Raw genomic sequence first — 121,896 nt, forward strand, 5'->3', positions numbered from 1 at the left:
AAAGCCCAAACATGTCTTGAGATAATTTATAATTCAGCCTTTACTTTCCATGGTCATGAGGAAATACAAATACAATTTTCTATTTCATGTTTTCTAGAAGTTTAACCACAAAAGAGAAAAGCAGAGTTAAAGGACTTGAACTGCAAAACTTCTACACATATGTTTTTGCTACTCAAAATACTCTCCCTCACACCCTCAGGATTAGCCAGCCTGAGTCAGGTTGCAGATTTGGCTTTTGTGGATACAGCCCATGAGAATAGTGCTCACTTAGGCCTTACTTTAGCTCAACTCACTCACTTCATCTTTTATGTCCCAGCCATCCATGGGAGCAGCTCCATTCACACAGCTGGAAACCATGTAAATAAATCAATATATTCTGTCCGTCAGAACACAGGGTTTTTTTCCTTTAAACATTCTGTTCTGCATCAACAATAGCTGTTCACATGATATTACTTGTCATGTTTAGGTTTCTTATCATTTTGCTGCCAGTATGATTAACCCTAGGTAAGAACTTGATCTGATTTTTGCCAGAGATTGGCCATATTTATTCAGGCCTTAAGTAAATATGTGGCCAAATTTTTGTTGGCGTAATGCATGTATTTAACAGCTTCAGGAATGCTGCATGCTGCTAAACTGCAGCAGCACTGATGTATGAACAGGTGTTTCATTTTTGTTAACTTTTCCTCCCAATGAGCATTTGAGACACTGACTGTTTATATCTGAATATACCATTGCCAAATTGTAATTATTTTTAATGCCTGCTTCAAGCAATGAGAACAATTACTACTTTCCAACTCCGTTTAATCATTCTTGTCTTTTTTATTGCAAACATGTTGAATCTTATTGCTAGAACAGGGTTCATGCCAGGAAACTGTACTACCTAGGTTGAGAGGCTTGATAAAAAACACACCCAGTTTAACTTTCCCCAGTTAATTTCAGCTAATTAAGCACAAAAATGAAGCAGTACTCTGCTCTGACCAAAAAAAAAAAAAAAAAAAAAAAAAAAAAAAAAAAAAAAAAAAAAGAAGAAGTATATGCCGGCATATTTGATGTTGCAGAAATAATTTTGCCCTACAGACACCATGTAGGCAAAAGAAATCTTGGTTGTTTGCAGTGTCATCTGGGCCATTTACCACCCTACCACAGTTTTCCTTATCAACCTTTCTACTCTCATTTTAACAGCTGTAACTGGACATCCCATCATTGTTTCAGCTGCCACAGCAGCTATCCCTGCTCACCATTGGTGCAAGGTAAGGGTGCAATGGAGAAGATTGTATTTAGGGTTAATAATGCACAGAACCCAAGGCAGCTTGTGTTTGTCTGTTTTGCTAATCCAGGCATGCTCACAGGCTCTTCTTGAGGTTTAACTCAAGCTGCTAGTTAAGAATTGCTGGATCTGTGAGTCACCTGGGTAAACTGGGACATCACATGTGCACACTGGATACAAACTTTTGCACAATGGAGCACAAAAAATGTGGCTTTTCTGTCCAGTTTTTCTATCCCTTGAGCTCAAATCTTTCCAGTGTTGCTAGCCTAATGCACCATAGTCTCATGAAACCTGCAGAGAAGAGAGGCTGTAAGCCACGGAAACTGAGAGTGGGGAGATTGGAAGCTGGAGGTTGAAAACTGCTTCCCAAGCAAGAAAGGTCTCTGCCTCGGTTGAGGAGGGGCTGGACTTCACTTATGGTGTGTGAATGAGGTGCATTTCCTCATCTGCTGAGGGAGGAAAGACAACTGAAATATTTGAAAATAGATTTATGGCAGAAATGAGAGACTCTGGGTGCTCTGGAAGAGGGAGATCTCCACCATTTGATTTTGGAGACACCAAATGATATATATATTTATTTCAATACCTAGGTAAAACTGATTTTACTGCTCCAGGTTGAGTCAAGTTTAGCTCCCATGGATTTTTTCATCTAAAGTTTGTCTTGGGAAAAGATTTGTAGGGAGGCATGTCTGTCTAGCCCTTTGAAAGAGAGGAAAAGGGAAAGGCATTTAACAGAAATCACTTGGTAACAAAGAGGAATAACACTACCATGCTTCTTTTTTTCCAGATTTTGTAACTTAGATGAAGGGAAATCTTTGCTCTTTCTCTCCTTGGTGACATGTTGTGTCTTGTCTGTAAGACAAGAGGTTGCACCTCTGTGGTCCGTCAGATCTTAGCAGGATATGTAAGTGGGGAGCTTTCTGTAGGAGAGCCTGCCATCCTATAGTGCAGCCCCTGCACTAAGCTGGCTTTGCTGATAGCATATATGGCTCTGTGAGTCACCAAACACGGGTGACAAATAGCCCAAGAAGTCTAAATTTCAAGTAATAATCTTGAAGCTAAAATGCCAATCGACTGTTTCCTAGTTACCAAACATGAACTCGTTACCAAATTACAAACCAACTATAATTAGAGTTTACCTGTGAGGCAAACAGGTTATTACTTCTCATTAAACAAAGAATCAGACTTTTTCAGCAATTAAAACTAAAAAGGTAAAATATTTGACCACCTTATTTCAGTATAATATTAAGGGTAAATAGGATACTCACAACTTTCATCCCAAATAACTATTATTTGTAGTAAGGGAATTCAAACACTCTTTCAGGATTGTGCAACCATTTTAAGTAGGCTCTTCATTTTAACTTGAGAGTATTTACTTTGCTAGCCAATATAATATGTTTCTGTACCATCTTGCAACATTTTAGAAGATTAACAGGTAAATTAATGTAAGGGCAGGTATCACACTTGGGTATGTACAGTATCACACACCTTGGTGTAGCACATCCAGTTAGTGGCTTATCACTAGTGGGGTTCCCCGGGGATCAGTGTTGGGGCCAGTCCTGTGTAACATCTTTATTAATGAACTAGATGAGGAGAATCAAGTGCCCCTTGAGCCAGTTTCCAGGTGACAAGTTGGGTGGGTGTGTTGATCTGCTGGTGGGTCAGAAGGCTCTGCACAGGGGTCTGGCCAGGCTAAAGCCAATTACATTAGGTTCCACACAGCTAAGTGCTGGGTCCTACATTTCAGCCTCAACTCCACGCAGTGCTGGAAAGCTGCCCTGTGGAAAGGGTCCTGAGGGTATTGAACATGATCAGCAGTGTACCCAGGTGGCCAAGAAGGCCAATGGCATCCTGAACTGTACCAGCAGTAGCGTGGCCAGCAGGACCAAGGCAGTGACTGTCCCTGTACTTAGCACTGGTGAGACTCAGCCTTGAGTGCTCTGTTCTGGGCCCATCACTGTAAGAAGGACATTGAGCAGGTCCAGAGAAGAGCAACAGAGCTGGTGAAGAGTCTGGAGCATATATCCTGAGAGGAGAGGCTGAGTGAGCTGGGGTTGCTTAGCCTGGTGTAAAGAGAAGAGATTTCACTGCCCTCCACAATAGCCTGAAAGGATGGTGGGTGGGATTTGGCCTCTTCTCCCAGGCAGAAAGTGACAGGACAAGATAAAACAGCCTCAAGCTGTGAGAGAGGAGGTTCGGGTTGTACATGAGGAAAAATTTCTTCGTGGTTGTTAAACCTTGGAATGAGCTTCCCAGGAAGGTGGTGGCATCAGTCTCCGGAGGTGTACAAGAAATGACTGGATGTGGCACTCAGTGCTATGATCTAGCTGACACTGCTGATCAGTCAAGGGCTGGACTCAGTGATCTCAGGGTCTCTTTCAAGCCAAATAATTTGGTGATTCTGTGACTTTTTGTTCAGCTCCCCTGTGTCCCCTACCACTACCTTACCATCAGCTGAATGTCCACCAGCACAATTTGCTCAATCAAACCTCACAGAAAAGCTCTTTTCCTCTGTGCTCCCTGGACACAATGACCCTCTGCAGCCAAGCTGGCCATGCAAAATGAGCCGAGGGACAGAGGGCAGCTGCTGGGTTTGGCACGAAGAGCTGCTGCCAAGCCACAAAGGAAGGCCCAGCTCCCTGTGCCAAGGCCAGGGCTGGTTCCAGATGGCCCCAGGCATGCAGCTGGAACAGGTGGGAGAAGCAGAGCATGGAGAGGCTCTGAGGGCAGGCAGAAAGCTGCAAAGACAGGCCAGGGAGCACCACTCTGGGGCTGCACAGAGGGACAGAGGTCTGTCCTAGGGGGAGCTTGGCTGCAAGGCATGGGATATTTCTGGAGATCTCACAATATAGAAAGTTCATACCTGACATTCAGAAGAATTTCTTTTCTTGAATGGGTAGCCAAACAATGGCACAGGATTCCTAGAGAGGTTATCAATGTCCCACACCTGTCAGTGACTTAAAAAGAGGACCTTAATGATAGGATTTAACTTTTCTGGATAGCCCTAGTCAGGCAGTGGGACTAGATGATCATTGTAGGTCCCTACAAACTGAAAACAGTTCTATTCTATTCTATTCTATTCTATTCTATTCTATTCTATTCTATTCTATTCTATTCTATTCTATTCTATTCTATTCTATTCTATTCTATTCTATTCTATTCTATTCTATTCTATTCTATTCTATTCTATTCTATTCTATTCTATTCTATTCTATTCTCTTCTATTCTCTCTCCTCTCCTCTCCTCTCCTCTCCTCTCCTCTCCTCTCCTCTCCTCTCCTCTCCTCTCCTCTCCTCTCCTCTCCCTCCTCTCCTCTCCTCTCCTCTCCTCTCCTCTCCTCTCCTCTCCTCTCCTCTCCTCTCCTCTCCTCTCCTCTCCTCTCCTCTCCTCTCCTCTCCTCTCCTCTCCTCTCCTCTCCTCTCCTCTCCTCTCCTCTCCTCTCCTCTCCTCTCCTCTCCTCTCCTCTCCTCTCCTCTCCTCTTCTCTCCATACTGTGCTATTCTGAACATCTGAACATTTAATTATTTGAATAAGTATACAGGGAGCATGGAAATTCCTGAAAAACCTGGTAGGAATAAGGCATTTAGGATCTTCAATAAAATACTGCTTTTAAATTGTCATCAGTAGAATTACTCATAGGTAAACCTGTAAATCTAATTTTATATTAATTATTAATGGTTTGGTCCAATGTACATTGAAAAGCATGATCCTGGTTATGCTGTTCATGCCCTTCCTTTAATCTACAGTATATAACTTGGACACAATGAGTTACCCCTGTGGAGGGATCCTCTGCTGTTGTTGAGGTACAGAGATTTCTGACTGCTGAGGCTTCAGCTCATTCTTGAGCAAGTTCATGTAGCTGAGAATGAAGCAAAAAAAATGCAGGTTTTTTTTCCTTTAGATTGTAATTGTAATTTAGTCAGTGGTAATCTGGGACTTCATTAAGGGATTCACACAGTTCAGGAGTCTTTTTGAAGTGCATCTGAAGCAGAAAGTTGCACAAGGAGAAACAACAAGCAGCTGATTTTATTTGTGGAAGGGACTTGTCTCACTCACCTGAGATGTGCAGAAGAGCTATGCTGGGATAGCCTTGTGAACCATAAGCTTAAGCCTCCAGATCATTGCCATTATAATCAGTCTTTCTCTTATTACTGCTGTATTTTATAATTGTGTTCTGGTTTTGCCATTCTGTATTAATTTATCACCTTTGAATTTTCGTTCTGTTTACATCTTAGAAAACCTTTTAGGTAAAGGAAATTACTCCACTATTATTTCTGTGGAACCAGATCTATGTAGGGCAATAGTTGAGGTGGGGTTCATTTTAATTTAAGTATTATTTTACTCACAATTCACAATACTTCTTCCTCTGCTTGGCCTTCCTCTTCCTTGCTTTTCCCCTTGTACATCCTTGCATGGCATCCAGAATGGCTCATGGTTAGCTGGTGAATGGAGCTCTGCCCACAGATACCTGAGATACAGTTTGAATTGTTTCAAAAAGCAAATGAAAAAAGCTAGTGCAGAAGTACAAGATCTCTTGTACATCAGTAAGATACTACAGTTTTGGTTTGGGGCTGGGCAGGCCTGAGGAATCCCAAAAAATAAATCTCTGTAAGAAGCCTTCAGAGTGTAACTCCTTGGAAATTTTTACCTGCATTTCTTCTGTTTTGTTTACATTATTTTTTGTGTATGTTTTACAAATTATTTTATGATTCGAGTTTTGCATTAGTCTAATGGAGAGTTTACATTTTTGAAAGCCGTTTTTATTGGACATTTTCCTTAGCAGGAAAATTACCAATAGAGAATGCCCAAGATTATCCTAACAAAGAGTGACATGGGATGTGATCCTTTGAATAGTTAAGTCCTTCGCTTCACAAACATGGTGATCAAATAACAAGGACTACTCAAACCAGAAAAATTAAATCAGAAATCAGATGTGAGTGCTGTAACTGACAAAAATACATATAAGAAAGTTTGAGTTTTACTACTAACGAGGCTTGTTTCAGCTTGGCAACATGGAACTTGGATATTCTGTGTGCAGTAGTACATACAGACGCAGGGGTAGTGGTTTGTTTGCCTTGGTAGGTGCAGGGTGAAGGGATACTGAGACACAAAGAAGCAAATAGGCTTGTGAGCTGTACAGTAGAAAGTAAAGGAAACAGCAGAAAGAGAAATAGAGAGAACTACACCTGAGCCCATACAGGAGTACTCACAAAAATTTCTTTAAAAGGTGCTTTTGAAGTTTGTGTAAAATGACGAGGGGTGTCATTCTGATGGACAAGGGAGGTTTGGCTGTGCCTGCACGCTGAGCATAAGAGCCCAGTGTTCCTGCTCAGAGGTGAGGTGATAACTTGCTTTGGGGGATATTTTTTATAATGTTGATGCTGGCTTTTTGAGTGTTTTTCTATGCAATGTGTGTGTGTCTATGTGTGTGAGTGTGTATGATGGGAAACACGCGAGTGCGTAGTAAGAACTGTGGTTTCAGTGTATGGAATTTGCTACTGGCAAGTTATTTTAGCATTGAGTCCAAGATAAATACCAGGTAGGCGTATGTTTTTGCATGTGATTTTTTGTCCTGAAATGTATTAAAACTCTAAAAAATGCGGGAAGTTGCACCTTGGATTTCACAATTTCCTTGAGGCTGACATTCCCAGTGCACATTGCTTCATTTTCGGATTCTGCTTTAAGTTTTGTTGTTTAGCAAAAGCAAACCTTAGAAGAAGAGGCTCCAGACAAGTGTTTGTCTTTGGTCAGTGGGCTTGCTTCCCTGATTTTGTCTATAAAGAATTTTCTTCTGCACTGTTCTACACACCATGGTCTCTAGACCTCCTTTCCACACTCCTGTTGTTTTGATTTATTTCTTTGGAGTACAAACAGGATTAAGCAGAATAGAAGGGTACTGACTTACTGGAAGTGGTCTTGTTAGCTTCCTTAATGTCCATGTAATAGAAGAAATGGTTTGAATTGAAGACACTCCACTGTATCATTTAAAATTATTTTCTCTCAGAGTACTTTCAGGTCTTCTTTGCGTGGATGCTTGGAATAACACTTCATATTTTCCCATTGAAATTGTATGTCAGACCCAGAAGTGGGCTGTGACCCAGCTGATGCTTTTTTCCAGTTCCAGAGAACACACATGCTCTTAATAAGCACCATATTATTTCTCACATGCCATCTGACAGACTAAGTATGTGAAAAAGCAAAGCCTCTGGAAGCCCTCATGAAGAAGCACTGCAGCAGGACTGCTGAGGGAGCCATTGCTTACAGGTCACCTGGGAGTTGGGCTGTTGTGCTGGCTTTTCCTGGGATTTTGTGGCTTTTCTGTGGGAATTTGTGCATCTTGGTGGGTGTTTTTCAATGCCTGAATTCTGATCATAGACCTACAGAATCATTAAAGTTAGAAAAGACCTCTAACATAATCGTCCAACCAGTAACCCAGCACAACCATGTGCACCACCAGGTCCCCTACTTCATCTACCTTTTGAACCCTTCTAGGAGCAGTGGTGCTACCACCAATAGAGCAGCCTATTCCAATGCCTGACAGCCCTGTCAATGGAGAAATTTTTCCTAATATCCAGTCTAAAACTCCACTGGTGGGACTTGAGGGATTTTTCTCTTGTCCCATCCTCTGTTACCCGGGAGAGCAGACCACCCCCTACTTTGTTACCATCTTCCAGGTAGTTATAAGAAAGCAAAGAGATCTCCCCATACCTCCCTTTACTCCAGGCTAAACATCCCCAGCTCCCTCAGCTGCAACTCACAGGACTTGTGCTCCAGACTCTTCACCAGCTCCACTGCCCTTCTCTGGACACACTCCTGCCCCTCAATGTCCTTCCTGAGCCGAGGGGGACTCAGGGCTGGGTACAGGGGGAGTCACTGCCCCCTTCCTGCTGGCCACACTATTGCTGATACAGGCCAGGGTGCCATTGGCCTTCTTGGCCACCTGGGCACAGCTGGCACATGCTCAGCTCTCCCAGGTCCTTTTCCTGGGGTACTTTCCAGCCACTCTTCCCCCAGTCTGTAGTCCTGCATAGGGTTATTGTGGCCAAAGTGCAGGACCTAGCACTTCTCCATGAATCACATACCACTGGCCTCAGCCCATCAATCCAGTTTGTGTAGATCCTTCTGCAGAGCCTTCCTACCCTCTTACAGATCAACACTCCCACCAGCTTGGTGTCCTCTGGGAACTGACTGTGGGCACTTTATCTCCTCATAATAATTGATAAATAGGACTTGGACCTGACACTGAGCCCTGGGGAGCCCCACTAGCAACTGGACATTAACTGGATGTAATTCCAGTAACCACAAATATTTGGGCCCAGCCATCCAGCCAGTTCTGAATCGAGCCAAGGATACACTCACTCAGGCCATGAGTAACTAGCTTTTCCAGAAAAATGCTGTGGAAAATGGTAAAAGGCTTGATCAAAATCCATGTAGACAACATCTACAGACTTTCCCCCTTCCATTAAGTTGGTCACCTGGTCATAGAATATGACCAGGTTGGTCAAGCAGGACCTGCCTTTCACAAACCCACTCTGGCAGGGTCTGATCCCATGGTTATCTTGCACGTATTCTGCCTAATAACAGCTCCTGCTCCAGAACAGTCCCCAAGGTAAGGCTAACCAGTCTGTAACTCTCTGGATTCTTCTTCTGACCCTTCTTGTAGATGGTAAATGGGTCACATTTGCTAACTTCCACTCAACTGGGCCCATTTACCAGTCAAGACTGCTATTAAATGATGAAAAGTGGCTCTTTGAGAACATCCACCAGCATCCTCAGAACCCTCGGGTAGATCCCATTCATCCCCAGAGATCTGTGTGTGTCTAAGAGGCGTTTCAGGTTGTTGTTCATTTCCTCCTGGGTTATGAGGGCTTGCTCTGCTCCTGGTAGCTGTATTTCAGCTAGGGGGCTGAGTACCCTGAGGGCTACTTAAAGTCAGAGTCAAAAAAGGCATTAAGTACATCAGCCTTTTTTCCTCATCCTTTGTCATTGTGTTTCCCTCTGCATCCAGTTAAGCATGGACACTCCCCTTAGATCCACTCTTGTTGCTGATGTATTTGCAGAAGCATTTTTTGTTGTCTTTTACAGATAGACATATCAGAATCTCATTGTGTTTGGCCCTTTTAATTTCCTCACTCCATAACCTCAGAACATCCTTCTAGTTCTCCTGAGTCATGGGTTCCTTCTTCCAGAGGTCATAAACTCTCCTTTTGACTCCAAATTCCAGCCAAAGTTCCAAACTTCAGACAAGCTGGTGTTACGTGGCTGCTTGTCTTTTAGCATCTGCAGAAGCTCCTGTGCTTCTGTGCTTTTAGAATTTTCTTCTTAAAGCATGTCCAGCCTTCTTGGACTCCTTTGCCCTTCAGGAATGATGCCTAAGGGAATCCTTCAACCAATCTCCTAGACAGGCCAAACTCTGTCCCCCAGAACTCCTAGGCACCAGTTCCCCTGTCCCCTATTATATCTCTGAGAACCAAAATCTCCATCATTTTGTGATTGTTGTGCCCAAGATGGCCTCTAGTGATCACATCACCCACCAAACCTTCTCTGTTTGCAAACAGCAGGTCCAGCAGCTGTTGTCCTTAGGTGGCTCACACACCAGCTGTGTAACAAAGTTCCCTGCCAAACTCAGAAAGCCCCCAAATACAAGAGGGTCTAATGTTGTTCTGGATCCCTTTCTTCTGAAATTCTGCTACAACAAAACCAGCAACAGGGAAGGATGCATTGTATATTTTTTCTGTTTTGCCTATGAGCAGATTCTTTTTTTTGAAGATCAAATCAGTAATTTTTAGTGGCTTTTTTTTCAATAAAAAGGATTTAAAATGCAAATTTGTGATTGGCTATATATAGAGCATAACCTTACTAAGAATATACAGACAATAAAGATATTACTTAACTTCAGAAATTCTGCTTGCAAATTCATAGATACACATCTATGATCAAAGAACCTTTCTCATCAAGATAGCATCTCATATATTTCTTTCTATAAAATTTTGGTAACAAAATACTCCTTAAAACCAAGCAGGGAGGAGCCACAATAAAAAAGACTGATGCTGTATAACTGAAGCAAATGAAAAGGGAATCCTGGTTTCCTACAAGTCCATTCTGGCTTTGGTTTATCCCATGGCCCTCTTCAGTATCATACAATTTTATTTAGGTGCCAAAAGAGGTTACCAAATACTCAGGAGCACTGAGAGCTCTGCTATGGTTTCTCTGTTGGATGGATGCTGGCCCCTTTGTTCTACCCTACAGAGGTAGGAAAGAACTATCAAAGCTTTTTTCTCTTTTATTTCTTGCTATACTCTGTTCCAAAGGAAGTGGGTTCTGGAAGCATTCACCATTGTAAATCATGGCTTAAATTTGATACTTGGTCATCTGTTTAACTGCTGCTCTGTTTTCAGACTTGCAGCCAGTGCTGCATTGTTGGGAGAACAGAGGGTGCTGTATTGTCACTTGAAAATACATGAAAATCATAATGGATAGTAGTATCTACAGTGAAATTACAGTAGTAAATTTTCAGGAAAATACTGATATTAAAGAATCCTTTATGTCTCAAAATTAAAAGCAGCTACATATCCTATTTATTGTGTTACGTCTTTTCCCATTCTTTTATGATTCCATCTTACAGTACCTGATAAAATCTAAGCCCTTCATCCATCACAGACGCTCCTTATTCCAGCAGGCCTTTGATCCAATATGATTGTCTTGAATGGCACTACAGGGTCAGAGCTTTTCACCACAGCTTTTTGAGCTGCAGCATATTTCATAAGGGGGCCCTTTAATTAAGATTTTTTCTGCCACTGTAATGGAAAATATTAGATTTGTGATCTGTCCCTTCCAGGATATTAAACAAAAATTATGCTATCATTATTGAATTAGTTTCCTCATTGCTTTCAGAGATTAACTCGTTATCATTACATTTTTCTAAACAGCTTATTGCTTCTTCAATACGAATGGATTTTGAGTGGGCCTGAAGTAGAAAATTGATAAAGGGAAAAACTGTGTAATCTTTTAGACTAATTAAGAAATGCATGACTCTAAGCTTAAGACAATTAAACTTGATTTAAAATCTCTCCTGTGTCTTTATCAGGGTTTAAATTCCCTTGTGCATTTCCATGGAAGGAAAGCTCCATGCTTATTCAGGAGGATGCATTGAGGAGGGACTTTTCTGTAACTAGCTGAGATGAGCTGGAGTGGATGGAGAAATACTATACACAGAATTTACTATATGCACATAAATGCGAAGAGTTTAGATCATGTGGTCTGGTCGGGTATTTACTTCAGATCTTCATATGTGTCTCAAATAATGTTGCTGAAGACAGGAATTCCCTGGGTCGCAGAAACACAGCCATGATGCTGATTTCCTTCACACACCCTCTGATAAAAATGGCATGTCTAGGCACATGCCCATTTGAGCAGTTTGTCATAGCCTGGGAACAATGATGTACAGCACTCTATAGCATACAAAATTTGAAACTGTATGTTGTTTGCAAGTGGCTGAAAGAGGACATTGCCTCTATAAATGTGCAACTTTGTATGCTGCTGTGTAAAGTAATTTATATATTCAAGAAGCATTCAAGATGCCAAAGCATCTTTGTTAGGTTCTCTCTAGTATCTTTACAGTACATGAGATCAAATGAAGAGAAAAACTCCAGGAATAAATAAAAGGACATGTGCAATCATATTAATGAGAATGCATTGCTTTTCCCCATAGCATACTGACTGATGTGCATACTGCCTTCAAGAAATCATCTTTCTAAGAATAAAATGCATTGAAATAGCTATTCTGGGAATGCCATTGGTGGTTCTGGCATAGCAGTGAAACATTGTAACTTTGGGCACAGGTGAGTTTAATTCTTTACGGAATCTTACAACATTATCATGTGAACATCTACTATGTCAATTGGCTTGACTTCAGACTTGTGAACAGAACTCGGTGGATGTTGCTTACTTGATCTGCAACTTCTGAATGTTACTGCAGTGGCTGTATTTATTTTATTAAAATGCAGAAATTTGTGATTGTTTCTGGTTCCCAGCATTCCATTTTGGAGCTTCATACTGCTTATATATCTTCACTGACGTTTTTCACTTGGACATTTACTTGCATTTGCCCAATTTTCCCTTTCTTTTCAAATAAGAAAACAGAGACAGTTGAATTAGGTCTTCTAAACAGGTGTCAGGTAATGTAGAAATAATAAATTATAAAGTGCAGGGGCACAGGAGATTTTCCTTAAATTTTGATGCAACTTATTCTGTTCAAGAACAATACACTTTCTGTCCAGATGAGTGGCATCTAGATATCCTCACATGGAAAAGAAAGACTGTTAATATGAAGAAGAGTTAATTAATGGAACAACTCAATGAAAAAAAAAAAATAAACTTTCAAAGGCATGGGAGACTTTTTGGGATTTTCCAGGTATTTGTCCACTGGAAGATAAACTACAGTTTAAAACTTGGGGCATTTAAATCTTTTGTTAGTATACGTCCTGGACATCTGATATGGATTTCAGGACTGAAGCTATCCATTTGGTGAGAAATTTTTGTTCAGGGTAACGTGCAACATATTGGACAATGAGATACTGCTAAATTCGGGTATACATCTGGGGTGCTGATAACTGTGTTTTGGAATAGTGGTTTTATTATTAATTGCCTGGTTGAAAGACTTAAACCATTTGGTGCTTGGACACATTGGAATCCTTTAAGTAAATAGTTTAGTCTTGGCTTCCTTTCACTGTAACTGCTGCAACTTATCCAGTTAATGTTGAAGGGGTGGATGTTTCATCTTGAAGCACATTTAGAAGGACAAAATTTGGTTTTATACACACTGTCTCTTACACTAAAAGCACGGATTTTCAAACACTTTATAGAAGTCCATAATTCATGCCCAGCCACAAGCAGGATTTGCAACTTTTTCAGCCTAAGCTGGGAAAGCACCTTTTTCTTTGTTGGAGAAACCTGCATTTCTTAGACTGCCTTGAATTCAGGTTAGGTGTCTGATATCATGGGCTACATTCAAATATTGCTATCACAATTTGACGACACAGAAAGAAAATTTACATTTAGTACAGTAATGGAATGTAAGAATACTTCTTTATGAATATTAATATATCACAATAAAAAGAGTTAAGCTTCAATCCTGCAAATCCTTACTAAGTTCTTAACTCTCAAAGGACTCCTAATCTGTAAAACTAAGCAGATGTGTAACTATTTGTAGGATTTGTGCCTTAGGACTTTCCTGTATCTTATGAAGCTCCATGAAGGCCAAGTCTGGGATATTTAAAAGCCTTAATGTGACAAATAGGATGGAACACTTACCAGAATCTGTATGTGTCTCTATACGTACAGAAAGCAAGCAAATACTTACAGGTGCACGTCAGCAGAAAAGATACAAGATTTTGTAGTGCAACAGGACATCAACAGGACTCCTGGAATTATCTTTTGCTCTATAACTCTGAGTATCTTAAGAAAATAATTAGTTTCACTGCTGCAATATAGTTTGTCCAGTAAAACTGAAGAAACTTCCCCATCTACTGATAGGAACCCAACAATGGCAGAGAGGGATGTGTTGATACTTAGTTTTGTCTTATAACAAGTGGTGAAGTCAAATCCCAAAGCCTTGCTGCTTCTGCCTAAAGGAAATCGCCCAGATAGTTAAACTCTGGTGAAACAAAACTCTGTCATTTGGCAAGATCAGAACTGGTTTTATGTATTGATAAAGCTCATGAACTTCAGTAGGTCATTTCACTTCTGAGAAAAGTCAGTACTGAGGTAAAAACTGCAAATATTAGAGAACTGGCACCATGAGGCTTTATCTGTACCTGGGCTTATTTGTATTATCACAGTAGAAACACATTATAGGCAGTAAAAAGTAATGGTTTTTTACTAAACACATAGTTTTTTTTTTAACCCCAGCAGCAATAGTAATAGCAAAAAAAGTGTTATTACTGTGTTTTCATTTTAAAATCTGTCCTTTGTTTTTTAAAATCTGAATATTACAAATATATAAACCCACTGCAGATGACTGTTCTGAAAGATATCTCGCCTATCAGATGTGTAAGTTTTGAGATTTATTTTGCAGAGCTTAAATCAACTCATGGTTTATTCCTTACTGCACCCATCTCCACTTCCGAGCAGGAATACTTCCACTGAGTGCTCCTATTCTGTTCCAGCAAATCAATTCCAAATGTATTTTCTTGACTTCGTCTTTTGCTACTACACTGTCTCCCTAGAAGATGTTTTAAACGGAACTATTTATTATTTATAGGCTCTAGTTAAAGACTGTAAAACTATGCCTGTGTTAAATTTTCATTTTGGCCTGCTGGCCAGCCGGTATTCTGAATGATCCTTTATGCAAACACACTAGATACTAGGAAAAGATGAAGTACTTACTTCTTGGGGAATAAATGCTTGTATCCTTGTTTCCTTGTTTCCTTGGTAGGCAAAAAAGATGCTACATTTGCCTGCAGATGTGAAAGGCCAATCTGATAAACTGATATGAAATTTGCCACTTCCATTTTTCATAATAAGGATAATTAAAACCGTATGACTGGAATGCTGTGAGGTGACTCAAATAATTGACTGGCTAATGTTAAGAAGGTGTAAATTCTCCAGAAAAGCCCTGTGCATACCAGCTGAAAATGCAACCCATGAAATAAATCCATCTGCCTACATTTGTTTTAACAGTAATACTGACCTTAGAGCAAGGTATTTCCGAAGGATTTTTAATGACCAGCTGGAGTTAATAGCCTCTGGCTGTACCTCAGGCTTTAAACTCTGCCTAGCAAGCCATTAATTCCTAGGAAATGCTCTGCTCCTTGGTTGTTACTGCCTAACAGCATGACAACCTAGACTGTAAATAGCTCTTAGCAGAGAAAATAATATTCTTAAATGCACATAGTACCTTCCTTCAGCAAAGGCTCCAAACTGTTTACAAGGTGAGGGTTCTGAAAAAGAAAGTAAGCAGAGATTATTATGTTCCTGGGAAAACAGTTTTTCATAATGGACAGCTTTAAGGAGATGCATATTCTCAATATGGCTCTGAGAAATTAGACACCCTTAGGGCTGTGTCATTGCCCACTGCTGGTGTTTCTGGCTGTAGGCTGGGGGGAGTGTCAGCTTTACCCTCTTCTGCTGCTGGCTATTGGCCAACGCAGTCCAAGTTTCGTGCACATTTGCAAGTCTTCTGAGAAAATATGTCAAATGCCCATCACCAGAGAGCCAGAACAGCAAGAGAAAGAAAAAGTAAATTGTTTGTGATTGTCTTTTTGTGTATGTACAATGTCTAAAACATCTAAGGCAACAGAGCCTTATCTGCAGTGATTGCATGCTGCAGGTGAGGAAAATGTGATTACTGAAAAGGATGAGCCAGACAAAATAATTTTTGATTGCTGCCATGTCTTCAAAAGCATCTACAATGACATTAGTAAGTATGACATTAGAAGTACGAAGAGTCAGACCCAGTGACTGACAAACCAGAGGAAGCACCTGGCTTCCTGGCTGGTAGCCAGATTTTCTGGCTTACTCTGTAACACCAGCATGGTCAGAGTGGCACATTCAGGCCACCATTTCCCGTTCAAACGCAAACATTAGTGAGGTGCCAAGGAATTTAGTCCTGATGCTGAGAAACTGTAAGGTCATGTTTAACAGCATGCACATCAGTTGCAATTGCCACAGTACTCTGCCTAGCCTTAAGCACAGGACCTAAGGCTTTGCCAGGCTGTTAGAAAAGCTGTGCAGAAGGCTTTGCTAGGTATGCAGCTACACTATATAGAAACACAGAGCATCACAAGCCTGAAATTCATTCATAACAACCCACTGCTAAACCCGCCTGTTTCAAATTTGTGCATGAGAGGAGACTAATACTACAGATTTGTAACAGTGCTAAATATAATATAATAACTACCTTTTGTAACATGTTGGTTAAGGAATTTTATCATGTGGATATTAATAAAAACCAGTGATGAGCATAAAACTACTAAAGAAATCAACCTCAAAGCCAAAGGAAAAAAACAGTGGTCTTCTGATAAAGTATATTTTGCAGCATTGATCTTTTTAATTTTATCATTATTTGTAACTGGCCTACTATGAATTTTGTAGGTCAAACATGGTTACAAGTTCTCTGAACAAGCACAAATGCATTTTATTATAATTTTAAATAGAGCGCTGCTGAAGCTAGCAAAATGAAACCCGTTTTTCATTTGTTGCAGACTTTCTGGAAAGATCTCTTGTGCTTTTTCCCTGTTGTTTCTTAATTAGACTTTCTTTAGTCCATTACAAACAGGAATCACACCATTATCCAGCCACAGATCATGTCTTTTCAGTTGTCATTCATGCACTAGCACAACTCAGAGCAGGACTAAAACATGTCTATTTTTGATTCCTCTTAGTGGTACAGAGCAGCCGCAATTGAACAGAGTCCCTGGAAAAATAAGGATCATCAGGATATCCACGGCAGTACAAGAGTAGCTCTGACAAAAGACGCACAAGGTCTTGCTGGTGGAGTTTTTGTTCCACCCTCCTTAACCCTCGAGAAAAATGTCTAGATAGAGTCAAGCTCCCTGTCTTCTTCTTCTTTTGGCCATCTGTCCCCATGAACAGTTTGGGTCTCACCCTGTGTCATAGAGAAGGATTTTTGAGAGGTAGTAAGTAATGCCACAGCCACCACATAGGTTGTGAGCATTGAGGATGCTGGAACCACTGAAAATAGATAATCTCTCCCTAACTAATTTGGTCGCTTGTTTTACATTACATTTCACGTTTAATGTATAGCCACATAGGATCACATTTAGAACATTTCACTGCTGTATGCCATATCACAGAATCATAGAATAAGATGTGTTGGAAGGGACCCACAAGGATCAAGTCCAACTCTTTGCCCTGTACAGCACCATCCCTGAGTCACACCATGTGCCTGACAACAACTGTACTAATGCTCTTGAACTCTGCCAGGCTGGTGCTGTGACCACTGACCTGGGAGCCTGTTCCAGTGCACAACCACCCTCTGGGGGAAGAACCTTTCTCTAATGTCCAACCTAAACCTTCCCTGACACAACTTCAGGCCATTCCTTCCAGCCCTGTCACTGGGCACCACAAAGGTGGTGCTTCTCCCCTCAGCAGGAAGTTGTACCTGCAGTGAGGTCTGTCCTCAGACTCCTCCAGGCTGAATCAAGTGACCACAGCCACGCATGCAGCTTTTCTCAAAGGCCCTTCACCATCGGCATTCCTTGGGTGCTCTCTAACACTTCAAGTCTTTCCTATACTGTGGTATCCAAAGCCAGCAAAATATACTAAGAAATCACACAGAAGCCTTTTAGCATTCTAGGTACCTGCTCAGTGTCACTTTCCTTCTCAATTACTAAAGTTACTGATGCTTTACTTTTATTTTTTCTTTACACTATGGCCTTTCAGTATTTAGTTAATCCTGGGAAAAGGCAAGGATTGATGACTTCCTAGAAACCACAAAGCCAACTAATGAAGATTCAGAGCAACCAGAGCAATCTATCATTTGAGTGTATTTTTTTGATTTGTAATGATTATACTTGCTTTTAAAATCATATTTTACTTAGTCTCCATTTCGACAACATTTTACAATGCCAGTATCATTTTGTTTGTTTACTAGATGGGGAAGAACTGCCACTTGGAGGAAGGGAATTCAGCTTCATATCATGTTTGATATCATCTTATTTCATGACAAAAACTATTCTGTGAGATCAAATATGAAAGAATCTCTAATGGTATTGTAGCTAGTGCCAGAGTTTTTTATGTCATATGAAATGAAAGAAATACGTAAAGGTAAGGAAATATATAGGAAAATCTCAGGTTTGAGCTAAAACTCTTAAGCGAACTGCTCAGGACACCTCTGAGAGATAACATGGAAAACAAAGTGTGTGACATTGTGGGTACAAGAGAAACAGGGGGATGCAACTGTTTCCAAAATTAATAAAACCTTTTATGAAGCAACAAACTCTGAGCCTTAAACTTAGGATTGCATGAACAGCCTTATGAGCTTTTTGGCTCCTACTTTGTGATTTTTAATACATTAAAATTTATTTTATGGTGACAATAAATTGGCATTGTGATGTTCAGATTTGGATTAATTCAATATAATTTTTTAAACATATTTATTTGTAGTTTACAGATACATACTGTCAATTTTTTCTTCAACATAATACAATATTTATTTTTGCTGTATTACAATACTTCATTTTGCATGGTGCATTTGCATATATACCTTTTATATAGGTATTTGAAAAAAATTTTCAAGCCAGGCTTTATGTGGTCTGTACAAAGCTGTATAAAGCCCTTTTGAACAGTATGAATTATATTCATGTAAGTGATTATCAGTTGTGAATAAGATTCAGTGTATTAGATTATAGATAATTTAAAGGTGACACAATGTAAATATTCATTTAATGATGTAAGAAATTAAGGGAATAAAGGAACACTGTATTAATGAGAGAATGATGGAAAACAAATTGGTATTTTTTTGGAGATGTCACAAGGAGGGGATTAAATCTGAAGATAGGCAAGGTTAAAGAAAGGTTAATACCAATAAAGGAAGAATGATTGTTAAAATAACTGAAAGGAGATTTAGGAAAGGGTGCATTCCACCAACTTGCAAATATGAGTACTGCAGGCAAGAGAGTGTGGATGACAAACTGTTTAAAGAAGTGTTATGGGTTATTTTTCTCCATTCCTTTGGCATCAGAGTGCAGGCCTCAGTTTGCTTTCACCTGGAGGGGCGTGCAGTACACCTGGAACCGACTACCCCAGGGGTGGAAGCACAGTCCTACCATCTGTCATGGACGGATCCATACTGCACTGGAAAACGGTGAAGCTCCGGAACATCTACAATATATTGATGATATCATCGTATGGGGAAACACAGCAGCGGAAGTGTTTGAGAAAGGAGAAAAAATTATTCAAATTCTCCTGGAAGCCGCCTTCGCCATTAAGAAGAGTAAAGTTAAAGGACCTGCTTGGGAGATTCAGTTCCTGGGAGTGAAGTGGCAAGATGGACGGCATCAGATTCCTACTGATGTTATTAACAAGATTACAGCTATGTCCCCACCTACTAACAAGAAGGAGACACAAGCTTTTCTAGGTGCCATCGGTTTTTGGAGAATGCACATTCCTGAGTACAGCCAGATTGTGAGCCCTCTTTACCTTATTACCCGCAAGAAGAATGATTTCCACTGGGGCCCTGAACAGCAGCAAGCCTTTGCTCAGATTAAACAGGAGATTGCCCATGCAGTAGCCCTTGGCCCAGTTAAGAGGGGACCAGATGTGAAGAACGTACTTTACTCAGCAGCTGGGAGCCATGGTTTGTCTTGGAGCCTGTGGCAGAAGGTGCCTGGTGAGACCCGAGGCTGACCCCTGGGATTCTGGAGCAGAAGCTACAGAGGGTCCGAAGCCAACTACACTCCCACAGAGAAGGAAATCTTGGCTGCCTATGAAGGAGTTCAAGCTGCCTCAGAGGTGATTGGCACAGAAGCACAACTTCTCCTGGCACCTCGACTGCCAGTGCTGGGGTGGATGTTCAAAGGAAAGGTTCCCTCTACCCACCACGCCACCGGCGCCACATGGAGCAAGTGGATTGCCCTCATCACGCAGCGCGCCCGTATTGGTAACCCGAGTCGCCCTGGGATTTTGGAGATAATCACGAACTGGCCAGAAGGTGAAGATTTTGGTCTCGCTGATGAGGAGGAGCAGAAGCAAGTGACCCAGGCTGAAGAAGCTCCACCGTACAACCAGCTGCCAGCAGATGAAACACGCTACGCCCTTTTCACCGACGGTTCCTGCCGCATTGTGGGGATGAACCGGAAGTGGAAAGCTGCCGTATGGAGCCCCACACAACAGGTTGCACAAGCTACTGAAGGAGAAGGTGGATCGAGTCAACTTGCTGAACTCAAAGCTGTTCAGCTGGCCTTGGACATTGCTGAGAGAGAGAAATGGCCAAGCTCTACCTTTACACTGATTCATGGATGGTAGCCAATGCTCTGTGGGGTTGGCTGGAAAGGTGGAAAAAGGCTGACTGGCAACGTAGAGGAAAACCAATCTGGGCTGCTGATGAGTGGAAAGACATTGCCACTCGGGTAGAGAAGCTCCCCGTGAAAGTCTGTCATGTGGATGCCCATGTTCCCAAGAGTCGGGCTAATGAAGAACACAGGCACAACGAGCAGGTAGATCAGGCTGCACAGATAGAGGTCTCAAAGATAGACTTAGATTGGGAACATAAGGGAGAGTTGTTCCTGGCTCGATGGGCCCATGATGCCTCAGGCCATCAGGGTAGGGATGCCACCTATAAGTGGGCACGAGACCGAGGGGTGGATCTTACCATGGACAGCATTACCCAAGTCATTCATGACTGTGACACTTGCGCTGCCATCAAACAGGCCAAGCGGGTGAAGCCCCTCTGGTATGGTGGACGGTGGTCCAAATACAAGTATGGGGAGGCCTGGCAGATTGATTACATCACACTGCCTCAGACCCGCCAGGGAAAACGTTATGTGCTGACCATGGTAGAAGCCACCACCAGATGGTTGGAGACCTACCCTGTGTCCCATGCCACTGCTCGCAACACCATCCTGGGCCTGGAAAAGCAGGTCCTTTGGAGGCATGGTACCCCTGAGAGAATTGAGTCAGACAATGGGACTCATTTCAAAAATAAGCTTGTCAACACCTGGGCTAAGGAACATGGTATTGAGTGGGTGTACCATATCCCTTACCATGCACCAGCTGCAGGTAAAGTGGAGAGGTACAATGGATTGTTGAAGACCACATTAAAGGCATTGGGTGGGGGATCTCTAAAAAACTGGGAGCAGCACCTGGCAAAAGCCACTTGGTTAGTTAACACTCGAGGTTCCACCAACCGAGCAGGTCCCGCCCAGTCTGAAGGCCTTAATGTAGTAGACGGAGACTAAGTCCCAGTGGCCCATGTTAGAGGGTTGCTGGGAAAGACAGCATGGATTCATCCTGCCTCGAGTACAGGCAAACCCATTCGTGGGATTGCCTTTGCTCAAGGACCAGGATGTACTTGGTGGATTATGCAGAAGGATGGAACAGCCTGCTGTGTACCTCAGGGAGATCTGATTATAGAATAAGGTTGTACACAAATATTATTGTTGAGTGCCACTACCATTGTATGCCAGATTTTATGAATAGAAGGAAATGTGTAAGTGACAAAGGCCTGAGCAAGTGAGAAGGAGGAGATGTGTAAGTGTTGAAGGTTTTGAGCAAGTCAGAGAAAGTTTGTGCGTAGTAAGTGTGTATCCCAATCGTGTGTCAATGATCACGATATGGGATAAGGGGTGGAATGTTATGGGTTATGTTTTGACTAGCTCCTCTCCCTACCCCCCACCATGGAGCTGCCGGCCCCTCCCCCGGGCTGTTTTATCTAGCCGGGTGTTTTTTCAGCTTTTGGCGCTTTTTGCCGCTGCTTTCGCTGCTGCTTCTGCTGCTGCTTTTGCTGCTGCTTCGGCTGCCCCCCTGCCCCCCTCCCCTCCGCTGCTTCAGCTGCTTCCCCCCCCCCCCCCTTGGCTGCCTAAACTGCCCCTCTCCCTTCCCCCCCCATCCCTAAGATTTGCACCGGCTCCAGAGGAAACGGATCTGAACTTCGGAGACCACCTCTGGAAGTCTGCCAAAGAAGCTCTGCTGCCCTTCCCGGCGAAGATCTGCCGAGTTCATCTCAATCTGGGTCTGTGCTGGGAAGTGTTTCTTTTGTATTTTGTTAATAAAAAGTTTTTTCCACTTTCCCCTGAAGAAAATTCTTTCCGAGCTTGGTGAAGGAAGGAATTGTAAAGTGGGGAGGGGACCCTTTGGAGGTCTTTTTCCTAAAATTTGTCCCAAACTTGGACAAGAAGGAGTGAAGGCAATGGAATACTAGAATTACACTTCCTTTGGGAGGTCAAAGAAGCATGATATTGCAGTGTCCAACAGGTTAAATGAAGGAATCAGAAATACAAGGTTTTCAGTTAATGTATAGACACTGTGGGGGGAAAGTTGGCAATCCATGAACTGCTGTTCTTATTTTCTGTCACCGAACTGCTTCAGCCACTTTTTGACTAACACCGGAATGATTCCACAGACTTCTCTATACTATTTTAGTAGCTACTTTAGCAAGCTACTCAATAAGTGGAGATCTTTTCCATTTTGTAGGGATCCCAACTGAGGAATTTTTTTTTTATGAGGCAGTGATCTGCAAGACTGCAAGACATGTAATTTGTAAGGGCATAAAGGCTGTATACTGGCCTAAGTTGCTGTGATAATATACAACATTCAGGAAATATAGAAATATTCAGACCATAAAGGTTATTTTTTTCAAACTGGTTAGCTAACGATGCCTGCATGAGATTGGTTTAAAACCAAAAGGAAGTAGCTTCTCATTGTCTCTCCATCCAATCCTCTTTTCCTACGTTCTATGTTTTGTTTTGTTTTGTTTTTGTTCTGTTGTTTTTGTCTTAGCTTTTGTGGTTTTTTAAACAGTGAAGTCATCACTAGGAATGCTATGGTGGAAATTCATGCATTGAGTAAATATGGGTAATTTCTTCACTTTTATCTGATGTATCGCATTTTTCTTTATATGTTGGATTTGTCTGGTTTTCATGGAGACATGGGTTTGGCAAAGATAGATCAAGAAACTGTCTCTCATTTCAAGCAAAAGTATGTTAGTGTGACAACTGTGCTTCCATTTTTAATGAAAGCATTTAATCCTTATGATAAAAGGCAGTTACAGTGAAATTTATTCACTGGCTTTTCTTTCCTCCTTTTATTCATACACTTGTCTTATATTCCATGGACAATGACTATCTTGCTGCATTTTTAGTACATTTCTAGTATGTTGTGGCATGTGTTTATTTTATTCAGTTTACTGTTACAATGGTTTGCTCCTTTGTACCCATATGTTTTCCCTAGTTGGTTTGTCCCTAGGTTGTAGCTGCCCCTGAAGCTACCCTGTTTGGTATTCCCCACCCCTTGTTCCAGCTCCTTCCCTGTCCATCACTGTAACACTGCCCCTTATTCCAGTACCTTCCTTGTCAGTCCCACCCTGGGCCAATCCCTAGTTGTTCCACCCCTTTGGACATTACCTGTTACTGGATGCCCCATTGGCCCATGAGACCCTTTCTCCTCCTCCTGCTTCCCTCATTGGTTTCAACTCTGTAAGACCCTGCCCTCCACTCCTCTCCTAAGGATCCCTTATTGGTTAATTGTTTGTACCCACTCCCTGATTTGCCCCTGTATTAATCCCGGGCATGACAGTGCTCATGGCTCTTTTGCACCTGAACCCTCCAACCATTGTAAATGAGGTAAATAAAAAGGTTCAGCAGCCATAAAATTAAGGGTTACAAATAGTTTTAAGAGTTGTACCCTCTGTTAAAATGTTAAGCAACTTACTGTTCTTGATGTGCATGTTCTGTATCCCCAAGTTAGCCATCTGTTTGTACTTTCCCAAACAATCCCAGTTCTAGTTCAATCACTGCCTACTTCCACCCTGTCCCTCACTTCACTTCCGGCCACCTGCTGCTGCTCCCTGTCAATCAAAAGACACCGCCCCATATGCAAAGTTTTCAGAGTTCCCAAGAAACACCTCTTCAGTGGAAGTCCTAACTAGCCATGACCTAAGGAGCTGTTGAGAAGAGTGACATCCCCGGACCAACGAGCCCCAATTGAGTTCTGGATGTGCCTGTGAGGTTGGAACTCCCATTCCTGCCCTCAGACAGGACAGCACGGGAACCTCCTCCCAGCATCGCCTAGGCAAGCAGCAGCAGGTGTTGGCCCCTGGTGACCCCCCCCTGTAATTTTTCGATAAAAGAGCTGCTATTTAATAAAGGCTTTGGCCCTGCTCTGTTTATTACAATTATTTGGGGGCTCCTCCGGGATGAGTCACGCCCAGAAGAGGACATCGGAGGGGAATGCGCCACCCTGAAGAGACCCTCTGGGCCAGCTGGCCACCCCGGACCCAGAGCAGCGCGGGACCAGGACAACGCTGGGAGCTCCGGTAAGGAGAGCGGCGGCAGGCATGGGAGGCGAGCGAATGTGGTGTGAATGAGACGGGATCTGGCAGTTCAGACCCCGAAGCCAGTGTGGACCCCTGAGTACCGCGGTTCTGGACTCCCGCGAGGGGGCCGGCCGGGAAGAGGGGGAAGCGAGTGAGGTCTACTAAGGCCTAAAGTGTGGAAGAGGCGTCACCCTGGGGCTTAGGCCCAAAGCTGGGGAAGGGGGGAGACCCTCACTAGGACCCAGGACTTGGTTGGGGAAGGGGGGGAGACCCTCACTAGGACCCGACATTGTGTAAGAGGGGGGGTGCAGGAAGGGGCAGCCAGAGCCCCACTGGGACCGAGCCCCCAGGGACGAGGGTTTAGGAAGGGTATCCGGGCCCCGCTGGGACCTAACCCAACTCCCACTGAAAACTGGGAAGAGTAGAGGGAGGGGGCGACCACGGCCCGGCCAGAGACCGGCTCTATCCCAGTTTAACCTTGTTAGGGAAGGTGACCGCAATCCTCACTAGGACCTAACTCACTCAGTTGGGGAAGGGGACCGCATCCTCGCTAGGACCTAACTCATTCTATTCCAGTAGAGTGTGTGTGTAAATTCTCTGTTTGTGTAAAAGCAAAGTGTGGCCATACCAGTGTGTGTAAGTAAGTGAACTGTGTAGAGTGAGTGTAGCCGTCTTGTGTGTAAGCGAGCATACTGTTTTAGTAATCAATATGGGAGCTTGCATGAGCCGAAAGGGTAGAGCAAAAGAGAACAAAAATGTAAAGAACATCCCTCCTGACAGCCCTTTAGCGATAATGTTAAATAACTGGGATACTTGTGAAACTACTAAAAAGTTAGATAAAATAAAAATGATCCACTATTGTGTTGAAGTATGGCCAAAGTTAAACCTACCAGAAACATGGCCGTGGTTAGGTACCCAAGATCCATGGATGTGTTCAACACTAAATCAGTATTTAAAAACTTATGGGGAATCAAATGTGAAACAACTAAAATACGCAGCTTGTTGGAGAGAAAATATAGCAGAAGAAAAACCAGTAAAGGTATGTAAAGTAGCGGAGGAAAAGGGCAAGGTAACAAAGAAGAGAAAAATAAAAGTAAATGGGACCCCCTTGATTACCTTCCCCCTCCTCCCCCGCCTGTCAATGCCCTTGATCACCCACTTCCTCCTCCTCCGGCTGTCAACCTCCTTCAACCCCTTCCTCCCCCTCCTCCGCCCACTACTTCCTTTGAACTCCCCACCTACACCCCCAATTACCTTCCTTCTTCTGCTCCATCTGTCAATCCTTCTTCTACCTCTTCTCTGCCCACCTACACCTCCATTTACCTTCTTTCTGCTCCATATGTCACTTCCATTGAAACCCACCTCTCTTCTCTGTCCGCCAATGCCCAAGGTCCTCCTCTTCCTCCTCCGGCTGGCCACAACTCCCAACCCTCATTTCTAAGTCCCACATCTCCTCAAGCATTTCCAGTTTCTTTTCCTCTTCAACCATCTAGCATAACTCTTTCGTCACCACCTTCCCTTAGTACCCCTATTCCAAACCAGTCTCTTTTACCTATATCTCCACTTCCCAGCTTGCCTTCACCCCTGGTATCCCCACAAGCCCCAATTCCTTCTGCCTTGGTTCAGGCACCTCCACCAGTAGTCGTTCCTTCACCTCCCCCCAATTGGGAACTGAATCTATCTCCATCCAGCAGTAGCGCTTCCTCCAGTAATCTACAGAACCCTACACCAGCACAAGGTAGTAAGTTTACAGAGGAACCATATTATAATACGAGGTCAAGGGCAGCAAAGGCAGAAAGGATGTTCCCACTGAGGGAAGTCCCTATGGGAGGAAGAGAGGGCAGATTTGGATTTGTAGATGCACCATTAACAGCCTCAGAAGTGAGAGGATTTAAAAGAGAAATGGGGAATTTAGTGGAAGATCTTGTAGGTATTGCAGAACAACTAGATCAGTTCTTAGGACCTAGCATTTATACCTGGAAAGAAATGAATTCGGTTATAAATATATTATTTAACCCAGAAGAAGTTAGGATGATCAGGGAAGCCAGTCTACGCATATGGGAGAAGGAAAACAGGCAAGGACCACCAGGTGACCATAAACTACCTCTCGCAGACCCAGGATGGAATCCAAACCAAGAAGAGGGGAGGCAAAACATGACTGACTATCGAGCCCTAATAGGGGAATAAGAGAGTCTGTTCCTCGCCAAAGTAACACCAAATTGGCCTTTGGGGCAGTACAAGAGAAAGATGAGACTCCATCCGCATGGTTAAATTGGTTAAGGAAAAATTTTCAGCTGTACTTTACTATAGATCCTGATAGTCCGGACAGTATTGAGAGTACATTTTGTCACCAAATCTTGGCCTGACATCTGAAGAAAATTAGAAAAGATGGAGGACTGGCAGGAGAAAGGAATAAATGATCTGCTTAAAGAGGCTCTAAGTGTGTATTTGAGGAGACAAGAGGAAAAAGCAAAGTCGAACACCCGAGTGATAGTAGCTGTGGCCAAAGAATGTATAAATGCAAGTAAAAATAAGCCAGGGAAGCCATGTGAATCAGAAGAAGAAGGGCCTAAGATTGAGCCAGACGCAGGAGGTCCTAATGAATTGGCTCAAATGTCTACCTCTTGCCCTATTACGCATTAGGACCAGACCATGCGCAGATATAGGAGTTTCACCCTATGAAATGATGTTTGGGCTTCCCTTTTTAATTACCCCCTCTAGCTCTGCAAGTTATCTAGAAGGAGAAGCTGCCACCCAAGAGTATTTAAGAGTTATTGGAAGAACAATAGAGCAACTAAAGAAAAAAGGATACCTTTCCCAAACTTCTCCGTTAGACTCAAATGCTTATCAAATCAACCCTGGGGACTGGGTTCTCATAAAATCCTTGAGTCGCACATCTCTATCTCCTAGGTACGAAGGCCCCTTCCAGGTCCTCCTAACTACACACACTGCTTTAAGAACAAAAGAAAGGGGTTGGACTCACATATCTCAAGTTAAAGGACCCATTCCACCTCCCTTTGGTGAATCAGACTCCACAGAATCTCAGCCAAAGGCACCTAAGTGGACCATTACAAAAGGATCTACAGACCTCCGACTTACCTTTAAGCAAAAAGAAAAAGACAGCTAAAGGACTTGAACAGTTCCAGTTTAAAGATAAAGTGTCACTGTAACGCAGTTGATATCAATTCTAGTTGTTGTTATAACGTTGTTGTTACATAATTGTTGTAGTTTGTTAAATTCCCACCAGTTCACTATAGTCCTTGTCGTTACAAAATTCAGTTTTGTATCATACATCTTCTCCAATTTTAAGTATCACTCAATTTTCCGTCTAAATCCTCAAATTAGAATTTGGCCGAAACATAAAAACTAATTTCCCTGCAGAACACTCTCCAAGGACACCTAAATTAATATATGAAAGGGATGAAAAAACTCTGGGAAAGTAAGATCTTACCTAAAAGAATACTCACCTCCAAGAGGCAAGGCCGGGTGAGACTGAAAGTAGTTCATACCGGACTCTTGAGAGGAGTGTTGCTGGCCTTGCTAACAAACAATCTAGTTAGCAGCGAAGAGGCTAAATGCAACAAGTATTACCATCCGCTATATGATGGAGAAACCCAAGAGTCCCTAATAAGAATTCACACTAATGTGAACCCCAGCTGTTTTGATCATTCCCAAACTTCCACCTGTCATGAAAGTGGAAAAACATATTGGATTGCTAAAAATACTGCCACCTTTCGGAAGCAGTTACTTGGAGAGTGCCCTATAGGGGAAGCCTGGCTTTGCTTTGAACACGAAAACAATCAAGGAAAATTAATAGATTTAATCAAAGAAAAACAATTGGTGATAAATACCAAAAAAGAAAATAAATTGGAAGTACGTTTGGGAAAAAACTTATTCATAGATTGAGTTGAAAGAATTAGTAAAGAATTGAACATAACAAATTGCTGGGTATGCGGTAATACGCAAATGTCCGAAATTTGGCCATGGGAAGAAATCAGTTTAAGCCCCTTAGAAATTCTAAAATGGAAGCAAACTAACCAAACATCTCCATTACCTGGGCAAAAGCGAAGAAAAGAACAATGGAACTTAAAATATAAAGTTATTGGAGAAGAATGTATTAAAAGAGTTGGGAGCCCATATGAAACATTTATAGGAACTATGCCATGCAAAAGGTACTTAAATATAAAAAATTCAATTATAAGGTGGTTATCTAAAGAGCCAAACAGATATTGGACAATGCATAAAAAAGAAAAAGGATGTGTTTATCACGAAGGATATGATTTATATGAATGCGCTGAAAAGAAAATAAACCCCTTCTGGGATTTAAAAGAATTATCCAAATATTGGACATGTCCCACAGAAACTAACCAGACCTTTTGGACAGCTGCTGACAATCTATTCTGGATATGAGGAGACACTGCATATACCAATCTTCCAGGAGATTGGGCTGGGAGCTGTACAATTGGGATTATAAAACCCACATTTTTTTTACTTCCAAAGAATTTGGGTTCTAAATTAGGAATTCCCTTGTATGATGATTTAAAAGCTAACCGCAAAAAAAAAAAAGAGGAGCATAATTAATCTAGGAAGTACCCAAAAGTGGAAAGAAGAAGTGTGGACCCCTGAACGTATCATACAAGTATATGGGCTGGCTACGTGGGCACAAGATAGGTCATGGGGATACCGTACTCCCATTTATATGCTGAACCGAATCATCAGACTCCAAGCAGTATTAGAAATAATATCTAATCGAACAGCCCTCACATTAGACCACATCACAGAACAGTTAACTCAAACCTGAGCAGTAGTCTATCAAATTCGGCTTGCAGTAGATTATTTATTGGCTGATGAAGGAGGAATTTGTGGAAAATATAATACATCCGAGTGCTGCCTAGAAATTGACGACAAAAGCAATGTGATATGAAACATATCTAAAGAAATCTGAAAGGTAGCATACGTAGGAAACCAACAATGGACCCCTCTGGTGGACATTAGCTGGTGGGATGACTTCTGGTCCCTAAAAACTAAATGGTGGAAAAAGGTAGCTTTTTTAGTTGCAAGTGCAGTCATAAGCTTTTTTATTTTTACCATGCCTAATCCCATGCCTAATTAAGATTATAAATTCCACCATACAAACGAGCATAAAGAATATGACTAATCAAACGAAAGCCAAAATTTGATGATAGAAACCCAAAGCCCAGAACATAATTCAGCTAAAGAAATCTTAAACCAATATTTAGAACTACAAAAGTTATACTCCCAAGAAGCCAAAAATTGTGACTTGATGCAGGTTGAAGACCCGATCAAAGAAAAAGAGGAAGGATTGAGGTAAATAAAAAGGTTCAGCAGCCATAAAATTAAGGGTTACAAATAGTTTTAAGAGTTGTCCCCTCTGTTAAAATGTTAAGCAACTTACTGTTCTTGATGTGCATGTTCTGTATTCCCAAGTTGGCCATCTGTTTGTACTTTCCCAAACAATCCCAGTTCTAGTTCAATCACTTCCTACTTCTGCCCTGTCCCTCACTTCACTTCCAGCCGCCTGCTGCTGCTCCCTGTCAATCAAAAGATACCGCCCCATATGCAAAGTTTCCAGAGTTCCCAAGAAACACCTCTTCAGTGGAAGTCCTAACTAGCCATGACCTAAGGAGCTGTTGAGAAGAGTGACATCCCTGGACCAACGAGCCCCAATTGAGTTCTGGATGTGCCTGCGAGGTTGGAACTCCCATTCCTGCCCTTGGACAGAACTGCACAGGAACCTCCTCCCAGCATCGCCTAGGCAAGCAGCAGCAGGTGTTGGCCCCTGGTGACCCCCCCCTGTAATTTTTCGATAAAAGAGCTGCTATTTAATAAAGGCTTTGGCCCTGCTCTGCTTATTACAGTAAATCTGTTGGAACCTCAGCAGCTGAGAGCCTCCCTCTCCTCCTTTACCTGACCCCAGATGGTGAGCACATTGTGGAGCAATTAGCTCAAAGGTTCTGTCTCCAGGAAATCCTACTCTGGGACAGTTCCCCACACCTGGCATGGTGCTGGTGTGTCTTCAGTGGGTTAGCCCACTGCAGTCTACCTGAAGATCTGAAACCCCACGAAAGAGTGGAGAGAACCATTAGTGGACTGTACAAACCCTTTGGAACACCTGCTATTCTGGTAGGAGCAGACTGAGTTTTATTCAGTGGCTCTCCCAGGCATGAAGACAACAACCCCCACTGCCATGGATTGTCTTCAGGGTTGGGACCACAATCACAGTACTTCATCCGCATGGCAGGGTGAATGTCTCCTGAGTGGAGGGGATTTTACTGGGAGGGACCCCTGTGTGTGTGAGTATGGGTGTCCTCTAAAGAGCGGCCCCTGGGCCCTTTTTTTTTCCTTTCCTTGAGTTGTTTTTTTTTTTTTTTGCCATTGGTTGTGGGTGGAGTGACTGGATGGTTTCAATAATGGTGCTAGACTGACTGTCCAGCAAAGGGGGATTTATACCCAAGTTGTGGGAATCCTAGAGGGTGGAGGGAAATGTTTTTCTAAGGATTGTTAAAGAAGTTAATTTACTGGTTGTTACTGCAATTCCCCTAGGTGTCCTCTTCAAACATGATCTCCATTCCCTTTTGAGATGGAGTCAGTTTAAAATTAACAGATTTGATGAGTCAGGGAGACACCTCAGCACAAAAATTTCTTCCCTTGTTTGTTTTAATTCGGCATTAATTGAAAGGGGGGAAGTGGGGAAACAACCAGCAACAAGTTCTATCCTAGTTACCTCTTCCCTGTCCTCCCGAACCACTTTCCCTACGCTGGGTAGGCGCACATAGCAAACCATTCCACACAGGGCGACGAGGCTTGCCTCAGCCTCCCTGGCTCTCTGAGTCTCCCTCAGCACTACTGCTCTGGCAGTACTGGCCATGCTGCCAGGGATCCTCCCCTTCATCCCCCTACCCCAGTTCAAACCCCAAGTTAGTTAGATTTGAGGTTCCACCCTGTTCTTCCTCCTTTTCCCATTTTCCCCGAAATGGCTCCTGAAGGGCACAAGGTGGCAGAGACTGCATGGTCAAGTCCCTCCTTTGTGTTCTTCCTTCCCATAATCTTTTCCTCCCTCCTTCTTCCAACCCCTTCCTTCCTTTAGATGCTCTCCTTCCTTTTCCTTCAGTCCCCTACTCCTCCACCCTGGCTCTGCCTCTGGAAGTTCATCCAAAAGTCCCTGCCACTTCATGCTGCTGCCCCACCTCTAACCCACCCTCTTCCTTCTCCAGCAGTTCCCACTCCCCTCCAACTTCTGGTTCCCACGCTCCTCCTTCCAGTTCCCATGCCATCCCAACTGGATGTGACACCCCTGAGAATTGGAACCCCGAACACCACCTGTAACCTGCCAAGAGCCACCAGTGTACTTCCACGTGGCCAAAGAAGACATGTTGCCAGATTGTGCTCAGCGCCGAATCCCTGCAGGCCAGATCAGCTGGATCAAAGGGAGAGGTGAAACACATAATAATAAAAAAAAACCCCTAAGGGTGCAGCATGGATGTGCTCTGCGTGCAGACAGAAATGGAGGTTTCACAGAGGAAGGGGGAACTGGACAGGACAACTCCATCGGTCTTGACAACACATACCAGACTGACACCCACAAACAAACTAATAATAAAGAATGGTCTCCCCAGTTGCTGCTCTTGCTAACAACCACAAAAGATCATTTATTCAGGTTGTGGAACTGGACTATTATTGCTGTGGACCCACTGGGTGGAAGATTGATACCTCCAAGACCCAATTGTAACAAGGACACAAAATGCACACCTCCAGAGATACAGATCTCTCCGATCACTCTTCTGGGTGGTCTGGACGAACTCATTCTCTTGGTGCACTGCATGCACATATTCTTCACACAGGCAAGGGCCAAGTCATTGCCCAAGTCATCTCTATACCATTGGGAATCCCAGTACAAGATCACTAACAGAAGTCTACTGGGCAGAAGTAGTATATGAGAACAAGTGCATCACTTTCTGCTACCTCCGACAGAGTACTGAAACCCTGGAAATGAAGGGCTTGCTTGATACAGGGGTGGATGTGACAATCATCCTCAAAAGGAGGTGGCCATCACATTGGGAATTGCAACCCATGGCAGGCAAGGTAGAGGGCATAGGGGGTGCCCAATTGGCTAGAATCTCAAAGAGCATTGTACAAATTGAAGGGCTGGATACGCAACTGGCTACTCTACGCCCTTTCATTGCAGATTATAAAACTCCCTTGTGGGGAAGGGACACCTTGTCACAATGAGGGCATGCACTGAAATCCCAAAAATCCCCCGAGATTTTTGATGGTGGCCACAGTGGAGTGCCCTACCCAAAAACTAGAATTGGGCTACTGATTCACCTGTGTGGGTAGAACAGTAGCTGCTGAGCAAAGAAAAATGAGAAGTGCTCAATGAGCTCATGGAAGAGCAATTTGCTCAAGGGAACATCAAGCCCACTTTTAACCCTTGGAACTCCCCAGTCTTTGCAATCAAAAAGCCAGGGAAGGACAAGTGGCAGCTCCTTCATGACCTCCGTCAAATAAACAAAGTCATTGTTGACATGGGGCCCCTCCAACTAGGAATGCCTTCCCCAGCGATGCTCCCCCCAGACTGGAATCTGGAGGTAGTAGATATCAAAGATTGATTTTTCAAAATTCCCCTTGACCCTGTCGATGCCCCGTGGTTTGCCCCCTTGGTACCAACCACCAACCGACAAGTTCCAATGAGGAGATTCCACTGGCAAGTTCTTCCTCAAGGAAGGAAGAACTCCCCCACCATCCGTCAGTGGTGTATTGCCTCATTGCTCTCCCCTGTGTATGCCAAAGTGGGGGAGGCCATCAACCTGCGCTACATGGATGATGTGCTTGTGTGCTGTTGATGACAATGTACTCCAGCATGTGCTTGACCAAGTGATCAATGTTTTGACATCTGCAGGTTTCTTTTGCAGGAGGAGAAGGTTCAAAGGATGCCTCCCTGGAAATATTTGTTCCTGGAGATCACTGCGAGGACCTTTGTTCCTCAAAAATTGGCTTTTAAACGTGACCCTAAAACTTTAGAGCACCTGCACTCCCTTTGTGGGACTTCAAATTGGGTCAGGCCTTGGCTAGACATTACAAATAATGCCCTAGGCCCTCTTTTCAGTTTATTAAAAGGGGAAGAGGAGCGAAGTTCTCCAAGGTCCCTGACCCCAGAGGAAAGGATCAGCTTAGGAAAAGTAAAGACTGTATTGCCAGAGAGACAATCCCACTGGTGCAAGCCAGATCTGCCTTTTAAATTTGTAATACTGGAAAAGTTGCTACACTTCCATGGATTGATTTTTCAATAGGACCAGGACCAGAGGGACCCTCTCTTGAGCACAGAGTGAGTTTTCCTCAGTCACAGGCAGTCCAAAAATATTGCCAAGCCACAGGAATTGATGGCACAGCTGGTCAGGAAAGCCAAGGCAAGCCTTCGGGAACTGGCTGATTATGATTTTACATGCATATGCATATGCATATGCAGCCTCCCTGGAGAAGCTGACAAAATAAATGTTTGAGCATCTCCTGAGGAACAATGCAACCTTGTAAATTGCTTAAGATGCCTACAGTGGACAAATTTCAGTCCACACCCCTGCCCATGAACTGTTTGCCTCTAAATTCCAATTGGTGCCTAAAGAAGAAGGGAGCCGAACACTGCTCAAAGCTCTGACAATTTTTACTGATGCCTCCGGAGTACCTCATAGGTCAGTAATGATTTGGAAGGATCCTTAGACTCAGCAGTGGGAGACAGATGTTGAGTATGTTGAGGGTTCCCCTCATATTGTTGAGTTGGCTGCTGCAGTCAGAGCTTTTGAGAAGTTTTCAGAGCTGTTTAGTTTGGTCATGGATTCGGCATATGTTGTAGGGGTAGCTTCAAGGGCAGAAAATGCCATCCTCAAGGAGATATCAAACAAAACTCTTTTTGAATTCCTCTCAAAATTATCTATGCTATCTCCCACCGAGAGCATCCTTATTTTGAGATGTATGTGAGGTCACATACCGATTTGCCTGGTCTGCTCACTGAAAGGAATCAATGAGCGGATTCCCTAGTAGCAGACACAGTCACCTAATGGCAAGACTTCTTGACATTTTCCAGCAAGCGAAGCTGAGTCATCAAATGTTTCATCAAAATGTACCTGGTCTGGTCAAGCAATTCCATCTAAAGTGAGACCAGGTCAGAGCCATTGTGGCAATGTGTCCCCGATGCCACTATTCAGCCATACCATCGCCAGGCGCTGGAGTCAATCCTCAAAGGTTGAAAACCTGTGAAATGTGGCAAACTGACATCATGCATTTTTTCAAATTCAGCTGGATGAAGTATGTGCATGTCTCTGTTGGTACCTTTTCTTCAGCAGCTTATGCCTCTGCCCATGCAAGAGTAAAAGGTGAGAATGCAATTAAACATCTGCTGAAGGCCTTTTCAGTGCTTGGGATCACTAAAGAGATCAAAAATTGACAATGGTCCAGTCTGTACTTCCAAGGCTTTCAACAAATTCCTGCAGAATTGGGAGTTGAGTGTAAGTGTGGCATCCCTCATTCTTCCACTGGTCAGGATGTGATTGAGCAAGTCCACTAATCATTTAAGGGGGTCATGGAACATCAGTGGGAGAGCAGCAGAGGGCTGAGACCACAGGGGAGATAGCGTAAAGCCCTCCTCACCATCAGTTTTTTAAATTGCCTTTTTGACAATATGAACCCCCCCAGTGGTCAGGCACTTCTCCCCTCATGGCAATCACAGACTCCAAGAACATCCACCTGTGTTGACCTGGGATCCTGAAAGTAGACAGATTGAGGGGCCATGCAAGCTGGGGACATGGGTACTTATGCATAGCCACACCCCTGGGACTGTGGTGGATTCCACAAAAGTGGGTGACACCTTATGTCCCCAAGCATCCTAGTAGGCCGCCAGACAGCAGAAAGAGGTGTCAGCGGTGAACCGAGGAGAAAGGAGGCAGCTCCTCAGTAGAGAAGGAAACCTGGATTCCCCGTTTTACCCTGCTTTCCCCTTCATTAATCTGTTTGTTGATGATTTTGTATAAACTCAAGAATGAATATTGATTGATTCCTTTTTTCAGAGAGAAACCATCCCCAACATGACATCAGTGATGTGGGTCTTCATCCTCCCTATATCCTATGGCTAGCCTCGGATGCATGGATTGTCCTGCAACCCCAAAAAAATGTATGGGTTGCTTTGACAGAGACCCTCAAGCAGGATCACATCTCCCTATCATCAGCAGCAACAGAAAACCCAATGTCGACCTGTTTAGGGGTGAACTTGAAGAGCACCCCTATCCTGGGTTGACATTACAACACTTTGTATCCCCAAATCATGTGCTGTTCATGCTTGGAAGGTTTGTTTTGACTACTAACTTGCTGGTGCCCTCCCCCATCGGCTGCCACCGCTGGCTGGGGGCTGCTGCATTCCTCCCCCCTCACCCTCCCTCCCCCCCCGCCGCTCACTGCTCAGCTTTTGCTGGCTTGGTAGCTGCTGCTTGCTCACTTGGCTGCCCCCGCCTCTTTGCTTGGTTTAGCTATTTTTTGCTGCTTTTTTGCATCTTCTCCTTTATTAGCTAGGAATACCACCCTAACTTGAGTTGGACTCCACCTGATCTGAAACATCCAGAAGATCCCGGACTCTGTTCATGACAAGACATACGCGTTTCTGCCCTCCTCGACATCAGAGACGCTCTGAGGCTGTACACCTACTGAGAGGGTGACAAATTCCTTTGGCATCCGTGGCTGTTTTTCCTTGTGTTGGAGAGTGTTTCTTTTTTTGGTGTGTTTGCTAAATAAACAAGTTTTTTCCACTTTTCCTTCAGAGGAAGTTCTTCCCGCACCCGGTAGTGGGAGGGGGGATGAGTTCTGGGGGTTTGTTTCCTGGGGGGCTCCTTTGGGAGATTTCTCTCCTAATTTTGTCCCAAACCAGTACAACCCCAAAAAATTAAAACAAATTCAAGAAGAAATAAGTCACAAGAAGTGCCCTCACCAAATTGCCCGCTACACTATCTTCAAAACTGAAACTCCAGTCACCAATCCCTTAATCCTTTGGAGAGTCTGGCAGCGTGCACTACCTCAAGTAACTGGTGTACCCCAAGAATTTGAAATTTTAGGTTCTCCCCTGCCCACTTTTGTGTGTTCATTTAAAATACGACCCTCTCTTCTACAAAAATCAGTATACCCCAGTCAGGTGATACAAAGAACAATTTCAGGCAACCAAGGGTGCAAATACACCAACCATGTTGCAATGTCCTCTACCACCGATAGTCACCTCCGAAAATTGGATAAAGGTGTGTTTTTAATTGCTGGTGACTGTGCCTGGGCTGGCATCCCTTCTTGTCTTCTCAGAGACCCATGCACACTTGGATGGTTGATGCTGTTTATCCCCAACAGAATCCAAATTAACAACTGGTAGAGAAAAAAACAACTTGGTCATCCAAAAAAGGACCATCAAAAATTTGGATGAAAATTGCAATTTCGAAATCATCCATTGGTCACACTCAAAAACAGCTTCAGTATCCATTTTCGTACTTTGGGTATCTGCACCAAAAGCTCTAGGAGAATTGGGCCACCTAGAGTGTTGGGTGGCTACAGAAATCAATTTAACCTCAACTGCTCTTAGCAGATGAGGGAAAAACTAGGCAGGCTACCCTACAAAACTGGGCTGCCATTGATTTTCTGCTGCTGCTGCACAATCACAAGTGCAGTGAATTCAAGGGTCTCTGCTGCCTCAACATCAAAAAGCACATCCATGCAACCATCCCGAAAATGAAAGAACTCAAATGGATGTTAATCAAGGACCTGAGGATTGGCTTAACAACATCTTCACAGGATGGGACTCAGAAGATGGCTCTCTTCCATTATTAATATTGAGTTTATCTCAGTTATCATCCTAAGTTCAATTATGTTTTTCATTTTGAAAAAAATGCTTTTTGTCTGCTGCCGCCCAAGTTACCTCTTCCTCCCCTGATATCAATATTACTAAATCCTCTACCGTCTCCTTGGTTTCATGACCTGTACCCCAATTCCAAATACTTCCCAACCCCTCTTTTTGAAAAAGAAAGGGGAAGATGTTGTGGTGCATGTTTATTTTATTCAATTTACTGTTATAATGGTTGGCTCCTTTGTACCCATATGTTTTCCCTAGTTGGTTTGTCCCTAGGTTGTAGCTGCCCCTGAAGCTACCCTGTTTGGTATTCCCCACCCCTTGTTCCAGCTCCTTCCCTGTCCATCACTGTAACCCTGCCCCTTATTCCAGTACCTTCCTTGTCAGTCCCACCCTGGGCCAATCCCTAGTTGTTCCACCCCTTTGGACATTCCCTGTTACTGGATGCCCCATTGGCCCATGAGACCCTTTGTCCTCCCCCTGCTTCCCTCATTGGTTTTAACTCTGTAAGACCCTGCCCTCCACTCCTCTCCTAAGGATCCCTTATTGGTTAATTGTTTGTACCCACTCCCTGATTTGCCCCTATATTAATCCTGGGCATGACAGTGCTCAGGGCTCTTTTGCACCTGAACCCTCCAACCATTGTAAATCTGTTGGAACCTGAGCAGCTGAGAGCTTCCCTCTCCTCCTTTACCTGACCCCAGATGGTGAGCACTGTTGTGGGAGTCATCCTGACCTGTATCCCAGATCAAGCAACCATTACTAAAGAAGAGCTGTACCCCAATCCTAGGCCTTGGCAGGCTTTTTTTTTGGTTTGTGCCGATCCCCAAAGAGAAAGTTCCAGGAACTTATGGGATTGCCCATATTGATGCCTCATACATGTTCCTAACCCTTATTTTCCAGTTATCATCACCACTCCCAGCCCCTGAGTGTTCTCCCTTCCTTGTATCCCCATTGGCCCTCAACTGATGCAGTGTCCCACCCCGCCTACCCCATTGGACCCTATCTTCCCTTACCCCACCTCTGCACCACTTTCCCCTATAGCCATTGGACCCTAATCCCAGCTCCACCCCCTCTCCTACCCCACATTTATACCCTGGACCTCCCTACATCTCGGTCTTCGTCCACCAACTCCTACAAAGACCTTGTCCCCTTGGTTACTGTGTTTGGATTTTTGGGTCTCATCCCACATTTGCTGTCACTATTATTAAAGTATTTTATGTTGCTAAGTTATGATCGTCGCACCACTCTTCTTTTATTTTTGCCACAATTGCCCTAATATCAGAAGGACCCTAAAAACTATTGTTGGGGACCACCCTCACCCCGACAAGTGGTGCCTGAACAGGGACCTGATATTCAGATCTCTTGGTCTCAGTAGTAGGACAATGTCTCCTGGTTTGTGGCTGTGCCAGGGCCCTGTGGTGACATCTGAAGTAGATGAAGTCCAAGAAAACCTCTGTTAGTAACATTTGTAGCATTGTTGGAAAGTTAAAAATACCACTTACTGTTAAATCTGTGTTCCTTGATTCCAGTTTGTTATATTTCCCCTGCTACTTCCTACTTCTGCCCTGCCCTATACCTCATTTTCGGCCGGGATGGTGCTGCTCCCCGCCCATCCATCAAACCACCAGCACCGCCCAACATGTAAATTCTGGATGACTCCCATGAGGCAAGGCTCTGAAACGGAAGTCCGCTCCAGACAACAAACCTCCAAAAACAACAAACCAACACCAGAGGCAAGACCACCAGTAACATCGGTAAGCAAGCAAAAATCTCCTGCAAAGGAAGATAACATCCATCTTCTCATCACCACCTCAAAAGTGGTCGAGCAACGTAACACCCCTAGACAACGTAAGCCTGGTTGAATACCTGGGAATGCCCATGAAAATGGAACACTTAACCTTGCAGCTCCAGCAGCTGGATTGTCTTGGACTTCCTCCTTGGTGGATTCCAGTGGGAGGAGCAGCAGCGTACACAGCCCCATGAGTTTGCCACCCATAGCTGTTGCAAAAAAGCTGTTTTAATAAAGGTCTTTAAATAGAAGAAATTGTTTCTTGGCCCTGTTTTTAACAACATCGACAGGGAGGGAACTTGACCCGACATCCAGGAGCTTGGCATGGACGTCGACAGGGACACCTGTGGGCTGTAGGTGGGTTTGGGGATGAGAGACATAGCATAGCCCTCTTTGCTGCTGTGTTTTAAAATGTGGGTCCTAGTTTAGGCTAGGGGCATCCCAGCAATAATCCCCCTAAGGTGGGAGAAAAGAAGATGGATGGTTACACGTCTAAAGTAGAGAACAGCATTTATGGATAATTTAAGTTTATTCTGCAAAAAACGGGCAAAGATTTTTCCAAGAAAGTGCTGAAACTGCTTGTGAGGTGGATCTATAAGAACTTCCCTGACACCTCAGCTGATGACATGGGGGACAACAGGTTCTGGAACTCAGTGACGACCAAGCTCTACCAACTTTCAGAAAAAAGGGACCCCATTGCACCCTCCATGCTCCCTATTTACTATCTTATCCTTGAAACCCTGCACCAGTCCCAGCGTCGATTACCTGGCTTGTCTGTTTCTCCTAACCCTGCACCTAACTCTGCTTCAGAGCAGCCTGCTCTCTGCCTCTCCTTCTCTGAGTGAACCTGATAACAGACATGTGGCTGAGATGGCTAATGCCTGTCCCCGAAGCTGGCCCAGGGAGATATGCAGCACTACTGGTGACCCTGCTGAGATGAATGGGCCAGGAAACTAGCTCCTTTTTCAAGGCCTTTATTAAAAAATATCAGCTTAGGTGGGGAACCCAAGGGGTCCCACACACCACCACACATTCCTGAAACTGGACAACACTGACGAGAAGGTGAGCAGTTTTGTCTTGCAGCAGAGCTGGGGCCTCCATCCTCATGGGAATTCTCAGGAAAACCTCTTTTAGCTTGTGGTCTAGGAGTTTCATGCTGACCAACTGCTGTTTAAGTCATGGCTTCAGGACAAACTCTGGCTCTGGCTGATGGTTTATGATTCCCTGTAGTCTTGCTAGGCAAGAGCAACAGTTTTTATCCTTGTATTAAATACACCAGTTTGTTATATTAGGGGTCTGAATTGTACTAAAGGCCCCTCATTTGCATATAGTCCATGTGCAAGTTCTTCTGGGAGCAGCGAGTGTGGTCCTCGTCAGGAAGGATCATGGATACAGGGTAAGTAATGGAGGGAAAGAACAGACAACGGGAGCATTAATAATTTATAAAGACATAAAACATTAACAACTGGGATCAACTGGATGAACATGCAGACACTAACAGCTTGTAGTTAGCTGGGTGGGCATACAAGCATTAACAACTGTAATTGACCAAGCGGACACCTTTGTAGGAAAACTTTCACTGAGGGGTTTATTCTTCAAACCTGCCGCCCTATGTCTGTTCTCAAACTCTCCAGCTGAGATCCCTGATGGCAGTACGCAGGCCATCGTGAATCTCCCTGCTTCCATCCCTCCGGTGCCCTCATGTGTTTGTCATCCTGCTCACCCTCCTAAAAGGAACTCTTACCCCATCGGCTGCCCTGCCGCAAATGGCGGCCACTTTGAAATCACAAATAACACCTTTGGTTGAAGCCCTGGTCCGTCGGGTATTCCTGCCTCTGTCCCTGCCTCTAGCTCCGCCTGCAAGCCTGCCCTCGCTCCCTGGCTGCCCACCCACCACCCTCAGGGACCACCCGCTCCCGGCCCTGCCGGAACTGGCACTGAATGCACCTCCCCCGGGAGGAGACCGGAACTACCCTGGAGGCACTTCCGGAAGAGCCTGCCTCCAAAATGGCGGCGCCCAGGTTGCCCTGGTCAGCACTGAGACCTGGTAAGGGAGGCAGCCCTAGGAGGCTATTCCTCCAGATTGTCCTCCTCTCCCGAGGAAGTTCTCTGCTGGTCGGAGAACAGGAAGAGTAATTAGGAAAAGATTAAAAGATAGCCCTGGAAAAGGGTGAATGGGAGTTGGCTTCTAAGCTGGACTTAATAATATCTTTACTATCCCCTACCGAACCTTCTGTGTGGGAGTCAGAGTGGAAAAGACTGTTTTTGGAATATGCCAGGGATCCAACAGAAACTGGCATTACTCTTGACTGGCTAGCACTGGAGGGAATCCATCCAGATCAACACATCAAAGATTTTAAAAAGCCTGGGTTTCAACATTGAGAGTCTCCTTTGAATGCAGCTCTTGCCATTCCGACTTTCTCAAAAGATCCTGCTCTCAACCAAGTTGTGGCTGTGTCAGTGACCACTGTGCCCAGTTGCAGCCACAGGGATTTCCAGCAAAATTCTAACCAAAGCTGTTCTTACCACAAAAGCAAAGACATGTTACAGCAAGTTGTGTTCAAGAACACCTGAAACCCAAAGCTCCCAAGCGTCTCCGACAGAGAAGGAAAAGGAAAAACTGTTCTTACTACTACCAAGCCTGCTCTGAACAACAAATTAGTGTAACTGTGCAAGTTTTCTGTGCTAACCCAAGTAGGTATTCTGTTGTATTTAGAGAATACTAAGTTTGGGTAAGTTCTATATAGCCTGAAGATATGTTTGTTTAATTATTTTCGTTGTCTCAAATCTGAGTGTATTAAATTAAGAAGCTAAATTATTTTTTATGTCAAATTTAGTTTTATTTTTCTTCTGTATTTTACTTCAAAAGGCAATTAAGTTAACAGTATAAATTTCAAGTTCTCCTAAGATTATCTTTATAATATCTTTTAAGTTTTAGTAATTCTAACTTTAAGTTTCTTCCATTGCTCTCTCAGTTATATTCAAGATTGAATTTTAACTGAAATTGATTTTAAGCTCAGTATAAAATTTTTGGCCATAATATTGCTTCTGCTAGCAGTCAGTTGAGCATCCCTGCTCCGTAAAGTGGTTCTGCTGGGAACATCTACCTCAGTGAGTACTAAGTGGCACCCCTACTCTCTCTGTAAGACAATGTTTTTTGGCAGGAACAGCCAACTGTACTAACCAACAATCTCTTATAGTCTTCATTAAAAAAGAGTAATTTAATTTAATAGTATGAAGTCTTATTAGTTATTAAGTACTTTTTAAACATGTCTCTATTCAAATATAAGTATTATTACTTAGTTTATTAATGTTGATTTGATTTTTACAAAATCAAAAGCTAAATCGCTCTCTTTTGTCTTCCGCTGCAATGAGGCTGGGCCCTGGCACGGCTCCCGGATCCCCGACCCCAGCCCCGGCTCCGTGCGGCCCCCGGCTCCCCGCAGCTCCCAGCTCTGCTCGGCATGGCTCGGCTCGGCTCCAGCTCCGCTCTCCACACAACATGGCCAAGGGGGAGGATGGGGGAGACACCAAAGGCTCTGGATCTTCTGAACTCCCCGAATGAGAGGAATGAAGCAGAATTTCTACTGAAGTCAGTGAAATGGAAAATAAGATTCCAGATGGGAAGAGAATGAAAAGTTGCCACTGTTAAGTAGCTGAAACCCGTTTTTGTGGGATATAAGTGGACTGTGACTACACTAAAATTTCTTTAAACTATGAAATATACTTGGGGAGGTTTAAGCTCTTGAAAAGAAAACCTTTTTGCATTGAGGAAATGGGGCTCTTTGTTTTGGGACTGGAAATATGGACAGAGACATTTAATAGAAAAAGAGATGAAGAGAATTTTGTTCTTCAGCAGCTTGACTTTAAAAGAAGTACCCCAAGTGTGTAACATAACCCATAGCACAGTTCTGGAAGGACTGTGGAAATGGGAGGAAGCCATAATCTGCAGCATTTCCCGGGCGGATGTAGATTATGAAAGTGAGACACCCCCTAAGCCTAAACGAAAAAAGGAACTTTTCTCTCTTGAGTGAACTGAAATGATTATTTAAGTAGATAACTGACTGAAGTGTTTTCTGTAGGTTGTTGTTAAGAAATGTGGAATGAAGGAAGGGGGAGGAGGGAACAATCTAGGAATCTTATTCTGAATTCTTTTTGTTTTATAAATAAGTTTCTTCTTATACCCTTTTAAGTGTTAAGCCTGCCTTGTCTCTGCCTCTAAATCCTATCTCTAAAAGAAATTAAATATATTAAAATTGACCAACCCAAGTCAAACCCTTGACAAATGTAAACAAGTTTTTAAAACTATTCCAGAGATTTCTATTCCCATAAAGCATAAAATCCCTCTATTTTAATTAACGTAAAGCAAAAAAATTCTAAAATACACTCTTTATGCCCTGACTATTGCTCTTTCTGCATGAAAAGCTCCACAGAATGACAATATTCATGGTTCTTATGATAAAGAATAATCTCTAAAAAATTTACCACACCATAACTATCTCTCTTCCCCACAAAAAATAAAATAATAAAAGAAAAAGGGGTGTGGGTAGGCAGAAATATCCAATCAGAAGAATATTGTGATGTACGGGAAGATAGGGCCCCACCCCTCTCCGGCTGTGTTAGCCAATAGCAAGATAAAAATGATGCAAGCGTACTGTGGGTTATGTAAGGTCGTGCAAAGAGGAAATAAAGGCTTTTCACCATCTGCCATACTGGTGCTTGTGAGTGACTAGCCCGAACAGCTTTTATGTCTGCTGTCATGTCTGTCTCGGACGGGGTTGCTTTGCCTCCGGAGAGGCAACAAAGGGGGGTATATGAAGGCATAATAAGTCTAATATAATGTTTGATTTTTCACGGGTTTTAAAAACATTTTACAGATTATGAGTTTTACTTTGATATGTTTTATTTTCGCACTTGATGTGTTAAACTACAATTTTTGTTAGTAGAAAAGTAACAGAAGTTTTAATGAGAATGAAAAAGCCAGTGAATAGAAGATGTGTGTAAGCTGGTTAATGGTAAGTCAAGGGAGAGTAAAATACTTAAAAGAATGAAAAAGGAAAGGGAAACAGTAAGGGAGTGACCAAAAAGGAAAAGGAGTAGTTTACTGAAAATTCATGAAAGAATATGATGTTTTGTAGCTGCATGCCAATTCTCAACAGGCAGTTTCCATATCTCCAACCCTCTGAAAATTAGTTCAAGCATGGTCTTTATCATATTTTGCTGACTTTTTATTTTGGCTCATGCTTGCTGCCAGTAAAAACAGCATTTCCCTTTTTATTGTCTTAAATTTTGGTAATACCTCTCAGGTTCTAGAATGTGTAAATACCTCTTTTAGTTAACAAGAGTATTTTATATAAAGTAGGAAGGAATATAGTCACACATATGAAACTGAAATGCTCGTTGGAGTATTTCATACTGTTAATAGCTGTCAGTAAGAGAACGGGTCAAGATAAAGTCATTAATTTTCTGTCCTGTAGCAAGTGTCTCATGCTTCCTCTCTATATGTTACAGGAGGTTTTTAGATTAGCAGTAGGGAATACCATAGAAATTAATAAGCTCTCTGCTTGAATGTGCTGTGCTTGATTCTGTTGAACAAGCTTTGGAAATGTTCTCCAATATTCAAGTGTTCAGCAGGACACAACAGCAGCAGGACATAATGAAAAATTTTTTAATTTTTATTGTCTCAGTGTCTCATGAATGATTGATGTAATAAATCCTTTCTTTGTATAGCACCTGCTGTGAATGCAGACAGGTACTGGGAAAGGATTTATTTTCAGGATTATTTTCCACAAGAAAATTTATGAAGTATAGATAGAAACATAATCACCAACCTAAACACTTCAGCTTGTCTAGCAACATTTTGGAAAGATACATAATAAGACAAATTATGAAAATCTTGACTGTGCCAAGATTAGCTAAGTGATTGTTATATGGTACAATTTCCAAATTTTATCCTTGTGACCATGTTTTATACCAGTCTGAGAAATAATCTATCAGCCTTAATAGAAAGTAGGAGAATTTCTCTGGTCTGGTTTAAGGAACATTAAACAGCACTGGTTGATTCAGGGCCAATTTTTTAAAATTTGCATAGGCAGCCCATCTAAAGACTTGATAGTGTTTGTATTAAGAAAAAATCAATTATATTCACCTATCACTTGGGGTACAGAACACAGAAAATCTTCCTGTCCTGCTCAGGAGCAAGTAAACATCCCCAGGATGTCAACTATATTTCAAATCAACAACAAAAAGAAGTATTCCAGTGTGAACTTAAAGACTGTGTGGCATGCACTGCTCATGAAATTCATCAACAGGATTTGCAGACTGATACCTCCAAGAAGCAACTCCCCTTCTCCTTACTGGAGACAGTTTCTTCAGTGGAACAGCGCAGAAAGCAGTATAAGCAACCATGAAATTATACTGCAAATCCAATGGGACATATAGGAGAAAATTAACACCTGGAAGTCATGGAAATCAACATACCAAACTACTCTGCTAACAGCTGCCTAAAATACAGTATTTTAGTGGGTAAATTTTCAAATATATAATGAGCATCTAGAAATGCCACCTCTGCCTATTCAGAAATCCCCCACTGTGGCTAGCAAACGGCAATACACTGTAATCTATTGTGGCCTTCTCTGGGGATCTCTTGAATATGATTATGCTGTGCTTGCCACTGCAGTGCTCAGCAATTACCATTGATCTATAAAGGACAGCAATATGGCTGCAGTAGCTGCCTTAGCTCTTTGTTACTTTGTACCAAGTATTTTGAGCCAGTCACAGATCTATATATCTGTACCATGTTCACTTCAGCTAAGGGGGCTGAAGGGCATTTTGCTTGGTACTCGTCTGTTGCTCGGAGCAGTCTTTAGCTAATCATTATGATGTGCATATATGGTGGTCAGCACATTGATAATTATATTTACCATGCACCTTTGTGTGCCTCACCTGCAGTTCACCCCATCACCTCCCCCAGCATTTATTCTAACATTCCAAACTTCTGAAAAGCTTCAAACAGCTGGGACTTTTCCTTTCCTTCTTTCCCCCCCCCCTTCCTTTTTCCTCTCAAACTTGTCAAATACATATTTCTTTCTCTTCCCCTAACAAGGAACTTTTTTCCCAACCAAATTAATACTAACCAAAAGATCGAATGTTGATATTTTGCCCTGAACTAAAGTATAGTATCTGCTGTGTCTCATCAAAGTGCAAAGCTTAATGAGGGGCTTTGGCAACATACCTTGGGGAAGAAGAGATTGCTTGGGCTCTCAGAAAGCAGCCAGGAATTCTCTGGTATTTGGAATATCCTTTCCAAAATATTCAGGGTTTGAAGTAATGGAATTCTTATCTACAGCAGTACTATTTCTGGTGATTTTTAATAGTTCCAAACATTATTTGTAAGTGTCAGAGATTTGCTATAAGTAATTCTCTAAGGCAGCTGTATTAGCTCTCTATGTAGTAGTATCTGTTATTAAAGATCAAGGCTAAAGAAATAGTCTCCATTTTTTAACCTCAGATGTTTTGCATTTATTAAATGTGGGAGTGGCAAACTCCACACAGACTGTCTGAAGTAACATAATATTTGTATTGGCATTCACTTAACTTGTACTACCTATTTTATTATTCGTATCATTGCCACTTATTTTTTGACTATTTAAAATGTGTGTCCTTTGAAGGTAATTCAGATGTTCTTTCCACCTACTGGAGCTTATTCCTATTAGTGAATTACTTTCATCTTTGTTTTTTTATTTGCTCCTATGTTTTATACATTTGTCTATTATACCCTTTCCCATGACCTCCTTAAATGCTCTAGTTTGGTTTGTTTTTTTAATCCCTGGGTTTATTTTTTACACTCCTACTACATTATGATGATTTTTAGCCATATGTTCAGGTGCGCATGAGAATTTTTGTGCAGTTGGCTTGTTGAGCCAACAAAATTGTAGCAACAGAAATGCACTTCAGACAACTCTAGAATACGTTGAATCAGAAACATAAAAAATGATGTTATCAAACTTCTTCCACTCAAGCTTCTTCCAGCGTACAAGAACTCTAAAAAGTGTCACGAATGAAATAACAAATAATGCTGACATTTAAGAAAGTGTTAACACAATTGATGGTAGGGAACAAATACAAATTCTTCCATGATTTCACTTGACAAAAAAAAGGAGTAGAATGATTAAAAGAATTGCATGAGTTATGAACTGGACTCACTGTGTGAATATGGGCATTACATACAAAGCTCCAAGTCGTGGTCTCAAATGTGTTGGATGTACAGGAAACATTCCTGACAGTTTGTCTTGATGGGTTGCCTGATGACTGGTTGCTGTTTCCCAAGAAAGAACTTTGAAACTTTTACAAACAAGCCTTTAATTCATCAGGTGTTTCTGATTTGATGGGATGAAATTTTAAAAAGTAATTTAAGTTATGCACAGGGACTTCACTATATGGGTGGGTAGAATTTGCTTTAGTACTAACAGGGATGCCTCATTTTGTAGAAAATTGAAAGCAGGGGTGATCAGAAAAGAAGCAACCTCTAAAAAATAAAAGAATGCAAGAATGCAGGAGTATGAAAGCTGAATGGGAGTAAGGAGTTTGAACATCAGATGGTCTTATAAAATTACGAAAAGAAAAACAGCAACTTTAACTTCAGCAGTCATGGTACACATGTTCAAACAGACTTTAAATCTTGAAAACAAGTGTAATACAAAGTAACCTATAACTCAGACTAATGATATCACTGCAATTTAATTTAAAATCCATCTGAAAAGCAACAATTCAACCTAGATCTGAGAGAGTTTTGCCATAGTGACTTTGTTCTTTCAGACAATTGGTTTTGTTTTTCCATAGGTAGGAATGCAATGAGTGCCTTACTAATTTCTTCAAGGAGGAAATAAGGACAAGGTGGTGTAAGAATACATATTTGGAGGAAGATGCTAGGAAACAGAGAATTCTATGTGCTGATGGTTTCTCAAAAAGATGGGTGGAAATACAGTAGCAACTTCTTACCAGCTCTATTTTGCAAATAGCGAACACGGAGGTAAAATCAGGCAGGAGTGAAAGAGCTATCAGGGTAAAGGAGAAGGACTGAGTAGATGAGAGGAAGAGGAAGAGGGAGAGGAAGAGAATTGAGTAAGACTCACAGTCTTACTGTGTGGGGAGTGATGAGCAAAAATTCACCAAGTAGTCAGCTTGTGTAGCATTCGTATTTTCAGTAGGACTGCTTTGAGGACCAGTGTCAGATCTTGGTAGTTTTATTACTAATGTATTTTAACAAACTGAGGGACAGTAGGGTTCACCCTGTCTGTATTTTTAATTTCATTTGGCACCAACCCAAATTTCAGCAAATCGAATATTTATTTCCAACCCTAAGCTTATTCAAAACAAATTTTCTTATTTGCTCTATGTCTGTACTCATACTGATAGCATTTTGCTCACAGGGATACATGGACGTGCTATGTTCAGAAAACTGAAAAGAAGCAGAAGTTTAACGGCCCGGGCTCCGTCACGACTCTCCCGCGCACCGGCGGCCGCTCTCCAAGCCCCGCCCCGCCTCGCCCCCTGCGCAGGCGCGGCTCGGTCGCGAGGGCAGCGCGCGCGAAAATTCCAAGGGAGCGGCGCGGCGGGCGCGGTAAGCGGCGAGAGGGGCGGGACGGAGCGCGGAGCTGCGGCGGCTCCTGCCCGGGCGCTGGACGGGAGCGGCGGCCTCTCGCCCGTGCCGCCCCGCCGGCCGCGCCGCGGTGGTCGCGGGCCGGGGGCTGTCGTGGCGGGAAGGGGATCATGCGGAGCTGGCGGCGGCGAGCCCGCCGGGAAGGGGTGGCACGGGCAGCGAGGCGCCGGGCCGGCTTCAGTCCCTCCCTGGGGCTTTCCGGCCGGCGGAGGGAGGCGGCCGTGGGGCCGGGCCTGCGCGGTGTCCGGAGCTGCTCCCGGGCTGCTCCTGCCTCACTCCTGTGGGCGCTGGTGTCCGTGCCAGGTGCCCCCTGCGGCCTGGCCTGCAGCACTGCCACGGGCCAGGCATCCCCAGTGCCTCTGGGCAGCCTGTGCCAGCGCCTCACCGTTCTCTCGCTGAACGTGTAGCCTACAGTGCTCTGTGTAAGGCCATTCCCCCTTGTCCTGTCGCTACATGCCCCTGTAAAAAATCCCGTCCAGCCTATTCCCCGTGTAGGTACTATCTGGTACCGAAAACATCTGCAAAGAGAGACAGCAACATCTGTGCTGTCTGCGTCTTGCTATTCCCCTCCTTCCAGGGAAGAAGCGGTGACGAAATGTCAATTTGTGATACATGTGCAAGATCGGTGCTGCAATAATACATGGATACCTTCCTAAAAGGTCGATAGACGGAGGGGAATTTGGTTCTGGTTCAGCAGACTTTGCCAGCTTTTGTATTGTGCAGTCTGACACAGATATCTGCTGTGGTGGAGGAACTCCAGTAGAGTAGGCTTTTATAGAATACTGTCAGAAGATATAGTTGGCCTTTAATTTAAGCTAAAGATTAGGGAAGACAAATGTCCTGTAAGTGCTGGGAGAGTTTGACATTTCAAGTTTTGAGTTTAGTTCACAAATGTAGGTAATTAAACTTCCACTCCTCTCAAAATTTTTCCAAGTGGCCATTTTTCATGTGGGAGAATAACTAAAATAACTGAAATGGGATAATGCGCTCTCTGTCAGAGTGAAGAATCCTTTAGGTGAAAGGATCTAATCTAGATGGTCTTTAGAAAGCTAGGAGAATCCTCAGAATTTGGGTTTTTATTTTTCTGATATGCAATTAAAGGATCTGAAGCTGTCCCCCATCTCTTGTGAGAAGAAAGATTTATTATCTGCGCCCAATAAATTAATTATGTTCTGAGTTACATGAATTGCTTGCTCCATTATTTGGGTTTATGCTCATCTCCCCTTCTTTGCTCAGTATTGAAAAGTTGTGTGGTAAGAATTGATCACTGTACGGTATTTGAAGCAGGGGTGGAGGCGCTGCCAGATCCATGGAAAACGTTGGATTTTGGCGTGCTGGGAGGGCCCCGGGTGCTCACTGCTGCCACCTCCTGGGCTGCGGCGGCGCTGCGGGGCCGGGAATTCTCCAGGGAATATGGCACTGGGAAAACCCCAGTAGGGAACAGATGCCGAAGGTCATCTTCTCGCTTACAGTTGCTTTTTATGTTAGTTTCCTCAGGAAGAGAGATGTGTGTGATTCTGCCTCTCCATGTCTTTGGCTACTAAGTATAGAATATGATAATTTTAACAAAGTTTGAAAGCAGGATAAAGGTTTTATGATGATTCTATTCCTGCATATATTCTAAAATTTGAAGGGAGGGTCAAAGAGAAAGGCTGATATTCCCCATATTTTTGGGCAGTAGTCCTCCATGACTGGATGACCTCCCTTCCAAAAGCAGGCAGAGGAAGTTGGGACTGTTTATCTTGAAGAAGAGAAAGTTGTGCAGAGAACTCATAGCAGCCTTCCAGTATCTGCAGGGGGCGTACAGGGAAGCTGAAGAAGGACTCTTCATCGGGATCTGTAGCAATAAGACAAGAGGCAAAGTGTTCAGACTGAAAGAGGGAACTTCAGGTTGTGTATTGGGAAGAAGTTCTTTCCTGTGAGGATGGTGGGACACTGGAACAGAATGCCCAGGGAGGTTCTGGATGCTCCATCCCTGGCAGTGTTCAAGGCCAGGTTGCATAAGTCCTTGAGCAGCCTAGTCTCATGGGCAATGTCCCTGGGCATGGCAGGGAGGATTGGGACTAGATGATCTTTAGGGTACATTCCACCCCCTTAGCATTGTAGGATTCTGTGGTTCCCTCTGGTCAGCACGTACATGCGGACCAACTGGGTGGGTGCACATGGAATTAACCACAGGATACCATGGGTGGAAGTGTCATAAGGGGCACTGGTGGGAGTTAGGATGATATGAGGAGTTACAGCAACAAAGGATTTCCCTTTGAAGGCACTGGACACACTTGCTCCATCAGTGGAACAGCCTTGGGCTCTCAGTGTGCTTTTAAATTATAATTTCTTTTTCCCTAAGACATATATTTCAGTATACTGCTCTACAGCTGTGAAATTGCTGCTTTTGGCAAAGATGTCTTTCAAAGACATTTGGCTGGAGGATCTTGAGAAGAGTGACAGAGATAGGTGAAACAAGTTTTTCCTGAAATAAAAACTCAGAAAGCATTAGAATCATTTTATATACATGGAATAATTTTTGGCACTTACAAGAAGATGTAATCTTCAGTCTTTGATTTATCAGATTATTTTTTAGGAATTATTTTTAATGGATACAGCATATTTTGGTCCAGCCTGATCTAAACAATGCACAAAAGTGAAGTGCCAGATTGTGAAGATCTTGCTACATGTAAAAGTGGTAGCTCGCAAAAATAAAACCTTAAACAATTCAAGTTTCAACAAGAAGGGTATTCCCAGACTGTGTTTTTCAGTTAATGCTATAAAAAATTGCTGTTGTTGTTAATGTTATTAAAATGAAGACAATGGTAATACTCATTAAAAATCTGTAATTCCTTTCATGCCGCCGTTGAAATTAGAAAATTCTTTGTACTTGAGGCTTCATGGCACATATCATCAGCTTTAGGATCACACTTTAGGACCATGCAGTTAGTCTGCTTTCTAAGGAGTGTACAGGAGTGTACAGTATGTTAAATATTATGTTCTTGAAGAGGGACAATAACTTTGCAAGTTATTGCAGAATATTTAGAAATTAGTAAGACTTGGTTATGTGTTTTACTATATGAATAATACTGATTGTAGATGGCTATCCAATGGCATGTAAGGATTTGGAAGTGCAAAATACACTTTGTTAGTATTATATTAATCATAAATTCATTAAACATAAATAATTAATGAAGAGAAATCTAGATTATTTATATTAACAATCATAACTTACTTTTCTGAATTTTGGAAGTTTTGATTACACCTTCTTTAAAATTTGTTCAAGAATGCTATTACTCTGTGTAGTGATGAAGGGTGGACTCAGGTGCTGTTTGTGGGAGGTTTGTGTTAATTTTCCACCTTCCAGTCTTGCATATGGTTGCAGGGTTGTGACATAGTACTTCTCCATGCATTTTAAACATCCAATAGCAGCTGTATTTCTAAGCAATACTTGTGGGCTATAGTTTCATGATTTTACTAGTAATGAGCTGTATAGGTGTTACTGGACACTGTCTGAAGACAGATTACTTGCTTAGGTGTAATCTGCACAGCATCATTTATGGTGATCTGGCAAAATAAAACCCACAATGCTACCACAGCAAAAGGAACTAGGCAAGTCTTTGAGAGGAATAAATAAAAAAAATTGTAAATGGAGTAAATCTGATGTTATCAGATATTTGGTTTTAGGACTTTTTTGTTTTTGTTTTGTTTGTTTTTAAGTAAACAAATATATAAGTAAATGTACCATTCTTCACATTCAGAGAAGAACTAATCGGGCTTCTGCAGACATGAAATGGAATGTACCTTACTTAACTAATTTTAATGATTTCTTTAGTATCATGTGTCATATGTGTCAGAAGTGAGAATTGGATTCTTCGGCTTCTGGCTCCTGAAGCCAAATTATAGCACTGTCCTTCCTCCCTATTAGTAGATTCATTGGATGTGGTTTTTTTTACAAATCTTGATTAACTATGTGGCATACTGAAGTATTCCAGATAGGACTGTAATAAGGTGTCAACTAAATTGACATGTATGAGTGTCCAAGGAGAAGAGGCCAAGAGACATATCACTCGCTAGCATTTTTTTTCTGTGCTGTACATTAGAAGTTCTCCTTTATCATCGACTGACCACATTCGTAAGTGGTTCCCTTCCCGTAAAATAAGAGGAAAATACAGTTTTAATTTCATGTGAAGGGCAAAGTTGCAGGGTTTTCATGAATGGATGTACTGAGGCATTATTGACTAGTCACAGGATCCTTTATAGCACATTAAAAAGTAAATGCTTATAAAATATACAGGAATAGTTGTCTGAAAATTCCACAAATCATTGTCTCATCAATTTGAATGTCAGTTCCCTGTCTTCAGTCTAAATGTCCACATAGCTAATTGTTGCTGTGGTATGAGTTTGACTGAATGAATGACCAAAAGTCTTTGCTCTAGATGTTTCTGAGGAAACTTATCTCTTCTTGTTTGCAAAGAATGAATAGCCTGATTTAATGCCTGTGAATAGCATGAAACCTTGTCAATGGACTCCAGGGACAAGTATCTGTGGGAGTGTGTTAAGATAATGTACAACAAAAAGGTGTAAATGTTGATGTGAATGTCATGAAGTTATTTTTATTCTTCCGAAGAATACATTTTTATTTTTCTGTCAGGTGTACTTAGTGCTATAAATACATCTTTATTCTGGAGATTTTATTCTGTGGCTATTTCTTAGTGTGAGTAGTCAGAGAAAGAGGAGGGGGGGAAGTATGAGACTCTTTTTATGCCAGAGAAGTGCATTCTTTCATTTACAAGCTTGCTTTTGCTGTGGACTCTGTGAATACTTTTCACAGATTTTTTTTGCTTATATGTATTAAGCTGTCATTTGAGTTCATATAAAGGTAAGTATGTGTAATATAAACTGAAAAGAAAATAGTTTCCTGTGATTCTTATGTGGTTATTTTCTTTTTGGAGTATTGACCATCATTGCATAAATTGTCATGTCATGCTTGAGGAGCTTAAGGTGAATAATAGATTGTCTTTGAGGAAATCCTTGAAAAGCAGTGTTTCCTAATAGGCTAGAGTATATGATATTGGTGTGTTTTATCTCTTTTTATTTGTTTCCTCAGTGACTTTGAACAAATTGTTTTCTATTTGTTCCTCTGCTTCCTTCTGCTTATGCAGAAATGCTTCAGCACTCTAGAACTCAGGGATTTCAATGAAAGGTATGTGCTTCATTACTAAATAAATATTAGATGTTATTATAAAAGTTCTTAGTATAAGAATTTCAACTCGTCTGTATGAGTAGCTCTGGATATCAGTAACATAGTGAGTATTTTACCGTATGTTCAAATACTTGAGATAAAGGGTTTGGAAGCTAAAGTGGTCTTAGCAATAACTGGACTTTTTGCAAAGTGCTGTAAAAATATTTTTATGTTGCCAGATACCAGAGAAAGTTCTGCCTTTGTAGTGTGAAGGCTCAATGAGACCTAATGTCTCTTTCCAGAGTTGCCTTTATTCTTTGCATAGCTGTTTTTGCTGCAGTTTCCCTTGTGTCCTCTGTCACGAAAGTCAGCTGAAAATGAGCTGGACTGAATGAAAAGACACTGTCCAGTGAGCTAAGTCCAAGGATATTTGAATATTAATTTTCATTAGAACTATCCCCCTAAAAACTTCATTCCTTGATCACTAGGAGAGATTCCTACATTCTAGAGACCTGAGTGTTACCAAATAGTCTTGTAAGATTTACTATTTAGCTTGCAAGACAAAATGCATAAACCTTACTGAGGAAATAGATTGAAAGGTGTACTTCTCACCCCCTTTCCCCCACCACTACATTTCTAGAAAACTGTGAGGTTTCCAGACGTGTACTTGTTTGTGTTTCTGTTCACTATGCCCAGGATGTAAATTCTAGCTTCTGCTGTGTTTTGAGGTGTATTGTTGTTACCTTTGTGGTCAGTCACTGGTGAGAGGAAAGCAGTTCACACATGGAAGAGTTAAAGGGTAAGCTAGGTGAACGCCTGTTTCTTTCAAGCCTGGCTTTTCTTCTGGAGAGTTGTGTTGATCTACTTAACATCAGTGTGCACTGGTCAAATCTGAGATTTGCCTAATTGCCTTGAAACAAATTTTGATTTTGTGCATCCATCTGATTCCCTGTCTTATGGCTAGACTGTATGTATGTATGTACATATGTATGTATGTGCTGAGTTGGAAGGGACCCACAAGGATCATTGAGTTCAGCTCCTGGCCCTGCACAGCACCAGCCCCGAGAGTGACACCATGTGTTGACAGCATTTTCCAAATGCTCTTGAACTCTGTCAGGCTGTGCTTGACCACTGCCCTGGGGAGCCTGTTCCAGTGCCCAAACACCCTCTGGTAGAGGAAAGTTTTGTCATGATCATACAGACCTTTTGTGGGGGGAGAGAGATGTAATGTTTTCAGAGTATCTGAGAAAGGGGGATCTTGTATGAATCACAGCAAAGCTTGCTTCCTCATGGCATAGATCTGCAGAGCAACAGAATGCAACTGGAAATATCATTTTGCAGTGTACAATGATACTCAGGTGAAACCTGGGAAAGAGGTTAAATATATATACATATGTATATATGTGTGTATATGTGTGTATATATATATATATATATATATATATATATACATATATATATGCTGCTCATGAAATTAGCCCTGCTAGAGGCTACAGTCACTTAAACATGAGCTTTTTTTTTTTTCCTGTGAGACCTGATAATGCAATTCAGAAGGCAAAATTACCAGTTATCAGAATAAAGAAGAAACAAGTACAGAGCAGCAAAGTAGAAGAGATAATTGCTTTCTCCAGGAGAGTTTTCAGTCTAAACATTGAATGATAATGTCACCATCTGGTTGACAGCCATTTAGTTTGCCAGATTTCGCAGGTTGCTTAGCCAGTATTTTTTTTTCTTTCTTTTGGCAAAATTGTGTCCTTTGATTTTATTTCCAGGGGAAGATACAGCATTCATTTTGTTTTAATTTGGAAAGTGTGCATGCAATTTGTTTTAATTTGGAAAGTGTGCATGCTGACAGGCATTTTTTTTTTCTTGCTGTAAAATATCTGCTAATGTAGACACAAAGAAAAATAGGCAAACTTATTTTTATGTGAAAAGTTACTAAATGAACCCTAATCAACACTGCTTGTAAGCACACTGGTCTAAAATGAAGATGGAAGTTATTCTCTCATGACTGCTGGACTGCCAGTGTGTGTAGATTAGACTTAATACCAACTTGTAAACCAGCTTGTGAAGCTAATTTCTCAACAGTCTATACTGGAAAGTAAGATGACAGAAAGAAATCATGTATGTTTTTAATATTCACATAGTCTTTGCTATTCTTGGGCCTTTCTGAAGTTTCTAAAAAACTTGCTTTTTTCCTAATAAACTATTTTTAAAATTTAAAGTAGGAAATAAGTTATGTTTGCTCTTATCTCCTATCTAAGTATATATTAAATTTTCTTCTGTGCTTGGCAAGCAGAAGGAGACATGTCTAGGTGAAGATGAAAAATATACTTGAGAAAAAGGTGATGAAATAGATATTTGATGTAGAGAAGTAATAAATGAGAAAATAGTAACAATGTTCAGGATAATTGCTACCTTTTTTTTTCCTCTTGGCATTACCTCAGAATATCTCTTAGGTATTAAATTTGTGACATGATTATCATAATCTTTGAAACACTGAAAAAGTTAATACTCTTTTGTTTTAGTACTGTACCAACTGATTAAGGAGTCAAAAGGATGATATATTTTGATTATATAACATACTGAAGTGCTTACCTATTATCTAGTCTCCTAATTGGTAATATTAGTCTCCTAATGTAATAAATATGCACAAAAAGGCTGTTTTATTGATTTTGTAAGTATTAGAACTCCTTAAAATAGTTTGGAATTTGGAATGTGCTCTCTTGTCCTAATGGTGACCTGTTCTGCTTGGGCCCTTAGGCCCTGATGTCAAAAGAGTATTTTTACCTGTTTTCTTATTTTGTGTTTTTCCTCATAAGCTAAGGTTTGCTGGTGGGTAGGATTTAAGAGAGGAGAGGAAGAGGAGGAAGAGTGGAAAGTAAAATGTTCATTTGGAGTGTGGAGATACTTAACCATTGATTCAAGGAAAAGTGAGAGCTTTATACTTTGAATGCAAGTTTTAGTCTTGTTTATTTGGAATGCTGTTTATTTTTTTGGAATAAGGTGATATCGTACCTTAACAGTATCCTAAAATTCCTTCTACTGGAAAGCTTTATTTAAATTTAGCAGCTGAATTTACAAAATTAAAGTCAAATACAGTCATAAGAGTTTGATTGTAATTTTTGTGAACCTACTAAAGCCAGATTTGGGGACTTTGCCTCAAGATCTGGTAATTAAAGTTAGTGACTAAAGTGGTGTGTTTCAGACATTATCCAAATAGCTCACTTGACAGAATAAAGTTTCTTGACAGCAATGCTGCCATTAACTTCTAAAGGTATAGTGAGTACCCTCATATCAGAGCTCCCCAAGGTTCTATGTGTTTGAAAGTATGAGGCCAAGAGGGTTTGACTGGTGGTTCTCAGAGAAGAGGACTAAAGACTTCCTCGTTTATTCTAGAAGTAAAAGGTACTGTAAGATGATTCACAATTATTCTGGCTTTTGAATTTGCCATGTTGTGGAGAACACAGTCATAAATGAGAAGCAGTTTGTGATTTTCTGCAGCTAAAGTAAAAGAAGTCCTTATTCACTGAAACGAATGGAAATGCAAAAGAGACTTTAGGAATATACTTGTCAGTATCAAGATAAATTATTGATCAAGTATTTGTTATTTATGATTCCTGTAGCTCTTGTAATATTTTCTATATAATACTGGGATCCGAACATTTAAATTACCTTTGATTAACTAACAGTTTTCTATTGCTCTGGCTAATAAACTATATCCTATATCATGTGATGATTTTTGAGATTAAATCTGTGTCTCCGGTATTTAGTTTTTAATCAGGTTACTTATACATTCACTAACTTTACTGTGTGTTTTCCAGTTGTTGGAAATGACTCTTTCTGGGGTGAAGACAAAAGTAAGCTATAATAATCAAATTGCTCTTTTCAGGACTAGATGTTATAGTTAAAGTAAACAATAAAATAACTGTTTAATTGGAAACTTTCTGTGAAAACAAACAAGTACAACTTAAAAATCATGCTATTGGAAGCAGAGCATCGTTGGAAATAGTGTGGAATAAGTAGCATTGTTATGCCAAAAATCTTAATGTATATTAAGTTAATCACCTTCTTCATCAAGGATAAGCAAATAGTAAATGCTAAACAAGGACCAGCAGCCTATATAAATAGTGCAGCAATTCCTAAAAATGTCACTTTATTGTATTCTTCTGTTGATTTTAAGCATAATTTTGTAAAAAGTGTTCTAAAACAGAGAGAAGCAATGCCCTTAGCATTTTTGTGATTATAATCCTTGAAAATCTACATTCAACCCTGAGATGAGTTCAGTGGATTGGAGTATGGTACTAATAAAGCCCAGGTTATGGGTTCCATTCCCACATGGATCATTGCCTTAAAAATTGGACTCGATGATCCTTAAGGATCCCTTCCAACTCAGAGGATTCTGTGACTCTGTAATAGTTGCTGTAAGGGCTTCTGCTACCATTGAATTGGCAAGAGTAGTTCTTGTCCAAAGCTTTACAGAAGTGCACAAGCCTCCCTCCTCTCCCCCCTGCCCCCCCAAAGTGTGCAGATTTTTACACGTCACTCTAAATGGTTTATTCCAAACATTACATCTTCTCTTAATCATAAGAATCATTTGTTTCTTCTTGCTGATACAGGAAGATTTTTAGCAATTTCAGAAAATTAACTGCACAGAAAAAACACATTTTATTGTCCTTTAATCCACTTTGGAAATGCATATAAAACTGACTCCTCTGATTTTTCCCATAAATGTATCCATGGGCATTAAACTGCAGTAAAATTTCTGAACTCTGCTTTAGAAACAGAGTTTCACTTTAATCAGAAAATTATGCAAAGAGATCAAGTCCAGGACTAGTCCTTCTTAGATAGGTTCTGAACCCTAGATTGTGCAGTTGGAGGTTTTTTGGTCCAGGTCCTTTCATGCAACAAGGTGAGGGTTTTGAATAGCACTGAACATAGAACTTCTTTGTCTTGTGTGTGCTTATTGCAGGTCTGTGTATGGGAGAATACATTTCTCATCTCCAAGGTACTCAGATGCTTTGAGGGAATCAGTTATCAGAGACAATAAAAAATGCACACTTGCAGTTATCAGCGTAGAAAGATCCACTTCTGAGATTTTCTTTCACTTATGATTTGTGCTGGTTTTTGTTAGTTTTGTTTTGTTTGGTTGTTTTTTTTTTTAATAGCAGCAGTACCAGAACTTTAAAAAAAATAATGTGCAACTCAGTCTTTCTTTTTATGGCAGTAACTCTGGACCAGTTAGGGAATTGACAAGGAGTCTCACTAGCAATCCAGTTTATTTAGCAGTAATAACCAGGGAGATAAAACATCTTTCTTATTGGAGAGCTGAGATCTCTTCTGGGGAAAGCAGAGTGATGTCTGTGCCATTCTGGACACTGGAGTAGTAGAAACAGGTAGACAGTTTATTAGATTAGCTACTTGGTTTGCTTTACTTGGATTCTCAATACTTAATCAACTCATGACTGGCCTCAAAATGCTGGAGTTTTTGTGCTTCCTCTTTTTTTTGATAGTTTTGCTTTTCCTTTTTATCTCCTTTCCTAAAAGTTGCAGGAGCAATTTTATTAGGGGTTTGATTTTTCAGTTTCCAAATCCAAATGGGAGGATTGATCTTGTCTGGGAATATCAAGAGGGCTCATTAATTTAATCAAATGTGTTAGTTCACTTCCTGGCTTTAACTTGTTCTAAAAGTCTTTCTTATGGCCCTGTGGTGATAAAAGTATTTGGTGGCTAATTGCCACTGGGACACTGTCGCTTCAGCCAGCTGTGATGGATGTCTCATGGCGTATTTTGGTACTCAGAGAAGATCAGTAAGGTCTTGGCACTGGACAGATCACATAAGAACTATGCTGACAGCAACAGTTAGAGGTAGAAAGGGAAGTGTATTAAAAACCACAATAGCAGTGGCTTTGCTTACTTGTCTTTGAACAAGTTTGGGGCAATGCACACAAGCAATCCAACAGCTTAACCTCAATTTTTATCCCAACCCCCTCCCCCCATTTTTTTTTCCTGGACAAGATGTGAACTCAGATTATGGTTGTGATTCACTAGGGGTTATTTATTTGTTTATTTATTTATTTATTTATATATTTATTCTCATAGAAATTAAACAAGTTTATTAATTATCTTCGAATTTTTATCTAGCTCAGATTAGCATGCTGTACAAGTCCTGTGTTTGTAAGGGTTAGCTGTATAAAGCAAGCTTGGTTTGAAGGGCTGCTGTGGAGATTTATTTTTTTGGCTTATAGCTTGCTAAGATATATATTCATTTGCTTCTTTGGCCTCTGTGAGTGCCTGAATTTGTCTCCAAGTGGGCAACAATTAATTTCTGAAAATTGACACCACATTGTGTTGACAGTTGTCTTTACAGTTTTGACAGAAAGAACAATGATTGAAAGGCTGCAAGAGCTCATTTGGTCTTTCAGCCTAAGAGGTATTTCTTTCAAAGAGATTTAAAGGTTGTTGTACTGCCTGTTGTGTTATTATCTGTCCTTCTGTCAAATAAAAATTTAATAGTAAAACAGAAGAAAGTGTGTGCTGTTTTTTGGTATCATTTAGTGGGGCAGTAGATAGGGCTTATCTCTCAAAGACCAGATTTTTAGAGTGAAGTGTGGCATAGGATGTTGATCATTTATGGTACAGCTTTCATTCATAACTGAATTATATGTAAAGTTGCATATGGTTATATTTTTTCTCTCTTATTTGTATGGTATACAAGGAGAAAAGAACAGAAATATTAAATGTATTCGCTTCTATTTAGGAGAATACTCTTTTTACATAGAACTAATGATCAATTACAAATATAAAAATTACAGTGAACAAAGTCCTCCTAGTGCCTTTTGTTTTGGTTGAGCCTTATTTTAATACTTACATTTATCTTGGAACAAACATTTTTAGTTTTTTATTGTTCATAGCATTTGAAACAAATGCACGCTCAAACTATTCTAAAATTCTGAGTGAAATATTGATGATTATAAATTTAGATAAGAAAAGCCTGAAATACATCTGGGTATTACATTTATTCTAAGATAATTTACTGATTACTGTACCCTCTTCTCTACTTTGTCATGATGGGGTTATTAGTTTAACTTCTTAACATTACAGATAAAATTGCTGGCCTTATGAGATGTAAACACAGGTGCTCCCTACACTCCATTCTCATGTGCACACAAAAAAGTTAGCAAAAATCCCTATTTGTGTATTCATTCTTGGTTTGAAGCCAGTGTTCAGTGCTGCCTGATGTGGAGTTAAAATCTTTTTTTCAGGATTGTGGAATGGCTCAGGACGCTACAGTGCCCAAACTGAACTTTGAATATTGGTTGGATAAAGCTATTGAATGGGGTCAAGCCACTACATTGGAATCCCAGAAAGACGTGTGCCTTCACTTGCCCCAGCTCCAGGAATTTCTACATCAGCTTTATGAAACAATAAAACATTTGGTAAGTGACTTTAGAAGGAAGAGTGACCTTTTTGGAAGAGGTCCTCTGAAACAATCTGCATTGTGTTTTGACAAAACCAGAAGCTAACAGTAGCCAAAAGGTTTTTTCTTGTTGACCTCAGGTACTGCTAGATCAGCGGGGCAAACTGGGGAAACAGTCACAGGTAAAACAAACAACAGTGTGCTTCCTGTTTCCCTGATTTATTGTGAAAGGAGCTTTTTCTTCTTGATTGGTTGATGTCACGTGAAGTTTCCCAGCCAATGCTCTAGCCTCTTAACAAAACTCTTTAAATAAACAGGAATTTGATTGTGGTTGTCAGTCCATAAATTGGATGGTTTAAAGGCCTTGACATGCAAAACTGTAACTGATCCTTTAAATCTTGGAGGGTCTGCTGACATGTTAACCCCAGTGTTATGGTACACACAGTGAATTCTAGCAGCATGGTCAGACCACTGGCATAAACTGCTGCCTGTTCTATTTATTAATTTAGTTATTGTCTGCACTCCTTTGAGTAAAAGTAGCTGTTGATGTTTAGTTGCTAATGTGTTTTTCTGAGCATCAATTTTTCAGTGTATATATTCAGTATAATTAGCATTAAAATTAATGCCATATTGCATTATGGCATAAAGGCTTGTTTTTTATGCAAGGTTTTTTTTTTTTTTAATACTCTTATCTGCAGACTGCAGAGTGAAGTTTGTTTCTCACTGACTTTTAATGTTACATTTTAAGTAAAATATTTTGTGGGAATGGAGTTTCTTCCCATATTTGTATTTCTTTTTCCTTAAAGGGGAAAAAAATGTTGCTACTTCATGTAATCCAAGGCATGGCCTGAAATGGACCTTGTAAATATGGCCCCAGAAAGTCTTGGTCTAGCCCAAAACATGAGACAACTTGAGGAATTTATTGTAGTAGCAGGAGATGGTTATCATCCCTGCTTATTTGCTTGTTATCTCAGCAAACCACTACTTTTCAAAGCCTGTATTTATTAGATAGTAAAGCTATGAAAATGGAAAAATAAGATTGATTACACAGGATTGTATATAAACCACGTTGTCCATTACTTTATTAGTGAAACTGGTTTCTATTTGGTTAAAAGTTAAATGTCAGTTTGTTACTGGCCAGTCATTAAGTAAGTTAATATAAAGAAAGCAAACAAAATAACAAAGATAATTTTATGCCATAGTAGGTGTTAATTTCTTCAGAAACTGTGAGACAGTGGATTATAACAATGACAATCAACAAAAATGTGTGTTAATTAGGCTTTTAATACAATTAAATTTTATACTTGCTAATTACTCATATTGATCTGATTGCTGGGTGTGGGGCAAATGAACAAATTTTCTAACATAGCTGAGTATTAGGTAAGGAAATTATTTAAGTTTTAACTTAATTGAATGATGACATTATAGGAGATTTCCATACCTGTAGGAATTTTTTTTTTTTTTTTGCTTCCAGAGCATTTCAGAGTAAAATCACTGGGATTGCAATTTACAGCAATGTGTATCATTAATGGTTCTCTTAACCTGCTTTTGATGTGCTGTATATTTGCTATTTATTTTTTGTTTTTATGTTTTAGCAGGGTTCCACTGCAGCAATCCAGCAGTTCCCTTTAATTGGACAGCTTCTAGGAAGGCTCTGTTGGAATCCTTTTGTTATAGCATATGGTAAGAATGTGTAAAGATACTTCTGCAGCAGTTCCATATAATTTATTCTGTAGAAATTAGGAAAGGATGAGTTGGTATATACTCTGATTTTTTCCATAAAAACACAGCATTCTTTTTTACTGAAGTAAAATTTTGAGATAAAAGGGCTATCCATGTTATTTAAAATATGTGTCTTTCAGAAATGTTAAATTCACTTTTGAATCTAATTAATTTAATGATTTAGTTACGGAATCTTGGCTTGAGACCAGTAGATTTAAATCCGGTGAGTGTTTATGTGCATCATGATTTCCATTCTCTTTTTGTTGTATTGATTATGTTCTGCTGGAGTCTCAAAAAGTGCAAAATCTAGTACTTCAAATTATTTTCAACAGAAGTTTCTTTCCATATGTATCAGAATATTCTATTATAAAATATTCTATTCTAAGATAAAAAAAAAAAAACTTTTCTGATATGTGTATTTTGTAATTAGTTTATATTGAGATTGTATTTGTTTTTATTGAATCCTTGTGATGTATTTTCCCCATCTCTCCATGCTTAGCTAGTGAAAAAGCACATAGCATCTAAATAAAAACATTAAAATAGTAACTTAGGAAAAAGGCATGTGAAAAAATAAAATGCTCTTATTGGTGGTGAATATATTTGTGGGTGAGAATATAGAAGAGAAATTTGGCAAACTGTTGGGAGGGAGGAGACACTCCTTGTGCTATGTCATTGACAGTTCTGGTACATTTTTTAGGAACTGAGAACATTAAAATTTTGATAAATTACTTGGGATCTCATTTAGGCAGAAAACTAATTCTGAGCTTCTCTGTGAACCCCTTAAAATAAATAACTTTTTGTCAGTCTTTTGTTCTTATTACAACTGCAAATAAAAAAAAAGGATAAAAAACCCATTATGTCTCTTCTGCTTTCTGCCTCTTTCTGGGGGAATACAGAAGAGAGTAATTTTTTTTTTTTTCTCAACCAGAAGGGCTTATTAAATCAAGCACAGCATACATCTTCTGTTTTGGCTTTGTCTTCTAGACAGCTCCAAGCACAGGCAGAATGAACTTGTCTGTAAAACACATAGTAGATGTGTGTAATGTCAGCACTTCACCTCTCAAAGGAAAATTTGGGAAGGAACCGTAGGTTTTAACATTGACCATTTTTGCAGAGCAGCAAATGTGTGCTTTTTGAAAAGCCTTTCATACTTTACAGATGTATTTTTACAACAGAGCAGTTTCTCTTCTCATTGTAGTTTTTGACTATGTTGGTAACCATTGATGTTTGCAGTTACACATACCCTTTGCTACTAAGTTTTTGTTTGTAATATGCAAGTTTTCAGATGATCAGTTTTTCTGAGCTGACAGTACATTGTGTTATAGAAAGTAGCTTTACCCATATTTCTCATCAGAGTTGAAAGCCATCTGTGTCTGCTTTTGGCTCTTTTTCACAAAAATCCCAGCAATACATTCTTGGAGTCCTCTACTTCTTCCCTCTTTTTTGTGTTCCTTCAGCATTTTCTGAAGCTGCAAAAGTACTTTTTCTGCAAAAGTGCTTTCTTGTTACCTCTGAAGTTTGCTTGACAATGAAGTCTTACTGTAAGTTTGGGGTTTTTTGTCTCCAAGTGGCAAGCAAGCCAATTCAGAGAACTTTACTTGCTCAGAATGGAATCCTTCACTTGAAGATTTTCTGACATCAGTGGACCTGAAGATGTCTGCTTATACATTCCCACCACTTCCTCTTAGAGCCACCTGAGCACTCCTTGGACTTGTGGCATTTTAGATTCAGCAGTTTTTCATTTTCTTTGGCTCTGGTTCTGAAGACATTCTTTAAAGTGGTTGCTGACTCTCAAGTGGGTTTCATGTAATTTCTCATTTGGATAAATAGCTCATTCAAGCATGTGTCTGACACCAGACCACCCTCACAGAAGAAGGAACTAATTTTGTTCAATTCAGTCTTTCATACTAATAAATGGAGAAGGAAAAACATTATACTTTTGCATCATGTCCAAACCACAATACCTATCACCTTAGATGAATGTCTGTTAGTGCTGGAAGCTGACATGGCTGACCACTCAGTGCAGGAAGCATAGTCTCTGAGGGAAAATAATCTCCTCATAAACACTCCTGAGGAGGAGGTGACCAAGTTAGCCTTATTTAGAAGGGTAATGTGAGGGAAGCACGACTGAAGAAAATCTCATGGCTGTACTTGTGGTTCTGAACCACAAGGGATACATCAGGAATTCTGTCTTGGTTAGGAATTCCATTTTTTTTTGGTTTTGTGTTGGGGGTTTTTGGAGGTTTTCTATTGTGTATTCTTTTCTTTGTATTTGTTTTGAGGTTGGTTTTTTTCGGAAGATTTGTTGTTTTTTTTGTTGTTTTTTTTTTTTTTTTTTTTCTGGGCTATGTGGTTATCTTCTCAGTAGAGCCTTTCTGGTTTGAGTTTTGAGACCAAATGTCTTGAATCCCAAACTACTTCTATGAAAGGGAGATTTCTTGGTGGCTCTCTGTCAGTATATGTGTCTGAGTATGCAAGCTTGGGAATGGATTAATTTTCACAGAAAGTTCAGCTTTAGCTAATCCACATTTTCTGATATGTTTCCATAAAATTGTACAACAAGCTCTAAAAATAGTATTTTTGGCTGTAAGGTTAGGGTTTTCTTTCTTCTATCTGGACACAGGTTTTTTTTATAAACTGAATAGGCTTAGGATGATTGAGACTGCATATGAGAAAACCCTACCTTTTTTTTAAATTTGTTTCTGTTTTTTTGTAATTTTTTTTTTATTGTGAGATCTGCAGGAGAGAAGTAAAATATGATCATGAAGGTTTGGACTTTTGACTGGTTGGTTGATTTGAAATGTTTCAGTTCTTTGTTTCTTTTTTTCTTTGGTGTTCTTTTCCCTTTTTTTTTTGGTTAGTGGTTTGTTTTTCTTCTTCCTTATTTTTTTTTCCAAAGCAGCCTCCAAGCTGTCTAAAATTTCCTACATATTTTTTTTATTCCTTTTGTTGGAATACAATATTAACCTTCCTAAAGAAGTCCTGTATATAGGTGGTAACTTTTTTTGAGCTGTGATTTCCACCTTAGAGGTTTTCAGTTTTATTTCTATGGGTGTATTAATTTGTTATTTGGGTATTCGGCAGCTTTTTATGCCATAATAAGATGAAATTTGTATTCATTGTTTGTTTGTATCTTGATAATGCTTTTCAGTGTGTGTCATGATGATAGGTTTTCCATGGAGATCACAGTTTCAGGAAAACTGGAAGAAAAAAATCCTCAAGTAGGTTTTCTATGGCTCTGTGTTTAGTCTTTTGATATGATTATCTTTTGCAGCTGCTGTAATTATTTTAAGAACTGTCTTAATCTTCCCATCTTTCATCCCTTGTTCCAGGGCAGCTGTGAAAACAGTGAATCAAGAGTTTCCCTCAGTGTGTCATGGGGTATATCAGCAAGAGGATTGTATGGGCCCTTTTCCTGTTATTCACAGATTTTTGGGAGGCTACCTCAGTTTTGGTCAAAACAGTAATTTTTTGAATTAGGAAAATCTGAAGTTGTACCAGTTCCTTGTTTTTTGGAAACTTTTGGCTTATCTATGAGTATAAGCTTAGTATTGGCTTATTTATCAGGATGAAATTTGAATCTGTCTGTTAATCTGTGTAAACACATTATGCTGGCAGAGTGTGACAACTCAGTTTGTCTAGACTTTGTTTTCATCATTTTAGCTTTCATCATACTGATTTGCATTTCTGACAGGCAACAGTACATGGAAAGCACTTAATAATATTCAGGAAGTCATCATGTATATCGAAAAATCTTCTCATCCAGAAATCTATTCAAGTAGTTATATGTATTTTCTTCACCTCTTTTCTGAATTTTTTTCAAAAGAAAACCAAAATTTAAATAAAATGACTTATTGATGTATTGTAGACATACACTATAAACTGTGAGTCAAAAGAAGAAATGCTTGATCTATGTATATGTTGCTTGAGATATGAGGTTTGGACTTGATGTCTTCTTCCCTGTCTTTTTCTATGTAATTTATATAATTGAAAGGTATGCCTAAAGCCAGACTTTATAATTGGGCAATATTTTAGTATTTGTAATTAATAATGTTTAAAATCTTTATTTTCCAAGAGTGAATTGGCTATGATTTAAAAATTTAAACAAATAAATCTTTTTTTTTTTCCTCCCAGATAATGTCATAGCAGTTTAGATGGAAGGTGTTTTTGAAGGAGAGAGCTGTCTATTATTGCTGATGTCTGAATGCCAGTTAGATATAATCAGAATTTAAGAACTTCTGCTGAGCAGTATGCAAGATATGTCCTTTAACATCAGAATTACAATATCTAGGAAATTGTTAGCCTTGTAAAAATCCATAGTAAAACAAATCCCCAAACACACAATGCCAGAATACCCCAAACTGTGGTGGGTTAAAAGTATATACTTAAGAAACCATTTCTGTTGCAGAGATGTTGTCAGTGGGAGGTCAGTAATGGCCTCTGGGCTTGTTGGACATTTATTGAGGAATACTGGTTTAAATCACTGTTAACATCTCTGGTCACCTGGTGAAAATACAGGCATTACTTAATGGACCTTTTATTTTTTCCTCAGGCTTTCCCGGCAAAACACTTCTAAATAATACTGTTTATTACATCCTGGATAGCAAATACATAGAAAACAAAAGAAATTACTCATTCAGCTTGATAAACAAATTATAATATAATATAATATAATTTCTAAACCTGGTAGTGTCACTTATCTTTATTATTTTTAACAAGAAGATTATTGCTGCTTTAGTGAATATTATACCCAAACTACATCGGGTTTTCAGAATTTTCATTTAAATCCCACAGTTTTGTTCTGGCATTAAATATGCTTTAGAACATCTTGGTATGTGCCAAAGAACTTTAGAAAAAAACCACCAAAGCCTATTGAAAACAAAGTCGTGGGTAATAATAATAAGTTAAATGGCTCTTCACCTGCTTACTTCAGATAATCAGCTCCTCTATAATAATATCTGTGCATCTGAGAAGTGAGAGTTATGCTCATTTTGTAGTAGATTCTTAAAGAAGACAACTCATTTCAAACAGTGGGATAGAATTGAGTAAAACCATATCTGATCCTGAAGAGAAAATCAGAATAGCATTTTTTTGCAGCATCATTTAGCTAATTCTCTTGTCTGCAGAAATGTCATTTTCCTGAGGCATGGAGACTCTTCCTCTATTTTTACAGAGAACTTGATATTTTACATTCTAGTTATGAATGATTTCATGCTTCACAAACTTTAGTTTTTCATGAGTGAGCCTACTTGAGTTGTGCAAGCTTTAGACACAATGTAATAAAGCTATTTTACTACTGTTGACTATTGTCTATTGTTCATGAGATTATGTAGATACTGAGTTGAAAATTCCTTGAAGGTAGCTTCAGGTATTATTTATGTGAATGAATTACTAGGTCTTGCAAGTTTCTTAAGATCATCTAACTATTGTATAGATTCTGAACACTTTGGTACCTTTTAAACTGCTGTTGAAGGAAATGATTACACAAGCTGTATATAGTCATTAATGCTAAATGTGTGGTATGTATCTGGTAGAATAGAAGTACTGTGAGTTGAGGATGATATATAGGGCCTCAATTTTGTGGATGAACAGGGGTTGTTGTGTGTAATTCTGTCTGTGTTTTGTTTGGGTTTTTCTTTTCCCTCTAAGTGTATCTTTATTTGCTTTTTTCCCTGCAGATGAAAGCCAGAGGACTCTGATGTGGTGCTTATGTTGTCTGTACAGCAGTGAACCACAGAATGCTGTGGAACTGAAGGCCAACAGCTGGATACAGGTAAGTGGATGAATCCTTCCCAGGACTGCTTTGAATTAGATTGATGATTTAAAGGTGCTACATCTATAGCATAAACACATTCATGTCATTCTGTCATTTAAGAAACTGTTCCAACCACAACTTGCATACATACTGTGTTGAAGTGTGTATGATTCTAGTTATAACACAGTCAGTGTTAGTCTCAGTTTAAATCTTAGAAGGATGAGGCATTTTACATTTGATAGTTTTGATGCTCTTAGCCTCCTAGATTCACCAGGTCTAGTATCCTTGAATGATGAGCAACAGCCTCAAATCAGAAGGGAAGCAAATTGCTATTAAAGAACCTTTCAATTAGGATAAAATAAATAACCTGGATAAATGCCATGGTTTGTTTTGAAAGCAACTTATATTTTTTCTGTAATTCTATTCTTTTTTCATTTTTTTAATCTCCTGCCCTTGAAGAATTTAATTGTATCCAAACATTCTTCAAAGACAGTCGGAGAGGGAAAAGAGCAATGCTTGTGTGTGGATTTATATTTAGTGACTTAAAGAATAACGAATCTCTAACTTTAATCCCAAAATTAGGGTTTTGCATGGCACATCCATTCATATTTTACATATTTCCACACTGAATTAACAAAGCTCATCTGCACGTAGATAGCTTGCAGCACATCAATGCTTAATGTTTTACATTGCTGGCTAACAATTTGAGGGTGCTGTTCTGTTATGCCCTACATTTTTCCATGGATCCATATAAAAATATGGTAAAAAATATAAATTGAATTATTGATATATATTTTTTAATCTTTTTGTCCTCACAACTTGTGAGAATGTAGAAGCCTCATCATTGTTTATGTACAGCTCTGCTAAAGATTAAGATGTTTCTAGATTTCTCTAAGATAATTTTGAACTTTCTAGTTTATTTTGCATGTCAGATTATCTAGGTAATGCATGTAATGCTAGGATGTAGAAATTGCTATAAAATAATTGATGATGATGACTATGCACATTTTTATGTTTGTAAGCAACTATTGCTGATTTAAAAGCATTAGTCTTAGGAATATGTTCTCACAATCTTTTTAGGTGGCCTTGAGTGCCTGTATATATCTGTTAGTGGGCTGTACCACCTACCATAAAAATTTGAATAATTTAGTACTTAATACTAAATGTAGTCACTCTTATTTTTTTCCTATCTTTACTGCTTTTCAGGAGACTTTTACTGAGGTTAGTTTTTAGCTACTGAATTGCATTTTCGAAGTTGCAGAAAATGTATTTAATGCTAGCTTACTTTTTTAATTTTCCTGCCATTGTCATAGAAAAACTGTGTTGTTTTTAATGTCAGGATGGGTAGCTACCCACTTGAAATGCATTATTACTACATTTTTGAAACTAAGATTATGCAGGTCTGTAAGTCCTTCAAAAGAATAAAATGTGAAAAGAAATTTATTGACGTTTAATTAAAGTGTGTAGTGTAGTTTCTAGGACAGTATGCTACTTGAAATAATAGATATTTTTGGGTTTTTTTATGATTCTGAGCATTAGTGTTGGAATCCAGGTTATCTAGGTCTTTTATAAAGCTAAGCACAGCACAGGAAGCCAAGATACATGCTGCCACAGATTTTTCACTAATTAAAATAATCATGACCTGGTGAAGCCAGTCTCTAAGAAAGTTATTCAGCTTCTCTAGCTGGCCCTCTCTGAGAAGAGAATTTTGGAGCTGTAAAGTATGTATGGTTTTAAGATAGACTTCTCTGTGATGTGGCTAGAACAGCTTCCTTTCACTGCACATTACTCTTGCAAGGACATTCTGCAAATGACAGCTTTTCTGAAGCAGGTTTCCTCTTCATTCATTTGGCCACACCTTCTCTGCTCTCAGTTTATAAGCTGTGTTTATGTATTGTTTATGTCTCTGGAATTTCTTTCCAATACTACTCTTATTGTAATGTGTTGGAGGGCCATACACACTTATGATAGTGTTACAGCACATCTCTTTTCATATTGGGTAAAACAGAAATTAATATAATTTTTAAAATTTTTGTCTTTTTTTTTTCTTTTAATTTTTTTTTGTCAGATTATTTTTTTTCAGTGCTTGACTGTCCCTTAAACAAGAACAAGACAGTATATACATAATAGCACCTCTAAGGTTTACCCTGTGTTTTTAGAGGTGGGTTTTTTTTTGGCTTGGCCAAGTTTTCCTTTCTGAAAATGTGTAGTTCTTTGGCAAATCTATATCCTGTGCATGGCCATATCTATCCCTATCTTTCTTATAAGTCCCCTCTAAATACTGGTAGGCTACAGTAAGGTCTTAAGACATTAAAATAAGACAATTGTATAGTTTTCTTTGTCTGTTTTATGGGTAGAAGCTGATATTGTAGGATATATGGCTTATATGTATTTGCTAAAATATAGTATGTTGAATATATGAGGCAAAGTTCAAAACAGGACATTGTTATTTGTAGAACTTTGTAATGACATTGTTGAACATAGTAAAAGCATTATTGCTTATTATGATAGTTATTTACTAACTTATAAACAGTGTATATTTTTATACACCAGTAGATGGCATTCTTCATATTACATATAGGTACACATATCTTCATTTTGTATTCATATGTACACAGTTTTCTGTTTCACTGAATTCTAATAAATATGCTTCCAAGGAAAGCTGTCCTTTTTTAATAGCTGTCTCAAGTTTAGAAGCCAGCTTCCCTGCTGCCCTTACTGTGTGGTGCTATTTTCCCTCTTAGTTTCTAGTGTAGGTTGCACTAGTGAGAATTCTTTGTTAAGATTCCTGACATTTTTGGCTACAGTGCAAGATCCTCACTAATAAGAAAAATTATTTCATTACGTTCTTAACTGTATTCACAGTGCATTCCGTTGAACTAAGGTTTTTAATTTTTCTGCCCATAATTTATCCATGTTTTCACTTATTTTGATAGTGACTGATTTTTTATATTAATGGGGTTTTTTAGTGCTTAGGGCTTTCTGTCCAAGGATCTGCTATATTAAAGAGTCTATGTGAGTAAGTTTGTGTGTGAACACTTCAAACCTTGGTTCTGAAGTACTTACAATGAAAAACTCACCATGCAGCTTGAGTAAACAGAAGCACAAAAGAACAGCTATTCCTTTTCTCTCAATTCTTCCTCGCACTGTTATAAAATTACAAGTAGTATTCTGAATGGCATGGGATTTTTTGTATTTCCCCTTTTTTGTTTTTCTTTATTACGCTGTTTCCTAATAACTCATTTATCTATGGTCAAGCTTTGTATTTTTTAAGGACAAAAAATCTATTCTGAATGTTCGTAGTGTGTCTCTCATCATGTTACTTGGTTCACTGCTCCTATTTTTTAATTTATTCTGTTACCTTTATTTTTATTGCTTCTACTTTCACGTGTTTATTTTCTGCAGGCGGGACTTTCCCCAGGGTGTCAGGTGCAACAAATCAGGTGTCCTTTTGTGTGTGTCTCTGGTTGGGAGCCCTCCAGCCCTCCTCAGTGCACTGGCCCAGGGCAGGAGCCAGGAGATGGCGATCTGTGCCCTGAGTGCTCTCCGGGTGTCCCGCAGGATCCCTGCCTGCACAGGGATGGAACTCGCTTGCTGTTAGGGGTTAAACCAATGGCAGTGTTGTTGTGGCCCTTCCCAGCTGTTCTCTGCATGTGTTTTGATTAAAAGGCATTGAAATCTTTCAGGGTTGGGGCATCCTCAGCTTGTCTGGTAAACTTGTGATAGTGCTTTACTATTCTCAGAGTAAAGAATTTCTTCTTAATACCAAATATAAGCCTACCCTGTTTTAGTTTAAATCCATTTCCACTTGTCTTGTCATCACATGCTTTTATAGGATGTCTCTCCATCTTTCTTGTCGGCTCCCTTCAGGTGCTGGGAGGCTACCATTATGTCACCCAAAAGCCTTCTCCACGCTCATCCCAATTCTCTCAGCCTTTCCTCCCAGGGGAGGTGCTCCATCCCTTTAATCACCCTCCTCTGGACTCGCTCCAACAGGTCTGTGTCCTTCCTTTGCTGGGACCCCAGAGCTGGATGCAGCACTGCAGGTGGGGTCTCACCAGAGCAGAGGGTGAAAATAAGAACTGAGAATTAGCTGTTGTACCTTTTGCTTTATCTTCGGCTAGTCTGTGTTACAAAATTTTTCCTTTCTTAGTTAAAACTAAGAGCAATCATTAAATAAATATCTCATAAAAAAGGAAACAAGAACAGTTCCCATATTTCCTATTGCTAATGGCTGGCTATTCTGGAGGCTTTTGTGAATAAACAAGGGATTCTGAGTAATTACAGGTTAGTGATCCCTTTTGTTAAATCACATTGTTTGTGTTTGGAGTTTTTTTATGTTATTCCTATAATTTATGATTGGTTGAAGCCTTGAAGCACTGGAACAATGTATTTTTAGAAAATTTTTTGTTATGCTCTGCAATTATTAATGTTCTTAACATTCACAAAAATGCAAATAATCCAATTTTTAGTCCTACATAGGCTTACATCCTATGGAGAGAGTGGGAAATGCAGATTTTAATGTTATTTCAAAGTTGATAAGCCATCAGAATTGGATCCAACAAACTCCAGTCTTACAAACTTAAAGGCTGTCTCACAACCAATAGATCATAGTGTAAATCAGAATTTGGAACAAGTGGTGAGCTTCATGTTAGCAGATCTAGATCAAAGTTGTGATTGGTTATATTGATCAAGCACCAACTGGACAATTTAGAGCCAAAAGAAAACAAAAAGGTTATGTCAGTCAAAGCTAAAGCAAGGGAAGTTGGAATACTCATTTTGTCAGGGCTGCTTACCAAAGCAAATCTGACAGAGGGCAGGAAAAAACGTGAGCTTAAAGGGCATGTATATATGCAGGTCTAAAAATACTTGATGGAACTGAATAACTTTTGCCAGAAGTTGTGACAGTGGACCAAAAAAAAAAAAAAAAAACCCACCAAAATAAACCCCCCAAAATTTTCAATAGAGTAGTTCTCAAAATGAAGAACAAAGCTGAAGAGGCCCAGATATTTTGTGACTCTTTCCTGAAGGCCATCTGTTTTGAAGAATAACTGGTGTATTTTTTGGCCATATACAAAGGCAACCCAACACTAATGAAAGATTACTCATTTAAATATATAAAAAGAGAATATGTGATAATAACACAAAAAGAAGAATATTTCTGGCTGGTGTCAGATACTAAGCTTTCCATAATGTCAGGCTTGGTTTTAAAAACCAGTTCAGTTCAGCCCTCTCTATAGGGAAAGCTGTCTTTGTTACTTAGTTGTCATTTGAGCTGGGTACAGCAGTCACTTTTTGTCACCAGATGGCAGGAACGTATTTTCTAAAAGCCAAGAAGTTTTATAATTCTGGAAGAAAATAATAATACCCAAATCCAATAATAAGTGAATGTGGTCAGAAGCTCCAAGTCATTTTTGAAAGAAGCAGAATTCCTGAGCTAAGTTAAACAAGCACATAGGGTTTTGCACAGGCATAACACACCTTTGAGAAGGTAGAGCAGGGCAGATTGTACTAAGAATATAATGCATGTGGATGGACTGTATAAAAAATCTCTTCTGAATATTCTTCATCAAGTGGCCTGAACTAGCCTTATGTTAAGTGTACTCTTGTGCAAAACTCTTCAAGAAGCAATCTGTGCAGATCTTGAAGGGTTTTCAAAACAAAGGGGAATGATTAATGAAAAAGGATGTTCTGTTTTTGTGACTATCTCTGCAAAAAAACCCAGAGATGGTATCACTGCAATCATGTCAGTTAAAACAGGAAAGTGCTGCTATTTGTGCCTAACAAAAGCAGGAGTAAGAAATCTTAGTCATCCACTGACCTCAGTTCATGCAGTAAAATGCTTGTAGAGATTCTTTTTTTGGTGAAAATTGACTTTCATCTTAAATAATAATAAACCAGTTGTGGCCAAAAGTTCTGAAAATAAATTCAGGAATGGAACACTTCACCTCTTAAGTATTGTATTTGGAAAGGTAAGTTCAGACCCTGAACAGAATTGCTGCTAATTCATGTGAGATCTGAGAGTATTCAATAGAGAGGCTAATTGAAAAGACTTATTAGTGACAGCTAGTGAAATTGAGAATTGAGACCATTATATTTCAGGGGCAGTAAAGCAGTGCAGCTGTGCCTTGACACAGCTGCAGAAGCAGAGCAGAGCAAGCCCAGTGGTGATGATCAGGGTCAGCTGTGAGTCCAGTGAGTGCCACAGTCTCAAGGCAGGCCCAAGGTCTGGCTGTGAAGGCTTGGCCAGGGGTCAGGCTCCAGGGCTGCAAGGTTACGGCCAGCCAAGGCTGCAGAGCAGCTCAGGCAAGGATCAGATGCCTTGAAAGTGTCCTGCCCATGGTGGGTGGGTTGGAATTAGATCGTCTTCGTGGTCCCCTTCCAAACCCAAACCATTCTGTGATTCTGTGGAGGTTGTACACAGAATGATACAATGTTCTCTTCTTAGTTAAAGAGTGTTGATTTTATTTTGAGGCCAATATACTTGCCATCTTTCAAACTCATTACCTACTATTTTTATTTGTATGCACCCTTTGTCAGATGGTTAGGAAAACATTAGAAATTGTTAGGAAAGGACATCTGTTGAAAGTAATCCAACTATAATGTAAAGAGCTTTTATCTTCTTTTCATGAAAGGTATTCTTTTAATAATTAATTCTTTATAGAAGAAAATCTTCAAGTTCACATTTTTGTAGGAGAAATTTAAGGTAACATGAAGAAAATATGTAGTGCACAAATTAGAGTGAACCTTAATATCTGTTTTTTGGTTTGCTTTTTTATGTTAGGAGGAGCCTAAAGAACTTGTAAATTGTCATTCCAAGGGGAAATGGGCCCCAAGACCATTTGATGGAAGAAGCATAATGTTGGATTTATAATAAAGGATGTCTCTATGAGATAAGGATACTACTTTAATGACATATATGGGTAATGTGTCTATTAAAAGGCTTATGAGTTGCTAGAGGACACACTAAGAAACATACTTTTTTCTTCTTATCTAGACAACTTTGAAAGAAGGAGATTAAGAGCTGAACAGAGATATCTGGGTTAAAATTATGAACATACATCACCTGCTATTTATTACTGAGAAAGTTTAAGAAGAAAGAATCTGTGTGACAGAGCATAGTTTTAGCAGGGTTCCATTACAAATACAGCATTTTCAAATTTTTTGTTGTCATTTACCCTCTCTAAAGGGAGAACAATTTTAGTAGTATTTGGACTAAGATAAATAAGTGGTTGTTTTGGACTATTTCTTACCTTTGTCATAATACCACTGCAGTATTTTACCATGATAATCAGAAAGGGAATGTCAGTGTAAGAGGGATGGGAAGGCCTGGAGCAGAGGATCTGGTTTTCCCTAGCAATTGTGGGGAGAGGGACGTCTGTGTTCCAGGAGGCATGTGTCCAAGAGACAAATGGAAAATGTTAAGTCTCCTGGAGGCCAAAGCAGTTCTTAGTTACTTAATCACTTTCTGCAACTTACTCTTGTGGTTTTACGGATCTTACGGCTTTTTTGGTATGTTTGGAAAAGCGTTGTCATTCCTCCTCTAACCTGTGCAAATAACCAGGAACTTTGATCACTGCAGAGATCATAGTGTGTTCCTCCAGAGGAAAGACATCTGATGGTGATTTAAAGTATGTATCTTGTTTATACTTTTCATATAATTTTTTTTGTGTTTTTCACTGGTCCTTCAGGCATCTTTGTAGCAGTTTTCCTCAATCACTATATATGGAATTTACCCTTGCCTTCCATCAATGGCTTATATGTAAGAAGGTCTAAAGATACTTCCTCAAAGTGGTCTGGAGTGCTTGGAGATAAATGGGCTTTTACTCAATCCTTGCTTGTTTTTATTCAGCCTTGCTTGTGATATATCTTTTTCCCCTCTTTTGTTAGGTGGTGGCACATTGGTTGGTGTAATACCTCATAGTTAGAGCCAGTAGACAATCTGTGTTTTTCACAGGAGCATCTGCAGCCAACTCCTGGCAAAACTGTTGAAATGGTACAGGCTACCTGTACCTTTTCACAGAGCAGAGTGCAATAATGGCTATGTGCTGCGCACAATAGTGTTGTACTGCTTAATTTTGTGTGATAAAACACCAAACAAAACCAAGAGAATGCATGTAGTATAAGTTTTGCACTCTTTTACCACCTAATGCCGAGATCAGAATTCAAAATAAAATTTCTGCTTAGGGAATTGCTACTTATTTTGGTGTTTAAGGCTTATTTTGTTGTTTTCAAAGTTTCTGCTGCTATTAAATATTCTTATAGAGGAAGGGAGCAGTTATAATCACAGGGTCATCAGAAATGTTTAGTATATGTAATAACAAAGTGACAGATGGAATTCTGATATATGAGTGTTCTGTAGATACATGTCTTATCTAGAATTCACACTGTTTTTATGCTTCAAAGATCTAAAGCAACAATTAGTTCGTTATAAAAATGTGGGGGGAATGGGTGGTGTGTCAGGTTATATCTTTAGGTAGTTAGGTTAAAGTTAATATTTCAATGGTAGATCTGCTTGCTCTATGTCACTGGCTATCCTATAAGGTAAAATGTTTTCATAAACTTAGAAGTATTTATCCAGTTTTCAGACCATTTGTGCACATTAAAAATAACTTGCTATGCAGGTTCAATGGTTTTCTTGTTGGACAGTGCTTACACTAGGGTCTTGCCACAACAGATGCAATAGATTATAAGAAGACAGCAAGTATAATAATTACAGCATGGAACAGACTGCTGGCAGATACAGCAACGTAGCATTCTCTTTAATCATAGTGCTTCCCATCATGTGGGTGGCCACAGGCTGCAAACGTTTCAGTCAATCCCTTCCCCATGCAGCAGTGGTTGTAAAACAGAGCTGAAGTAAACAGCATTCCATGGGCCATTAAGGGGTTTTAATTTTGGAAAAATATAGCTTCCCTTCACCCCTCCTTTTGGCTGCTTGCTTCTGTCAGCTGTTACCTACCAAATCAGTTCTGCTTGGACTAAATAGTGTATAATGTACTACCTATGGGCTCTTTAAAAAGTTTGTTGTGCTTTGTTGCAGCTTTTGTTATCAAAATACATATTACTTTAAAACCTGAATGTTTTGTTGGGTTTTGCAGCAAGAAATAACCTCTGCCCTTACATTAAATGCTGTGTTTAGTTTAATTTAAAAGCTTTTCATCTTGTTTTCATTCTCACAATTTTTCTTCCTTCAATGCCTAGTGTGGTTTTGCTGTTTCTGTAAATTGCTTTATTGTCTCTCTAGCCATGAGAACAATGCCTCTTCTCCAGCCAAAATAAAGGGGAAATTTCTGGTGTTTTTTAACTTTGTGGCCAGTTTACTCCTTTGGAGGCAGTTGTCACCTCCTTGTTGTTTGATGTATAGTCATCTGGAATCTGAGTTTCATGGAATAGATTTAAGCAGCTAAACTTGGTGTCATGAAAATAGTTACACAGCATTTATAGGCCCTTTTTGAAGAATGTAAATCAGCTGCAGTTGAGGACAGATAATTTAATTTCATAAGTGCATATGCATGAAAGGATATGTTTAGATAGATGAATTTTTACATTGTAATTAGCCATGTATGGAATCAAGTATGTAAATCAGCTTAAAAGAAATGTCTTAAGTGTCAGTGGTTAACAGTTCAAAGTGAGTTTTCTTTTGGATCAAAACAGGACAAAAGACTTCTGTGAAATATTTGCACATTTTTAAGATCTGACATAATTAATTAAAGCCTAATGACTTACTGAACTCTTAATGTGATAAGAGACTGCTCAAATTTTAAATTATTAGTTAAAATTTAGTTTTAAGACTCAAGCTGGCATGCTTTGCAGCATGTCCCAAGGGAGTAAACAGCACTTTCTGGCTATTTTCTCTGTCCTTTGTGTGATATGTTTGTGTTTCAGATATGAAGGACTTTACCCTTTTGAAGTGAGTGCACTTCCTAAGGTGTACACACCTTGGGAAACCCACATCTAATAGCAGTGCTTGATAGAAATTTGACATGTGTGTCTCTTAAACTTGCTAATGTACAGTTCTGTTAAAGACCCCAAGGTTCTTAGATGTGGTTAGGTGTGGGTGAGGAGAGATATTGCAATAACTGACTGATGAATCAAAGATGAGTAATTGATGCAATGATAGTATATATTCAGGATTTCTAGTAGAATGTGTTTTAAAATAACTTAATTCATAAAGAATGGGAGGGTGATAGAAGATGTTAAACTTATTTGTACAAGAAGACACTGGGGCTGGGTCTTTTCAACATAGAAAACATTTTAGAATGAAGATGACTTTTCACATACAGCACATAAACTATTTCTAATGCTTGTTGTCTTGAAATTTTGCTGAGTTCACTGTCAGTATTTTCTCTTTTCACTTCTGTAAAGTTAGCCAGAGTGAGTTCTTGATCACTTTGAAGATTATACATCTAAATAGTTAGTCTTCTCACTAGCTCTTTTGAGAATCAGCATTTCAACTTGATTTTGACCATCTCTGGTCACCTGTAGATAGTTGCAGTGGTAGGATATAAGAGAATTTGCAATGTTTTCAAATTTGCAAGCATTACCATAGTCTTCTGGTTGAAAATAGAATAGTATTATGAATGGGCTGGGAAATAACAGACCTCTCTTCTTCAAATATAATTCTTTAACAATGCCAAGCTAACATGATTATAAAGGATTTCTCAGCTTCTGGGCCAAAGTAAACAAAGGCTAAGTATGTCAAAGAACAAAATGAGAAACAAAGAATTCTGCTTTCCTGCAAGGCTGCTTGAGCTTTAACAGCAAGTGTCACAAATTGCTAGCCAGCTGACATTTCTCAGAGCACTTTAGTCATGCCAGGTGGCTGTAGTAAAGAAAAATTATTTGTTACTGAGACACAAAAAATGGTCTCTATTTGAAGAAATTCTACTGGCATTAGATATTTTTCCTCAGTCTGATATAGTTGTGGATAGTTTTCTCCCTTTAAACTTTTAATGGCATACTTAGGAAGTCCAACCCCAAAGTGTATAAAGTAATTTTTCTTGAATATCTTTCTAAATTAGGTGCAGCATTTGCTATGTGTACGTATTGGAAGTATAAAAATGGGTACATATAATCACTGAAAGAAGTAAACTCCCTGACAGTAAATGTCAGAAAGAAATGTAGGAAGCAAACCTCTCCTAGCCCTCTACTTAGGCACTTTGACCCTAATTAACTAAATTACTGAAGACTATTCCAAGGTTTCTTAATGTTAATTGAAACTGAAGTGGTTTGTTTTTTGCAAAACCTCTGTGTGAGTACTGGAATAGACTCAGTTTGGTAAATTGAGAGGCTGTGTTGAGTACTTAATAATTGAAATGTATGTGTATATGTAATGTAACATTTTGTCTGTCTGAAATGTGTTTTCACCAGTTTTAATTCCAAAGGAGAAACTAGAAATTTTTGGTTAGGTTACCAATAGTTTAAAGATTTTTTTTACAATCTTTTACTATTTTTTTAGCATAATGTACTCTCACATACTGAAAATAACTGTTATTCACAAATATATGCCATGTAATTTCCCCCAGTTGATACACTGAGAATTTTATAAAATGTTGAGAAAACAGAATAATTTTGAATAAAATAGTACTTCAAAAGCTAGATTATATTTAAACCTGTATGATGTTTTATACCTTATATTATTTTACATTTTGATTTTGATTTGCAGAAAACTATTTTTCTGTCTTCTCCTGGAGCTACAGAGCAAATGACAAGAGGTCTTAGAAGCAAAATTAAAAGTCACTGACTTTTTAATGAATGGATAAGTGTGTGGAAATAATATAAATTATGTTATGTCAGCATCCCAGTCCCAGAATTTATTTCATTGGCAGTGAAATGATCTCTAAATGAATGTACTGCTTTCCCACTTACATACATAGCCACTATGATTCTTCATAACTGGCTGCTTATTTCATAGTAAGAAGGTTTTAAAAGTACCAACTCTGTGTTTTATTGTCAGTCATTTAATCAAGAGGATATGGGACACAATAAACTCATAAGCAGGATTTTTAAGAAAACGTTACTGAAAATACAGAATTTGTTTTGGTTTGAGCTGCTGAAAACTAAAAACCAAAAAATTTATTTATATTTGCAAAACAAATCAGAGCAATGTATACATCTTGCTTACTGAGGACTCTAAATTACTTAGGAAGTAATTTGGGCTGTTAGAATCCTACATTCAAAGAAAACCCCTATTATGCAGTACTTTTATTTTTAAAATTATGACTGGAAATCATATTGTCTGATTTATCTGTAATGTTGTAATCGATTATACAGTTTTATAGTACTTTTTTAGCCAGATCAGAAATAGAATTTGACTTGATTTCTGTGTTGAAAGCCATGGGCCATCAGGATGTAGAGGAAACACCTAAGACCAACACTGATGTACAGATTCTTGAAGTCATTGACATTCAAGAAATTCTCTTTCCGAAGTCTGATCAAATGCAAATAAGAAATAGCACTTATTTCTAAAGCTTCCTCTGACTAAGATGTAGTTTTCCATATGATACCTGCTTTCTTTTAGCAGAACTGAGGAAATCTGGTTCCCGTTGAAGCTGATAGAAAAGTCAGAAATAAACCTGTTACTTGACCAGATTTCAGAAGTTTCCCCTTGGGTATCCATGCTGTGCTTACTCCAACAGATTCACACAGATCATAATTTTCAGCAAAATGTCATTAGTGGTCTCGTCTCAAAAAATAACTGCACTTTGTGGCTTCAAGCAGAATATACTTAAGAGAAGTGTTTCTTTAGAATAAATGATAGATTTTTCAGTTTCATCCTGCTCTACTGTTGCTTTGATAGACTCATCCAAGATGGCAAAAAAGAGCTCAGTGTCATCACTGGGAAGTCTTAATTAGTGTCAGGTTTGAATGGCTTATCCCAGTGAAACCATCCATCTCCACTGTTCAAAATATATTGGAGCTATTAATTTTCACATCTGCTTCTGAGGACATTCAGAACCATAAATATTTTGGAAAGAGTGTGTTGAGAAGTTTCCAGAAATAAATTGGTTTATCTGGCTCCCCTGGAATGTCTTTGAAACTGTATCATAAATTCCAGAAAATTGCTACACCAATACAGTTACTACATAAGACTTGCCATCTTGTAATAAAAAACAGGTTCTATTTATGTGTTGATGTCTAATTTCAGAAGTAACCATTCAAGTTTTGATATTTTTCCCCATTGATGTGTGCAGTAAAATACTGTCTATTTCAGAAAGAAAAGGGATAAAAGGGTTCAGAACTTTTGGCTCCCTGCTTGGTAAATACAGTAGCAGCATCTAAAGCACCTCCTGCCTTCCTGGATTGCTTGGGGCAGACTTAAATGTTACTTAAATCAGGGGAGGGACAAATTCTGCTCCAGAAAAGTAATTTCCGGGGTTTCATAGTCTTGTGCCCCATGACATGGTTGTTACAAAAAAAAGTTATGGAGTAACTCAACAAATGGAAGTCAGCCTTCATTACTTAAAGAGGAGTATCAACAGAGTTAACTTATGTGAAAAATGTTTTAATTGTTAAGCCCTCTTCAGACTCACAAAGGTTGGAAGAGACCTGTAAGATCAAGTCCAATGTTAACACTGCACTGCCATATGCCACCCAACCATGTCCCCTAGTGCTACATCTACATACCTTTTAAACACTTCCAGGAGTGGTAGTGCCACTTCCAATAGGCTAGCCTATTCCAATGCCTGACAGCCCTGTCAGTGAAGAAATTTTTCCTAATATCCAGTCTAAACCTCCCCTGGTACATCTTGAGACAATGCCTTCTTATGCTGTCAGTTGTTACTGAGATTACAGAAGAGACCAACCCCCCCTGGCTACACCTCCCTTCAGGCAGTTGTAGAGAACGATACAGTCTCCCCTCCTGTTTAGCCCCTCCAGGCTAAACATCCCCAGCTCCCACAGCTGCCCCTCATGGGACCTGTCCTTCAGACCTTCCAGCAGCTCCTTGCCCTTCTCTGGACACGCTCCAGCACCTCAATGTCCTTCTTGCAGTGAGTGGCCCAAAACTGGACTCACCATTTAAAGTGTGGCCTCACCAGGGCTGAGTACAGGGGGACAGTCACTGCCCTGGTCCTGCTGGCCACACCATTGCTGATGGAGGCTAAGATGCCATCCTTCCTGACCACCTGAGCACAGCCGGCTCATTGCTCAACTCCCGCAGGTCCTTCTTGGCTGGGCAGCATTCCAGCCTCTCCTGCCCCAGCCTGTTGTGCTGTCTGGGCTTGTGACTGGACCCAGTGTTGGGCTGGACCCAGCACTTCACTGTATCAACTGCCCTCAGCCCATTGATCCAGCCTGTCCAGATCTTTCTTAGACCCTTCCTACCCTTCAGCAGATAAAATCATCTCAACTTGGCTACATCTGCAGACTGACTGAGGGGGCACTATAGAGAACAGACCTAAGCATGTTTTGTCTCAAACATTCTGAGTATTGCTACAAGGAAAGGTGTGATTGTGGAGCTGGGGCGGTGCTGTTCTGAGCCAAGTTCCTGCTCTGCATTGAGATTCATGCTTAGTTCCCTACCTCCATCTCACTTCTTGGAGAAGGGCTGTGCATGAGTGAACAAAATTGTGTGGCAAGTCTAGTTTACATAAGAGGCGTGCACCAGGTGAACTATAAAAGGGAATGAATCTTTCTCTCTTTCTCTCTTTTTTCCCCTGGCTTTCTTTCTCTTTTTTCTCTTTCTCCTTTCTTTTTCTTTTGTTTTCTTTGTCTCAATATCCCAGCTCCGGACCATTCACAGGACAAGGACCACTGTGAGGGCTAAGGACTGGAGATGATTTGTTTTTTTCCCTTGCTCTGTCTCAACAAATCATACCCTATCCCATACTCTATACTGAATTTTGTTGTGGGGGTGGGGAGGTAGTGGAGGTATGCTATAGGATCTTGTAGATATGAAACAGTGTGCTTACACTGATAAAGAAAGTTTATCAGTTTATGTCTTTGTGGTAATGCTCATAGGATTATCTGCTTGTTAAAGATACTAGAAATCTCTGCAGCAGTGGATTTTTAATTATCTGCAGTATTACTCAGTATAAATTGTATCAGTAAAATAAAGTAATTTGCAAGTTTGTTCAAAGACGTTGGTCATTGTGAGTAATTTTATAAAAAATTACCAATTCCATTTCAGATTGAAGGGATTTTGAATAGTATGCCTTTAATCCTAGGCCTGCAATAGATTTCTTCTCTTGCAATTGCAGCCAAGGTGATTTCCCTCTTACTTACTCAGTGGTGGGAGAAATAAAGAAAAAAGTCAATTCTGATATTGCAGTGTGCCTGACTGTTGTTCATTTTCCAAAATCCACTGTCTTGATTCTGGAAATGCAAAAATAAAAGGTGCTTATTGTTTTTCGTTTCGAACAGAGTATTTCTGCTGCAGATCAACTTGCCTGGCTTGTAGAATGTGGTATTAGTGGATTAGACAGTGAATGGTAATTGATTCACTGCCAGGAATAACAGATGATAGTGTAGATCTCCAGCTGTTAATGCTGCTGGAGTAGTATAGGATCCAGGACTGATACCATCAATACAGGAGTGCATTTAGTACTGACAATTTTCTCATCAAGTGCTTGAATTTCACTTAACTATTGATCTTTAATGAATCCTTAAAAGTCATCAGTATGAAGCAACTGATAGATACTGTGGCTCTGTAATATGTCATGTTTTTTTATTTTCCAAAATGCTTTCAGGGGGATTCATAATGTAATATTGGAACCTGTCACGACATTTTAATATTTGTATTGCTTCCTATATATGTGAGAAAATCTGAAATCTTAGATTTCTCTGTAGTACTTCCTGAAAGAGTTAATTTCAAATATTCCCAAGCCCTTCTCTGCAGGGCTGCTCTCAGTCCATTCATCCCTTCTGGAGATATTGGAGATTGTCCCAGTCAAGGTGCTGGACTTTTCACTTGGCCTTGTTGAACTTTGTGAGGTTCACACAGGCCTGCCCCTCCTACCTCTGGATGTCATCCCTTCCCACAGGGAATCAACTGACATGGATCTTGGTGTCATCTGGAAACTTGCTGGGAATGCATTTATCCTTCTGTCCTACTCAATCCCATCCCATTGATGAAGACATTAAATATTCCTTATCCTAATAAGTCACTTGTCTTATTAGGATAATAAGACACTTGTCTTAAGTTGGATGAAACATCAGTATTAATTTTTCCTCTAGATAGCTAATATAGAGTAGTAAAAGAATTATCCCTTAAAACTAAAATTATATAAGAAGTAAATAAGCTACTTTTTCTAGAGAGAAGGAGAACTTTCTGTATATGTTCTTGAAGAGTATGAAAGCTTTTAAACTGAAATAAACAAATGCTTTAACTTACTGTTAACAAATAGCTTTGTTGCATGTAGGGTTGTCTCAGGCTTTCCACTGCAACACTGTCAGTAAAATGAAATACATAAGACATAGAGCTGAATTTTACATGTTTTCTACCTTTAATACCTATGTGTCTTATATAAATACCTAATAGCTCCTTTCATCTTGACTACAATATCTCATTGCCTGTGTTTCCCTTGCCCCCTTCTGGCTGTTCAGAGATTTTGTACAGTTCAAGAAAAAAAAATCTGCAAATTCCTTGCACATAAATTGAAAATAAAACAACAAAAACCCAAGCAAGTAAATAAGCAAGCAAAACCCCAAAACAATACCAAACCAAAAACCAACACAGGGAAGGGTTGCAGGACATATGCAGACTGATGCTGTATAGTCATTTTGTCTTCTCTTTTCTCCTATTGCATGGTTAGCACTGGCTGTTGCACAAGGGTACTACTTCTGAAAGTAGTCTTCACAAAGAGTGTTCAATTAGTTTTAGCCTTAGGAAAATTCAGGTTACAGAAAGGGTCACTAGATAACAAGTTTTGTAGTGTAACAGGTGAATATATGGGGTTTTAAGCCACTCCCTCATTTAGCTGTCATCTGTTGCCATGCCAGCCTGTCACATCCTTTCAGAGATTTTTATGTTTATTGTCACTGGTGAAGCTTTTTGGAAGTATTTCACTGAGCAATCCCACAGACTTTGTGCTTTTCAAGCCCCTTCCTTACCTCTAGTGAAAGTAGCATCCCAGGTTTGTTGTTGTAACTCCTTGTTTATTTTGTTTTTGCCTTGCAGTTTGGTTCCTTATCTCATTCTCCTTGGTAAACTGTCCTATTTTGTAGGTAACCTTGATAGTGTTCTGAAAAGGAAATTCAACTTTAGTAATAGTTGCAAAAGACTAAAAATATATAAGGGTTTTTTTTTTTTACCAATAAATTGATTAAGGCCTGTTGGGAAATTGCACGATTTAAATAGATTTTAGCTTTCGCTTCTGACATGTTTAGAAGCTTGTACATTTTCAAAATCCACTCTTTTCTGTCTTTTTCTTAAGAATGCAAAAAAATTGAATATAAGTTATTACTCTGAAACTTTTGCCACAGCAGTTTTAATCCTCTTTGGTTTTTGGGAATTCTCTGAATGGCAATAGAACAGCAGTTGCTTCTCTTGAGGGCTATCTAGGAAAAAAGTTGTACAAGGAAGGAAAGTTATATTTAGGCATTTACCATAATTCTTCAAGGTAGTAAAAGAATCCTGAAGTATGATAAATAGGGTATCCCAAATGCTTGTTACTTATTTTGATAGCAATGAATTTTCTTAGACCTCTGGTGTTCTTCTGCTGATTCTTCTCTCTCACATCAATCAAACATGGAACACATGGATTGAATATATCTAATGCCAGGACTTCTGAAGCAGTTGCTTTGGGTTATTCAACAAAAATGAGATTTCTCTTTTTTTTTTTTTTTTTTTTTTTTTTTTTTTTTTTTTTTTTGTCTCAGAATCTTTCATTAGGTTCCTCTTTTTATTAATAAGAATTCATAGAATGAAGCAGCTGAAACCCATGGGAGTCACAGGGGTTTTGTCTGAACCTTTCTTTACTCATATGTTTTTAAATGACGGCCTTTTACACTGTATACTAATCCTGACTCTCTGTTACCAAGAATTTTATATACTTAATGCCATATACAGTTTATACTTTAAGTGTCAGTGATACATAAAGCACTGAAATGAACCCTGGAACATAACTGTTGTCATGTCAGCGTGTAGCAGTCAAGAACACCTAGAAATGAAAGCTGTAAAAAATGCAGTGCAGACAGTTTGATAATCCACACAGAACTGTCTCAGCTCAGTTGTGATGCCTGGATGCAAAAACCTGCTCAAGATTTCACACTTTTGATTTTCATAATGAGTTTGCTGGGGAAGGTGATGGGGCGTAAGCTCTGTCCAAATAATGGCAGAGCTCTAGTGCTGAAGAACTAGGAAAGCATGAGTTCATGCCTGCAGAACCAGTGTATCAAATCTGTAAATCTGACTTAGAAACTATCAGCAAAGGAGTGCTTATATTATCATATGATGTATTTATAGGTTTTAATAAGATGTAAAACATTGGTAGTGAATTGGTAGAGAAGAACATGTCAAGATTAGTTGATAAAAGTCTTAAAATGATGAGGAAATTAGGCAAATTACAGTATGAGACCAGACCTTGAATCCCAGAGCATCTTGAAAAAGTGGTGTGGAAAAGTAGATGGTAATTTCAGACTTTCTTTTCTTGATCACTGGCCGAGAATACAGATGATTGAAATAGCTCCCAGGGAACTGAAACCTAGCAAAGGTTTTGATGTGTATGTTCTCCACTGCTGTTGATAGCTGCTGAAATTGTGTGGTGTGAGCGAACCCATATTTGATTGTAGCAGCAGTAGCATTTTCCTTGTGGTTGGTGGGAGCTGTCTGCTCTTCTGTATCTGTGGTATAAAATGGCCATAGCTGATCAAAAGGCTTTAGCCCAGACAGAGTTCAGTGGCTGACCTGCTCCTTTACACAGCTTGTGGTAGCCTGGTACTTTATTGCCATTCTGTTGATTTCTCAGAGTTTGCTGTGCCATCTCCTTTCTTCTTCTAAGTGGGAAAGCAATGAAGCAGAAACCAGTGCATTCATATCAGCTCTGGGCTACACATCAGCAGATTATTATTGTCACTTGGTTAAAAATGTAAGTATTTTGTGTAATTGAGATTTTGTTAATAATAAATCACCAGTTTATAAGCACATACATGAAGCTGTCATTGTGATAAGGAACATGAACTGGACTTTGTTTATCTTTTCTTACCTCAGTTACTTTTACAACCTTTTAAGGGAAAAAATGAAGTGGGAAATCTCTGGACAAATGAGAAACTTTTATTAGATTACACTGTAATAGATGTTCATAAAAACAAAATTCCCACTGCTGTTGCACTATAACAAAAGAAAAACCCTCTTCTATCATCATTTTTGTCCATGAAGTTAAAATTGTATTATTTTATGCATTAGAATGTAACTTCTGAATGTTTTTTTTTTACTATATTTGCTGCATTTTAAATGGGAGATGAGCCCTAAATGTTAGCTGAAGTCACTTTTATATTTAAGATATATAAAAATACTGGGAATAATATTTCATAATATATTGACTTGAATTAAACAAAGCATGTAAAAATTATTAGTAATGCTCTTCTGAAAGTTATTCCTTAACTCATGGGAAAGCAGAGCTAAAATGAATATTTTTTTGTTTTAAAACATATAAAGTATAATGTGTTAAAATAACATTTTGTGGTACAGTTTGTTCAGTGATTTGGAGGCCTTTAATTTAAAATCAATACTAAAAAAAATTTAAAAATCAAAATAGATGAACGGGGAAGTTATTGACCTTTACAGTGCATCAGTCACACAGAGAACCATGCAACTAATGTCTGCTTATTGGCAGTAAATGTAATATATTTTATTTTATTTATTTTATTTTATTTAACAGATGGTTGTTTCATTAGTAACAGAACTCAGAGAAAACCAGTCCAATGGACTTAACATTCAGGAGAGGTAGGTGTTATCTAAACATAATTTTGATATGTTTTGATTTAGGTCATTACAGTTCAGTGAAGATCACGTTACAGTCTTGGGCAACTTAGGCTTAGGTGAAAAGTTATGGATTCATATGTTAGATAATCTGAGGTGTGGTCTAGCTTGGTAAGTTGGGCTTTGCATTAGAGTTTGTACTTAACCTAGGAGCTATAGAACAGTTGGAAGGACCTTCAAAGATCATTTGCCTAATGGTGCTGTTGTCACTATTTTTCACATGATCATGCCTTTTTGGTGTCTGATTTCTACCTTTCCACTGACCTTGAAATGCAGGTCAGTCAATTGTTGGTACTGTAAAAATTATGTCATTTGAATGTCAGTAGATCCTATTGATTGCATGTAAATTAAGTGAATTGCAGCTAACAATACAAAAGAGAAAATGATGGTATTTTTAATGTAAACTGTGAATTCAAATTGTGTCTTCTGTGTTAGGTGTATTCAATTTATTAGATTAAATTATTAATAACAGGGTAATAAATACAAATAAGCAATGCTTATTCATAATTAAATTATTAGTGATGAAATTATTACACTAATAGTGTTATGTAATAAACTAAATGAAATTATTGTTGTTATTACTAAAAAGTAAAATAACTAATATGTAAATAAAATCATTTAAATATTCATAAAATTGAAATAATTAATAGTTAATTAATTGAATGAAAGAAGATTCCTGTGCACATTCTGTTGTCTTCCAGAGCCAAAACCAATGCTATGAATAAAAGAGTTTTATGACCTATTTTACACAGCTTGTAAAATTACAAGAAAGAAGAGGCTGATTGAAATATTTTTCCTGTATCATGATCCAGACTCTTTACTATTCTTCTCCCCTTCCTCTTTGCACCTAGATATTTGGTAAAAAAGACTATATGTGCTGAATTTGTTTAGAACTGATGTTAGTATTAAAATCATGGAGGCAGTTAATGAGGAGTATCACAAAGTTTCTTTCCATGTAGGAAATAAATGCCCACATTTTTATAAATAGGGTGAAACAGACTTAGCTGAAAAGCTGGTTTAGACTGTTGTGAACAGAAATACTTGATTTTTGCTGGAAGAAAGGGAAGATTTTGAGCTTGGGTTGATTTTTGAGTATAGAAATTATGATATGGTTATTTATTCAAGTTCCAGAGACAAAAATGTTTGCTTTTAGAGGTGTGCGTTTTCTTCTTTCTCCATTTAGTGATATTTTAAAAATTCAGATGTTAATATCTGTGCAAATTAATTGTATACAGCAGAATGCATTGTGCACTATTCCTCAAGAATGTATTTTGAAGATTATGTAGAATGCAGTTGCCTTTACAGGGTTTTTCTTCTGAAGTTAAGTAAAACTAAATTAAGCTTCTAAATTTTGCTAGTCCTGGATAATGAATTAGAAACATTATTTTGCAAGGGAACTGATTTAGAGTTTCAGGTCTGTGTTTCCTGGAAAATACTGCTGCATGATACGATCATCCCAATAATCACCATTCCTACAAAAACAATTGTAACAAAAGTGCATTTTGAAGTATTTCAGTATAAGAAACCAGGTAATTTCTCAGAAATGTGCATCTTTGAACATGTGTAGTGTTGTGTTTCTCTCTCTGTTTAAATGCAAATGCTTAGTACCTCATGTCCATGTCCATAGTGCTGAGCAGCCTCTTAATTCCCATCTCAAGTCTTCAGAAGTAGTTATTGAGGACTCTTCACAGAAAATGCTTCCAGATTCTTGCAGAGAATGCACTTCTTCTAGTGAATCAGGAGAAACTTTCAGGAGTTCACAAAGCCTTTTACAAGCAATATATTTTATTTTACCATGTTTTAATATGCTACAGTTCAGTATTTCATGGTTCTTAGTCTTTAAAAGTGTCTTCCTGTCAATGCTAGAGTTTCATGTGCTAGAAACAATGTATATTCTCTGGGAAAGTTGTGATTTCTTTTTGAAAATCTAGACTCTGCCATTTAAATTTTCTTAAAGTTCCAAAGTTTCTGTATTTTCTTTTTATTCCCGATTCCACTGGTTTTAGTTATTTCCAACCATATAGTTTTAGTGAGAAGCTCCAGCAAGTGGTTTGTATATTGAGATCCACAGGTGCTACACATTCCTTCTGCAGTAGGTCTGTAAGACAAAATTTTTCCAGCTGAGCACTTGAAGACAGCAGGATTCATAAATTGTTTCTGTTAAGAGAAAAGAGAGGTTAAAAAAGTAACAGGAGGCCTGAAAAGCAGCTAGGTTGTCTCTTCTGAGGCTCTAGGAAACTTACATGGGAACTGTGAATCTCTGGTCTTCCTTCACTGACCCTGGGAAAGACAGAGAAGTGTCTGCTAGGAAGGAAGTGGTGATGGAGCCAACACAACTGAATGTTCAATTCAGAATTGTGTTGATATCTCTCACGTGGTTTGCTCTGAGCACTTAAATGTCATGTGTTATATGACATAACATTCTGCACACAATATGGAATGATAATGTCAAGTCATTCTAGTTTCAGCAGTTATGTATGCCTGTCTGACATTTAATCTTCTGTAATTAGTTAATATTCTGAATATGAACTGTGTTTTTCCCTCAGCATTCCAGCCAGTCGTGTGAATGCTATGTCCATTTTCTGTGTGCCTCTCATTACTTTGCCTGATCTAACTCCATTGCTGGAAACTCTTCTTCTTTACCATGGAGGTTCATCAAAAGAAATTCTCAGTTCAGAGTTTCTAGAGGCTGTGAATGAAGCCTTTTTAAAGTAAGTAGCAGGGTTTGTATTATTGTTTTGCTTTTTCATAGACTATTGATTCAGTTCAATGTCTTTTTTCTAGGTTTGTATGCTGAATGCACTGTACACCTTTCTAGTAAAGTATTTCCCTTGCAGTTAAATAGCAGAGGTGAGGTTGTGGGACAAAGCAGAATTTTACACTGCTGATGCACAAACTGACGTAACAGCTTTTAATATTGACTGGGATCTTGTCTCACCTATTCCCTAAAAAGAAAGTTAAAACCTTCAATAGATTTTAGGAATTTTGTGGAAATTTTGATAAATTATGGGAAGTGTGACAGTTTTTCATAGAAATGTCATTTATGTGTCATGTAAATGTATTACAATTCCTAACTTCACATTTTGGGAGCCAATTTAATTTTTCTGTGTGTAACATAGATCCATTTGATGTTTTCATAATTCTTTTAGGTTTTGTTGGGTTTTTTTGGTTTTTTTTTTTTTGTGAAATTTGTTCTCCAGATTTTTAATTCTCCTGTTTTTCAGCAGATTAGTTTTAATGAGTCAGAGAGAGGAGCAATTCATGAAATACAGTTTTGGTTATTTTGCTACCACTAAATCCACTGTTCTGATAAAATCAGTCTGTGGATGAAAAACACCTGAGGAAAGCTGAATATCAGCAAGGTTGACTATGCCAGGAAAGATATCAGGGAAAGCAGTGCTTACTTTTACTTGAGAACTGCTTTATTCAAGTTGTAGCTGAGGCACTGTGTTATAAACAGGGTTTTTTTAATATTCAAAAATGTCCCTTGTGAACACTTTATGCCAGTTACCCATTTTTCTCCTTTTTTGATAAGTTTTAATTGCTTTCTCTGTACTCATAATAATTTCTGAGATGTTGCAATGAAGATTTTTGTGGTAATCCATTGAAGGCTCCAGACAAAAATAGATAATTAATGGAAAAATACAATAACTAATCCATGTGTGTTGCTAGAAGCCAAGGCAAAGGAATGAAAAAGGAATATGAATATGGAGGTTTGTAGTGAAAGATGTGCCCAAAAGGACAGAGCTGTCTTTCAATTTTTGACTTGGCCATCGTTTGTGGCTTCTGACTGTTCATGTTGGAAAGTTTGAAAGACTTTGTGAGGAGGTTCACAGGCTCTGTACAGATGGTTTGTTCTCATATCAGTAAGCTGGTGGGCAGTCCATCATGACAGACTTCTGATGCTTCATGTTGTCAGTAAGGCCATTCTTTGGATGGTCATAAGAGGTTCTTCTGCTTGAAATAAATGTCTCTTTACTTAGCTGTTGAACTACTTACTTATCACAGTGAACAAAACTTGGCTTATGACTAAGTGACTCTTTCAGGGTCCTCAACAAAAGTGCATGGTTTCCCTGAGAGCAGATACAGGCTCACATGTGCTTTGCATGATATATTTCTGAATTGTCACTGAACTCATGTGGCTGCAGTGTGAATGTGTTTGTATTTTATTTTTTCCCCGGTCTGACAACTGACTTCTATTTTCCCTGACTCTGTTGTGTTCTGAACATGTCTTTTTTCTGAACATGGGTGAAGTCTGCCCCAGAAAATAGGACACTTGCAGGCTCCAAAGAACTCAGAATTGTCCTGGTGGGACCACCTGGAAGTTCAGCTCTGGAAGTATAATCATTACAGTTAACTTCCTGTATGGGTTTTATATCCTGCAGTTGCAACACTTCTGTGTGAGCTTTTTAGCTTTCTTTTCCTGTCATAATATCTATAATATCTACTATGCTACCATAAAAACAAGAAAGGTGGTAGTGGCAAAATTAGCTGATCTCTTGTCATTCTTAATTTACTCTGATGTGCTTAAATAGTAATATTTAGTAAAACAGCCCCCTGAAATTGAGCATTGCTCTACAGTTTTGAAATTCTGCATACTTAAGTGTATTTCTTGTCTCCACATGCACATTTTAAATGTACAGAATATTATATGGAAAAAATACAGACTTTTAATGAAATTCAGAATTCTGAGAGCTGACAATTAAATGAATATATGGCAAAATAAATACATTGAAAATAGATCCTAAAATGGCTTTAGTATTCTTTCTGCTAGTATTTTTCTCTTCTATCAGCTTTAGTTTGGACATGCTCTCCAGCCTAATTTTAGGGTTTTTAATCTTAACTTGATTTAAGACCAAGGCAAATATTTATTGTTATTTAAGTATTGTTTTGGTCAATAGTTACAAAAGTATTCCAGGATATTTGTGCTGTGGTATCTCTTCTTTGGTGGTTAGTTTAGTATTTTGAATCATGCTGGTCCACACTGTGCCTTTTCTTTTGTAGGGATACAACACCAATAGCTAAAGTATTTAGATGACAAGATAACTTCTTCTTAACTATTTTTCTGCTAAATAGCTCTGGTCAGTGCTGGTGGGCTGAAGACTTAGCTATCTTTAAGTATTTTTTTTCTTTTTTTGCTCTTTTTTCTTTTTCCTTTTTGTTGTTGTTGGATTTGGGTTTTTTTCCTTATTTCTCTGCAAAGATAGGTAATACTTTGGTTATACAGCAGAAATATTATTCAGGACCTTCCTACTCACCTGTCTGTCTGCAGGAGCTAGTCCAGGTTTGAGAGAGCTCAGGGTTCAGGGAAAGGACCTTTCTCAAGAGAGGAAGGGAGCTCTGGACCTAAACCTTCTGTTTCCATTTGATGGGATTCATAATGACCAGATTTCTAGGTTGTAAACATGTGGCAAAGTTGCATCTGTAGATGATGGTGATTTCCTGTCATTCTTTGCTATTATGATTTGCTGTTAAACAGGCTTCTGTAAAAAAGATATCTCTCTTACTTCAGGCTGATCTTTGTGGTTCCTTTTCCCTCAGTATATTTTAAAAAAAAAAGTTTGTTTTTTCTGTCTTCTTCTAGTTACTCAGGTAAAACAGTATTTTCCTTTCTAAACCAGGAAGAAGATCTCCCTTCCTGAACCAGCTGTCTCCAGCCTTTGGCTTCGTCACCTACCAAGCCTTGAAAAAGCTACCTTGCATCTTCTAGACCAGTTGTTTTCCATTCAGTTGAATTCACTGGAAGAAGTGGCTCATGTCATAAAAGACTCATTGCTGGTATGTGCAACATGTACTGTATTTGGTAGTGCTCTTTCATGCTTCAGGAGTGGCAGTTTTCAGATATGTCAGCAGGGAGACATAGGTCAGCATAAATGGCCTTCATGAGACATATGACTTGGTAATTCAAGCCAAATCTTGAGTCTTACAAACCACCACTTTTTAACTTCTCACACCGAATTGAAAGAGTAGAAAAAAGATTTTTTCCAGTGATAACGAATGGGTAAAGAAACAAGGATCCCATTGGTGAAGGTGCTGAGTAGTTTCCTCTGTATTTAAAAATTAGAAACTCTGGCTAGGAAGGATTTGAATCTGTTTTTGTTTTAGTCTCTGTGCCCTTGGAGTTCAGCAGTCTGAACAACTGCATTGTAGATTATTTTATTATGGACTGCTTAGTTACTTGATTTTGTTTGCAAACCTGAACAAAATTCTTAATGCAAAACATTTGCTAAACTGTAATTAAAATTGGTTTTCAAGTGCTGTGTTATGCAGAGCACCAGAAATCTTCCCTAAGAGAAAACGTGGCACAGTACTTTTTCCAAAATAATGAGCTAGTTTGCAGCACTAGGTGTAAATTTAATTGTTAATTGCAGTGTGAAATAGCGTGTGTGCTATTGCACTCAAATTATGTATTTCATAAAATGATAGAATAATGAATGGAATATGTATTTTATTTTCAGCCTATGAAACTGCTTACAGAGTACGTATTCTAGTCAGAATATTCTTCTTTTTAATTTAACTTGCAAATCTCTTATTTTAGAGATCCATTACGATACTTGCAAATTGTATAAATTTGGTTTGGTGTCAGCAGTTCTTCATATGCCATCCTGGGATTTAGGTATTGCAGCACACAAGGCTATATACAGAGCTTATGCCTAATTTTTCTGTGTCAGATACGTTGTGAGTTGTACACAGTATCTGGTACTACACCATATACCACATGAGTAAAACAAAAGATATCTAAATTTAGGTTATAAATATATAAAAAGAAGTCAAATACTTGTTTCAAGTGGGGTTTTTTTGGTATTTATTAAAAATGTTCGTACTTCAGTTTTCTTCACATCCTTATCTCTGAAAAGAATGAAACATTACTGTGCTAGTGCACTTAGGTTGTCTTTACTTGCCTCTGCTCCAAAGACGTTGTGCTTTCAAAATAAGATATTCACAGGCTGGCAGGAACAGTGTAGCAGCTTTGAAAGCTGGTTTAGAGAGGACATCCTGTGGACAAAGAATGGAATGAATGGAGCCATAAAGAATTGAACAGTAGGCACCTGGATACTGATGATTGATAAGAGGGAAGGTGCATAAATGGGACATGGCATAACAAGTTAAAAAAACGGGATGGGAAGTTTCAGAGAGGCAGTATAGAAGGAAAATAATGTGATTCTAGATGCATAATGATATTTTGTAGAACATTTACATGGTACTGTAAAAATACTTGTGTGACATTAAATTAGTCAGCACTTTGAATCCAACAATATAATTATTTAGCCTGGGTAAAGGACATTTAAATATTTGTTTAGGAATGTGGATGTGCATTTTTTGGCAGTTGGATTATAGTGTTTTAGGATGTAAGCTCTGTTTACCTTATGGATATAGTAATAGTGGAATCATGAGACAAAACTAGACTTCTGTTTTCCTACTTGGAAGAAAACCTTTAGAGGAAAAGTATAAATATGATAGTGATTTGATTATAGTACATTATAAGAAGGAAATTTCAATAAGCTCTTTCATAATTACATTATCAGAATAATTTAACAAAATCAAGTATCTTGATGCAGTAATCATACTGTACATAAATCTCATAGATTGGTGCCCAGATAGTTGTAAACCACTGTATTTCTCTTATGAAAGAAACTTGATATGTATTACTCATACATTTTAATTACAAGAGTAATTGTTGTGTGATGGTCCACTAACTTATGTTTATATGCCATGCTATTATGCTTGTGAGTTTGTGGCTAAACTGGAAATTCTGTAGTTACTCAGAAGTAGTAAAAACAAGTGAAGTGACCATCACAGATGGTCTCTTAGCTTCTTTGGAATTGAGTGTGTGAGTGGATGTCTTCCTTATTGAAGTAACTTGAGGATTTGTGGTGTGCATTAATAACTAAACGTGCAGTAAATACACATACTAGTTTTATGCTTTACCAGGAATGGATAGATATGTATATATACATATTTTTAAAACCTGTGTATGCAAAAATCCCCATCTGCCTCAGCTGCTCCTCGCAGAACTTGTGCTCCAGACCCTTCATCAACTCCATTACCCTTTTCTAGACTCACTCTAGCACCTCAGAGTCCCTGCAATGGGGTGCTTTGCTGAAGTCCAAGTTGACAATATCCACAGTCTTTATGTCATCCAACAGGCAGGTCATCTGGCCATGAGAGGCAATTAGCTTCTCAGGGACCCTGTCCCAGTCCCCTGCTGGCTGGGCCTGATCCCCTGGCTGTCCTGTCTGGGCTGTGTGATGTCACTCAAGGTGATCTGCTCCATCACCTTCCCTGGCACTGGGGTCAGGCTGACAGACCTGTAGCTCCCTGGATGCTCCCTTCTACTGTTTATAGATGGGTGTCACACTGGCCAACCTTCAGACATCTGAGACCTCCCTGTTGTACCAGGACTAATGATAAATGATGGAGAGTGGTTTAATGAGCACTACTGCCAGCTCCTTCAGTGCCCTTGGGTGGATCCCATCTGACACCTCACCCTTGTGATTTTCTAAGTGGTGCAGCAGGTCACTAACAACTTCCTTCTGGGTTGCAGGGGGTCTGTCCTGCTCCCCATCCCTGTCTACTGCTCATGGGGCTGCCCTGAGGATAACTGGTCTTACTGACAAAGTCTGAGGCAAAGAAAACATTAAATGTATCAGCTTTTTCCTTATCCTTGGTGACTCTTTTCCTTTCCATGTTCAGTAAAGGATGGAGATTTTTCTTGGCCCTCCTTTTGTAGTTAATGTATTTATAAACACATTTTCTATAATCTTTCACAGAAATGGCTAGATTGAGTTCTAGTTGAGGTTTTGCTTTTCTAGTTTTCTCTCTGTATGACTTAATGATATCCAGAGTTACATGCCCCTTCTTCCAAAGGTCATAAGCTCTCTTTTTTTCCCTGAGTTCCCATGAAAGCTCCCTGCTCAGCCAGGGTAGTTGTCTTCTCTGGCACATGGAGATGGTCTGCTCCTGTACCTTTAAAAATTCCTTCTTAAAGCATGTCCCCTTCCTGAACCCCTTTGTTTTTAAGGGCAGTTTCCTGAGAGACACTCTGAACTAGAGTTCTGAACAGGCCAAAATCTGCCCTCTGGAAGTCCAAGGTAGAGGTTCTGTTGATCCTTTTCCTTATTTCACCAAGAAACTCTATCATTCCACAGTCAGTGTGCCCAGAATGGCCCCTGACCACCACGAGTCCCACAGCCCTTCTGTGTTTGAGAGCAGAAGCTCTGGCAGGCCATGCTCTGGCAGGCTCTCCTGCCAGCTGTGTCTGAAGGACCTTCCACACACCCCAGGAACCTCCCAGACTGTCTCCTCTCCACTGCTGAGGGTCCAGCAGGCACTGGGCAAGGTAAAGTCTCCCAAGAACGAGGGCAGGTGATCATGGAACATCCACTGACAGAATATTTCCCTTCATCCTGGTTGGGTGGTGTGTGCCAGACCCCCAGCAGGATCTGTGCCATCCCTCTGACTGTCACCACAGGCTCTCAGCCTTATCCCCACTGCCCCTGAGCTCTGTGCAGCCAAACCCTCCCCAGTGTGCAGAGCCAATGAAAGAGGCATTAATGAGGAGGAAAAAAGGATAGAGAAAATTACTCTTAATGTTGATAGATGCAGGTGCTTTTAAAACTTCTGTAAAAATATACTTGTGCTTTAAAAATTAATGTAATCTTCAAAATAGAAACACATTTGGCATTTTGTATAAGAAAAAAAGTAACATTTCCTATTTTAAACTGGTAAATATAAAATTCAGAAACACAAATATGCAATTGGAAGATACGAACAACTTTTGGAATACAGCACTGTAGTAGTTTTCTAAAGTTAGATGTGCTTAACTTCTAGAAGTGTTGTGTCCAATTAATTGCATGTGAGTCTGGAAATCAAGACTTACTTCCTCAAGTCTGTATGACTTTGGGCATGTTTACTTCCCCCTGTTTATTCTTACTTGTGGTTGGTACAGAGCATTCTGTGATGTGAATAAAATGCAGATTGTTCTGTCTTTTTTTTTTTTTTTTTTACCGTTTACTTGCTTACTGTAGATACAGATGTATTTTTCTACAGTTTTTATTCAGTTAAATTTTTTATTTAGTGATTTTTTTAAATTCTGTTTTGGCTTTGTGTTATGAGTAAATGGTTGAAGATTCTGTTTCTAATAATACAGATACATAAGTAGTATAGTTCTTTAATTAAGACTTGTGTCTGGAAAATGTTAAATGTGTTTTTTTTTATCGTAATACTGCACATGCAGCTCCAATTCTCTGTGTTTTAATATTTTTGTTTAGCATGTATTGTGCTGTCTGTATTGTGCATGTTTTAGAAGTGTTTGAACGATATGTAGGGTTTGATTTCTGTGTAAAGCATTGAATAGTTGCAGACAAAATTATTGAAACATTAAATGCCTTTTTATTTTGAAAATATAAGGAAATAATGTCAACAAGAAGAAAATTTTATGAAAATCCCTCCTAGAAATGATGATCATTCCAAAATTCCAGAACTGCTGCTGATAACAGCAGAATTGTGCTGCTTGCTCTTGTCCTTCTACACATCGGGCATCTTCAAATTCCAGGGCAGACTTTTGCACTGTCCCAGCATTCTTGCTCTGAGGGCTTGCAAATTAATTCCATATAGTCCATTGATCAAAATATTGTGAAATTAGGTAACAGTCGGGTTTGAGCTTGGGTTCATTTTTCATTTTTTCCCTTTTGACTACCAGTGTTGAAATTCATATTGATTTCCGTTGTTTAGATAAAATTCTAGGGGCTATTAATGATGATTTGTTGTAGTGAGTGCTGTTAGAGTGCTGCTGGAAGAAGTGAGGAGTTTTTCATTGTTGTATACAGCACTTTTATTTTGAACTTGTTCAAAAGAGCTAGGATTTGGTGTTGGTCTGTGAGCCGGGCTGCTGCTGGACCCTTTCTGGTTTGTATCCAGTGTGTCTGCTCGTCATCACAGAAGTGTGCCTGGAAAGGTGGGTAGAGGGTCTGAAAGGCAGGGGAGGAATTACTGAATTTAGCCCACAGGACTGAAGGCTGCTCCCTGCTCCCGGCAGTGGGATTGGGGCGCAGCTGCTCCCGCTCCAGAGCAGGAGGCGGCGCACGTTCCTTTGGCAGCCTGGCCACAGGGAGGGGAGAGCAGCCGGAGCAGAGTGACGCTCCTGCCTGCAGCGGGGCAGAGTGTGTAATAAACAGTATGCTTCCTAAAATTTAGAGAATGCATTTTATTAAACTTGCTTTACTCTAGGCTGTTCAAGAACTGTATTCTTACCAAATCTTCGGGCACTAACATGAGAGATACTAAGTGAGGATTTGCTTTACTACTTTGACTTTAACTCAGTACTTTGGGGAATGCATAAGTGGGATTTTTCTAGGTGTTCTATAAAAGCCTAAGAATATGGAATTAGAAAGCAATGAGTCAACTGGTGCATGTTTAATATAACAGTCTTTTGTGTGGTAGCATGGTAAAAGGCTTCACAACTTTAAAAAAAAAGTATTTTGATGCACTGAGATATTTGGCTTGTACTAGCAACTCTGAAGTTCGCAAAAGAAGATAATACTGTGAAAAAAAATGTCTTGGACAAAAATGCTTGCAGAACTATTAAAGACAAAGATGATTAAATAAATTTCTGGAATTTAATTTTGAAGATGTAACAAGAAAGCACATCCAGAAAGTGTTGTCTGCAAAGAGGAAAGAAAAGCTTTTTGAAAAATCTTTTCTCTGTGTCTAGCCTCTAGCAATGGCATGCAACAACCTGTTCTTTCTGTCTGCACCTTTAGTATTCATAGTGATTGTTGTCATAAACAGTTTGGGATCCCAGGCGTTTGCATGTATCAGCTGTTGAGCCTGCTTGGTCTCGCTGTGGAGAATTCCAAGAGTTCTAATCCTGACAAAAGGGTTTAGTAAGAGCTAATCTTAGAGTTGCAGTTTAATAATGGGTATGTAATAGCATCCGTGAGTTAAGCTGTAAATTATGCAATGTCAGTTGTGTGAATTGTTTCTTATTAATATCTAATTTTCTTCAATTTGTTTATTAACAGCCACAAGCAGCAAGCCATCCTGCTATTTTCAGAATTGTAAATGAAATTTTCAAGTAAGTTTTAAAATTACTGTGGGAAGGGCTTTAGATGACCCATTTAAACATTGAGATTTTCTTCAAGAGCAGAAGCAGTATTATGATCTGCAACATATTATAATTTCAGGATATCTTTTTCTTTACCTGTCCCTTTCTGTGTAGTATACTGCAAATAATGAAAAATGTTTAAAATCTTATGAACTTTAAATAAAACTTGCAGAACAATAATCATTGGTACAGCTGACTCCATTGTATTTTAACCTTTGAAATTTGTAATTTATTTTGTGCTTCAGTAGAGATTTGTGGTTGAAATACAATTTGGAGATGAAAATTATAAATGCTGAAATGGCTTGGCCCATGCCAGCATGAAGGTAGCATTTACCAGAAACTTTTGTGCTTACCAGTGTAGCCTCTTTTACATTTTGTAAAATGTACATGCTTGTAGATATGCTCTTAATGGCCTTAAACTGCTGATCCACCTGTCAATAATGAGTTTGGTTCTGAATGCATTAAAGTTATTTTGAATCAACCAATATATTGGCTACCACATGGGGGCTTCAAATCCTTTATACTCCCTTTATACTATATAGAAGTTTTCAGTGGCTTTTCTCTTCACTTGACCTGATACTCACTAATTTTAAGTAGATTTACTGCCAGGGTTATCAGTATTAACAATTCCAATACAGCAAGAATGTATTTAGTGACTGACACCCTTTGCTCATCACGTGTTTCCATTCTTAGGAAAACAGGGCTCCCAGGTGCACGTGTTTGGGGGCATTTGTGTGTCTGTGTGCACATTTAGGTTTGTGCAGGCACTAACAGATGAGTCTGGGCTGTAGAAAGTGTAGAAACTCTCACAATACCACTGTATTGGAGAGTGGAGCCACTTGGGAGCCACTGCTCTGGCAGTCCTGTGTTGCTGTGGTCCCATGTCTGCACACAGATAGCATTTTCTGAAGAGTTGAGATTGATCACTTTCCCAAAGCAAGATGCATTTAAAAATCGATAGGATTTCAGCAGATGTGAACTGATATCTCAGGCTGGAGGCTGTATATTTTGATGGTACAGGGAGACAAAATTTGCAAAAGCTTCTTAGCTTATTTAAGGTTATGCTATATAAAATATTTTCCTAAAAGAAAACTACTTCACTACTCTTTTGAGTAGTGTCCTTTCCCTTTGGTAAACAGTAGAAATGGATAAAGTTATGTTTCTCAGCTAATGCAGACTTTGTCCATCTCAGTATTTACTGGTAAAATTTTGCATTCTATTAATGTTTCAAATTGTCTTAAAAAATGATGTTTTCCTGTTTCTAAACCTACATTTCTGCTCCCTTTATTTACTTTGAATTGTTTCTTCTACATTGTTTCTTCTACATTGTTGGTATTAAAGTTATGATGTATTTTTAGAATACTGTGTCTCATCTACTCTTGATGCTTACATGAAGCTGTATATTGTAGCTAATTTTTGCACCAATTGGTTTATGCAGACTTCTGTTTATTTTTGTTGTATTTCTCTAACTCCTTCCAACTATTATCAAGTGGTGTGCAGATGTTAAGATACTATTCCATGTGTGAGATTTTAAAGAGCTGCAGATAAAGAAAATGTACTTCCTTGCTTGGAAACTGTGTTAGGTTTCTGTAAATGGCACAAAACTTGTTCTGTATTTGTTGGTTAGTGTTCTATTAGAAATGTGGATCTAAGCATTCTGACTTTTTCTGTAGTAACTTTTACTGCTATTTGCATGCATGCATGCATATTGAGATTAATTGTGTTAAATTATCTAATCACATTGATATTATTTACTGGTTTATTTCCCACTTGCTATGTGTGGCTATACAGAAGTCCATACACCTAGACTGTCTTGAATTTCCATTCACTCTTTCTTCTTTTTATATCAATGTTTATATTTGCCTGTGGTTTTGTGACATTTCTGTGTTACAGTAATGTGTTAGCTCTTCATATGTTTTAGAATTCTGTAATACTTGTATCTCAGTGGCAACTTTGAACATTTTTTCTCCTTTCTACTTTATTTCTTTCAAATAAGAGAATGAAAATTGCTGCTATGTGTTTTCCTCCACTTAATCTGTTTGCTCAAGGCTGTTTTGCACTATGGAAGGCGAGTTGAAGCATTCACCTTTGTAAACTTCTAGAATGGCCTATGAGATGCAGTCCCACAGAACACTATGAAGTATGCTTAACTCAATCATGGGAGTAGTTGCTCTGAACATGATAAACTGATCAGATGCCATATTTGACTAATAAAGTTGTGCTAGTCTTTTTAATAGTATACTTATTTAGGTAGGATAAATTATGTGTATTGCATGTATTTACTAAGTCAAGTTTGTAGGAGTTGTGTATGAGGTTTGTTTTTTTTTGTTTTTTTAAATTAAAATCTAAAAAGCCTGCAAAGTTAGTATTTCTGTTAGTGGTGTAATGAGCTCAGCCACAGTTTATGCAAGGAATATACCTTTTTCTTTCATTTCAGTTAACAGTGGTGTGATGGGCAGACTAATTATCTGATCTGTTATATCTGACTTTTCAATGCCTAGGAATGCAGTGATGGAAACTGATGGAACTTCAGAAGTTATGACAATAATACAGGTGTTTACACAGCTCTTCCTTCAGGCTCATCAGAATGAAAACAAACAGGTTAGTCAAGATCTCTTAGTGTTTTTTTCTAGTGAAAAAAATGCAAAATTTCACAAGAAAAGACCCCAATTCTACTCTTCAGTGAAGTGACTGAATAAATGAGATAAATAATTGCATCCCTCTGTAGCTGCACAGATATGCCAAAGTTCAGTTCAAACATCTCTCTCACATAAAATCACAGCATGAAACCAATATGTAAGAGCAATTTACCTAACTTAACCCTCAAGTATGTCTGCCTAAAGTGCTTTTCAGAGGCTCAGTTCCCCTGATGCTGAAGCTTCTGCCTGTACAATAAACATGAATATTCATCTTTGATAAAAAGGAGGGAAAATGCTATATGCATTTTTCTTTTGCAGTAGCAGGGTTTCTGATAATAAATGAGGCAGAGATAACAACCCCATTCGCAGTCCCCTAAATAATTTTAAGTAGGATATTGAATAGTCATATTTGTCTGTTGAGAAGGTAAAAGACACATAATACATCCTGAGACACAGAACACATACTGGTTTCAATTCCTCAACAATTTCCTGATCCTCAACAATGGTCTCTCTAAAATTTTCCTTGGTCTAAATTTTCAAATTTCACAGCTTTGTCTTCTTCTGCGCAGATTTTTATACAGATCTTACTGAACTGAATTAAGTGGAAATACTTTTTTGTTAATTTAAACAAGAGTAAGATCATTTTTTTAACTTAAAATTTTGAAATACAGATATGAAAAATCCTATCTTACTTATAGTTTGCAAACGTGACTTCAGGCTCCCAAATCACATGGTCACATCCTGACCATCTTGTTTGTGTTTTGAAATCAAATTCATATGATGCAAGTTTGGAAACACCCTTTTAAAGTCACTAAATCCTTCCACTTGAAACTCAGTAAAATTCCCAGCTCCTTTCATTTTTTGCATCTTTTTGAGGGATGTGGTAAATAAGAGAATGCTGGGATTTCTTGAAACTTGTGGCATACTGGCTTTTAATTAGCAGTGTGATTGAATCTGTCTTCAGGCAGCTGTCTTGCTTAATATATTAATACTGTGCATGATAATCTTGTGCCACCCTGATTGCATGGAAACAGCACACTGTGTAGCCCCAGGTGGGGATCAGTGTGTGAGAATGAAAGTGAAGATTCCACACCCATCAGACACCCAAAAGCTAATCCTGCTGTGCAGGCAGTGTGTTTTTCTTCAAGGTGAAAGTCCTTCACCTGCTGGCATTGCAACAGGGACTACTGCTCATTTTTCTAAAGTGGTTTTAAATACTGAATTTCCTTTATTTAACTTGTGTACTATTTAAGTCATGGAGTTCTAATTAAGATATTATCTTCAGTGATAGAATTAAAAGTCCCTTGTCTCATATAATATAATATAATATAATATAATATAATATAATATAATATAATATAATATAATATAATATAATATAATATAATATAATATAATATAATATAATATAATATAATATAATATAATATAATATAATATAATATAATATAATATAATATAATATAATATAATTTTAGCTAACAGTTTAGCAACAGTTTTGCTTGCAAAAAGGCAGGTACAGATTTTTTTCCTAAAATTAAGTCAGTCAGATCCTTTTTTTTCCCTTTGGTCATACCATCATTATATATATTCAAGAGATGCCTGTCTTCATGGTATCTGATTGCCCTTGACAGGGCATAATGTGCTCCATTAGCATTTAAAAGAAGAATGGTAAAAACACTAATGAGAGAAGATGAAGAGAGTTCTTCATGGTCATTGGAACCTTCAGAATTTATAGGAAGTTAATTGAAAAAAAATTTAAAACATGCATCCATAAAATTTGCAAAACAGTTGGGTTGTATCTGTCAGTTCACAGGTTTGTGTGGTAGGAGGAGAGTGATTCTCTGTTGCAGTGTGGCAGCTGCCAGAAATAGCTGTCTTTTATAGTAACTTGGTAGACCATTTAGAGAGAACAAGGTGTGGCAGAAAATAAGCTGAAGGGTGGGAAAAGGCGGTGCTGCTTTCTTCTTGCATTTTTTGGAGACTGAAAAGAGTTTAAATGGAACATGGAGTTAGGAAAAAGTCCCTTTTCTGTAGTCATTGAAAAAGAAATTAAAGAATGGGTGCATTGTTGGGATATGTTTTGTGCTAGCAGATTTTCTTTAAGTTTGTGGTGCTAGTGAAAACTGACCTGAGGATAGCTGGGTCATGTTCTTGTAAATTTATGAAGTCAAAATTCACATTTCTGTTTGATGGAAATTTCATCATGAATTATTTTCCCCTGATCATTTCAGAATTATCATTGGTTTTCCCCTGTGAATTTTGTTTTAAATAGCTGGATAAATATTTTAAACCAGTGTTCAATGTTTATTTCCTGTTATACATCATGGCTGTTATTAAAACCAGTCACATCCAAACTTGTTCTGCCTGATAATACCTTGTTTTTCATTTTGTGATGGCACATGTGGGGAAAGAACTGACTAAAATACTGTGTTTATATGATAAACCTTTATGGCTTTGCCTAGACATTATAGTGAAAATTGTTTTTCACTTAGCTTCACAATATTGTTTTTATATGTAGCATGTGCTGTGGGTTGTCTTGGTTACTGCATCAAGGGGCTGCTTTTTCATGGGAGTTTTTGGTACAAGTTAATTTGCTACATGCATACGTTACTATTGTTTTTTCTAATTAGCCTAATTCCTCTCAACAAGCAGACTTTTAGCATCTTACTATAGCATAATATATAGGCTGTCTAAGAAGAGGGTATATATATATATTCAGGTGCTGTAATTTCACTTAGCTGTTGTGGACAGAACAAAAAAAATGTAGTAGAAAGTGTCTTTAAGTTTGTTTATAAAATGCATGCATACATATGCCAATAGAAAATAGTTATTAAATACAGTCTTCATTGGATTTACAGCTCAATTATATTTTATGGAGTTTATATTCCTAGTCTGTGTTTCAAGAGATGATCTGTTAGCTAAATCACTTCCTACTTCTAGAAAACGAGAGTTCTGAGATTAATGGTATGGAGATTCAAAGATGTAAATGAGAGAATCACAGATTGCTTGAGAATTGGACATCATCTTATCCAACTCCCCAGCTCCAAAGCATTGGTACTTAGAACCAGTTGTCCAGGGCTCTATCCAGATGGGACTCTACAACTCATCTGGGCAAAGTGTGGTAGCACTTGGCCATCTCACAGTAAAAAGAAAGTGAAAAAATAAATTACAGAAGTGTTTTCTGATACACAGAAGAACCTCCTGTGCTTGACTTTCTGCCATTACCTCTGATCTTGTCACTGTGCACCACTGCAAAAACCCTAGTTCTATTTTTTGCCCCCTCTTTTAGGTGTTTTATACATTGGAATATCCCCTTGAGCCTTCTCTTCTCTAGATTCTCTCAGCCTTTCCTCATAGAAGTTCTCCAGTCCTTTTATGATCCTTGTGGCCCTTTATTTAACTGGGCATTATTTGGGCATAGTGTTTCAAGTTAGGCTGCTGGAATGGCTGCTTCCAGTGTGAGGGGAGGGGAGGAGCAGCTCCCTGGTCCTGCTGGCAATCCTTTGCCTAATGCAGCTCAGGATATCACTCTCTGCCCTGTCAGCCACACTGCTGGCTCACACTCACCGTGGTGTCCAGTGAAAGTGCTAAAGAGGGCTGGACCCAGTGCTGACCCTGCTGTGCTCTGGTAGTTTCTGGACTCCAACTACATCTTGTGCCAGTGATCACCATGTGGCTGCCCGGCATTCTGTCTGTCTCAAAGGCACTTGCACATGCATGTCAGACGTGCCTGTAGCACATGTTTGCAGAACAAACAGATTAAAGGTGTGCCACTGCTAGTCTCAGCTGCACAAGCAATGTCCACAGCAAATTGCATGTTCTCAGATAATCAGGGCAAGTCTGTTACCTGACACTGCCCTACCGGCGCTGGACCAGGTCCTAAGAATTTTAGGTTTCCGTTTTTGAAAAGATAGCAATTCTGTAGATGCAGATAGCAGATAGCAGATTCTGTAGATGTTATTAGCTCTTAGTTTATTATCATCTGTGCATCTGTTTACACTGGAAAATGAAATTAAACTAGTGTCTCTTTTAAGCTCTGCATATTAGAGTGAAAACTTATGTGATTACAGGGAAAAATGCTAAGACAATAACATGCCATTTTATTGATGCTCTGAATATTTTTTGATGAATGTACTTTTAAAATCTATAAATAATTACTTTTCATAATCTAGCATTTCCTAAATATATCCCTTTTTATATGCCAAGTCCTGAAATTAACTAAAGAGTTAATTTTCTGTTTTCTTGCTTCAGTCTGTATTGTTAATTACTGCCTTAGATGAAATTATTCGCTGTGTATTTGTTTTGAAAACTGACCAGAAACCTCTTAAAAGAATGATTTTGTGTCTTAGCATAAATTTCCACTGAAGGCCTACTTCCCAAACCATCACCAGCCTCTTGTTAGAGCTTTAGCCAGACGTCCTTTAGGTAAGTTTTTCATTAAGTATTTACAGCATTATGAATCTGCATGGTCTGTATATGTCTTAAAATAACTTTAAAAGGGACAGTGATAACTTGTTGCCATTTCCTTAATAGAGTGTGTATGAGTTAGCAATTTTAATAATATTCTTCTAATGTATTTTTCTGCAGGAACATCTGATTCTTATGGAACTGTAATAGAAAACTAAATCAGAAGTGAATAACAAAGAAAAGTGCATAATTATGTGGGAATGAAGACACTTTACAGAGATTGTAAAATTACTGCAATCTTCTTATGTTTTATTATCAGTAATTGTCATGGGAAAAATGATGTATTTCACAAGAAATAGGCTTTCTGTTTCTCTCTGAGGCTTGAATTCTGCAAACCAAATTTTTTTGGTTGCCTATTCACACAGATCAAGAAACCACTGTTCCATTTGGTATGCTTTTTTATGAACAATAATTAAAGCTCAGTAAAAGAGCCTCTGAGAATGCTATTGCACTGATTAGATATTCAGGTAGAAAAAGAACATCAGGCTTATTTCAATATTCCTAGCTGTACTTCCTTTCATGGCTTTATCAATGAACTGTTGTATAAAACACATATTGTTGAAAATTGGGAAATTTTTAAATGAAGTTTTTAATACTTTGTGATAACTGAATCAATTTTGAGAAATTTTATAGCTGCCTTTATGCTTCAGTTTTACATTCTCGTGGACAGGCTGTGATTTTAAGAGTTTTGTTTTCATCCTTCATCCTCAGAACTCCCAACTACCTCTTGGTGTCAACACTTGAAACACATTTCGGATATGCTCAAAGCATTAGTAGAAGATACAAATGTTAGGTAAGCAGTATAAGATCTTCAAACTTTTTGTCCTTTGGTTGTTAGTTTTTGAAAGGTCATGTCATTTGAAGTCCTTAGTAGCTGCATTTCATAATTTTCTTTTTACTCATTAAGTTTGACTTTATTTTTAGAATAAGACTTGGATTATTTAGTGAATCTGAGTTTTATAGCATCTGTCTACCTGACCATTAAGCCTCTGAAGAAACAAAATCTTGTCACTCCTTCCAAAAAATATCTAACTGCATAATGGAAATGCTTATTTGTCCATTCTCCCATTTCTCCTTCAAAACTTTTAACTCTGGTCTATGAAGAAGCTTGGCTTTCTGGAGGCTTGTACAAATGTCCAAACTGGAAACTTTCTTATTTTTATAATATATGACTGCAGTATCATTTTTGCTGCATTAATCATTGGCTGTCACTCCATGTTTCTGACCAGCTGCCCCAGGGTCTACATGAATTATGCTTTGGTAGGGGATATTCTGGGATTATATTAAAAGAATGAAAAAACATGCATCTCTATCTGCTGCTGCCTTGTAATTCTTCCTCATGAAGCATGTGATGAGACCTGACTTGTATAGAGCTTGGACACAAGTTTGCTTAGGTCTGCTCCTAGAGTTAGCTGTCCAAAGAGCATTAAACAGATTCAAAGAAACCAAAGAAACATAGAATACCAAAGCCAGCCAGACTTACAAAACAAGGTTATAGAGTCACAGGATCACTTAGGCTGGGAAAAAGCTTTGAGATCATCAAGTCTAACCTATGACCTAACACTGCCTTGTCAACACCAAGTGCCACATCCAGTCTTTTTTAGACATCTCCAGGCACAGTGACTCCCCCACCTCCCTGGGCAGCCCATTCCAATGTCTGATTACTCCTGTGAAGTACTTTTTCCTGATGTCCCATGCAAACCATCCCTGGTGGAGCTTAATCCTGTATCCTCTTGTCCTGTCACTGGTGCCTGTGAGAAGAGACAAAGCCCACCTGGCTGCACCCTCTTTTCTGGTCATTATGGAGAGCAGTAATGTCTCCCCTCAGCTTCCTCCAGGCTCAACAGCCCCAGCTCCATCAGCTGCCCACACAGGGCCTGTGCTGCAGATCCTGCACCAGCTCAGTTGCCCTTCTCTGGACTCACTCCAGCATCTCAATATCCTTCCTGAATTGAGGGAAGAACTGGGCACAGCAATCAAAGTGTGGCCTCACCAGTGCCCAGTACAGGGGACAGTCGCTGCCTTGGTGCTATTCCTGATGCAGGCCAGAGTGCCACTGGCCTTCTTGGCCACCTGGGTGCACAATGGCTCATGTTCACTCTGCCTTTAATCAGTAGCCAGGTCCCTTTCTGCCTGGCTGCTCTCCAGCCACTCTGTCCCAGTTTTCCCCCTGGGTACTGGAACAAAGATATTTGCAACCGTGCTTGGTTTCAGTTAACTCATGGGGACCTCTTTCTTGTTGCTGAGTGGCAGAAAAAAGCTTTTTGTTGTTCCCTCTGAGGCCAGGCTGTCTAGTGGTAGCTTCTCACTTTCTGTATAAGCTGCAGTTCATCCCTGAAGTGTGTCAAATCTTCCTGTCCTTGGATTCTGACCCATAGCTGACCCTGACTTCTTAAAGAGACACATAACTCAAGCTTAGAACAAATAAATTAATAAAACAAATATCATCCATCATAATGCATTACAATAATACAACCATGTCTGTTCTCCTTTTGTTGCCCAGCCCTTTCTTGGGTTATATATAGTTGTTTTCCTTCTTTATTTTGAATAGTACACTAATTTGAACAGTATTGTACTTGCCAGAATACACTCTTACTTCCTTTAGAACTTCTACAACAATTATGTTTTCTACCAAACCCCTCCCAGTTAGAAAGAAAACAGAGCTAACATGTTTTAAATACTAATATGCATGAAGAAAACATATTCAGTTTTATTGCTTTATTCCTGATTCTGTATTCTTTTGAATAAGATAATAGTAGTAAGATTTACAGAGGAGAAAAAATACTGTTACAGAGCATATCCTGTTGCTTCTCAGTGCTCTCTTTATATAGGTAGGTTTTCATTTTATACCAAATGTGAGTCTTATAGCAAAGTGCTTTTTGTGTCCTTCTAATCAACAGATTGCTTCTGTGCTGATATGTATTATTATATGTAGTACTCTCAGTGAATAGTGAATGTCACATGGCATTTTAAAACAGAAATCAGTTATCAGTTGATGAACTTATGGACATTTTGTGGGGGAAAATCCCCAAAAAAGTGAAGGGCCTCTTTTGGCAATGCCAGTGGAGCACAGGTGCCACAGAGCAGGCAGAAACAGCAGTGGGAACAAAAGTGGAGGGTACATGACTATAAAAAAGGCACTGTAATGATAGAAAATCTTCAAGATAATGGTAACATCAATTCTTGGATTTTCTAAGATCTCTTGTAGTTTCCTTGCAAAGGTGGCACAGCAGCTTTTTGAGTTGCCAGGAATAAAACATAAGAAACCATTTAATTCTTTCAAGTTTTGCCAAATTTATTAGGAATAATTGTTTCTAGCTTTCCTTCTGTTTGTCCTTCCTTAGGCTTAGTTTAACTTTCTTGCTTCTGAGACACGTACTGTGACTTTGCATCTCTTTTCTTTAGTCTTCTCTGACTTTAGAGGAATGCACATGAGAAAATGTGGAGATGAGTGGTGGTCCTTTCTTAGAGCAACAATCCTTTTGTAAGCACCGTCAAAATTTTCATTTAAGAATACATGAATTTTAACAGTCACGAGATATACTTTAAAATGCACTTTAAAACTTTATAGTTTAAAAAAAAAGATGCACTTCATGAATTACCAAAAAGCAGAAAATAGTCCTGGAAAGTGACAGAGTAAATGAAAGGCAACAGTATGTAAGAGTGTAATAGTTGAGATATGATTTAAAGTTTTGGAAATCCTGCAGCTGAAGAGTATGAACAGTAAGGATCAATTTTATTATGTATCTTTTCATGCATAGTGTTTTGTCACAGTTTATTAGAAGCTGCTGTTAAGGATATTCTGTTGTACTGTCAGAGTTAATCTGTAGTAGCACTGGGTGTGTTCTGGTTTGATTGTGATTTCAGATAACAAAGTAGTACATGGCTGTGTGATTAGCAGGTAAGGTATTCTCTGTTGAAGAGTAGTTTTAAGATTTTTTTTTTTAAATTAACTGTCAACACGCTTTGTATTAATTTAAAGCAATTAAAAATGTTAATAGTGAGAAATACCTGTATTCTTTTTATCTGTGTTCTTTTCCAGTTCTCTCACTGACCTCTTTGAAATCTGGTTTTTGGTTGCTTGTTTTGGAGAATGGCTGGATATTGCAGCAGAACAATTACTGAAGGCTGCTATAGAACCAGATGCTGTGCTGTGGCTGCTGGCATTTTACTACTGTCCTAAAAATGAAAATCAGCAAAGGACTCAAACAATGGTGGGTAATGTAGTGATAGTAGCAGCAATAAGCAGTCAATAGTCTGATTATATTTTATTGCTGTAAAACAAATAGTGCACACCAGAAAAATGAAATTACTTTACAAAGTCTCTGGGAATTGTGTTGCAGTGGAAAATTTGCAAGTTGGGGTTTTTTCTGATTTTTGACATTTAGAAAAACTTTTTCCTCCTTTTTAAGTATGTATCATAGATTAACACCCTCTTGGCTTTCTTTTGGAAAACGAGGGTGGTTTTAATCATAACTGAAAGTACCCTACTAATGGTATTTTTTAAACCAGTGTGGCAGAATTCAGCATGCCTGTGTTATGGCATCTTCTGAGGAGGAAACGAGAAATCACAGCAGCTGAAACCATGAAGATCCTTATCGAACACAGCCTTGAATCCCAGCCTTGCCAAACTATTCTGATTTGTCTCCCGTTTTTGGCATGTGATACTGTAATAAATATGTGATAATACCATATGCTGGGCTGGTAACAGAAGGAGCAGTGTTCTAACCTTACACACTGTACTGCATGAAGAGTGCTGTGCATCTGTGTGTGCAAGCAAATACTTGAAAGCCTTTAATTTAAACCTATTATGCAAATCTGAACTAGCCCAAGCAATTGGATCTATGAAGCCCTGATTCAAAAGGCTGCAACTTGTCTGGTTTTCCTTAATCTGAGAATGGATTCTGGTGGATTTAAAAATGCAGCCATTACAGTAGTAAAATCATGCTTTAAATTTGCATCTAATGGTCCATGTACAACAGTGCATAATGCAATATTTTATATCCTTTTCTTCCCCTCCTGCTTCCCAGATGGCACTACAAATGCAAGATCACATCCTAATCACTTGCAATTTTTTTTTTCTCTTAAATTTCTCATAGTCAAGGAGCAGGGGATGGCATGTTGGCCGAGCAGAGTTAGGTTAGAGCTATGGTGAAATAAAGAAATTGGGGTTTTTTTATGTCATTTTGGGAAAGTAAGGAGTATGTGAACAATAATCAAGACTGAATGAAACTATTGCACTAAAGTGCAGGTCAATGTCTGGAATATTATTCTAACTCCACAGAATTAAATCAATTTGTCCCATATGTGAAATCATCTCCCTGTGTGTCCTCTATTCCATCAGTTTGTTATTCAGTCATAACATAAAACAAACTTCAGAAACAAAAAAGCTTTTAAAGCTTTTCTACCCACGCAGTGACTCATCTTTTTCCAGAGGTCTATTTCAGTTCATTATCATTCTTTTCTTAGGTATTTGAACTGAGACTTTTTTTTCCACAGGTCAGGCTACTTCAGAAGGATTCCCACACTTCATGCAAAGCTCCTGCCTTTACTTAGGTGTTTGGGTTTCTTTTTAATTTGTCCTTTGGCAGATTAGCTCTCAGCTCTTTCAAATGAAGTGGTTTCCACTTCAAACCTGGCACCTTTCACTAGTTAAGGATTAACATGGCATGGAAACTTCTGTCAGATGTCAATCTGGAGTACTTTCCATTCAGCATTATTTTTGTGTGGAAAGGTGTGCACCTATGACTTAGAATTTTGTCTTCCTGCTCAGTACTTTAGGTAGCACCTTTATACTAGCCAGAGTGTAATGCAGAGGGTTTAAATGATTTAAAGAAGGAAAATACTATTTTTGCTGTTCACTAGAGTTCACTCATAAGTGTAGGATTAAATATTCTGCTTCTCAATATTTATTCATTTGGTGCATACCTTTCATACCTTTAGGGTCTGAAACACTGAAGGAGCAAAACATGGAGGTTGGCACGAAGCATGAGATTTCTAGGGTACATGAGCTCTTGGAGCAGGACCAGCTCCTCTCCATCTGCAGTTTCTGGCTCATATGGTGTACAGAGGAATAAAGAATCGTGAGGAATTCCAGTTACCTTTCTGTAGATCTGGTATCATTTGTGCCTCACATGCAGTTGTGGGCTTAATCCAAGAATAGCAGCTTTTCCTGAATATGTTATGTGAAATTGTTAAAAGGGTAGGTCAACGTCAATTAAATAAATATCTGAAAAAAATTGTCCCTGTGAATATCCTTGAGAATTTTCCTTAGGTTCTGCATTGATGTATTTTTCTATTGTTCCAGCTGATACTACCATGGAATTTGCATTCCATCTACAAGTTTTCTCAGTTAATTTTTTAATACAGTGAACAGAATTATTAGGATTTTTTTGCAGTAGTTGCTTATAGGTTTTTTTTCTTCAGGTGCCAAAATGTTCTGTTTCTTACCCTCAGTAAAAATTAGGTTTTATTGCCTAACCCACAACATAAAAACATAAGTTGTGAACAACACAGGAAAAAGTTAAAATGCACATTCTTACCAGAACATTTTATCAGCCAAGGTCAGGCTGCATGGGGATTTAATTGATTTACAGCAGCAATACTGAAATGAGTCCTTGAGGAGCCTTTGTTCTTTTTCCCACAATGAAAAGATTGGACCATGTTCTTCTGAGGGGCTTTTGCCATTTCCTTATGTTATTAAAAAAGTTAAAATTATTATTACTATTATTATTATTATTATTATTATTATTATTATTATTAAAAAATTAAATCCTGACTTGCTGCCCTATCTGCTTTATTTGTAAGACCAAAGAAAAAAGTAAAGTCCATTCTGTCCACCTTTTGTGGGGGTAAATCAGTGTAAAAGAAACGTGTTACAGCCCTTCCTTCCCTGGATTTCCTGCTGTTCAAATTTGAGTTGTTTCATCAAGGATTCAGTTTTCTTTTAGTGATATATAAATAAACCCGAAGTAAAAATACCATAGATTTGACATTTACTTGTCTCTGATCCTGCATCCTTTGAAATTGTTTCCTACAGGTAGAAGCTCAAGCAGCCTACAGTCACCTAATGATGCTGTTCAGCTGTGCAGACCTTTCTCTCAAAGACTTGGAGGCTGCTGTACACAAGCTAACAGGTGTAGAGCAGTGCTGTAACCAGCATCTTACAACACACCTTCTGACCAACTTCTTGCTCTTTTCAACTGGTGGACATAAGATTGCCCAGGAATGTATTTACCATGTAAGTGTTTCTTCCCTTTTCTTCAGGGTAACTTAAATACATACTTATTTTACTATTTTTTATTTAAGTCTCTACCTCTTGAAAAAGAAAACACATAACAGAAAATTAAAGGAAACTGTGACTACAGCCATGTCTAACCTGCTACATACATATTTTGGTCAAAAGATTTTCTGTTCACTTCTTGATCTCACTGATGGGGTTGCTGTCTTCACTGTACAGATGCAGAAACAGCTGAAATAATAGCTTGCAGTTAAGGGACACCTACAGTTCATTTACACATGATATAGACAGCATGTGCAAGTATTTTGATTTTCCCATAAAAATCACTCCCTGAATTATCCAGCTGCTGTAGACATGATGGGATTCTCCCTGTTTTCCATTGTGTGGAACAGCTGGTTGCTACATCTGAGCATTGTTGTGGCAGAAGCTTGGTGCATTGGCAAAGCCAGTGAGGAAAACAGTGTGGTAATTGAGAGAGAAAGAGAGAATGAAGAGCTAAGACAGTGTCTCTTATGGTATAAAAAAAGATGAAGAGGAGTAAAAGGCTGGAAGCTTGCCACAGTATCTTCCTATTGGTGATGACAGCCTTCAGTATATTGGTGCAAACCATGAAATGTCTGTCTCTTAAGATAAACAGTGCTATCTCAGGGTAAGATTACAAATCCTTTCCTTATTATCAAATCATATTCTTGTAAGAAGTGCATGCCCCCTATGCAGGCAGATCTGGGGCTATTGTGTAGTTTTAATACTTCCAAGTTTTTCTATTCAGCAGCAGTGTGGTCTTACATATTGACCTGTACAGGGTATACTGCATGTGTGAGGCATCTGATTTTGTGATGCAGCTGGCAGACTAAAAAGACATTTTTCTCTTTAAGAAGGGCTAAAGTATTTCTCACATCCTAGTGTGCAAGTTCACAAATGATCAATTTTCTTCTCAGCATAAGAATGTAGTGGCAAAGTTTGGGGGGGGAGGATTTATATATTTTTTATATCTTTTTACAGACTAGTTTCTCTTCTCGGAGGCAGTGCAGCTGTTGGGCTGTAATGCTGTAAGGTACTAGCTGGCTACTTTAAATCCCTCCAGGAGGACCAAAGGCAATCTTCTGCTTCCTTAGAGACAGCAATATATCTAAATTTCAAAACTCGGAATATTTCCCAGTGCAGAGTGGTCATGAGCTGTTGTAGGCCAGTTTGTTGGTTTATCAGTCTGATTAATTTTGACTTTATCTGTATAATCACTAATGTGTAGATAGTGATTTGAAAAGGACTAAAGATAATATGAAAGGCAGAATGATGTGGAACTGATTTAAGATGCATAGCTGTGGATTTTTTTAAGCACAGTGAACTTCAGGTTTAACACAGATAAAGAGGAGTCAAGTCCCTCCTGATCTGCAAAAATTGCAGTTTATGGTCTTTTCCTGTTTTTTGTCATCTTTTGGGGGAGGGAGCTTTCAAACTTTTGAAAGCTTTACAGAATTGAATTGTCTCCCCAAATACGTGCTGAACGTCCATGTACTTCTAGTTCTTTTCTATGGCAATGATTTACAAATGGTTATACTGTCTATCCATTTGTGTTTCCTTTAAAAACTTTCTGGCCTCTTGATTTGTTTCACTTAAATTTGAGACAACAACAGAAATCTCAGAGTTGCTCAGTTCCATTGGGACGTATGAAAAGAGATACCTTGGGTAGAAGTTGGTACTCACATGTTCAGTGGTGAGGGGAAAATCCAGTTTTCTTGCAAGTATTTTGAAGAATTCTTAGTATTTAGCAACATAATTGCCTAATTTAACCTTTTGTGTTTCCTTTCAGGTTACTGAGATAACTGATACAAGCAAAGATATTTATAATCTTCTTATCCGTACTGCATACAGATTTAACCATGGTGGAGAAGAAAACCAAAGGACTGTGAAGCTGCTGAATGCACTTCTTCAAAAACTTCCATTGAAAGTTTAGAATTGTAAAGGCATCTATTTATGAAACGAACAAATCAGGTCTTTATTCAGGTGTCAGCATCTGGCACTGCAGGTTACCAAGGGCAGTAAGATACCTATCTAAGTTATAGCTGCTAATTTATATTTCCTCATCTATATTGAAAAATAACGTGTTGTTTGGAAATGTTAATCTTTTGAAATATAATAGTAAATATTAAAGATGCTTGAGAATTTTGTTCTGAGTTCCTTCTGTAACAAGAGACCTACAAAATTTAAAGTGGTTCACTCATCTTCTTGTTTATTTCGCTGAGGGTCAGTTTTTCTCCCAAATTATGCCCGTGGGGTTTTTTAAAGCAAGTAATACCTAACTGCTTGGTTGTTAAGCTGTTACTAAATTGTTTTGCTCTGTGCTTCTGCTTTTATGAAACTAACCATGATCTCAAGTGATTCATGGTGTTCTCAGGAAATCAGTGAGTGATGTTTCCTGAACTCTTTCCTTCTTTTTGAAAATGTTTCCAAAATGAAACTCTTCCTATAGTTGCTAAATGTGTTTTTTTAAAAAATTCTGTAGCTTTCAGAGGAGAGTGTTCTCCTCTAAGAACTATACCAATAGCTGGTCTTTCTCAACAGATACTGCAGGCATAAAATTGCTTGTAGTACAGTCCACTTAACAGTGTGCCATGCCTGATGCTATTATTTATTCATTTAAGAAATGTGGGGTTACAAAAGAGGGCAAGCAAAGCAGAGACATAAGGACATTTTCCAGTTCGAAGGCACAGATTTCCTATAAAGGTTGCAACTCATTGCCTTCATTTTTGTGTCCAGCAGTTATTTGCTTACTTCTTTGTTTAGGTTTTTTGTATCCTGCAAGGAGCACAGACATGTAGCAATGGCTTATGGTTTTTTACCCTTAGGAAAGTATTTTTCCCAAGAAGTTTTGTGAACCTGTCTCCAGCTTAACTAGAAAAATAAGCATGGAGAATAGTAGCAATAGAGGATCCTAACTTTCCTCAGTAATTTGTTCTCCAGTATTGCTTACCTGTAATGCCAACACTTGTGCTATGCTACTCAAATATGCCACTTGGAATAATATTATTTTATATAAAATTTAATACATGTAGCTTGAATTAATAAAGCTTTTTAAATGTAGCATTTGTTTTTGAGCAAGGGGAAAGAAAAACAGTGTACTTAGTGTCCCTTGGCTGTAAGAAGTGGAAAGATATTTTCTGTTATGCTGTTAACTGATTTCTTACACTTTTGTTCCCAGTGAGTCATATTATTAAATTACATGCCCTCTCAGTTAGTTTGCTAGTGAAAAAACAGCAAACACATGATGTATGTCTGCAAAGAAAAGGGTTTTTTCTCTTTTTTGATTAAAAAAATTTTCAATGAAAACTCAGAAAGAAATGTGTAGCAATTTTTGTTGTTAATACCCACACATATCTAAAAAAGCAAAATCAAGCAACCCAGTTTTCTGTTCCCTGAACACAACTGAAAAGCATGGGATTAAACAAAATGGTTTTTTTGGTCACAAACTCAGAGGTAGTTGTCTAGTGGAAACAGATGTGGAGTGCTCTATTTAGAATGGTAAATAATATAAAATTATAGCTCAAAGGAAGAATTTGGGTTTTTGGTTGGTTTTTTGTTTGTTTGTTTGTTTGTTTGTTTTTTGTTTAATGTCTGATTTGGTTGTTGGATGTGAGGCTCTTTGGTTGTTTTCTTCATACTGTGTCTACATGTAATTTTAACTACATAGAGGAAAGATTAACAAAGTATCTAATTATTGCATTAATTAGGTTAATGATATGGATATTATATTTACAGGTGTATGGCACTTTTTGGACAGGTATTTTTAAGTATCTTTAAGTATCTTTTCTTTATCAGTGCTTTTATTTTTCCCCTGACAAAATGTATGAAAATTCTTCTAACTTCCTTTAACAAAATAAATATGCTGATAAATAAGGATAAATCAATTCAGGCAGGAAGGAAATGTACAAAGAAGGCAATAAAAACCCCAAATTAGTAGTGAATTGGTGCACTCTCGTTTTCCTATGCTTGGCTTTGTAAGTAAAACTGAATTATTTAAATACTAAGGAGGGTTTCTGGCATAGTTGTTACAAATCATTGGGTTTGTTTTTTTTTTTTCTTTACTCTTTTACTATGCCTGAATTATGATCTTTGATATAAGCTGTGATTTTGTGGGATGTTGAAGCTACTTTTCTTAGTTTGCCAGTGGAAAGCTATAGAGCAATTTGGTACATCTGAGTAATGGAAGATCTCTCATGTGGTGGCTTCTGCATTATCCATCCAATGTGCATCTTTTCCTCTGTAATTGCTGCTTTCTGGAAATGTTCTTTGGAGCCTTCAAGGCTGTACTTTTTTGTTGAACCAGCCAGAAAGTCCTGAAATCAGACTTCAAGTAGGTTATTCCCTTGTGTTTTATCTGCAGCACACAGCCTGGTTCTGGACAGTAGTCTGAACATTGAGAACTTTTCAGAATTGTTCTGCTTCAAGGCATTTTTTGGACTAAGAATATCTTTGTTCATTATGCTTCTTTCCAGTCTAAGACTGCTAAGTTAGAGCTTTTTGAATTCTGCAAGCTTTGCAGCATGGTGCTGAGTGGTTTCTGTGGATTTTTTTCAAGCAGAAAGGTCATTTCTGTGCCTTTTCTCTGAACAAGATCTCAGTACAGTGCCTATACAAAGCAGAATGTATTTTATTTTGTCATGTATTGTCAGATACTGCAATTTAGCTGACCAACAGTAACATTTACTTCTAGCATTTGTGATTTAAGTTTCTGTACTCTCAGCACTGTAAGTGCCAAGAGGTGTTAATAGGCAGAGCGAGTTAATATTTGTTTTGGTGAGCTGCAATCTGTGGTATATGTTTGGCTTGGCAGAGATACAATTCAAAAAATTCTGAAGCATAAGCATTACAGAACTGTAGGATAAAACATCTAGCATAAAATACTTGCAGTTACTAAACAAAACACTGTTAAATCAGATTTACACTATTTCATTGCTGTGTTATCTAATGTCAGAATAAAGTACCTAATGTTCTGTGTGAATGAGTAATGTCATACTCCATTAAAACACAGTTTTCCCTGTGATATAATAAGGGTGAGAAAGGTGGACATAGGAAGGCAGTTTTCTACTAATCCTGAGTTTAAAAAAATCAAAATGTGGAATGTTATGGGAAGAGTCCTCCACAAGCACACAGAGCACATGTTTGAATTTTTTATGCTTTCCTGAGAGTGTGCAATGACACCACCAGTAGTTAAACCACTGCTGGTGAATGCTCTGGTGCTAGAGACATCCCACTAGCACTTAATTCATTGCAGTGCTCAGATGTGGGCCTGCTTAAATCCACTCTGGCAAATTTTCCTTACAAGTGATACAATTTTTTCTTAAATCCTTGTCTGGATTTAAAAGATATGCTTAAGGCAGACATTCCATTTGCTGCCCTAGGAGAGAGTAGCTTATTCTGGGAATTTGCTGTTAGGTGGTCTGTTCAGTAGTGAATGCCACGGAGGCATTTCCCTTGCTTGCACTGGCCATCTTCCTTTAACCAGCTGTCTGGCTGCTGGCAAGGAATGAACCTCACAAGATCCTTCTGATGGCTTGAGTGTGCTCACTGCTGTCTGAGCTGCTGAGAGCCAGCCAGGGATAAGCACTGGACTGCTGTCAGCCACTGAAATAAAAATTTGAGATGTCAGCTGTCTGTAGCTGAGTTGTAGTGATGTAGTTCATAGGCAAGGATGGTGCTTTAATTTGCATTCTATATTCTTGCATGTGTGTGAAGGGAGGGAGTGACAAAAAAAGATAAAACCTAATCTACTTGAAACTCAGCTGTAGAAATTTAGTTGTGATTTTTATATTCAATACTGAACAAATTAGTAAGTAACAATTCCATCCATGATATTCGATTAACCTGTATATCAACAAATAGCAAAAAAACCCTCCAGCAATATTGTGTTTAATAGATCTGTATATTTAACTTACTTCACATCTCTTACTACTTTAAAAGCTTCTTTCATAACTCTTCCATATGGTGTCAGATGATAGACTAATTTCATTAAAAAGTAGACCATCAAAAATAATGACCTTCTCTTTTCTATCCTTTTCAATAAAAATATCATTTAGGGTCATGAACTTTTGCAGATGCATAAATGCCATCTTGAAGAGATTATGTTTTTACATACATATACATATACATACACATATACACAGTGAATTGCACTGTTGAGATGTCTCATCCATATGTGCCAATTAGCCTCCTTAACATTTTATTTCTTAGTTTGTGAGTTTATTTTGAGGCTTCCAAAACAGGTGTGTGCAATATGTCATTTTCCTGCTACTGTTAGAAGTTTCCTTAATATTTCACATATGAGAAAGCAGCTTCTGTTTGTTTTGACTAATGATGCCATAACTTCTATGTATACGTTTTCTGAAAAGAGGACTTCAGTTTTTTTATTTTGAACTAACTTGTAATGGTAGCTGGTGATACAAATTTCCCATCTGTACCACTGTTCCCTGTAGAGACTACCAGTAAGTGTTAAAGTGCTTTTAATCTCATGACTGTGCTGCACTTCCATATTGTCTTCAGATGTCTGGGAATAGAGAGGGTAAAGCCAGTATCAGATTCCATGGAAGAGGAGAGAACCCTTGAAATATGACACAGGATTAATTTATAAGATGGAAATTGGCAATACATGTCTGTGAATTCAGGCACTTTGTGAGTTTCTAGTACGGAGGACCAATAGCATCTTTATCTTTTCTGGAAATTAAAGTACCAGTGTTTTATCCATAGACCAGAAAGTTTCTCCAAGCTCATTGCAAACCCCACTATCATATTTCAACTTTCTTTTCTTGTGTGGTTGCTTCTTTGCTGTAGCTGCTTTGTGTGACGAGCTTGTCCCA

At 39.0% G+C, this 121,896-nt stretch overlaps 1 protein-coding gene across 1 annotated transcript; it reads left to right on the forward strand.

The window, feature by feature from the left end:
* The first annotated feature begins 48,517 nt into the window (after positions 1–48,517).
* FANCC (FA complementation group C) lies at positions 48,518–118,276 on the forward strand. Its single transcript, XM_079330964.1, has 15 exons — positions 48,518–48,560; positions 61,035–61,208; positions 62,785–62,872; positions 68,590–68,684; positions 87,578–87,697; positions 88,490–88,554; positions 91,137–91,301; positions 94,212–94,368; positions 100,614–100,666; positions 103,198–103,297; positions 107,688–107,763; positions 108,517–108,598; positions 111,848–112,019; positions 114,845–115,045; positions 116,856–118,276. Exons 2-15 carry the CDS (start codon positions 61,044–61,046, stop codon positions 116,997–116,999), a joined length of 1,683 nt encoding a protein of 560 aa, XP_079187090.1. The 5' UTR covers positions 48,518–48,560; positions 61,035–61,043; the 3' UTR covers positions 117,000–118,276.
* The last annotated feature ends 3,620 nt before the right edge of the window (positions 118,277–121,896 follow it).

The sequence above is a fragment of the Erithacus rubecula genome (assembly GCF_903797595.1).
Source record: "Erithacus rubecula genome assembly, contig: SUPER_Z_unloc_2, whole genome shotgun sequence".
Taxonomy (NCBI): Eukaryota; Metazoa; Chordata; class Aves; order Passeriformes; family Muscicapidae; genus Erithacus; species Erithacus rubecula.

Coding starts and splice junctions, on each gene's coding strand:
- FANCC (XM_079330964.1), top strand. CDS start 61,044: ATGGCTCAGGACGCTACAGTGCCCAAACTGAACTTTGAATATTGGTTG. Junction 94,369..100,613: donor TCATAAAAGACTCATTGCTG/GTATGTGCAACA, acceptor GTTTATTAACAG/CCACAAGCAGCAAGCCATCC. Junction 112,020..114,844: donor AGCAAAGGACTCAAACAATG/GTGGGTAATGTA, acceptor TGTTTCCTACAG/GTAGAAGCTCAAGCAGCCTA.